The sequence below is a fragment of the Panthera leo genome, chromosome B1 (genome assembly GCF_018350215.1).
Source record: "Panthera leo isolate Ple1 chromosome B1, P.leo_Ple1_pat1.1, whole genome shotgun sequence".
Classification (NCBI taxonomy): Eukaryota; Metazoa; Chordata; class Mammalia; order Carnivora; family Felidae; genus Panthera; species Panthera leo.
In genome coordinates, this window is record NC_056682.1 from 195,123,147 (window position 1) to 195,267,325 (window position 144,179).

A 144,179-nucleotide genomic window follows, 5' to 3' on the forward strand; every position below is an offset into this window, starting at 1 on the left:
AATGTTTCCTCCAAATGACAACGCCTTTTCAGAGTTACTTATTTTTCCTTCCTTATTTTTTTTTTACTACTTCCTGCTTTATTTTTTCCTACTTTTATACCCCCCCCCCCCCTTTTAGGATCTTATGTTCTATACGGCAATTTACAAATTGCAGTCGATAATAATTTAAGATCTACTACTTTTTCATTTATTGGATCATTCTGAGGATGAAGTTAGATGATGTACATCCAAGTTCCTCATGGTGTCTGGTTCATAACGGGCATTCAAACAAACAGCAACTGGTAAGCTATTTTATTTGCAAAGAAAGAATAAGTGCTAATCCAATGAAGTCGTAATTCATCTTGTATCCCTTACAGCATGTATCAGTCGTGGTTCTCCAGAGAAATGGAACCACTAGTGTGCACGTGTGTGAGTATGCATGTGTCTGTGTTGAGAGAGGGGGAGAGAGAGAGAGAGAGAGAGAGACTGATTTTAAAGAATTGGCTCATGGGACTGTCGGAGGCTGGTAAGTCTAAAATTTGTAGGGTGGGCTGGTAGGCTGGAAACAGGATTTCTATGTTGCCATCTTGAAGCAAAATTTCTTCTGCAGGAAACCTCAGTTTTTGAAAATTAGCCATCACACAGCGTGTAGTATTAATCCACAGCTTTGTGTAAACAGAGCCTACATCACATGTTTTTATTGAATTCAGTTAAACTATTTTTTTTTGGAGAATGTTTCTCATGTATCACACCAAGCTTTAATTTATCCATATTGCATCAGAAAACTTACTCTCTCCCTTTACTCACCTTCCAAAAAAGATATTTGAAAAATATTGGCATCACTAGCTTCACTGTGGAGCTTGCCATGGTGACGGCTTTTCGACAAATTTCAACTGAATATTTGTAGTCTAATGTGTTTACTTGGTATTAACATGAGAAGCTTTAAAATAGGTCCTGACATGGATTTGGTGTTGTACTAAACACTGCATATGTATTTTTAAGAAAAGATTTTACTTTTAAGGTTGGCTCAGTCATTTAAGCATCTGATTCTTGATTTTGGCTCAGGTCATGATCACCTGGCTTGTGAGTTCAAGCCCCACGTCGGGCTCCACAACAACAGTGTGGAATCTGCTTGGGATTCTCTCTCTCTCCCTCTCCCTCTGCCCCTCCCCTGCTCGCGCACACACTCTCTCTCTAAGTAAATAAATAAACTTAAAAAAAAAAAAGATTTTATGTTAAGTAACCTCTATACCCAATCTGGGCTCTAACTCACAATCCCGAGATGAAGAGCCGTGCACTCTACCCCGTGAGCCAGCCAGGCACCACTGTATATATATTATCGATAAGCTTTATAACAACCCTATTGAGTAAGTACTATTACTAGAATATCTATTTTATAGATGAGGAAATGGAAACTCATTGGATTTAAATTACTTGTCCAAGATCATAAACTTAACTGCAAGTGAAAATCTGACCTATTTGAATGTAGGCTATAGCTTATAGGCTACAGCTTTAACCACTAAGTTTGGGCACCTCTTCGTGTTCTTATGATACTAATTTATTTTAGTAATAATACCTAAGGCACTGGAAAAGCTTTAAGTACATTCTGAATCAAAGCATTTGTATATAGTAACTGAACTCTTAATACATGTAGGAGAATTGAGGCCTTTTTCATATGAACCCTTCTACAACAAGGATGTAAGAACTGGAAATCAGTTTCTTAACTACTTCTAAGATTTCTCTCTTGGAACTTTTTGTTTAAAAGTAGGGTTTCTGAAATAATGTTTTAGGCAACATTAATTCTGTATGGTATTATTAAATATTACTTGGAAAAAGGGTTCTTTGGTCAAATAAATTTGGGCAAATCTGGGTTAAAAACGTCCAAAGAGATTGTTTTCTTCAGTATTTCTGAGTGTGGCATGCTGAAAGGGCATGATCACTTTCCAAACGTGGAGTAAGCTATAGCCGGTCGCAAACTTTATCTAAACAGCAATTCATGGGACTAGTGTCCCAAAGAACACACTTCTGGGAAATGCTGTCCCAAGGTTAAGATAACACTTTATAATAGCATCTTTCTTGTTGGAATGATTTAAATCTAAATTTAACAAAGTAGATAAGCTGGAAACCCAGACAGCTAAGGGACACCACCGGTAAAGCAGTTATGTTGTAGAGGAGAGCTGTGTAAAACAAGGTTCCATAAGGGATCAAAGTCAAGGATATTATGCCTCAGAGAACGTTTGTGCCATAACTCTCCATGGAATCTGGAAGTGCAGAGTTTCCTTAAAATCACTGACTTCTCTATGCTCCTTCTGGACGGTCAAGGAAATCCACATTCCCAAAGCTCCCACAATCAAGTTTCAAATAATATTTTGCATTTGTACCATAACTTCTCTTTTTTCAAACCATTTCTACACCTATTACCTTATTTAACCATGTCAGACTCACTGGTAAGTTGTGATAGGTCTGGTTTTCACAGCTGTAGAGGTGATTTGAGAATTCTCCTGCTTTACAAATTTTTGGTTTTGTCTGGAGCTATGCTTTAGGAATCAGTGAAGCACATCCCCAAGCAATGAGGCAGAACTATGGACAGCTGGGAAATTGCAGCTCGCACACCAGCTTGGGATTCTGTTACCAGCAAGGGTTTTTTTTTTTTTTTTTTTCCTTTTCAAACAAAGGCTCTTAGATGATTATGAAACTAACAAGTTTTCTGTATTCATGGAATCTACTCACATCACGGAGTTCTCATCTGCCCACTGTGAGAAGGACTGTAGCTATTTAACGTTTTGTTGTTGTTGATATATTTTTCATGTTTTTTTCTGATTATAACACACAGGCATGCTCACTGTAAAGAATTCATACAGTGCAGAAATGTATAACATGGAAAGTGACAGTTCTTGACGATCTCATTGCTATCAATGGGTATTAATAATACGGTTTTTATTCTTCTAGGTGTAATTTTACTATTTATTTGCTATCAGCTATATACTGTATTATGTTATGTTATATTATAGTATTTTAATTTAAGAAAAACGTACTTACAGAAAATTGCACTGTCTTAAGAATACACCCTAGTGAGTTCTGGGAAAGTGGACACACTCATGTGACCCACGTAAAAAAATAGAACCTTACCAGTCCTCCAAAATCTCCTCTTGTGTCCCGCTCTTGATCACTTCTTCCTCCTCCCCAGAGGTACCCCAGAGGTAACCATTTATTTGACTTTGAATTGAATACCTGAAGTTATATTTTTGAACCCTTTATAAATGGAATCATGGAGAATATGCTCATTTGCGTCTGGCTTCCTTTCATTCCACGTTATATTGATGAAATTGTTTCACACTGTAACATGTAGCAACCCATTCATTGTAACTGCTGCATAATTTCCCGTTGTGTGAATATACCACAATTCGACTGTGGATGGACATTTGCAATGGTTCTAGTTGTGGGTTATCATGAATAATGCTGCTGTGAACATTGTTGTGTATGCGTTTAGGTGCGTTTCGGTCAGATAGACACTAAAAAATGAAATTGTTGGTCTATTGGACATACATTCAGCTTTAGGTGGTGATGCCGTACTTGTTGCCAAAATGGCTTCAGAAAAATATATTTCTACAAACAGCACATGGAAAGTTGAAAGGCTCCACATCTCCACCACTTGGCAAGGCAGTCTTTCTCATTTTAGTCATCCTGGTGTGGGTGTGGTGACGGTTCATTGTGGTTTTCCTTCACATTTACCTGATTACTAATGAAGTTAAGAAACTTTTTTGTTATTGGTAATTTTCTCAAGTGTTAATTCAAGCCTCATGTCCAATTTTCTATCGGGTCATTTGTGTCTTTTTCTTATTGAAATAGGTATACTTTCCAATTCTAGATACAAATCCCTTGTGAGTTACGTGTATTGAAAATACCTTCTTTCACTCTTGGGTTTTCATTTTTAATTTTCTTAAAGATGTGTTTTGATGAGCATAATTTTATTTTTTAATGTTTATTTATTTATCTTGAGAGAGAGAGAGAGAGAGAGAGAGAGAGAGAGAAAGGGAGCGGGGCAGAGAGAAAAGGAGACAGAGGGAGAATCCCAGAATCCCAAGTAGGCTCCACTCTATCAACACAGGCTCTGTCACAGGAACCATGAGATCATGACCTGAACGGAAATCAAGGGCTGGTCGCTTAATGGACTGAGCCACCCAGGTGCCCCTTGATGAGCGCAATTTAAAAATGTTAATGTAACTCATGTAATTACCTTTTCCCTTAAAGATTGGTTTATCTTGTGTCTTTTTTTTTTTTTTAACGTTTATTTTTGAGACAGAGAGAGACAGAGCATGAACAGGGGAGGGGCAGAGAGAGAGGGAGACACAGAATCGGAAGCAGGGTCCAGGCTCTGAGCCATCAGCCCAGAGCCCGACGCGGGGCTCGAACTCACGGACCGCGAGATCGTGACCTGAGCTGAAGTCAGACGCTTAACCGACTGAGCCACCCAGGCGCCCCTCTTGTGTCTTCTTTAAGAAATCTTCACCTAGCCCAAGATCATGAAAATACTTTCCTGTGTAATCTTTTGAAAGCTTTCTTACTTTATTTTCTATTATTTTTTTTAAAGAAAGATCTACATCGAATATGGGGCTTGAACTCATGACCTCGGGATCAAGAGTTGCATGCTCTACTGATTGAGTCTGCCAGGCACCCAGAAAACTTTCTTACTTGGGACAAAATGCCTGGAATTGATTTTTGAATATGGCATAAGGTAGGAGTCAAGATTCATTTTTGTTCTATATGAATATCTAATCGGCCCAGTGTTATTTATTGAAAAGTGTTCTTGTCTCGGTGTTCTGGAATGCCAGAATGATGAATCGAGAAAAAAGGTATTATCTTTTGGAATGGCAATTATTTATTTTGAACATAGTCCGTTTGTCTTTTATCGTCTTCTCTGTATTTTCTATCCCACTGCTTTTGTGTCCTTCAGTCTAGATATTGTTTTTTGACTTCCATGTTACCTCTGTCTTCAACTATGTCTAACCTGCTATTCAACATACTTTTGGGGTTAATTTCACTTATTCTATCTTTTATTGCTACTTTCCATTTGGTCCTTTTTTTAGTTTCCACCTCCCTAACAAAATTCTCAATCTTGTCCTATAAACCCTTACACATATTAGCTACTTAAAGTCCCTGTAGCATAGCTCCATTATCTGGATATCGGTGGCATACTTGTGTAGCTCATAATTTCTTTCGAGTTTTAGTCACAAAGTCTTTCTCCTTATATCCTAAGTGTTTGACAGAGAGTCAGAAATTGATCATGGGAAATTGTAGAGCTACTCTGATATTCCTCCAGAGAGACTATAGCTTTGCTTCTAGTAGTTCACTTAAGGGCACCAGCAACCACCCCCCCCCTCCTGCCCCCGTCATCTGAGTCCAATGAGGGATTGAGATAACACAAAACTTGACTTTAGTTTCTGTGGAGATGATTGTTTTCTGGTTCAACCACCCTCACTTCTAAAATGGAACTTTTCAGTGTCTTAAAAAAGATGGGAGCTGATGTGTGCTTAACTCTCATGTTTGCTCAGACCTCTGTTCCTGGCTCTTGAGAGCACTACTTACCTATCGTTCAACTCAATTCTTTTTTGTTGTTGTTGTTGTTAAAATTTTTTTTTTAATATTTATTTTTTGAGAGAGAGAGAGAGAGAGAGAGAGAGAGAGAGAGAGATTGAGCGGGGGAGGGGCAGAGAGAGGGAGACAGAGTCTGAAGCGGGCTCCATCCAGTCTCTGAACTGTCAGGGAAGAGCCTGACATGGGGCTTGAACTCACAAACCATGAGATCATAACCTGAGCCAAAGTCGGAAGCTTAACCAACTGAGCCACACAGGTGCTCCCTTAAAAACAAACAAACAAACACACAACTTTAATGTTTATTTATTTTAAGGGAGAGGGAGAGAGAGAGCAGGGGAGGCGCAAAGAGGGAGGGAGAGAGAGAGAATTGAAGCAGGCTCCTGTGCTGTCATCTGGAAACCCAACCAGGGGCTCGATCTCATGAGAACCGTGAGATCATGACCTGAACCTAGACCAAGAGTCAGAGGCTTAACTAACTGAACCTCTTAGGTGCCCCTCAAACTCAACTCTTGAATCAGCAGATACCTTCTGGGAAGAGTGGCCCTACAGCTGGCTTCTGCTCTTTGGGCTTCCTTTCTCCATTAGATCTTTGGTAACTCTCTGATAACTTCAAACAGATTAAAATAAATGTTATGGCTAGCTTTTCCAGCTTTCCTCAGTGGGAAGATCGGTCCTAACTGACCTATTGTTGCTGGAAGCTTATATGATCCTAATGGTGCTTTTTGCCACATGGATATATAAAGTTTTAGGTACACAAATTATTGGTATGTAATTTTATGACTTGAATTTTATGCGATGCTTACAGGAACTATTTCCATCCAAAGTTATAAATATTGTCCCATTTCCCCCTAGTTTGTTATGGCTTTATTTAAAGAATATGCTTTAATTTCATGTGGAATTCATTTCGGGGTAATGGATGAGGTAAACATCCAGTTTTGAAAATTAACACCTAGTGGGTAATAACATGTCTTCCCCACTGACTAGAGATGCCACCTTTTCTATTTATTTAATGGCTTTATATATTGCAACCCTTCTGAACTTTTCTGTTGAAGGAATTCATCTATCTAGTCCAGGGTATTTTCCATATAATTTTTAAAACAATTTTTAAGTGTATTTATTATGAGAGAGAGAGAGAGCAGGGGAGAGGCAGAGAGAGAGAATCCCAAGCAGACTCTGCACGGCCAGCGTCGAGCCTGACACAGGGCTCGAACCCACGAATTATGAGATCATGACCTACGCCGAAATCAAGAGTCGGATGCTTAACCGACTGAGCCACCCAGGTGCCCTTTCACATGAGTTTAACTATAGTAGTTTAATAATACTTTAAAAATATCTGGAAGTTCTAATCTCTTTTCAGTATTTAAAAATTAAGCAGATGTCACTTATTATTATTTTTTTTTTTTTTAGATACTGATATAAATTGTGTTCCTGATCTGTTTTTAGTCAGCTTGGGCTACCATAACATAATATTATAGACTGGGTAATGTAAACAACGGAAGTTGTTTTTTTTTTTTTTTCTCTCACTGTTTTAAAGGCCAGAAGTCCCAGGCTTAGCAGGTCAGTTTCTGGTGAGGGATCTCTATCTGACTTGCAGATGGCTGCTGTCTCGTTCATTCCTCATGTGGCTTTTCCTTGGCATGTGCAGATGTAGGGAGGGAGATCTCTCTCTCTCTGTCTCTCTGTCTCTGTCTCTCATTCTCTTTCTCTTCTTATAAGGACACCAGTCCTGGAGCTCCTGGCTGGCTCAGTTGGTGGAGCATGTAACTCTGCATCTTGGGGTTGTGGGTTCATGCCCCACATTGGGTGTAGGGATTACTTCAAAAAATATTAAAAAAAAATAAGGACACCAGTCCTAGGACTCCACACCAATGACCTCATTTAACCTTAATTACCTCCTAGAAGCCCTAATCTCCAAATGCAGTCACCTTGGGAGGTAAGATTTCAATACATGAATTTGGTGGGTGGGTGGGGGTAAGGACACCATTCTTAGGTTGAATACCTAATCCCCACTGTTTCTCTTCTCTCTTATCCATCTTCCCGTCTTGAGATTACCACTAACTAGAATTTTATGTTTACTATTATCTTGTGGGGACAATTTTTATCATGTATATACATATATATGCATATACACTTAGTTTTGAGCTCTTGTTTTAGAGCTTTATAAATATGGTATCATGCTGTATGTAGTCTTTGGGGATTAGCCTTTTTCACTCAATATTATGTTGCTAAGGTTAATCCATACAGCTGTATTTTATTCATTTTACCCTCCTATATAATATTTCCTTATGTGAGTATGTCAAGATTTATTCATATTGCTGTCAAAAGATTTTGGATTATTTCTTTTTTTAATGTTTATTTATTTTGAGAGAGAGAGAGAGAGCGTGCGCATGCACACACACAAATGGGGAAGGGGCAGAGTGAGAGGGAAAGAGAGAATCCCAAGTAGGCTTTGTACCACCAGTGCAGAACCCAACATGAGGCTCAATCTCATGGACCGTGAGATCATGACCTGAGCTGAAAACAAGAGTTGGACGCTTAATTGACTGAGCCATCCAGACGCACTGGATTATTTCTCAAATGAAAATGAGCCTATGAAAATTCTTGCACAATTCTCTTGGTGCATGATGGGATTTTTCAGGATCCACACCTAGGGGTGCAATTGCTAGGTAACAGGGTATACAAATCTTTAATTACGCAACATAATAAATTGTTTTCTAAAGTGGTTTCATATACTCTCTACAAGAAAAGTACAAGTTCCTGTTGATCAATTGTTCACTCTCCTGAACAATTGGTGTTGTGCTGGTTGTAATATCATTGTTAAGCCCCAACCCCACCTTCTCTATGGACTTAGTATGATAAGGGCTAGTACTCTACTCGGCATTGTTCTTTTGCTCATTTTCTTCCTTTCAGTTTCTGCCAATGGCAGGGGTACTAGAGTTTTGAAGGTAGGAGGATACAGAGGAGCTTTTCTTCCCCATTTTTGGCGTATTCCTATCAATGTTCTTCCAACAATGACATTTCACCTCAGCAGCAGCAGCTGGTTATTTCTAGTTTCCCACTTCTTTCCACACTCCTAGAATTAGCCTCATTGTGCTCACATAAAGGCACCAGAGCAGTGGAATGGTTTTTTTCTCCTCTGTGGGGAGTTCTAGCTCTGGAGGGGTCCCCTGTGCAGATCTTCCAATGCATGGCCTGTAGCAGCAAGTGGAACTCTGTCCTCAGAATTCTGACTCAGCTACTTGGGTTCTTTCTGTCCCTGAAGCACAGCAGCAGTGAGCCAATAGTCTGGGTCCCAAAGCCCCAGGCTTCCTTCGAGCTTTAATGTTATGATAACTCCTGACCTCTTCCCTTTATTCTCTGGGTCTTGGGGTAGTAACTGCCTCCAGGAGTGACTAACTTGGTGTTACCGCAGTGTTTCCTTTTTGTTTTTTTTTTTTCAGTCTTTCAACACCATGTAACCAATTCCCTATGTTAAATTCTCTCTGATAACATTACTATGTGGTCTCTCTTTCCTTGACTGATAAAGATTTGTTGGACTTCTTAAGTTTTGCCAATGTACTGGGCATGAAATTGTATCTCATTGAGCTCTCTTTGTGTGTGTGTGTGTGTGTGTGTGTGTGTGTGTGTGTGTCTGCGGTTATATTAAGGAGATTGGACATTTTTGCATAAGTTTATTTTCCATGTTTCATTTTCTGTAAAATAACTTTTTTTTTTAATTTTTTTCAACGTTTTTTATTTATTTTTGGGACAGAGAGAGACAGAGCATGAACGGGGGAGGGGCAGAGAGAGAGGGAGACACAGAATCGGAAACAGGCTCCAGGCTCCGAGCCATCAGCCCAGAGCCTGACGCGGGGCTCGAACTCACGGACCGCGAGATCGTGACCTGGCTGAAGTCGGACGCTTAACCGACTGCGCCACCCAGGCGCCCCTCTGTAAAATAACTTTTTATGAATGTGCTCATTTTTCTACTGAATTTTTTTTCCCTATTGATTAGTAGTTCTTTGTGGATTCTGGATATCAACTGGTTTTAAGTTTTAGGTGTTGGAAATATCTTCTCCCAGTTTGTGACTTCTACTTTCCCTTTCTTTTTCTTTTTTTTTTTTTAATGTTTATTATTTTTAGAGAGAGAGAGAGGGAGAGAGAGAGAGAGAGAAAGAGTGTACAAGAGCATGAGCGGGGGAGGGGCAGAAAGAGAGGGGGGACAAAGGATCCGAAGTGGGTTCTGTGCTGACAGCAGAGACCCCGATGTGGGGCTTGAACTCATGAATCGTGAGATCATGACCTGAGCCAAAGTCAGACGCTCAACTGATTGAACCACCCAGATGCCCTTCTACTTTCTTTATGGTATCTTTTCATTAGTCGTTTTAAAATTTATTGTAATTTTCTTCATGTCATCTTTTATGATGAACTCTTTGCGTCTTGTTCAAGAAACCCTTTTCTATCTCAAGATGAGAAAAGATAGGCACCTCAAATCATTTAAATTTTGATTTTCACATTTAGAATCTTGATTACGTTGGGATTGTGTGTGTGAGAGACAGATGAGATGTAGGATTCCAGTTTCATTTCTTTTTCTGTATGGTTTCTAACTACTACCTACCCTTTTATCTACTACCATACATATTGTGCCATATATCAAAGTGCCATGAATATGGGAGTCTATCTGTGGCTCTCCATTTTTTTTTATAACAGTCAATTTGTGTATCCCTGAAATAATATACTGTATCTTAATTAATATAACTTGATGCAAAGTCTTGACGTCTGTAAAGCAAATTCTTTACTCTTCTTTTCCAGGAATATCTTCCGTGTTCTTGGATCTTTGCCTTCCATATGTATCGTTCCAAATTCCATGAAAAATTGTATTAGTTGCATTTACACTGTAGATCATATGATAGAACCGATGTATTTCCAGTATTATGTTTCTATACATGGACATGAGATATGTCACCATTTATTGTTTATTTACTGTCTTTCAATGTTTCATAATTTTTTTCCCTATACATATTTGAGATACATTCCTAGGTATTGCATGACATAGTTGCAATGGTAAATAGTGTCTTTTGGAAAAATTGTGTTGTCTGGTGATCCTTTCATCTCTTGCCTCTTCCCTTAATTTTCCTCATTGTTCATTCTTTTGGGTGAAGTTTAACATTATCTGCCATTTAAGACAGTCAGGAAGGTTTTGGTTGAAAATGAGCTCAATCTGTTTATTTGTGTGGAACTGGCATGTTTATGATGCTGAATGAAACCCCCGTGCGAAAACTGAAGTTTCAGTGGAGACCACTAGATACGACAGATGAGCCACTCCAAAAGCAAATCAACGCATCTAGATGTTACAAAGGTGTTCTCAAAACCCAGCTCCATGATTATTAAATGCTCCAACCATCTCAAGGCTATAAAACATAGATGGACGATTGGTGTGTGTGTGTGTGTGTGTGTGTGTGTGTGTGTGTGAGCACTTGTGTGCATGTGGGAAAGGAGAGTGCTATTTTGTGGTCTGTGGTTTTCTTTGAGGGAGACATGAAGCGTTATTCATAATATCCCCAAACTTGAAAGAATCTATTTGTCCATCGATGGTGGAGTGGATAACTCAATTGTGGTTCATTCGCACAACGGAATGGTATGCAGCAATGAAAAAGTACGAGCTATTGCCGCACATACCACCGTGGATGACTCTCACAGACTATATTTAGTGAATAGAGCCAGATACCAAAAGAGTGCATACTGTATGGAGTCTATTTACATAAAGTTCAAAACCAGGTAAAATTAATTTATGGTGCTAGAAGTCAAAGTAGCAGAGGAGGTAGGGACGGAGAGACAGCACAAGGGAGCCTGCTGGGATTCTGAATTGTACTGTATCTTGATCTCTGTGGTCGTTACATGTACCTGCAACACACACGTACAGATGTGTATAAGCAAGGGAGAAGAGAATTTCAGGAAGAGAGGCTTGCTTATTATTTATTTATTTATTTATTTATTTATTTATTTATGTCCTCTAGGAATTTAACGGACCGATAAAGCCTATAGATCATTTCTATATTTTTCTTACGTTTTCAGCAGAAATACAGCCACAGCGCCCAAGCGGAAAGCATGGCAATTATTCTGCCTTCCTGAACAATATTTTACCTTTGTTCCCAAATCTATCCTCACTTGGGCTTTAATCCTGAGGCCTGCATCTTCAAAATTATGCAATATTTAAAAAGATGACAGAAAACGAATGGATGGCTCTTGGATTTAAAATGATAGCAGACATGGGGGTTTTGAAATTAGTTTACTTGTTGATTCACGTACCATTTTTTCGTCTTAATTGGTGATAAATAGAATGTTCCTATGTTTTTACTCTTAACTCTATCCATTGAATGTTTTATTACCTATTTTACCTGAAACTAAGATTTTCCTGTTGATGTATGAAATATCTGTGTTCCTCCTTGGATTAGTTTCCTGTGGCCATTGTGACAAATTACCATAAACCCGGTGGCTTAACACAACACTTATTCTCTCATAGCTTTGGAGTCCATAAATGCTAAATCCGCATTCACTAGACTGGCGTCAAAGTGTGGACAGGGCTGCACTCTCTCCAGAGGCTCTACGGGGAGAATTCCTTCCTTGCCCCTGCCAGTTTCTGGCGGTGGCTGGCATTCCTTGGCTTGGGGCTCTATCATCCTAGTTACTGTCTCTGCGGTCACATTGCCTTCTCTTTTTTGTTTGGGTCAAATTTCTTCCTGTCTCTCTTTTATAAGGTATGTATGATTGCAATTAAGACCCAACCCAATAATCCAGGATTATCTCTTCATCTCAAGATGCTTAACTTAATCACTTCTGAAAGATACTTTTTCTGAACAAGGTAATATTTATAGGTTCCAGGGATTGGGACCTGATATCTGTAGGACAGTCACCATTCAGTCTACTATACCTCTCCACCAAGTTGCAGGGACAATGGGAGCAGAGCCCTTGTATATTTTGGGTGCTCTCATTGCTTAAAACAGTGTAATGAGAATGTCTGGCACATAGCAGTCATTCAGTTAATATATGTCAGGTGTAATCATAATGAGTAAATTTGAAGATCTTCTTTTAGAATAGGGGAGATCTGTTTTACTCCAAAAGATAGCCAATACCACTAGTTGGGATTTATAGTGAAGGGCTTCAGTTCATCTCAGAAAGAATATTCTAATAACTAGACCTATCAGTCCACAGTTCTAGTTGCTTCATGAGGGGATAAACTCCTTGTATCTGGGTGTATTCCAACAAGGTTTATCATCCGTTAGGGAGGGATGCTACAGAAGGTATTTTAAAATTAGTTGGGAAGGTGGTAGCAGAGAGCAGTCAGGTTTGTCTTGTGTAAGTACTTTCACTTCTTCATATCTAAAGAACCCTAATCTCCTGAAATTTCTAGAATTCTTCTTTAAGCATTTTGTTAAATTGTTGGTTTTATGACCACCGAAAAAGATTCCCCTAGTTTATGGCCCTGTTGTGGCTGTTTTACGGAGGTGCCACAGAAACATTTTTTTTTCCCCATGGATCAGCTCTATGTCTCTGCAGACTGTTAACACACCATACTGGAAGCTTTCAGTGCTAGCTAGCTTGAAAGAGGAATTTTTTTTTTTCTCTTTAATTTACAAGTATGGCTCCAAGTCTTCAAATCTAATTTTCAACCTGGAATCTTGCCCTTGATGTATAAAATATGGTCACTAAAATAATGCAATTGGCTTGTTTCATGTAGCAACACTGCCCAGGGATGGATCCATATGCAGATAAGTGAGGTCTCTCCATCACGGCAGTTGTCTCGAAAATTGATGATAGGAAAATGCAAAGTTTTCTTCTCAATTTCCTTTCACATGAAGCCACACACGATAATTGGTCTTATGATCTTAACTAAATAGGGTTTTTGGCCAACGTAGTTGTGCCAGTTGGGATGTTTCTATCTGCAAGTAATGGAATTCATTGCCAAAGTGCCCCATGACAAGAAGCTTGGAAGATGGGCTGAAGCAAGTTGAGGCAGTTCCAAACATTATGTCCTCACCCAAATAATAACAGCAAGGGAAAGGAGGGGGAGATGTTTTCCCCCCGCATGTCGTTGTCTTTTTCTACTTCTTCTTCCTCTTCTTCTTCTTCATCAGGGAGGAAAATCTTCTCCAGATGTTTCCCAAAGCATATCCTTTTCTGTCTCATTGGTCAGAACTGGGTCACATAATCATTTCCATTAAGGATGAGTAGAAAAGCAAATTTCTATAACATTAGCTCCCTTCATTGACAAGAAGGGGTTAGATCTGTCCTCATTAGAAACAGATTCCTCAAACTAACATTTACAAATAACTTTGCAAATCCCTTTGAGGTACTTTTTCTGAGTCTCATTAACACACCTCGTAATGTAGGAAGTTGTTGGTGGTGGTTGGGAGTAGGGAAGGTACTGGGAACTACTACTAACTGGGTATCATGGACTAACCGTATCTACAGATGAAGAGACTAGACTCTACATAAGAAACCTGTCTAAGGTCACATGGCGAGGAAGCAATGATGCTCCAATATGGACCATCGCTAATGATGATGATGAAAATGGTAATTACATCAGTTAATATTGAGTGCTTACTAGTATATGCCAGGCATTGCGCTGTTACTTTACATTGATTACTTCACTTAATTTTCAACCTTATGATGGAGGTAGTGCCTCTGTTTTGTAGATAAGGAAACTGTGGTTCAAGGTCACACATTTAGTAAGTGTGGGTCTACGATTAGAACTCCAATGCTCCCCTTAGGGCTGGGCACTTCTTAAAACTGTACTGGTTTCCTATTCTACTTCCTACATTCTTTCCAGGACCACTGCCTCTGAGCTAGGCTTTCTGTCCCTTAAGCTCACTCATCTGTAAAATGAGATAATTCTACCTACTTTATGGGGTTCCCGCGAGGAATCAACCGTGATAATCCCTGTAAAGTAGTTAACAACGAGACAAGCATAGGAATAAGTTGGCATTATTATTGTAGAATTTATCCTACTATCTTGAAATTTTCAGTTATGTCTTTTTACCTACTCTAATGGACTGAGATCATCCAGGACAGCAGTTCTTGTACTTTTGGGACTCAGGGCCTGTCTACACTCTTAACAAATTATTGTAGACCCCAAAGAGCTTTTGTTTATGTAAGTTATAGTTATCATGACTGCTTTGCAATTAATACCAAGAAATGTTTGAAACTTCGTAACAAGCACTTAACTGTCCTTAACTGTCCGAGTAATGATACCATACACATCATGCATCCCCTGGAAAACGTACACTCGTGAGAGAAGGAACGCAGAAAAGGCAAAAAGGTGTTTGTATTGTCATGAAGATAGTTTTGACTTTATTGGGAACCCCCCAAGGGTTTCTCGTACCACACTTTGAGAACTGCTGTTCCAGGGTACTTGCTAGATTAATGAAACATCGGATTCTGTTCGGTCGAGAAAATCCACGGTTTGAGAGATCAGAATAAGCGCTAGAGCTCCGTTAAACGGCAAGCCACTATTGCTGTGCCCCCGAAGGCAGCGCGATCGCGAGCGACGTCCGCGGCGTTCACGCTCCTCTGGGTTCTCCACCCCCGGCGCCCACACCACTTTCAGAGGCTCCGCCCCAGTGCGCTGCCCCTCGCGACCGGCTTCCCGGGCGCCTGGAGACAGGCCCCGCCCCACCGCCTTCCATGGCAACCGTGGCGCGCAGCCCAGGCGTCTACGCGCCCCCCTCCCCCTCGGACTAAACCATTTGCTTCAGGGACCTTCTCAGGAGGTGATGGAAACACGGGAATATAATACGACGTCTGAGAGCTCCTCAGCTTCCACTTTTCTACCTGGTTGGAACCCTATATTTTAGTTTTATGCTTCACAGCTGCCCCTGCGAGAGGAGCGCCCATCTCTCCCTGCTCGGTTCGAATGCCTCCCCCATCCCAGGCCGGCGGATGGGTCGGCTCGCCAGGGAGGCTCGCGGTCGGCGCGGGTTGGCCCAGAGGAGGGGGAGCGCGACCGACGTAGCGCGTGGGGGGGCGGGGCCGCGCTCAGGGGGGAGGGGAGGTAGGCAAGATGGCGCCCGGCGAGTGATTCACCCTAGATACGTCCAGCGGCCGCTGAGACACCGGGGCGGGGGGTCCTGCCCCCACGGTCGCCCTTCCTCCTCTCCCCCACCCCCGGAGACCCCCCGTACCCTTCCTCCCTCTACCTCGGGGTGGGGGTGGGGAGGGCGAGCCTGGTTCCCGGGACACCATGTCGGACTCTGAGGAGGAGAGCCAGGACCGGCAACTGAAAATCGTCGTGCTGGGGGACGGCACCTCCGGGAAGGTCAGTCCTCCAGCGGGCCCGCCGTCCCCGGCCTGCAGGAACCCCGGCGCGGCCCCGGCACCCCCCCCCCCCCCCCCAGCCTTCTCCCCGCCGCTCTGCGTCGCCTCATTACCCCAAGGGCGGCGGCCCACCTGGTCGTGTGGCCTGGGGCCAGACACGAAGTAGGCGCTGGGTGAAGGCTGACGGAGCTGTCCAGCTCCCATTAAATTAAAAAAAAAAAAAAAGAAAAGAAAGAAAGAAAAAAAAAAAAAAAGTCACTCCCCAGCTCTCTCTGCCCGGATCTCGAACTCCTACTTCTTCAAGAGTCGGGCCAGCATCGCCCTCCTGGGAAGCTTTCCAGCTTCTCGCCTCCGACGACTGGCAAGACATCTGCCAGGGCCTCTTACTTGTTCTTCCTTTAGTCCAGGACGCACTTTGCCTCCGCGCCCCCCACCCCCGCCCCCCAGTCTCCGCGCCCCCGGCCGCTTTACGGTTTCGGATACCAGCACTGCGCTGGCGGCTGCCAGGAACTTGGCTCTGGAGTCAGATTCCCTGGGTGCGCCTCGGGGCTCCATCGCTAACTGGTCGGGGCAGCGGAGGGCAAATTCTTAACCTACTTGGGCTTCATCGGTCAGGTGGGTATGGAGAGGGGTCGCTTCAAAGGGTGCAGTGTGCAAATGCACATGAGATGTGAAAACCCACGTAAAGCTTTCAGAACGCGGCGTGCACCCAATAAACGCCGGTTGCTGTTTGATGGCGTCATACCTCGTCGTCGCTGCCGCTCATGCAGCACCTGTCCGCACAAGCATTCATTCAACAAGTACCTGGGCGCTCCTAGTGAGGGCCGGGTGCCGAGGGGGTACGGCCGCTCTCCTGCCAAAGGGGATCCTTGCTTAGGGTCTAGCCTTTGGGGACGGTTGGTTGAGACCGAGTACGCGAGAACATCCGACAGCCAGTCTCCTGGCTTCTTAGGCTGAGCCTTTTAAGTCTGGGTCGTGGAGCTCCGGAAATGGTGTAATAAAATCCTCTCTCGGTGCTTGCTCTTTGGTGAGGGTCCACGGGATCCCGAAGGGTCAGTGACTCTCCCCCAAACAAAGCGAAGAGCTGCTGCCCGCGGTGCCTTCACACCTGTCGCTTCTGTCAAAGGCGCCCACGGTTTCTGGAATCTTGCTGCAGCCTGTCGCCGTTCCTCCCCTCTCCCTGTTCCCAGCCAGAGTCTGTAGAAACGCAGGTGGTCATTGTCCACCAGTGTCCGGCTTCACCGATCCGTGTGACTGGTGTAGCTCGGACCCTGGCTTCTGTGGCGACACCTGCTCGTTACATCTTCCCTGGCAGTCGGCCCTGCAGAGCTGCCCCTGGCTTTGTGGGATTCGAGTTCCCTGGGGCACTTGGGAGAGGTGGCATCCACATGCAAAATGGGGAGCATTGCGTTGATTTCCTTCTGCCTTTCCGGGTGGAGATTTTGTTACTGATTTTTATTGCTGAGGAAAAGCGACCTCGTACCCTCTAATGACCTTTGAAGGTTTTGGGGAAGCAACTTTTTGAATAGTTCGACTGTTTTACATAAATCGGCATTGTTTCTAACACTCTTATTTAATAAAAAAAAAATTAAGTTGTGTATTTGTATGGTTTTATTCAATTTCCTTCTGAATACCTTCTAATCTTTCATCTCCTAAATCTTTTTACAGTCAGCTCATAACTGAATTTATTTCCTGTTTCAAGTTGTAATGACAGTCTATAGCACCAATACACTTGTTTAAAGAGACAAAAATTGCCCTTTATCCTGCATTCTATCATAAGTCTTTAAACTTTTGCTCATTTTTTTTTTTTCCCTCCTAGTATATATCAGTCTTCATACATGTGTGACTCAGTTGAAATTTGTTCATCATGTTGTATCTGGGCTTTTTATTTAGACTGCCATATGTTTTTTTTTTTTTTTTCTTATTGTTAATTTAATGTGAATAATTGCAGTTTTTCATCTCTTTATAAAATTCCGTCTAGTGTAGGACAGGGCATAATTTCTCTCCCTTCCATACTGTTGAATTAGGACTATCATTCTGCTTCAGAGGGTAACAGTGGTAACTCTTTATGGTGTTCCGATTGAGTCTGTCATCTCGACTAATCTATTTGAAAGTTGTAAAGGCATTTTCTGCCAGAGATTCTCAGACACAGACATCAGGATCTGAACGTTTTTTCTGTTGGTATACCAAGCTTTTTTCTCCTCCATACCCCGTCCAGCCCTCAAGTTACTGGCTGCTATCAACATCCCCATTCTGTTTCCTTTACTATCCTTTTATGAATTCGGCCTCTCATTCTTACTTGTATCCTGATTCAACGCCTGACTCTTTTTTCTAGCATGATTTTTTCTTGTTAGTTTTAACTGCTGGCATTTAGATACACATGGACGGAGGCAGTGGAATATTGAGATAATCACTAACAGTTTCTCCAGGAGAAATATAAGCTCCTCCTCCTAATAACATGTGTTTCTATTTCTTTCTGTTTTGATTCATACTTTTGATTTTATTACACATTTCTTAAGATTTTTTTGAGGCAGAATGTTATTTTTTGGTCTCTTTTTTTTGGTATTAGTAAATGTAATATTGGTAAAAATTATAAGCAGAAGTTCACCCCAAAAAAACCAATATAAAGAATCAGATAAAAATGTTTCAGATGTGGTAGATGATTGTTTAAGAATGATATTTATATAATGACTTGTGAGAACTTATTTGAGTATGAAAGAGGCAGAAAGTCCAGATGATTGAGGAAGTGCTTACCACTGATTCAGCCGATTCTCTGTTTGTCCAGAGATGGTATAAGAACACATGTTAATATTCTGTGTTCCCAGTGACCTATGCTTTTGACAGATTGTACTTTATTCCGATAAAAATCCTAGCTTTACGTTTGCCTCAAAAGTGTGAGGGTAGGGCTTTCAGAATCTTGCAGTCCTGTTTCCAAGAAAAGAACCTTCGAATTTTTCTAAATACTCATCAATGTAAAAATACTGAACTTTGAAAACCCTAAATGAATGGGAAAAATTACCTTAAATGGCACGATGCTAATGCTATATGTGCCTTGAATTTCTCTTTGTCTTATAAAAGTATATCAACCATCCCTGTGTTAAACACTTTGAAACATCTGTACTAAATAGTGGTATTTTTCTCTAGAACTATGAGCCTCTTAACAGATTTTGCACTCTAAGTTAAACAAGCTTGGTGGCATAAATAAAGCTAAATGAAAAACAAAAAGCTTTAAAAAGGAATGCTTACCTTTTTCATTCTAATCTCTTAGTTTTTATACTATTGTTCAGGGAAGCCAAATAAATTTTCATTTGGGTGTAGTGAGTTTATTTCTCAGTGCCTGGGAGAACCTCTTTCCTATGGTGCTCAATAAATATTTGACCAAATATCTTAGAAATTTATTACAAGTTCTGAGTGTTTAAATAATAAAAGAATTGGAGTGAGGGTGTGCAAATTGTTATTTGTGTGAAAAATCTGGTTCTTGTGTCAAAAGGAATTTTAGGTCTTTTTGTTTGAAGGAATTGAAATGTGGCCAAGTTTTCTTTTGCATTACTGCACTTATGTCATAATTAATTATACTAAGTTATCTTCGAAATTTTATTTTAGTTTTCGTTATTTTGGGAGTTGACATCTAATTTTAACTTTCAGAGTAAAAAAGGGTAATTTTCACTTAACTTTGGGAGTCTTGCTTAAAGAGCATAAAAGCTTCGTGAAGCTGCCTTTCTCCTTTTTGGTGAAGTGTACAAATAAATAGTGCATTTAATGTTTAAGAAGCCTTTAAGTTATTGAGTTATTTCAGTTGTTACCAGAGTGATGATTCTACTTTGATATGAAATGGTACTCTAGAGTTTTGAGTACAACTTTGAGTTTTTATTTAAAAAAAAAATGTGTATATATATATATATATATATATATATATATATACACACACACACATCTGTTCTGGTTATAATAATCTTGTGACTTTTAATCTTTATGGTTGTTGGATTGAAGATACTTATTTTTGCCTATAATATTAGTCTCAAAAATGCTTTTTAATTTTAAAGATAAATATTATCACAGTCATTCTATAGGATCATTTTCATTTAACATCTTTAATGTAGAGAAAAATTAGACATTTAAAGACACTTTTTTGTGGGGAAAAAAGAAATTATATAAACAGTCTTTCCCCCTTTTTAATTAGTACTGCTTGTTATTGGCTGAGGGCACAAATACTCAGAATATTTAACCTCAGAAATGAAACTTAGAATTCTCTGAAATTTGTATTCAACTGATATCTATAGATCTACATATCTTTAGTCGTGTTGTTTGAGTTTTCTTGTTGATAGATCTCAAATTCTGATTTCCAGCAAGAAGGAGCTTGACTGACTATCTGGGGATTTAAAGAGATCCAACCCATTAGCCTGTTGTCCCCACGGATAGTAGTTGCAAGTGAATTTACCTGGGGGAGTGTTAAGTCCCTCCTCCCCTTGCAACTGATTAGAACTGCTTAAAGTTGCTTGTTGGATTAATGGGAGTGTAAATACTAAGATTACTTAATAAGGTTTAGTAGTGATTTTATGTTTACATTTCTACAACAAAGACATTAATTTTGGTTTTCTATGCATCAATTTTTTAGACCTCCTTAGCTACGTGTTTTGCTCAAGAAACTTTTGGGAAACAGTACAAACAAACTATAGGACTGGATTTCTTTTTGAGAAGGATAACACTGCCAGGTAAGAGACTAAAAAATCTTAACATAGTAAATTGTATATATCTTACAATAAGAGACATAGGGAGACATGCAAAATAAATTTGGGGGTCGCTTCTGTGTGAAAATATATATAATTAGCAAATCTATCTTCAGAGGTTAACTTTCATCAGCATCTACCATGACGACGAATTGTCTATGGGCGTGAGAGAAAAGTTTATATACTCCCCTACTCTCCTGCTATTTTTGACCACTCTACACATTTTTTTGAGGATACATAATAGTTGTTTATAAAATTCTAAAAAGTTAAAAAAATCAAATGCTGTACAATTATAAACAGATATTGTATAAACTAAATGTGAAAAGACTGGAAAGGATTATTTTTTTTAAATATTATTTTGATTAGCCTCTGCTTCAGTTTTTTGTTCGAGAGAAAGTTGGAACAGAAGTATAATGTAGCTATGGAACTTCTGTGCTCTAATATGTGAATGCTGTTTTATGCAAGGCAGCATGAAATTGCTGGCATTTAATAGACCACTAAAATTTAGGGTCCCTAGGCACTCATAAAAATACAGTTTGAGCATTCAAGATGTTTCAGTTCACCATGCAAAGAAACTATTTAGATGCCAGTTGCAGCACATTTTGTGGGAAATACAGGGAAATAATAACAAAAAGAGAGTGGTTTCTGTTTTAAGTTAGTTTCTGAACAATTGGGGCTTTAAAATGCTCTGTCCATTCATTTGTAATGGTTAAATTATATGTTTAAAGTATTTTATTAAAACCAGTTTATCTTGATTGACTTTCTGAACCAGTCCATCCCTCTCCTCTCTGAGGAAACACATTTGAGTAAAAACGGTTGCAAGTATAGCGTCAGATTCATATACTGGAGCATGAGTGATATAGTGGGGCAGGGGTTTAATAAATTCCAATATTATTGAAATATGTTAACCTCTCAAGCATCCCATCTATCAGACATCTCTCTGTGAAAGCTTTAGAGCAGCTAATGAAAACTCTTGGTAATTGAAGGTATTCTGCATATCTCACTGGTAATATGCTCTATTATATTTTGTGACTGAATGCAGCTACCAATGAAGAATGCATTAAAAGATACAGTGTGACAAAAGATTTCCCACTTTCCATTCTAAGTTATTGTTCAGCAAGAGGCTTAATGAGAAACATATGCATATTTTGTTTCAATTGTATTCACTTTTAATCTATTCAAAACTGAAAATCTCATTTTATTATTCTCACTAGTGTGGATAGGTCAACGCTACATTCAGAATTTTTACAGCAGTCACTGGCAGAATACATGCTCAAATCATGTAATATACATGCTGGAAGCTTATTTTTTGCAACAGTGTTTTCAGGGATGCCAATTGTACAGAGAACTTTAATATGTATATAATTATTGACTGTTTTTGATGCTAATCGGCAAAAGCATCAGCTTTCTGTACCATTAATATTAGTTTTTCTGACTTTTTTAGTTCAAAGGCTTAAATAAAGGAATAAGCACCACGCAGATATTAAGATATTTTAAGACTGGTTTTGGACATCTTATATATATATAATATGTATGTGATGATTTCGGATTTGTTGCACAGTGTGACCCATTTTAAAGTTTTGATGACTTTGTAAAAATACTTGGTATTTTTTGAAATCAACATTTATAGTATAATATTTTAGAGTTAGAGAGTACTTCTATTAAAAATGATGTTAGGAAATTGATAGTCCAATGAATGTGTATTTTAATATTCCTGATTAAGTTTTTATTTTGATGGGTAGAGTTCCAGAAAAAAAAAAAATTTTTTTAAGGCAGTTGGTTTTATGCTGCTTAATAGACTCAAAATATGTTAGAAATTTCAGCAGGAAGAATTATTTTAATATAACTTGATTTTATACAATTAATAGTATATTAACAAATGAGATAAGTAAATTACAAGGTTCATAGTATATCCTTTATAACTTCAACCTTAATTTTAACTGTGTCAAATGTAGAATGATTAATATTTGTATCGCTAGCTAAAACATTATAGACAGCATTATTGAATTTATAGAGAGTACTAGGCAAATCTAATGTTTGTTAAGTATTCTGGTAAGTCTTCTGTCCATTCAGATTGTTAGAGGTGTAATACCTCCTGTCCATCTATTGACATTCTCTTCATGCAAGTTTTCAAGGTCATTACTTTGTAAATATTCATCCATTTTAGTATATTTCATGTTCCGGTATGCTGTATAGTCTGGATGCAACCACTGTGCAGATTTTACTGCTTAAAATAGTGTATCTGTTAGTCAGAGATTCTGCTGATAGAGCTTCTTAAGAGCCTTAGTCAAAATACTTTCAGGAAGCTTGTGGGTACAGTCCAGTAAACAGCGTTCTACTGTGAAAAGGATTTCTAAGTCTTTAGTACAAGAAGTGGGCAGACTTGTGTTTTTAGTTCCATCTTGACTATGCAGCACTTTAAGTAAGGTTAACCAAGGCTCCAAGTGTACTTTTACAAGGTCACTGTTGAATCCTCTTGGTGGCTTTGATTCATACCAAAAGCAACTTACCTGTATTTTGTCACCTCATTTATTTTATTTTTTTCCCTGGTTACATGTCGTTTCTTACTGAGGAGCAGGAATTTTGTAGCATTTTACATTCAAGATTAGATTGCTGACAATTTCCTTAATGTTATTAGTTGGAAATTTATGTTAGATGGATTTTTGGTTTTTAAAAATTTTATAGTATTGATTACTTGAATACTCATACATAGGTTATTAGGTATGTCACTTTGAAAATATACTTGGAAGCTTTATATGTTTATGTTTGGGAAAACTGAAATGAGTATTAACTTGAATTTCATCCGTATGTGATTTTGTTTCCCAAATAGAGGACTCTCATTTATTTTTATTTTTATTTGTTAATAAGCCTAAAATTCAAATGTGGAAGTTAAAAATATGTTTCTAGATATATGAAATGAGTAAGAAATTAGTATCATTTGTTGAAGCTATACTGATAGCAAAAGTGTTTTTTTTCCCCCCCAGCTTTGGCTAGCATTGTGGGTTATCAGTAATGCCTAACTATTTTTATTTGTGAGGCACTAGAATATGTATATTAAGGAAATAAGAAATAGTAAAGAAATAAGCCAACAACAACCAACACACTGTATTTGGAAAGGTATGGATTTAAAAAATACCTGCAACACATGAATATAAATCAAAGCTTCTTGGATGGGAGACAATTGAATAAACAATGTAGAGTCTTGAAATGATGTAGTCAGAATTTGGAAACGTGTAATGAAACTCATGTTCCTAAAGTTGTAGTTAAGGTGTTCACAATAACTAATTCAGATAGGATCTCGCTATTAGAATTTAAAGAAAGAAAAGCTTTCTATTTCTTGATATAAAGTTAAGTGATAGGAGTTATTGACCTTGAAGAAAATGGGATTAAATGCCTTTTATTAAGTGTTGCCTAAAATCCTGTAAGAAAGTTAATTTTGTTAAACACTGTTGGTTTGAAGTAAATAAATGACTGTAAGAGTGTGCAAGTAAACTGGATAGAGTACTGCCTGTTTATCTAGGGGCTTCTGAAGCTGTCTGACATAGATCTAGTGACTTCTGGCCCTTTCTCACCTGCTTAATTTGAGACCACATCAGAGGAGAATGAGTTCAGCTTTGAATCTTGAAAAATTTAGATTTTTAAGTAAGTGGGTTTATCCCAGTTATTGGATACAGTCTTAGTTTGTGACATTTTGGTTTTCACATTCATAGAGCTTTAAGAACATTTTTGTCATTACTCTGTGAGCCTTGACGGTGTATGTGGGAATGATGACGAGTGATAAACTCCAGGAGCTCTCATTAATGCCCATGGAAGTTCCCCATGTAAATCCTTTGCCCATTGGCAGATGCAACAGACCCACCTCAAAATAATGGAAAGACTGTATTACAAACCCAACAAAACTTAGAGTCAAGGGTAAAACTTGGCTGGTTAATCCAGTGTTATACTTGCTTTTCAGTGGAATGGTGAAACTGACATTCTCCAAGTTGAGTGTTTTGCATTGGTATAAAAATTCATGTCTTTATAATCTTTTTTATTGTTGCTTTTGAAGCAAGACCATTTTTTGCTGTCTTTAGGTTTTTATTTTGAGTTTTCCTTATTTGCAAATCATTCAGAAAGATACATTTGTAGTATGGGAGTTCATTTTGAAGGTACTAATTGAGACTTTGTCTAACTTTGGAGAAAACTGTATGGTTTTCTTAGGAGAAACAGTTTGAAATGTTAAAAGCATGTTGGACATGGTCTTTAACTTCTGGGGTTCTGCATTGATAAGAGAATAGCTTATCTCATAAATTTTTGGATCAGCTGAATATTTTGCAAAATAGAAAAAAGAAATTTAAAGATTGCTTTTTAGTATTTTAAAATGCTTTCATTATGCTTGTGTGGGGAAGATTTACACCATTTTATGAAGGCTTCGAAGCACATGTAATAGTTTGTTTCACCGGAAATTCTTTGAACAGTTATAAATGTATCATAATATTTAGTGAAATACTGGGTATCTATCCTGTTACGAAGATAGCTATCATATGTGTTTATATTTTATAGGTTAAATTTGAAAACATGTAGTTTTAAAAAAAATGTGTTTACTATTGCATATAATAGGTGACATTCAAATTTTAAAGGTCCATTAATTTGAGTTGAAACTCTGGGTCCATTTTTGTACTCTATTATTAATCTATGAGTATTAGAAGCTATGGAGTTTAGATTACAGCAAAATTCATTATGTGCTATAGGGTAGGTTAGTATATACGGCTCTATTTTTATTTTTTAAGTATATATTTTTTTACCCCACATATAAGTGCTTTATTGTTCTATTCTCTGTTTAAGAAAATTACTGTTTTTTTAAGTTTTAAGAGGTTTATGAATTAAATCTTTCTTTTGTTTTGAAGGTGATTATAAATACGGTTCTATAGAAATGGGGTAAAAGTATAAACCTAAATTCCCCCACTATAATATCTTTTGGCAACGTTATTTCACAGTTCCAAATATCTGACCATAGGAACATGCAGAATAAAAGGCAAAATAGATTCATAGTTTATCATTGTGACTTAGTGTTCTCTGAAACTGTATTCAGTTATTTTGTTACTTATCTTTTCTGCATTCTTATTTTTATATTCAAGGAAACTTGAATGTTACTCTTCAAGTTTGGGATATAGGAGGACAGACAATAGGAGGCAAGATGTTGGATAAATATATCTATGGAGCACAGGTATGACATTCTGTGATTATTCCAGTATTAAAATATCTTCTCCCAGCACATATAGCTGGGTACACGCACGTGCACACACACACGCACACACACACAGACACACTATAACTTGATTTTTATCTGATATGTGGAGAGACTGATTTTATCTTTGTGCTAATCCTTTGGTTTCATCGTCCCCAAATTATGTTTGGAATGATTTGGGTCAGGGAACTGGTGTGACTGTAATACCTTTTGTATGCTTACTTATATTGTTAGGTATTATGTCAGCAGTTAAATAAATGCATGATAAGTGATATATTTATTAGCTGATTTGGTTATAGTGACTGCTTTCAGAATATTCAAACTGAATGAAAAATATAGAAGGGAAAAATTTAATTTCATTTTAAGTTGTAAGGACAAAAAGCATATTTATATATTTTTGTGCTATAAAATGGTTTACTAAATATTTATAATTGTTCAGATTTAATACATATATGAATCTATTATATGAGCAAACTAAGTATGAAAAATTATATATATGAAGCACATACAATATCTTAATATATGATATCTTTTCAGAAGAAAATCTATATAGAAGGAGAAAAATCACTCAAATAATTATATAACACATTTTTTTTGGCAACATGAGCTTATATGGACATAATTTATAAGTTGCTAAATTATTATACAAATAGAAAACATGCATGGTAGTGATATACTTTAAAAAGTTAATTATTGACATGCTATTTAGTTTTGCTTTTTCTTCCACTCTAGTGTGTGTCTTTTACACCATCATGAAGCATTAGAGGGGGTAATAGCCATAACCCTTATTTGGTTCTCTGTTGGAGTTTAATGTTTTAAGTGGGAGGATTTTACCTTGGTTATGTGGAACTATGTTTGTAGGAAGTGACAAAGACAGGAGACAGAGTCAGACTGTTAAGCACTGTTCTGTATGCTGATGCTTGGCATATGCTATTGCCTTAATTTTGGATGGAAAATAGATTCTGAATTATTTTCTAAAATATTCAGAGAAAAGTACATGAAGCTCATCTGGTTCTGAATCATTTGTGAAGGCCCTAGAGTATTGGTTTTTGCACTATTAATATATAGATTTGGATCTTAGAACTATTTTTTCTATGCGTTTTCTTCTGCATTGTTCTTTGTCTCCTGAAACTCTTGTTGCTTATTTAGCATTTTTCACTTGTAACGTATGACTTAATATTTTATGCGTATTCATTTTTCTTTTAAAAGATGAGTCTCAAGATTTTTGTGTCTGGCTTTTTGTTGTTTAATTTTTTCTGTTTTAAACTGATTATATTTAAAGTAGGTATTAAGCTAAAGAAAAATTTCTGGACAGAGATGTGTGGGAAGCCATAGTTGTTATTTTACTCCCCTTTTTGGTAAAATTGGTTTCGAAAATAGTAGTCTCTTTCCTCTTTGTCCATTAAAGTATACCTTCAAGGGTGCATATTGGACTTAAAAAAAATAAATATTAGATGTGTCAAGCTTCTCATAATATTTGACTCTGAATGTCAAATAAAGTAACTTTTTATTATTTAGATTTATCTAGAGAACAGGAAATTTTATGACTCTCAGGGCAAATAATAATATGAAATTCAATTAATGAATTTTTTTTGACTTAAAAATTGAGAGAATATAGTGCTCATGATTTGGATTCTCTTAAATTTACCTTCAGATCATTAAAAATTTATTATTTGATTTATGTAAATTAATTCAGTTTATTAATATAAAATTATATATAAAACTAATGATGTAAAATTGACAGGATATAAAGTTAACCATTTTAAAAGTATGTAATCAGTGGCATTTAGTGCATTCACAATGTTTGTGGCCATTCTTTTAAATCATTTTTTTTTACAGTGCATATTTTATGCTATTATGTAACTGCTTAAAAATCAGATATTATAGGTTAAATTTGTAGAAATTAAAAACATTTCATCTTTTCTGAGAGGACCTGACTTCAGTAGGATGTCTTCATTCTCTTCTTGTACCTCATATCTTGTGAGAAAGAGCTTGTTATATTTATATTCCTTCTTAGAACTTGTCAAATAAGATTTCTGTTTTGAAGGTACATGGGAGGTTTTTTCCTTTGGATGGTACCTTATATTATTTATATTTTACAATTTCTGTGAATGTTATAAGCATATGTCTTGTCTCATTAAACAACAATGTAGTACAGTATTTCTGAGAAGTTCATGAACATTTCCATGAAATTGTGCCAGGAAATGGGGAATTCTGAGGTGATAAAATGAATTATCATAAATTAATGATAACATAGTAAATTTTCCCTGCTTTCCAGAGATTCTAAACTAAATTATGCATAATACATAAACAACATTTACTAGTAGTTTCTTTTGTAAAATATATGTAGATTAAAAAAATTTTTTTAAATGTTTATTTATTTTTGACAGAGAGAAAGAGACAGAGCACGAGTGGGGGAGGGACAGAGAGAGAGGGAGACACAGAATCCGAAGCAGGCCCCAGGCTCTGAGCTGTCAGCACAGAGCCCGACACGGGGTTCGAACTCACAGATCATGACCTGATCGCAAGATCATGACCTGAGCCGAAGTTGGATGCTCAACCGACTGGGCCACCTAGCTGCCCCGATATATGTAAATATTTTATCTAGGCCAGAGAAGCTCAGACTACAATTCACTACCATAAATTGGAGGAATGTTACTTTTTAAAAATATTGCTTTCAGAAGCATTCTAAATAGTATTTTAATATACTCAATCACTTTATATTGTGTAGTCATATAATTATTCTTCAGAGTGGATCTGTACTTTTTCCAGAGTTCTTGTAGATGCTTGTGTTGGTTATGAATACTTTGTATTTTGGTATACATGCTACAGGATAGAAATCTTTCAGAAATGATGTTTTGACTGGCTGTTTTGAGGAAGGACATCAGTTTACTGTGTATTTAGGATTTTCTTTTAGGTTCTCTAACTTCTGTATGGTGTATGGAAAGCCTCATCTTATACATACCTGGGCTATTAAGCTAATGAATCTATTTTTCTTTTTTTTTTTAATTTCTTTTAATGTTTGTTTGTTTATTTATTTATTTATTTATTTAACGTTTATTTATTTGTGAGACAGAGAGAGACAGAGCATGAACAGGGGAGGGGCAGAGAGAGAGGGAGACACAGAATCTGAAATGGGCTCCAGGCTCTGAGCTGTCAGCACAGAGCCCGACACAGGGCTCGAACTCACGGTCCGTGAGATCATGACCTGAGCTGACGTCAGACGCTTAACCGACTGAGCCACCCAGGCGCCCCAATGTTTATTTATTTTTTGAGAGAGAGAGAGAGAGAGAGAGAGAGAGAGACCGAATATGAGCGGGGGAGGGGCAGACAGAGAGGGAGACACCGAATCCGATAAGCTCCAGGCTCTGAGCTGTCAGCACAGAGCTGACTCGGGGCTCGAACTCACTAACCGTGAGACCATGACCTGAGCTGAAGTTGGACGCTCAACCAACTAAGCCGCCCAGGTGCCCCTTGAATCGATTTTTCTGAAAACATTTCTTAACATCAGAAAGAGGTTTACTTGTAGGCTGGGAATGAACTTAGATTCAAATGGAACTGATTATTTCACCCCGTTCACATTTTTCCCCTAGTAGCATTAAACTTCAGCAATCGTCTGTTGAACAGTGTTGGTTGAAACAAAATTGGATTGACACCCAAGAAAGAATTAATGAGGTATTTTGACAAGAACTAGTTCTAAGAATTGAAGTATTTCCCAGTTAAATTCCCAGATTTTAAATTAACTTAAAATTTTCTAGGAGTCTTCAGAAAGATGTTATAGGCTATTTTTCATAGTGGTTACGAGCAAACACACAGTACATAGTGTTTAGTGCCCTGTAACCTGTGGCTAACAGAGGCTAATAACAAACCTCAGAGAAGGACTGGGTGTTTCATTTTTGTAGCTCTTTCCGTCCTGGAATCTAAGTGGTTTGCAAACACTGCCCTACTGAGCATAAACTCAATGAAGTGTAGTCACTTGTAAGGCAGAACATAACTACTATTGTGTGCCAGTGCCCCCCACAGATGAGCTTGCCTGTTAACCAGCTACAAAAGGATTTGGTTGCCTGGATGGCAGCTGGGGAGAGAGCGCATCTCAAAGCTGGACTCTCTGAGACCCTCTGCTGTCTTTTACTATGCATTTTTAGTTGGCTATTTGCCAGCTTAGAACTGATTACACACCTTTCTTGGATTAGTGTTCCTTCTTACACAGCAAAGTATGTGTTGTTAGGACTGTGGTATAATCTGTATGGTCTAATCCATTTCTGCGTATAAAAGGCTGTAGATTATTTGTCATACAAATCAGGGAGAAAAAAATACCTGCTTTGTGGGATTTGGGACCCTTTCAGTTTTGGGAAGGTTAAATGGTGTACGTACTGTGTGGGTTGAATTTTAGAACTAAATCTATGGAGTCACCTACAGGACTTAAATGTTGCCACCAGTGCTTACGTTTCCTTGAAGACTTCACTGTTCCTTGGAGAATGGTTTCTGCCTGGTTAATGACTCGTCGTGTTCATCAGATATGATGATCAGTAGAGAGATGAAAACAGAGTGCTGTGTGAAGAGACTTTATGTAATATTTACCAAAAGTGTTGAGGTTTATGAAGAGAAGGGTGATAGTATCTTCTGGGGAATTTTAGGTGGAAAAAGTGAAGTGAAGGCATAGAAAATATAGGGAATTTTTGTTGAAGAATTTGAAACTATAGAAGAATGTATTAAACTTGAAATCTGATTTCCAAAAGTCCTATCAAAAAGATTTGGGACGAAGAGGAGCAGTTGGAGGGTAAGATGGGAAGAGCAAGCATGGGGCAGTGTGGGGAAAAGATGGAAAAAGATGAATGGTAGATAGGAGGGTGATAAAAGCCCATCAGGGAAAGGAGACGTGATGATGGATTTCGATGGCCACCGGCTTGCCAAGAAAATGACTTCCAGCAGTTCCTGGTAGATTCTTCATGGGTTTCCCCTGTTGCCAAGATGCGTTGCATTTCTGAGGGAGTTACACCTTCTTGTGGCTGAGAGGATTCTGACAGTTTTCTGGAAGCAGTCAGAAGAGGTCTGGATTGATGGATGTGGGGAGATACTTAGGCATTGGGGGTGCTTGTGTTCTAGGCTCCTGAAGAGGTGAGTACTTAGAGGTCTGGCTCTGGGGTAGACTACAAAGGAATTAAACTGGAAATCAGTACTTGAAAGATAGCTGGAAAAACTCAAAATCTATGAAGGTTTAAAAACATGTTTTTCAATAACACAGAAGTCTCCAGAGAAGTTTTAAAATATCTTAAATTAATAAAAATTGTGGGAGATAGCAAAAACAGTGCTTAGAGGAAAATGAATAGCAGTGAGTATATATATTAGAAGAGAAGAATCATCAGTAATCTAAGCTTCTACTTTGAGAAACTGAGAAAGAAAAGCAATTTAAGCTTAATGAAAGCAGAACCAAAAAATAATAAAAACTAGAGGAGAGCTCAGTGAAATTTTAAAAAAAGAAAATAATGGAGAAAATCAATAAAACCAAAAGCTGGGAAACCTCTAGCCAGGTTAACCAAAAAAAAAAAAAAAAAAAAGAGAGAGAGAAAGAGAGAGAGGAAACACAAATTAATGAGGGACCATCGCTACTAATCCCATAGGCATTAAAAGAATAATAAGGGAGTAACATAAATAACCCTATGGCCAAAAATTTGCTCATGTAGATGAAATAGACCAGTCCTTTGAAAGACACAAACTACCAACACTCATACAAGCAGCCTGACTCCCAGGCTTGGTATGATTTCCAGTCTTATAAATTTGTTAATGTATGTTCTGTGGCCCAGAATGTCATCTGACTTGGTGCATATTTCATGTGAATTAATTGTGAGTTAATTGATTTTCTCCTTGCTTAATGTAAAAGTCAATGAAAAAGGGGCATTGAAGTCTCCAACAATGCTAGTGGATCTGCAGATTTACAGTTCTATCAGGTTGCCATTACATATTTTGATAGTCTGTTGTTAGGTGGGTATACATAAAGGGTTGTTATGTCTTCTTGGAGAATTAATTCCTTTATCATTGTGCCAATTTCTGTACCTAATAACTTTCCTTATTCTGAAGTCTGCTTTATCTGAAATGAATACGAGTATGCCAGTTTTGTTTTCATTAGTGTTAGCATGGTATTTCTCTATTCCTTTACTTTTAATTTGTGTCTTTATATGTAAAGAGAATTTCCTGTAGTCATCGTATAGTTGAATCTTGGTTTTTCATCTATTCTGATGATCTGTCCTTTAATTGATATATTTGGATCATTCACATTTAAAGTGATAATTGACGCATTTTGGTTCATTTCTATCATATTTGTTTTTTATTTATGTTTGTCTGTTGTTTCTTTTTCCTTTTCTCTTTCTCTTACTGTTTTATTTGAGCATTTTACCTTCTCTCTTAGCCTATTAGTTATACTTGAACAATTTTTTTTAGCAATTGCTCTAGCATTTCCAGTATACATTTTTAACTAGTTTCAGTCCACCTTCATCTGACGCTGTATTGTTTTGCATGTAGTTCACATACTTCATGAACGCATATTCTCCATTCATCCCTCTTGGCCCTGTGACACTGCTGTCATTCATTTCACTCACCCATATGTTATAATCACTCAATACATTGTTAGTATTGTTACTTTAAACTGTTGTATTTTAGATTAGTTAAAAATAAGAAAATAAATGCTTTTGTTTTATCTTTACTTATTCCTTTTCTGAAATTCTCCTTTTCTTAATGTAGAAATGAGTTTCTGACCCATATCATATCGTTTCTTTCTCCCTCAAGGGCCTCTTTTTTTTTTGTTTAAAAAAAATTTTTTTTTAATGTTTATTTATTTTTGAGAGATAGAGACAGAGCATGAGCAGGGAAGGGGCAGAGAGAGAGGGAGACACAGAATCTGAAGCAGGCTCCAGGCTCCGAGCTGTCAGTACACAGCCCGACGCGGGGCTTGAACTCATGAACCATGAGATCATGACCTGAGCCCAAGTCAGATGCTCAACCGACTGGGCCACCCAGGCACCCCCTCAGGGGCCTTTTTGAACATTTTCTCTGGGGCAGTCTTGTTAGCTCTGACTTCTCTCAGGTTTTGTTTATCTGAGAAAGTCTATTTCTCCCCCACTTATAAAGGATAATTTTACATATAGAATTCTAGATTGGTCTTTTCCTTTCTTTCAACACTTTAAATATTTCACTCCATTCTTTTCTTATATGGTTTCTGATAAGAAATTCACTGTAGTTCTTATACTTGTTCCTCAGTAGATAACATATTCCCTCTCACCACCCCTTCCCTACCCCTAGACTTCTTTCAAGATTTTCTCTTTGTGTTTTGTTTTACACAGTTTGGATGTATGCTGTGCCTACATGTAGATTTTTTGGGTATTTATCCTACTTGGTGTTTTCTGAGATTTCTACATCAACGGTGTGGTGTCTTTAATTGATTTTGGTAATTTCTTGGCCATTATTACTTCAAATATTTCTTAAGCTCTGTTCTCTTTTCTCTTCTAGTGTTCCAGTTATATGTATGATATACAAATCAGAATTGTCACATAGTTTTTTAATGTTCTGTTTTATTCATTCTTTTTTCTCTTTGCATTTCAGTTTTGGAAATTTCTATTAGCTTATCTTCAGGCTCATGGATTCTTTCCTAGGCTGTGTCTAGTCTACTGATGAGACCCATCAGTGGCATTCTTCATTTCTGTTACAGTGTTTTTGATAGCTAGCATTTTCTTTTTGTTATCCTTTAGTGTTTCCATCTCTTTCTGTACCTTATCTACCGGTTCTTGCGTGTTGTCTACCTTTTGTACTAGAACCTTTAAAATATTTATCATAGTTGTTTTAAAGTCATCATCTGATCATTCCAAAATCTGTATCATATTTGAGTCTTACTCATATTCTAAGGCTTACTTTTTCTCTTCAAAGTGCCTTTTAATGTGCCTTCTAATTTTCTGTTGAAGGCTAGATAAGAACTCAGGTAAATAGGCCTTTAGTGTGGAGCTTTATGTTAATTGGCCAGGAGTTGGTCTGCGTTTAATGTTTGCTGAGGCTCTAGGTTCCAGAGACGTCAAATTCCTCTAGTGTCCTTGTTTTTTTTCTCCCTGTCCTTTTAGACATCTCAAAGCACTCTTCCTCAGTTGAAGTTTATGTTTTGCAGCTCTTTCAAATGTAGTATACTACTATTATGCCGGAGCCCAGTTGGTGTCGTGGTGAAGTGTAGGGAGGGGGAGGGAATTCTCTCATTCTGTGCTCTTATGACTAAGTCATAGCCTTATGGTGGGCCTGTGTCCCTGGGCTGTGACCTTCACAGGTATTTATTAGCTCTTCCCACTTAGGTGACACAGGATGGCTAGAAGGAGCTAGAGATGGGAACTTGTCCTACCCCCATGTGCTATAAGACACTCATTAAGCTTTATTCCTGGGCAGTGTGCCTTTTTTATGGCTAATACTCTGGGCATATTTACAGTGGTAATGTCTCCCTCCCCATGTCAGAGCCATGTGGGGATCTTTCTTGATTCTACCGAGAGGATGTGGTAGGGTTTCTGGAGGTAAAATCCATGAAAGTGTGGGGGTACCCCCACAGACTGTGTCGCCTGGTAGTTGTTCATTCTCACAGTGGAACACAGGCAGCCTCCACCAGTTTATCAAAATTACCGTTTAAATGTTCCCACTGTTTCCTGGCTATGGTTCCTTCTGTGCCAGGTTAGCATATTTGGGCTGTGACTCTTTGGATTCACCTGTCTCCCCAGATGTCAGGGTGGCGATTTACCCTGCAAACTCAGCTCTCTGTTTTGTCCAGAAGAGTCATTGATTTTGTTTGTTTAGATTTTTTCTTACTGTAAAGACAGACATGATGACTTCTTGGGTCTTTACGTGTCAGAACTGAAGCTGAAAGTTCTAGAACTTTTTTGTGTTTTGATGTCTTTTTGGTTTTCCCATTTCCCTTTTTGGATTTTGACCACATTGGTATAGGTTAGAACTGATGAAAAATTGCCATATTAGGAGCAAAGATGGAATCATAGTTTTTACATTAAGTGGTATTGAGAATGGGGTATATGATGTTTGGTTTGTGGATAGCTAGATTAATGAAAGGCATTTAACCTTTTGCCTTTCTCATGACTTCTGGAAGATTCATACTTATTGATCTCTGAAAAATACTGACACACACTGGTTTAGCTCTGGAATTGGCCAGCTTTTCCTTAGAGAGCCAGACAGGAAATATTTTAGGTGTCACAGGCCGTACTGGCTCTGTTGCAGCCACTCAACTCTCCAGTGGTAGTACAGAAGCAGCCCTTGATAATACTTAACCAGGTAAGTATGACTATATCTCAATAAAAGCTTATTCACAAATATGGGCTTTGAACTGAGTTTGACTTGGGGACCATAGTTCACTGACTTCTGGTATATAATAGATACCTATTCTAAGCTTAGTGTTTAGTTTTTATTCTAAGCTCTGGTCTAGTACTGATCATTAAGGGTTGTGGCCATGTTTTATTTGCATCATATGCACGTACTGGCCCATGTTGAGATGAAGACTTTCACATACTGATTTAGAAGGGTTCCAAACATCTTAAGGTTTAAGACTCATCGTGGGTCAGCAGCTCAATCTATGAGTTACAAAAACTATCACAGAGTTGCCTTGAAAATGTGATTCTTACTCACTCAGAATAATAAAAATTCCCAGTATTTGTGTAGTATGTTAGTTTTTAAATAAATCTTTTTGTTACTTCCCATAATCGCTTAGACATGGCAGCTATCATCAAGGTAGATTACAGAAGCGTTGCTCAAGATCAGTGGATGGTAGGGCCAGGCCAGGACTGCAGTCCAGCGGCGATCTGACTTTCAGGGCAGAGCTCCTTCAACACAATATGGGATATCATTCGAGTCAACTGAAGGTGGAGTCAGTCGTTTGAAGATTAGCTTCCTTTCTTCCTCTCTTCCTCTCTATACGTGCTGCCAAAATGAGTACTGAAGATTAGTTTTCTTCAGAGGCCAGTTCTGGGGCATTATTCTTAATAAGAAAAGTGGGCTTGTGCTGATTATTTCAAATAATTCTATTGCTGGGCATTATTTCAAAGCATTTAGGAAGACAGAAAGAAGTGTCTAAGCTACCAAAATGAATCAGACAAGTGATTTTGCATGAAAATTATAGAATATTTAAACTGGAAGGGATGTTAGAGACCATTTACTTTCAGTGATCTAATTTTAGAGGCAAACAACCTGAGACCCAGAGGAGCTAAGTGACTTAGGGGCCAGTGTAATTTAATAAAAGAACATGGTCCTAGAAGGTTATAATAGTAGTATGCTATTCTCTGGCTTGAGAAAGGCAGTTGTTAAATTTTCGGGAATTTTTGTGAGCCAGTCGTTAAATACATTCATGGTTAAAAATACATAAACTCATCAATTATATTAAAAACGAAGATATATGCTCAAAATTCATTACTAATCATTTTACCATATATTTTCTTAAGTAGGTTCTTGAAATTATTGATGTCTAATGTACCTGTATGGTTCAGATGCAATATGGCTATGTCCTACCCAGCTTTGTTGAGTGAAGTGACATTGATAGCTTGAAAATGGCCACAGGGGAGTATTTGTACCACAGAAATAGGCAAATGAGACAAATAACACTCTACCCTTCCCGACCCCCACCACGGCGCTAGCCAGTTTATTAATATTTACCAGCATATCACTGGTCGTTACTTTTGTGTTCTATACTTGTCTGTTTATGTGCCTGGCTGCAAGACTGAGTTTCTTGAGGTTTGGAATTTATATCCTTAGGACCCAGCACAATGCTTGGCATATAGTTGGCAGACAAATGCTTATAGAATGCATGAGTAGACTTTATATTCACACAGCCCTTGATTCAGATCTGGCTTCCTCACCTACCCTAGTGGTAGTGGTATGTGACCTAAGTATGGGTGACCTTTGTTATTGTAGCCTCTCCTTATTAGTAAAATGAGAATAAGAGTTAGCAGCATTAGATGATTATTGTAAGGACTAATGAAAAGATCTAAATATATGTCTAGATGGATAGTAGGTACAAAAATGTAGTAAAAGTTTGTGATTATATCCTAAGAAGGAGGAGACGTAAATGCTACTAGGGTCCAGACTTAGACTGTATGCAGAGCTTTGTATTAAGTGTTTGACCACGAACTGGATGAGAATCAAGAATGTGGCACTGTTATTTTTGTGTGTGTACATACTTCTCCTTCCCACACAAAATAATGGGATATATTAAAAGGAATATGATATATAAGAGGCAGGAAGCAATCCCTCTGTTGTATTTGGCTTTGTTCAGGCTCTTATTACAGTATCATGTCCAGTTTTACATTGCTCATTTTAAAGAGGATGTCAAAAAACTGTATGTAGTGTGTCCTGGGAAGAACCCAACAACTATGATTAAAGGGATAGAAAATAGGTCCTTTGAGGCAAGTTTAAGGAATTGAGTTTGTTTATTCTGGAAAGGAGATGGTAAAGGAGTCACTTAACTATCTTCAAGTACATGAAGGGTTATTACAAGGAGGATACCCCAGTGTTGTTCTCCAAATGCACAGAGGACCAAAAGAGGAAATCGACTTACTTCATTTAAAGAAAATTGTGTTAAACACTAAAATTGACTATCAAGGGATGTCATGGAATCTCATTTTTGAAAATATTTAGAAAGAGCAGCAGCAGATGGTTATTTACTGGAAGGTTTACATGTTTGACCTCATGAAAGTAACAGGCAGGATTGTAGACCTTTGCAGCCTTTTCACCCATGATAGGATTTTTTCGTATTTGTGGTAGCTCACCACGTCTATGCCAGGTATCTTACAAAAAGTTCTGTAACTCTTTTGTGACAGGGAATCCTGTTGGTATATGATATTACAAATTATCAAAGCTTTGAGAATTTAGAAGATTGGTATTCTGTGGTGAAGAAAGTGAGCGAGGAGTCAGAGACTCAGCCGCTGGTTGCCTTGGTGGGCAATAAAAGTAAGTCATTAATGCTTCTTTCTGTATCGTTGTTTATCTGCCTATCCTTTAGTCTTTGTTCCTAAACAAATTTTGATGTGTAGAAACATAAAAGATACAGCTTTCCTGGAGTAAGTAAATTGCTTGAAGAGGAAGTTTGCATGGATGTATACGATCTTTTCAGTGACAGTTCTGATGCTTGATCTCACTGCCCTGCTGCTTTGGCCGATTCCCGTTAAGGTAAGTTCTGTTCTGAGAGTGTGTGTTTTGGCTTCCTGTGGTCTAAGGAAGCAGCACGGACTATTAAGAACAGCAACACAGCTGCAGATTTTATGATATTGCACTGCAGCTTCAGCTCTGCCCCAGAGATTTTGAGAGAGAGATTTCATTAAATGATCGCCCGTTGTAGGGAAGAGAGCAGCGTCGGGTGGAGTTTTGGGTGTGTGGTTCCTTGCTCCTGTTTCTCGCAAACTCTCTCGCAAAGTTTCTCTCTAAACTTTGAGATTAGTTCTAAAGTACAGATAATTGCTTGTGTTGTTTTGTCTTTTGAGAAAGAGTGTATTGGGGGAGGAGTCGTGTGTGGTGAAAAGGGTGGATAATTTTTGAGATCTGTCAGCTGGGCTATTGTATACGGCATATAAAATTATAAGGCTGAATTTTGTACAGGACTGTTGGTTCATAGTCCTGCAGTGCAGTTACCTGGAAAAGGAGACCTTAATAAGGGTTTTTAAATATATAAAATATGATAATATGACCTAATCTTCTACAACTATTTGAGGTCACAAAAAGAGAAAATGAATTTAAATTATACCATGGAGGATTTAGGTCAGGAAGAGTTTCCTGACTACAAGCGTTGTTAAACCAATACCCAAGTATACTACCAAGAGAATTATCTTCTCCAAAGGTCTTTAAAAGTATAGTGCATTTTTTTGGTCTGTAATTATTTAGGAAATAGTACTTCCTGAAGGACTAAACCAAGATTTCTTCATTATGTGGTTTTGCACACTTAGATGAACATTTAATAAATCCAAGCCTTACTTTAAAACCATTACAAAACAGGTGTGGATATCATTTCTCTGAAGAGTTAAAAATACACATTTTATAATAGTGTCTAGAAAAATAGTATTACAGATCATGAAATGGATGCCTTGGGTACAGTTTTTTCTTAAGTTTTAGGTGAATTTTACTTTTCTGTTCTGTAAATAATTCTAATTGAGTGAATCTGATGCTTTTCAATTCATTGAAATTCCCCTTTAGAAATCATAAGTTTTGGTGACCTTACCTTCTATTTCTGAGTGCAGCTTTTCATTTTAGGAGACCCATCCTTCCTTCCTTCCTTTCTTTCTTTCTTTCTTTCTTTCTTTCTTTCTTTCTTTCTTTCAACGTTTATTTTTGAGAGAGAGAGAGAGAGACAGACAGAGAGAAACACAGAATCTGAAGCAGGCTCCAGGCTCTGAGCTGTCAGTGCAGGGCTTGATGTGAGGCTCAAACTCATGAATCCTGAGATCATGACCTGAGCTGAAGTCGGACGATTAACCGACTGAGCCACCCAGGTGCCCCTAAAATTGTTTGTGTTTTTATGAAAATATAGTAAACAGAAATTTGGACTGAAGATTGAGGATACTCTTAGGTAAGGATGAATTATAGGTTTATTTTTACTAAAAATTGTGTTTTATTATGTTTAAATATAAAGAGTACCTAGAGTAGGTTAATGAAGTAGCCAGTAGAGGAAGAGATTTGCTTTAATGAAATAGAATTAGTAATGACTAAATTATTTCAGTGTATAATACTTAAAACAAGTTTATTTTTTCCATATTCTGAAAGGCTGTAAGGCACTAGTTAGTGATTTTTTTTGTAGTATAGAAGACTTCAAATGAAGTATTGAGTCATGGTTAAGATCATAGGACTTTGAATTTAGAGACTGCTTTTACAAGGCCAGGTTTTTTCACTTAACAGCAGTGTGACATCAGATAGGTTACTTTATATCTTTATACCTCAGTTTCCTCATCTGCAGGTAAAGATAGTAGTTTCTGTCTGATAAGGTTAAAGATTAAGTGAGATTTACATGGAAAGTGCTTAGCATGAGGTCTGTATACTGTAAATGCTCAGTAACTATTATCATCATTATTATTATTAATCACAATAGCCTTTAAAAAACACTGACTATAGCTTCAATTTGAGTGATCACAAATTACAAATTAGTACAGCTGAAACAGACATCTTACAAAAGTGGCCTGGAGGAAATGGTTCCTAGAGAATTCCTTTGTCACTATCTTATGCCTCATTTATTTCTTAAAAAAAATTTTTTTTTTAAGTTTATGTATTTTAAGAAAGAGAGGCACACGGAGTGGGGGCAGAGAGAGAATCCCCAGCACTCTGCACTGAAAGTGCAGAGCCCGACGTGGAACTTGAACTCACGAACTGTGAGATCATGACCTGAGCCAAAATTAAGAGTCTGATGCGTAACCGATTGAGCCACCCAGGCGCCCCCCCTCCTTTTTTTTTTTTTTTTAGATTGATACTTCTTGTACCATAAGATGGGTAGGGCGATTCAGTTCAGCAGACACTCTTGAGTGCCATTTATGTGTATTCAGTTAGTCATTGTTAATTTGCACAAAGTTTGAGCTAGAGTGCTTTTAAGTAGTGAAAGGGCCTGTTAACCTTACTCTTAGTTTTTTGGGGTTGTTTTTTTTTTTTTCTTTTCTTTTCTTTTTTTTTTTTTTTTTTTTAGCTGACTTCAAGTTTTCTAAAAACTTGACTGCCTTTCTTTTGCTCTGTTTGGTTGTTGGGATTAATAAATACAATTATGTCCAAATCTTCATGGAAGGCCCTACTTTTTCCTAGCAAGGTAAATATAAATTCCTGCTAGGTCTTTTCCAAAATGGGAAAGAGGGTAAGTCATCTGTTTATTCTATGTATTTTACAGAAGTTCTGTTGAACTTTGATCGTGTCTGTAGCCCTATGTGGGGGGAGATGACTGATAGGCACCTGGAAACAATGATGTTACCATCTAAAGGCAATTTCTGCAATTCACAGAGCCATGTTTACCAGGTCTGATACCTGGTTTCCTGGTTTTGAAAGTCTTGGTCTCCCACTTGACCAGAGCCTACACTGCAGAACCTGGGGGTTTTCCATTCATGTCCTCTTTATGGGCTTATTACAGGTGCACCTGGCCATGGCCTAACACCGCACCATCGCCTCTCACACGAATACTGCAGTAGCTTGCTAACTGTCCCTCCTGCTTCTAGCTTTGCTCTCGTACTATCCAGTTCTCTAATGGCAAATCATGGTATGCCTCTTCTAGTGCTTTCTCATCACACCTAAAATGAAACCTAAACTCTTCATCCAGGTTTACCAGACCCTAGGTGATCCGGCTCCTACCTGCCTCTTAGACTTCGTCTGTGTGTTCCCTTGCCCACTCTGTGCTAAGACACACTTGTATTTTTTCCTCTGCTTTAACATTCCAAGTTAATTTGTATCATAGAGTTTCTTCTGCTCGAAGTACTTTTCTCTTCTGCTCTTTACTTGATTGGCTCCATTTTATCATTTGGATCACATCTTAGATGTCATCTCTTCAGAGTTGCTTTTCTTGACCACTCAGTGTAAACGAGCTGTGTAGTCCCTTTGTCTCAGGACATTCTGTTTCACTTCTCTGTGTCACCTCAGTGCCATCTGATGTTTCTTGTTTGTTTCCTGTCTGTCTTTCCCTGCTAAAATCTAAGCTTAATGAAGCATAGGGACCTCATCGCTTAGAATAGTGCCTGAATGAATGAATACTGAATGAATGAATAAAAGCCTTTTCATGAAGCCTCTGTTGGAATTAGAAGTGTTTATGGCCTGGGATGTGTTATTAAGGGAAAATGGTTTTCTTAATGAGGAAAAATACATACGTAGATACAGGGAATCTATTAGATGGCCTTCAGGCCCGGCTGGCCTACTGAATTCCACTTGGGTGAATAATGTCAGAGAGTTTCTTAGGAAATATTCTGAAGTTATATTATGCTGGATTATGTTCAAGATAAAATGTCATAGATTTTATATCATGATTTTAGGTTAAATAAATACAAAAGAATTAAGGATTTTGCTTTTTCCTAAAGTGACCTTTATGTAATGATAGAAAACCTATGCTTTTTACTTTTTATTTATTTTTAATTTTTTTGTTTAATTTCAAAAACCATCTGCATTGAAGTAACAGTTTTCATGTTTCTTTCAGTGTTTCAGGGAAGGTTCACATTGAAATTAAATGAACATTCAGGAATATTCATTTTTTTTGAATTAATTTTAAATTCAATCCATGTTGTTATAAGCACATGGGATTTTAATTTGTCATTTTGTTATTTTCTATCTTTAAGCTGTTATGTTTTCCTACTATCTGATCCATCAGCTAGTTTCTCCCCTGACTAGCTAACATTCTCGGTTGGATAGATTGTAAACAGAAATTAACAGGGGTTGCATAGAAGCTGCCCTCTTCCTGATTTATAGTTTCTTAGTCAGTGGAGGGGTGGTGGTTATCAGTAACTTGTATTGGGGGTAGGAATTATCACGCTCCAAGATAGAGTGGATAGATGAATGATTTCTGCTCTTAAAGATATTAACCAGATCCTTTCCCAAATAAAGACTAATAACTCAGATTTTTAAACAATCTTCATGACAGATGAGGGCATCGAGAAGAGTGCATCAACACTAATTAACAATGTTGAGTGTATATTCTTCTTAACAGTGATTGATTGTTCTTGGAGGACTATCTCTGCCCAGGAAGTGATGTGTTACACTGCGAGGTTCAAAGGTCACATTTTAATGTACTCTGTAGTTGTGTTCCCTGAACTCAATGGAAATGTATTAGTAAAACAAGTACATTTCAGGTTGGAAAATTTAACTGATACCCTCAATAAAATTATGACAATTTTTTTAAAGATTATTTTTAGTGATAGAGGAGTGTGAAGAAATGGTTATGCATCCGGCTTGAAAAGTTTCATGGGGATTTACATGAAAGTGCTTGCCTATACTGTGACTTTTTGAGTCTTCAAAAATCCTTATTTTATCTGGAGAGTAGAAATAGGAAACTGTGAGGTAGGTGACATTTACTCTGATTCCTAAGTTGAAGAGTTCGTATCAACTTCTGTAAAATTTACCATCTACAGTATTATAACAAAGTGAACGAGTGAGTCATTATTATCACTTTGCTTAAGAGAATTTGTAATTTATAAAGCATGAATCAAAACTCTTGAAGATTTGAAAAATTCATTCTGTTTATACATTGTGAATTAAAACATTCCACCTCTTTGCCCATTTGTTTTAATACTTTGGTTCTTTTTTGTTCTGGGAATAGTAATCCCAAAGTATCAGATCCAAGTGTCTTTTTCAGATGGACTTTATATTTTTGTTTCTATTGCTTCTTCTTTTTTTTTTTTCCCCTCTCTTTATATGTAAATTTGTTTAACTGGAGCTATGGTTATTTGCTAGTAGGTGCTGAAAGCATCTGATTCTGATAGTGACAGCATCAGTATTTTGTGTACTGAGAGTGAGCAGGGAAGGGGCAGAGAGAGGGAATCCCTGTGTTGACAGCCCGGCGCCTGACACAGGGCTTGATCTAACAAACTGAGATGATGACCTGAGCCGAAATCAAGAGTTGGATGCTTAACCAACTGAGCCACCCAGGCGCCCCTAATACATGCTCTTAAAACTATTCTTTTACATGATACTTGACACTTCTGCTGAACTTTCAGAACATTTTGATAGTATTTCCAGTTTAATTGGTGGAGTTGTTTCCTCAAATGCATAAGCTTGCATTCAGACTGGTGTTAGGACTGGTAATTATTGGGGAACAGAATGTCAGATGAGTGCTTTTTCATAATACTAATCAAAAATCATTTTCACCTGACAATTGTTGCAGTGATGTTACTATGTCATTTCAGAGTAACTTTTTTTTAGATAGTTTACTTCAAACCATTTGACAGTATTGTAATTTCCTCAGCCTGAGAAGTATTAAGATTTCTATGGTTTTGCTTTGTTTGGGGCAATTATGTAAGCATTGTGTATGTTATAACAATAGGTTTATATGATTTCTGTCCATCTTCTTGTCATGATAGAGTTTATTAAATGCTAAAGAAAGGATCATCCACTTTACTTTTTATTTCTTTTATGATGAATCTCTGATTTTAAAAATTAGAAGAAATTATAAAATATTAAACTTAATTTTAATCTATTAAAAGTTAAAAATATATAGCATTGTAAAATGTATAAATTAAACTTTTATTGGTATAAAAACAGATTTTGTGAAAAGATTTAAAATTTTCATTAATGTAATTTAAGTCCCTTTAGTAATTTAAATTTATTTGCAGTGATTGAGGAACAAATCCAATATAGATTAAAGGAACATTTATAGGGAGGATCAGAAAACTTTAGCTTCTGTGCTAGGGCTGTCATTTTATCTGGTTATGTCACCTTGGGCAGTTTACCTAATCACTTAGGATCATCCTCATGTATAAAATGAAGGATTATACTCGGTAATCATAAGCACCTTCCATTCCTAAAATACAATGACCCAAACATGTCCAGTAATAAGTCTGCTTAATTGAACATATTTACTGCCATATATATTTTTTTATAATTTGTTTAATGTTTATTTATTTTGAGAGAGAGAACACTTACATACAAGCGAGCAGAAGAGAGGCACAGAGACAGAGAGAGAGGGAGAGAGAGAGAATCCCAAGCAGGTCCTCCCACTGTTAGTGCAGAGCCCAATGTGGGGCTTGAACTCATGAACCATGAGATCATGACCTGATCCGAAATCAAGAGTAGGATGCTTAACCGACTGAGCCACCCGGGCATCCCTGCCATATAAATTTTTTTTTTTTAATTTTTTTTTAACGTTTATTTATTTTTGAGACAGAGAGAGACAGAGCATGAACGGGGGAGGGTCAGAGAGAGAGGGAGACACAGAATCTGAAGCAGACTGCAGGCTCTGACCTGTCAGCACAGAGCCCAGTGCGGGGCTCGAACTCACGGACCGCGAGATCATGACCTGAGCTGAAGTTGGACACTTAACCGACTGAGCCACCCAGGTGCCCCCCTGCCATATAATTTTAAGAGAGTTTAATTTTAACTTTATGTGTATTGTAAACACTGTCTTCTTATCTTTGCAGAGATGGTTTCTTAGGTCATTTTATTCACTTGTTAGATTATTAAGAATCTATTTTCTTTATACATGGATAAGTGCCCATACCTAATAATAACAATAATAAATCTAGCTAAGATTTATTGACTTCTTACTACTTGCCAAGCACACCCTGGAACTATGGTCAACTTTGGAGTGTTTTGGGGGCTCTAAAAATAGCATTTCTTCTTAATTTAAAATTGTTCTTGAAGTTAGATTTAATTATTTTTTATATTCTATGACATTTTCTCAAATTTCACATGAATGTGTAGTTTTGCAGTATAAATAGAGCAATTCAGCATGTATTTCCTTTTTTTTTTTTTTTTTTTGCTTTCTTATGTCTTCTTTCATTCATTTCATTTAAAAGTTAGTGATTGAGCCCATACCTGTCTAGGTGTTAGGGATACAGAAATGAAGAGACAAACTTTTTTGCCCTCATCTAGCCTGGTTCCAGTAGAAGAAGGTAGTAAATAAGTAAATCAGAAAATATATAATATGTTAAATGATGGTAAGTTTTGCATAGACAAAGCAGGAAAGGGAGGAAAAAGGAAGACTTGGAAGGGGGTGTTAAGATTTTAAATATGGTAGCAAGGAAAGTTTGAGAAGATGACATTTGAACAAAGAGATAAAGGAAGAGACAGAGAGTGCCATGTAGATATTTGGGTGAAGAGTTTCCACGGCTCCTGGGTGGCTCATTCGGTTGGGTGTCCGACTTTGGCTCAGGTAATGATCTCATGGCTCTTGAGTTCGAGCCCCGCGTCAGGCTGTGTGCTGAAAACTTGGAGCCTGGAGCCTGCTTCAGATTCTGTGCCTCCCTCTTTCTCTGCTCCTCCCCTGCTTACGTTTTCTCTCTCTCTCTCTCTCTCTCTCTCTCTCTCTCAAAAAAAAAAAAAAAAAAAAAGATTTTTCCAAGTAGGAGGAAGAGTAGGAACAGAGCCCTGAGGTAGTATTTTGTTCTTGATTTTGTTTTTTCTCCCTAGGAGCTATAAAGAGGGAGTGTGTGTGTGTGTGTGTGTGTGTGTGTGTGTGTGTGTGTGTGTGTAGGCAGCAATTAGTAGGGAATAGTCAGCGAAAGAATAGTGTAGGACATGAAACTAGATATAAAGAGGGAAGGATCTAGGAAGAAGACAAATCAGGAACAGCTTTGTAGGCCATTGTCAGGGCTTCAACTTTTACTGTGTGTGAGATGGAAACCCACTGAGGGATTTCAGCAGAGTGAAGTGATTTAACTTGAAAGGATCACTGCAGTTCTTGTTTTGAGAATTTACTACAGTGGGTAAGAATGGAAACAAAGTAAACAGGAGACTGGACGTATTTCAGGTGAGAAGTAATGGTGGCATAGACTAGGGTTACAGCAGTGCAAGTGGTGGAGAAAATGAGTTGGTTTCTGGATATATTTTGAAGGGACAGGTGATGGATTTTCTCATAGGTTGGCTGTGGAGTAGAGGAGAGAGGAGGCAAGATAATGCCAAGAGTTTTGGCCTAGGCGTTTGGAATGCTGAAGTTCAGGTTACTGACGTCAGAAATTGAGTGCACGAAGAACGGATTTGGGTGAGGATCTCAAGTTTCCTTTTGGACATGTTAAGTGTGAGGTACTTCTATTAAGCATCTCTGTGGAGCTACTTAATAGGTAGTTGGATATATGAGTCCGGAGTTCAGAGGCAAGAGAAGGTCTAGAGATAAAAGTCTGGGAGTCAACAGCATATTGATGATATTTAAATCCTTGAGACTGGGTGAACTTTACATAGGAGTGAGTATAAAAAGGGAAGAATTACAGAGATTAATCCTTGGGTTACAGCCATGTTTTAAAGCTTGGGGAAATAAAGAGAGATCAGCAAAGGAATTGGCATGTGGCTAGTGGAGATACGAGGAAAGTCTGAGAGTGAAGTTTCCTGGAAGCCACATGTGAAGGTGTTCTAAGAAGGGAGTGATCAACAGGTGAGCTCTAAGAATGGTTATTAGATTAAGCATGCTGAGGGGATTGGTGATCACCTTGGCAAATAGATTCATCGGAGTGGTGGGGGTGAGAGCTGAGTATAGTGAGTTGGGGAGAGAAAGGAAGACAATGAGTTGTAGATGACGAATAGAAGCAACATGTATATGTAATGCCAGTCTACAAGGGAATTGACACATGGGGCAGCAGCTGGAGGGAATGTGGGTCAGAACTCTTTGGTGTTGTTTTTAAAGGATGGGAGAGATTACAGCATGTTTTGTGTTTATGGGAGGAGAGAGACAGACATGGAGGTATGTGTGCAGACACTTGATGATTAAGCACGTCTTACGTCTTCTTTTGTTGTTTTAGCTCTGATTCTATTTTTAGATACAATTTTGAATGAGTCAGCTCCACTCCTTAATCTTCAGTCTATTGCACTGATTCTGATTAGTGAAAAAGTAGAACATGAGGGGTTTGTGAGGACTTTCCCAAATCTTAAACTCATCTTAGAGGGTTGAGAGACACGAACAAATAGAATAGGAGTAGGACAGAATGCTAGGTAGTTTCTTGCTTGATTTTAATAATTATTAGCTATTTCTTGCTTTTTAAACTCTGAGATTTTTCTGAAAAAGTCACCTTTTTTCCGAATACATGTTTCCTCCCCCCACCCCCTTTGCAGTTATCCAGGTGTTCTGTAATTGAAGCTCCATGAAGGCAGAGACTGCTTTGTTCACGGCTGTCTCTCTAGTATCTATCTAGCTTAGTCCCTGAACACCCGAAGCGCTAAGTAGATACTTGTTATGAATGACTTGAAAAGTATTCATTCTCTACTGAATGAATAGTGAAAAACGGAACTATGGACTTTTTGAGATGATAAAGTGAAAATAATACTGTTCTTCCAGCTTTTGTGTAATGCTGAGCCCAGGTTTTTGAATCAGAAGAGGAGTTTAATAATGACAGACTCATTTCATGCTTATGAGTCACTATCACATCAGACCAGGCAAGACACCTGCTACGTTACACATGTAGTTCTTTTGAAAACCAAACTCCTAACTTTAATTAATCTCTTAATTTTCACACAAAATTTTAGTTTAAAAAAGATGAGAAATTGTATTTTCCCTTATAGATATTTACTTTATAGTGCGTTCTGGCACGTTAGTATTGTCCATACAGTGGTTAAGGGCACAGACTTCTAAGTAAGACCACTTAAGTTCAGATATGGGCTCACTTATTAATTGTTGACCATGGTAATATACTCACTTCTTTGTAGCTCGATTTTCTCATCTGTAAAGTGGGAATAATTTACAGGGAGGTTGTTGCAAGACTTATTTATATAAAGCTCCCAGAACCAATGCCTGTATGTAACAGGTGCTTTGTGTTAGTTGTCATTATTGTGTCTCCTACTGTGTCCTCAAATTCTGTCTTCTAATTATGGATAATGGGAGGAAGTATTGCTAGGTATATATAATTTTTTACTTTAAGGATTTAAAAGTCAAGACCATTAAAAATCATGTGAAATGTCTCTGAAATACACAGTGATTAAAATTTCAGTTATTATTAATATTTGGAAGCCAGTCTTCATTTAGCTTATATTTTAGAAATACATTTTTCTGAAAAATTATTTAAACTCAGTGGAGGTGATAGGATTTTGATATCTAATCTTAATGGTGAAAGCTGATGTATAGTTGCCATGAATTTTATCTCAAGTTTATTTTGCTATGTAGACATATGTCTAATAAAAAAAAAGATGCTGCATAAACCATCGTTTGAGTTTCAATGTGCTTCTGTTTTTGGTGGAGGTATAAATGTTATTTCTGGCCGTGTCCTTCATACTTAGCTCTTCTTACAACAAATGGAAAGGCCTTAATTGTACCTAAGGGAATAGTTAATCCACAGTGGACATATGGTGGACAAAAGCCGAGTCTAGTGAATGAAATAAAATTATAAATGGTAAACATGTGAATGCTTGCAAAGTCTGGCAGCCATGAAGGATGGAGTATTGTTTGAGATTAGCAAATTTGTGTGCAGCATAATAATTCTTTTCTTGACATGTTTGGATTGTACAGGTTTATAGAAATTCGATTAAAAGATTCTTATATATAAAGCATATTTGTCTCTTTTATTGTTCATTAAGCTTTGTGATATGACTTTGATGTCAACAATAGAGGCTGATGATCTCACATTTTTGGAAAGTTACTGCTCTTTTGATTGGGGGCAGTTAATTAGCATTAACCCAGAACAGCTCTTGGGCTTTATGGATTTGAGCATTATATGTGGTTGCACTGCTCCAGCAAAAGGTTAAGTATTAATGGAAAACGGTCACAGCCCTTTTACTTAAAGAAAACATGTTACTTGTACGTTTTCTTTTGATTTTACTTTTACAGTTACATTGAATGTCTTCATTCATTTAGCCATCCATAAAGCAAATATTGTTGCACACGCAGTGGATAATAAGTCTTTTTAGGACTACTTGTGTGGTATGTCACAGATCATTAACTGCAAGTAACCACCTGACTTAAGGGAAGCCTGGAAGCATCATTATAGTGAAATAAGCTTTTATTTAGGTATCACTGCAGCACATTGATTTATTGAAATGTCACCAGTTGCTACTGTGAAAATATATTCTCGTTATCATTCAGGGAAGGGTAGAGATTAACTGCTGTAGACTGTAAAAGAGATCTATTGCTGACAATGGAAAAAAATAAAAAATGAAAAAAATGTTATGTGGTCTGTATTTGATCTAATAATTACTTTTAAAGAAGTAATTAGGTAATTAGGCTAAGTTAAGTGATTCTTTAGGATGCTTTCAAGTCTGTGTGTGCTTCTACATATGTTTTGCTTTCTCCCTAATTTGAAATACCTTTAAGTTAAGCAACATAGAAAGGCAGCAGCAAACTTCATTATAACAGTCCATAAAGTAGTAAGTTCTTTCTGTGAGCACATGGCTGCTTTCTAGGCAAATATATCATGGATCCTACTTTCAGGAAATTTCAGGTCTTGTTGTGGAAGTGAGATTAACATAAAAAGTACAAAGGAAAGACAACATATAATTTGGTACTGTCGTATCAGTGGGAGGGAAAAATTGCCACCTAAGGATTAAGAGGAATGTGTAACTCACACTGAGTCTTTGCAAAAGTAGTAGGGTTTGGATATATAAATGGAAGGACTGAAATTCAGGCAAAATGTTAACATTTTAAGATAAAGTGTATTTAGGGAGAATTTGACAGAATCTTGAATCCTTAATTATTTGATTCATTTAATAGAGTCTATGCCAGGTATTTACTATTTTTCAAAGCAGTATAAGCTATGTGTCAATTTGATTTTATTTGGGCTTTATTATTAAAATCATAGTAAAAATTACATTATAGCTTTTGGCATTTTGCTGCCACACACACACACACACACACACAGTGCTTAGGTGGGTAGCTTACTGTTCCTTTTGGACTAATGCTGAGTTGTTTAAATATAGTGATGGTATGGTGTTCCCTTTTATAGAACATTTGTTATGTGCCAGGCATTCATGCGAAGTGATATCCCTTTATGACTGCGGAAGCAATCTCAGAGACGGTAGATTGGTTGTTGTTAGATAGCTAGTAGGAGGTGGAGCTGAGAGTTGAACTCAGCTGTTTGCCTCTTGAAGACCTTCACTCCTTTCCATTTTGTTACAGCTGTTTTGAGCCAATTCAAGGATATCTATCCATATGGGACTTAACGTTGGCTCTTTTGCAATTAAATAAAAAAAACACTAAAGAAACATACGTATACATATACCATAACACAAAAAGCTGGTAGAAAGTTAACTTTTGCTTTAGGGATGTGGAATTTACTATTTCTAAAGCCCTGCTGCACCCAAAATAATTCAGCTTCTTGGGAAGGATGTCCGGAGCCCTTTTACACACTTATATCTCCAAAGAACTCATTTTAGTTTCTTGAAATAGGAGTTCTATTTCTTTATTTTGTTTTTGTTTCCATGCTAAGAAAATCTAAATAACTGAAAAATATTAGAGCCTGGGTTAATTTGGCAGGGTTGCCATAATGAAGTACATCGGACTGGGTGGTTTAAGCAACAGAAATTTACTTCTTCACAGTTCTGGAGACTACAAGTCCAGAATCAAGGTTTCCTTTTGAGACCTGTCTCCTTGGCTTGCAGCTGGCTGGCAGTCATCTCCCTTCGTCTTCACACGTTCTTGCCTCTGTGCACGTCTGTATCTTAGTCTCCTGTGAGGACACCAGTCAGAGTGGATTAGGGTCCATCCGTAGGACCTTGATTTTACCTTCTTACTTTACAGGCTCTATCTCCGAACAGAGTCACATTCTGAGGAACAAGAGAATTAGAACTTGAACATATGAATTCGTGGGGATGGGGGTGACACAGTTAAGCCCCAAACAGAACCATTATGTTTAATATGTTGGAAGTAAATCTCAAAGAATTACAGAAGTTGAAACTAGAAGAATCTAGAACTTTTTTAATTTTGTTATTTTACTTACTAATGAGAAAACCAAAATTAGAGCTCTTTTAGAAACATGAAAATTAGTGGGAATTAAATTTACAAATTACCTTTTAATATTTAGTATATAAAAATGTGGTTTATTGTGGTGATGAATCAGATTATTTAAATAACTTTTTTGTTTGGTACTAGGAGAATCAAATGCACATACTTTGCAAATTAAGGAAGAATACTTCTAAAAGTAAATGGTGCCCTCCCTCTTTTTTTCTGTTCCAGTACTTCTAAAAATATAATGGAAGCCAAAGGAAGGGTGATAGTGAATTGATGTACAGAAATACAGTATTACATATGACTTTTAGAAACATATTTAACATTCAAATGTACTTTTTTTTTTTTTAATGCGTATGTAGGTTTAATTACAGAAGCTTGGTTTTTTACCTCTTTTTGAACTAATGCTTTTCTATGGATTTTTCTCAAATTTAATATGGAACTATAAATTTTAAATAATTTTTGGTAGATGATGAGGTACAAATGAACTATACAAGAAGCTACTGGGTACTTACTAAAAGTAACTGTGTTTTTAAGAAGTACTTCGTATTATAATCTATCAGTTTCTATATGATCAAAGATTCTGATGTTGATCCCTCCTCTCCCCTCTCCTCTCCTCTCTTCCAGTGTAATGTGTAGTGTTGTATAACTGTCAGGGGTACAGTATAGCAGTTCATCCATTAGTGCCCATATATTACTCAGTGCCCATCAGGGTATGTGTACGCTTAATCCCCTTTACCTATTTCACCACCCCCTCCCCCATCTACCTCTCCTCTAGTAACCCTCTGTTTGTTCTCTATAGTGAGGAGTCTATTTTTTTGGCTTGTCTCTTGTTTGTTTGTTTGTTTTGTTTCTTAAGTTCCACATATGAGTAAAATCACGGAATTTTCTTTCTTTGGCTTATTTCATTAAGCCATCTGTATAGATCCACCCATGTTGTTGCAAATGGGAAGGTTTCATTCTTCTTAATGGCTGAATTATTTATATATGTGTGTGTATACACACGCGCGCGCGCACACACACACACACACACACACACACACACCCCACATGTTCTTTATCCATATTCATCTATCAGTGGGCATTTAGACTGCTTCTGTAATTTGGTTATTATAAATAATGCTGCAGTAAGCATAGAGGTACATATATCTGTTCAAATTACTGTTTTTATATTCTTTGGATAAATACCCAGTAGTATGACTATTGGATCATAGGGTAGTTCTATTTTTAATTTTTCAAGGAACCTCCATACTGTCTTTCACAGTGGCTACACCAGTTTGCATTCCCACCAGCAGTGCACAGGGGTTCCTTTTTCTCCACATCCTCACCAACAATTGTTTCCTGTGTTTTATATTTTAGCTATGTGTGATATCTCATGTGGTTTTGATTTGCATTTCCCTGATCACAAGTGATGTTGAGCATCTTTTCATATATCTGTTAGTCATCTGGATATCTTCTTTGGAGGAATGTCTGTTCATGTCCTCTGCGCATTGTTTAATTGGATTATTTGGGTTTTGGCTGTTGAGTTGTAAAAGTTCTTTTTTTTTTTTTTTTTTAAGTTTATTTATTTTGAGAAAGAGACAGTGAGTGGTGGAGGGACAAAGAGGGAGAGAGAATCCCAAGCAGCCTCCCTGCTGCTAGCGTAGAGCCCAATGTAGGGCTCAATCCCATGAACCATAAGATCATGACCTGAGCTGAAATCGAGTCAGATGCTTAAGCAAGTGAGACACCTGGGCACCCTGAGTTGTTTAAGTTCTTTGTATATTTTGAATGCTAATCCTCTATCGGATATGTCATTTGTAAATATCATCTCCCATTCGGTACGTCATCTTTTGGTTTTAGTTAGCTTTTTATTTTGATGTAGTCCCAATAGTTTATTTGCTTTTGTTTCCCTTGCCTCAGGAGACATATCTGCAAAGATGTTATTATGGCCGATGTCAGAGAAATACCTGCCTGTGGTGTCTTCTAGGAATTTTATGGTTTCAGGTCTCACATTTAGGTCCTTAATCCATTTTGAGGGTGTGTGTGTGTGTGTGTGTGTGTGTGTGTGTGTGTGGTGTAAGAAAGTGGTCCAGTTTCATTCTTTTGCACGTAGCTGTCCAGTTTTCCCAACGATATTTGTTGAAGGAACAGTAGTTGTTTTTTCAAGTAAATCATCACAGAAAAAATTTTCTGGTGCAATAAAGGCAGTCATGGCACACTTGATGTAATCAGTTGTGCTCTGTATTACAAATAATTTAGTAATAATGAGGCAGATCTATGTATGTAATATATGATAACTATATAATGTACTATATGTCTATATAAAGTATTACCTTGTATTCTGATTGGCTTTCTAAAGAGAGAGAAATGAGTGGAGATTCAGTAAGTGCTTTGGGAATTGTGCATACATAATTGTGTTTGATGGCATTATTCATCGCATATTGTATTGGAAAAAAATTTGAGGATTAAAAGAGGCTCTGGGAGTCTTGGATGCACGATTTAAAGTTTTGTCGTCCATGTATTAGTTCAGATTGTTAAAATAGGAATCAAAACACCTCTTATCAGTCCAAGAGACCATATAGTATCTTAGGCTTTTATAGTTTTTTTCCCTTTTATTGTTTTAAGATGCTGTAGTTTTAGGATCTTTTTTGTTTGTTTGTTTTGAGATATAATTCATATACCATAAGATTTGCCATTTTAAAGCATATAGTTTTTAGAATATCTACTAGGTTATGCAACCATTGTCACTATTGAATTTCAGAACATTTCTGTTATCCCAAAAAAGAAACTCTTTGCCCATTAGTACTCATTGCCCTTTTCCCTTCTTCCCCCTTCCATTCCTAGCCCCTGGCAAGTACTAATCAACTTTCCATCTCTGTGGGTTTGCTTATTCTGGGTATTTCTTATAAATGAATCATGAAATATGTGGCCTTTGTTTCTGGGTTTTTCACTTAATGATGATGTTTTCATGGTACTCTGTTATAATGGGTATCACTACTTCCTTTCTTTTTATGGTTGAAGAATATTGCTTTATGTGGAGACACTTTACCACATTTTGTGTATTCATTTATCAGGTGATGGACACTGGCTTGTTTCTAAGTTTTGACTATCATAAATAATGCTGTTATGAACATTTGTGCACAAGTTTTTGTGTAGACCTGTTTTTCATTTCTCTTGGGAAGATCCTTAGGAATGGAATTGTTGGGTCATATTTGAGGAAGTGTTTGAGGAATTGCCAAGCTACTTTTTACAGCAGCCGCCCCATTTTACACTTCTACCAGCCATGTATGAGGGCTGCAGTTTCTCTACATCATTACCAGCACTTGTTATTCTCATTTTTTAATAGCCATCCTAGTGTGTTTTCTGAAATATTTCATTGTGGTTTTGATTTGCATTTCCCTAACGATTAATGATGTTAGGTATCTTTCAATGTACTTAATGTCTATTTGCAGATCTTCTTTGGAGAGATACATATTCAGATCATTTGCCCATTTTTTAAATTGGGTTAACTTTAAAAAAATTATTTCTTTAAATTTAAGTGAGTTAACATACAGTGTAGTCTTGGCTTCAGGAATAGAACCCAATGAGTCATCACTTCCATATAACACCAGGTGCTCAACTCAACAAGTGCCCTTCTTAATGCCCATCACCCATTTAGCCCATCCCCCCACCCATATCCCCTTCAGCAACCCCCGGTTTGTTCTCTATATTTAAGAGTCTCTTATGGTTTGCCTCCCTCTCTGTTTTATCTAATTTTTCCTTCCCTTCCCCTATGTTCATCTGTTTTGTTTCTTAAATTCCACATATGGGTGAAACCATATATTTGTTTTTCTCTGACTTATTTCACTTAGCATAATGCACTCTAGTTCCATCCACATTGCTGCATATGGCAAGATTTCATTCTTTTTGATCACCAAGTAGTATTCCATTTATTTATTTATTTAGTTAGTTAGTTATTTAGTTATTTATGTGTTATGTATATATTTATGTATTTACGTATATATATAAATTTGTATGTATATATTTATGTATTTATGTGTGTATATTTATGTGTATGTATATTTATTTGTGTGTATATGTTATATATTATAATTATATATAATATATTCACATACATATATACACATAAATATATATTCACACACATACATACACATATTATAATATATATTCACATACATATATACACATAAATACATAAATATTTACATACACACAAATATTATATTATATCACCTTCTCACCTTCTTTATTCATCAGTCAATGGATGTTTGGGCTCCTTCCATAATTTGGCTATTGTTGGTAGTGCTGCTGTAAACATTGGGGTTGCATGTTCCCCTTCGAATCAGCATTTTTGTATCCTTTGGATAAATACGTAGTAGTGCAGTTGTTGGGCCATAGGGTAGCCCTGGTTTTAATCTTTTGAGGAATCTCCATACTGTTTTCGAGAATGGCTCTACCAGTTTGCATTCCCACCAATAGTGCAAAAGGGTTCCCCTATCTCTGCATTCTCGCCAACATCTGTTGTTTCCTGAATTGTTAATGTTAGCCATTCTGGCAGGTGTGAGGTGGTATCTCATTGTGGTTTTGATTTGTATTTCCCTGATGATGAGTGATGTTGAGCATCTTTTTATGTGTCTGTTAGCCATCTGGATGTCTTCTTTGGAAAAGTGTCTATTCATGCCTTCTGCCTATTTCTTTACTGGGTTGTTTTTTGCGTATTGTGTTTAAGTTCTTTATAGATTTTGGATGCTATCCCTTTATCTGATGTTTCATTTGCAAATATCTTCTCCCATTCCATCCGTTTGCCTTTTAGTTTTGCCGGTTGTTTCCTTTGCTGTGCAGAAGTTTTTTTATCTTGATGGGGTCCTGATAGTTCACTTTTGCTTTTATTTTTCCTTGCCTCTGGGGACATGTCTAGCAAGAAGTTGCTGCGGTTGACTTTTTATTATTGAGTTGTTAGTGTCCTTTATATGATATTATACCCTTATCAGATACATGATTTGTAAATATCTTCTTTGATTCTGCAGATTACCTTTTATTTTCTTGTTAATGCCATTTGATACACAGAAGTTTTAAACTTTGATGAAATCTGTTTTATCTTTCCCCACCCCCCCCCCCCCCCCCTTTGGTTGCTTACACTTTAGGTGTTATCTAAGCAATTGTTGCCCTATCCAGGGTCATGAAGATTTATATCTATGCTTTCTTTTAAGAGTTTTATAGTTTTAACTCTGTAGGTTAGGTGTTTCATCCATTTTGAATAAGTTTTTTTGTATTCTGTGAATAGGAGTCCAGGTCTATTCTTTTTTGCATATGTGTATGTACCAGCATAGTTTGTTGGAAATACTCTTTCCCCATTGAATGGTCTTGGCACTTGTTACGGTCAATTGACTGAAGATGTATGAGTTTATTTCTGGACTCTTATTTATATTTCATTGATCCGTATGTCTGTCCTTGTGCCAGTACCACATTGAATTACTACTGTAGCTTTGTTTGAAATTAGGAAGTGTGATTCCTCCTATTTTTTTTTTTTTTCTTTTTCAAGATTGTTTTGGCTATTCTGAGTTCCTCGCATTTCCATATGAATTTTAGGATTTACTTGTCATTTGCTACAAAGAAGTCAGCTGGAAATTAGGTACATATTGTGTTGAATCTGTAGGTCAGTTTGGGGAGTAATGCCATTTTAACCATAGTAAGTCTTCCAGTCCATGAAATTGGAAGTTTTTTCATTTATTTAGTTTTTCTTTAATTTCTTTTAACAATGTTTTATAGTTTTCAGAGAGTAAAATTTATACTTCTTTTGTTAAATTTATTCCTAAGTATCTTATCCTTTTTAATGCTATCGTACTATTATAAGTAGAAATGTTTTCTTAATTTCATTTTTGGGTTGTTTATTGCCAGTGTATAGAAATGCGATGATTTTTGAATATTATATTCTACAGTCTTGCTGTGCTAGTTTATTATTTCTAATAGTTTTATGTGTGTGTGGATTCTTTAAGATTTTCAACACATAAGATCATGTCATCTCTAAGTGGAGATAGTTTTACTTTTTTTCTTTCCAACGTGGATGCCTTTTAATTCCTTTTCTTGTCTAATTGCCCCAGCTAGAATTTCCATTGAACAGAAATGATGAGAGCAGATATCCCTGTTGTGTTTTTATCGTGAAAGAGTGTTGGATTTTATGAAATGCTTTTTCTGTATCTGTTGAGACAATCGTCTCTTTTTTTTGTTTTGTTTTAGTTTTTGTTTTTCTGTATTCCAGTTTGATTATGAATAGCCTCAATGGACCTGTCTTTAGGTTACTCGTTTTTCCTGCCTGCTGGAATCTGCTATTCTGTTGAATCTGCTATTTTATGACTTCAACTTCTCTAGTGAATTTTTCATTAGTGCTTGTTAATTAACCCCATGATTTTTATCATTTCTGAATCTGTTTCTCTGACTGGCTTTTATCTTAGTATTGCTCAGATTTTCTTGTTTCTTCATATAAATACTTATTGGGCTTGGACAGTTTTGAATGCTGTATTTTATTACCTTCTCTTGTGCTTTGGTAGGCACTTAAATTTTTTGTAGCTTGAGTTTTTAAGCTTTGTTAGAGTCCCTGTACTCTAGGGCTAACTTAGTTCCATTCCTAAGGTGCTACCCTGTTGTGTTCTCTACTTAGTGCCCTGGGTATTCAGTGAGTTCCATCCTCTGTAGTTGGTTGGAAGTTGAATATCTCCTAGATCTAGATCTGTGCTTTCTGGCAATCTTTCTGGTTCTTCTTTGCCCAGCCTTATGGAATTTTGCCCTATACACATGTACCTTAGTCCAGAACAGGCTCAAAGAGACTCTCCTAAAGATTTCTGGACTTTTTCTCCTTGTAGAATTGTCCTTTTCGGTAGTCTGTTGCAGAGTCCCAGGTGCTTCTGCTGATTTGAACTGTGTTCCCAGTTTTCCCTTGGCAGTGAGCTGATGGTGCTTACTTCAGTTCTCCCTTTCCTTTGTATGGTCCAGAAAGTCAAAGTGACTGTAAACTCACTTTATTTGTATCTTATCTCTCAGGGGTCATCTGGCCTGATGTTCAGTGTCTGCTGAATGTATTTTGTACAATTTTCTAGTGGTTTATGGTAGGAGAAAAATCTTGTCCCAAGTATTCTATCGTAACTGGAAGTAGTAGTACTCTAAGAAAGTCATCAAATATTTTATATCTTCAAAACGTTTTGTATTTTCAGATTTGTATATCAAATAAAACATAGATTATACTTACCAGTGTTTTATATTAGGTTTTTTTATGAAGAGAGTTTCAAGATTAAAAATAATTAGAGAAACTCAAAACTAGATCAGTTCAGGGGCACCTGGGTGGCTCAGTTGGTTAAGCATCCAGCTTCAGCTCAGGTCATGATCTCGCGGTTCATGAGTTCGAGCTCTACTTTGGACTCCCTGCTGTCAGCCTGTGAGCACAGAACCCACTTTAGATCCTGTCCCCGTCTCTCTGCCCCTCTTCCACTTGCACTCTCCCCACTTAAAAAAAAAATCAGTTCATTTCAGAATACCAATCTATAGGGAATTTCACTCATTTGGGTCATGAGGCTGAGCCACTTTCTTACACCATACATACCTTGATTTCATGGAAAGTAAAGAGAAAGACAGTGTTGATGATGATTAAAAAAAACACACAAACTGATGTTTTTTTTAAGAAAGTGGCCCTTGAAAATAAAAACCTCTGAAGTACATGTTGTTACCCATAGGGTAAAAATATTCTTGTTAGTGATACTCTTTAGAGTATAGGTTACTAAGACTAATAGTTAAGTACTTTAAAGGTCAGCCAAATATTTTGACTAATACTATTGAATAACATGAGTATCATCTCAGCAGTGCAATATAGTAATATGCTTACTTAGCAAATATCTGTTAAGGGCCTGTTATGCCTAGGAATCATACTAAATACTGGGAATACAAGAAGATTAAGGTGTGGTCCCTATCCTTAAAGACCTGATAGTTTTCAAGATATGGTCATAAAATTACAAGGAAAGTTGGAATCATAAGGTTGGAAGTATGGACAGTCAGGGGAAGGTGGGATATTACATGGAGATCAAGGTAAAGGATCAGTACAATGTGAAGACTATGGAATAAAAAAGGCATAGATGTGGATGACATATCATTTGGGGTTTTATGGCATCATTTATGTTTTTTTCCTCATGGTTCTCATTGTATTGAGGCCTCACTTCAGGTTCTCCTCCTCAGAGAGTCTTCCCCAAGGTTGCTTCTTAAATTGCACAGGATTCCTGGGAGATTAGGTGAGACCAGATGGTGACCTGAGGTGAAGAAGAGGATGAATTCTGCTCTGTCCTCTCTTCCCCATTAAGGCCTTTGCACTGAATCTTTGCGGAGTCTCCCAGGAATTTTTTCAAAAGATGGGAATGTCAAAGAGAGGGGCTCCAGGTTGAAACAGCAATCAGGGCAAATTTGTGTCCTCTTCAATTTGAACATTATCTCAAGTTTAAATCTCTAGAGAAAATAGATTTGATAGTAATATGATAGTCATGAAACTTAAGCCAAAGTTATCAGTGTGACATTTGAAATCAAATCTTGCCTTTAACCTAAGTTTTAATTTCTTCTTTATTAAAAAAAAATATTTTAGTGTTTGCTTATTTTTGTGTGTGAGAGAGACAGAGAGAGAGAGAGAGAGAGAGAGAGACAGAGAGAGAGAGGAGGGAGGGGGAGAGGGAGGAGACACAGAATCTGAAGCAGGCTCCAGGCTCCAAGCTGTCATTACAGACCCGATGCGGGGCTCAAACTCACAAACCATGAGATCATTACCTGAATCAAACTCAGACCCTTAATCGACTGAGTCACTCAGGTGCCCCAAATTCTTTTCTCTTTTATTTATTTCGCTACTGTAATACAAGTAGGTGTTGAGTGGGAATGGAAAGGGAAAGTAGTATCTCAAAGTGAACATTATGTATGTATTGTTTAGAATTAATTCAGCTCCAAAGTATGACTGTTGTACTGTTACGTTTTTCTTGCCACAGAACTTCGTATACATGTGGTAAATGAAAAAATCAAAACCCAGAAAACTTCCAGGATGTATTAAAGCCAGGAACTTTGCTAGAGGTTAGAAATTTCTATTGATTTGGGGCACCTGGAGGGCTCAGTCAGTTAAGTGTCTGACTTTGGCTCAGGTTATGGTTTCACGGTATGTGAGTTTGAGCCCTGCATTGGGCTCTCTACTGTCAGCCTGGAGCCCGCTTTGGATCCTCTGTCCCCCTCTCTCTCTGCCCCTCCCCTGCTCACTTTCTCTTTCTCTCTCTGTCTCTCTCAAAAGTTAATAAACTTAAATAAATCCTTAAGAAAAAGAAGTTTCTATTGATCCTCCTATAATGCCAAATTCAAGATCTTGAAAAAAATATATGTGGATCAAATTTGGCTTTCTCTAAGAATTCCTCCTGCTCAGTTGCCTATGTATACACCCCCTGCAACCTCCACACCAACAGCTTTAATGTAGGATCTTGAGTGCTTTTCATATTGTTTTTAAGTTTATTTATTTTGAGAGAGTGCAGTGGAGGATGGGCAGAGAGAGAGAGAGAGAGAGAGAGAGAGAGAGAGAGAATCTTAAGCAGGCCCCATGCTGTTAGCGCAGAGCCCGACACAACAACTTGATCCCATGACCTGTGAAATCATGACCTGAGCCAAAATCAAAAGTCGGGCACTTAACCAACTGAGCCACCCAGGCGCCCAGTCTTTAGTTTTAGTAATATCCACGGAAGCTTATTTAATTCCGGAATCAGTTGCCTGCTTACTGATACTCTTTTTTTTTTTTTTTTTTTTTTAATATCATTAAGACTGATTTTTTTAGAGCAGTGTAAGTAAGATTCACAGGAAAATTGAAGGGAAGGTACACGGCTAGCTTCTCCCATTTTTCACACTCCAGAGTGGTACATTTGTTACAGTTGATAAATCTACACTGAAACATCATAATCGCTTAAAGTCCGTCATTCCCTCTGTGATTCATTCTTGGTATTATGCCTTCTCTGGGTTTGGAAAAATATGCAGTGACATTTGTCCATCATTATGGTGTTGTACAAAAGCCATATTGGAATCAACAAGTTTAGATTATTCTTCTGAGGAGTTTTAAGAAAGCAGAGAAATAGAAGTAGGGGATGGTGAAGAGTTTTAAAATTATTTTTGCTTTTGTTTTTTCGGATGGGAGAAATACGTTTGTATGCTGATAGAAATGAAGTAATAAGGTGGAACTGATGATGTAGGGGAGCGAGGTTAGAATCGCTGCAGTGATGTCATTAGATGGTTGAAAAGGGGTAGGATTTCGGGGGCAAATGTTTGGCTTGAGGTAGGAGCATGGACCGTTTATCAATTCATAGTAACAGGAGTATAGGCAATTTCTTATACCATGTTTGATGTGTGGAGGGTCTCGGCTGTTTCCAGTTTCTCAGTGAAATAGGAAGCATAGTCTTTGTTGTGGGTTAAACTATTTCCTTCCAAAAAGGTATATTGAAATCCCGACCTCCAGTACCTGTGACTGTGACCTTATGTAGAAATGGGATCTTTGCAGATGTAATCAAGTTAAGGTGAGTCACACTTTGATTAGAGTTAACTTTAAATCCAATGATGTATCCTTTTAAGGAGAGAGAAGTTTGGACAGAGACAGACAAATGAGGAAGAAAGCCATGTGGAGGTGGACTCAGAGTTTGCAGCGATGCAGCCGCAAGCCAGGGAATGCCAAGGTTTGCTGGAAACTTCAAGAAGCTAGGAAGAGGCAAGGCACCGTTGTTCCCTGTAGCCTTCAGAAGGAGCACAGCCCTGCCAGTACTTTGATTTCTGACCTCTAGCTTCCAGAATTGCGAGAGAATGAATTTCTGTTGTGTTAATATAAGCCACCTAGTTTATGATACGCTGTTAATGGCAGCTCCTGGAAACGACCAGCCTTTAACTGATGGGGAGAATGGAAGAAGCCCTGAGGTTTTGGTTTCTTCTGGATGTCTCTTAACTTTTCTTTCTTTGACCTAAGACTTCATATGATGTCAGGCTGCCTTGACATTTTCATTGGCTGGTGGGTAGAATGTTTCTCCCCACTTTTAACGGACAAGGCATCTCTTCAGGATTCTCGGCTTCACACTAGAGTCTTGGTACTAGATTTCTCTCCGTTTGCATCTCCAAGCACGTGAGTTTTCTTGGCAGGTTTTAGAAAAGCTGACTGCAGCACTTAGAAAGGATGGAATCTCCCTTCCCCTCCTGGTGGGCCAATGTAGAATTAGTTTAGAGTCAGTTAAAAGACTGATTTTATTATTTTATTTTTTTAGCATTCTGTTATAAAAATTTTCAAACACAGAGAAGTTGAGAGAAGTTTTCAGTAAACACTTGTATACTTACTGTCTAGAGCAAGGGTTAGTAAAATTAAAAAAAAAAAATTGGGGGGAGAGAGAGAGACAGAATGTGAGTGGGGGAGGGGTAGAGAGAGAGAGACACACAGAATTCAAAGCAGGCTCCAGGCTCTGAGCTGTCAGCACAGAGCCCACATGGGGCTTGAACTCATGAACTGTGAGATCATGACCTGAGCTGAAGTCGGACACTTAACCGCCTGAGCCACCCAGGTGCCCCAAGCTTTTTTTAAAAAAGATCCAGATAGGGGCACCTGGGTGACTCAGTTTGGTTAAGCCTCCGAATTCAGCTCAGGCCATGATCTCAAAGTTTGTGGGTTTGGGCCCTGCATCAGGCTCTATGCTGACAGCTCAGGGTCTGGAACCTGCTTCAGATTCTGTATCTCCCTCTCTCTCTGCCCCTCCCCTGCTTGAGCTCTGTCCCTTTCTCTCTTTCTCAAAAATAAATAAACATTAAAAAATTTAAAAAAAAGGAAAAGATCCGGATAGTAGATATTTTAGCCTTTGCAAGCCATGCAGTGTTTGTTACAAGTGTTCAACTGGCCCATTGTAGGGCAAAACCAGCCACGGATGATATGTAAATGAATGTGTGTGGTTGTGTTCCAATCAAACCTTATAGATGCTGAAATTTGTATTTCATACTTCACATTCATGTCATGAGTTATTCATTTATTTTCAACCTTTAAAAAATGTACAACCATGTTATTAGCTCATGGGCCATAACATAAACAGGTGGCAGACCACATGCGGCCCACCGGCTATAGTTTACTGACCCCTGATGTAGAGTTTATAATGACTGTCTTGCTGTTTTTGCTTTACCACATATCTGTTCATCTGTCCACCCCTCTATCAGTCTAGCAGTTCAGCTACATTTTGATGCATTGCAAAATAAGTTGCAGACAGTGCTCTTTAAACCTAAACATTTCATTGTATATATCATTACTTAGAGTTCCTTTTTTTTTTTTTTTTTCTGGTGGTGAGATTTAATGACAGTGAAATGAAAAAAATTTCAAGTACCATTTGTTGCTTTTGACAGTTCACACACCTGTAAAACCTAAATCCTTATCAAATACAGAATGTTACTATCCCAGACGAGCCCGGTCTTCCTCACTGACCTCCACACCCCGCTGCAGCCATCGTCTCTACCATGATGCAGAAATGAAAGAAGCAGAATTGTAGCAGCAGCCCCCAGAAGGCAAACAGGAAGAGACTGGAGATGAGAAGGACAGGATGCTTGCATGTTTTATTTTTTGCATTGTTCTTCATTTTTTTAATTGACTCTTTCTTGAGAGTCAATAGCTCTGTGGCCTCACATTCATGTTTTTGATTCCTTACGATCTATAGATGCTTGCTTCTTCCTATTTAAATGTGTAGATAGAATTGAATAGTATTAGTAGCTGATCCGGGTTTTTAAATGTATGATGAAAGCCAATTTGGATTTTCTTAGCAGTTGTTATGAATGTGAGGACAGATCTCAGGGCTTGCAGTATATTTCGCCCTGAACATAGTGTATTGGTAGGATGTTGAAAGGTCAGGCTTAATTTAATTTAGATATACAGGCAAGCAATAGCTGAGGCACCCCCCGTCCATTTTGAAGTTGAGGAATTTCTTTGCACCGATTTACCACTGATTTCCCAATCTGTATAGCTGTCTTTCACTCTTTATATCTTTGTAAAATTTGAGGTTATGTGGAGTTGCTGATCTGTTTTCTCTCTCTGGTGGTCACCTTGGCTGACGTGAAAATGTTCTCCCAAATTTCCTTCCGTGTTTTGTTTTGGATAGCACTGGTTACATTTTGCACAGGAAGTGACAGGCATGCTGCATGCTTTTTGTCTCTCGTAGGGTCAGTGCTGAGTACCAGGCACTGTGTCAGCTCTCTGACAGTGTAGTGTCCCTGATTTGTTTGCTCACGTTGTAGTTATAGGATTGCACATGGTTTTCTTTCTTTGTCTCTCTCTTTCTCTCTCTCTTTCTCTCTCTCTCTCTCTTTCTCTTTCTCTCTTTTTCTTTCTCTCTTTCTTTCTCTCTCTCTCTTTCTTTCTCTCTCTCTCTTTCTTTCTTTCTCTCTTTCTCTTTTTTTCTTTTTTTAATGTTTATTCGTTTTTGAGAGAGAGAGATTGAGACAGAGCTCAAGCAGGGGAGGGGTACAGAGAGGGAGGCACAGAGTCCAAAGCAGGCTCCAGGCTCTGAGGTGTCAGCACAGAGCCCATTGTGGGGCTCAAACTCATGAACTGTGATATCATGCCTGAGCGGAAGTCGAACGCCTAACCCGCTGAGCCACCCAGGCGCTCTGGTTCCAGTTTGTTCATGTGTTTATCAGTTCTAGCTCATCCTCACAGGTTCCAATTTGTCTTTGCTCCTCTTCTTATCCAGTTCCCTTGCTGACTGCTGGTCTGGCTGACCTGTAGTGACTTCAGGCTCAAGATTAGATGCAGAGGCAGCATACTGCACCTACTGCTCCAAAAGCTTCTGCACCCAAGTTCTAACTCCTACAACAAATACTTCTTCTTTATCACCAGACCGGTTCTGCCTCTTTGATCCAACCCTGATTGATACACTTTACCCGTTCTAGGATTCATATAGAAACCTTTTATATTAGATCCCGTACTTAGAGAGTTGTTTCTACCAGCTCATTTTATCTTCCAGGAATTTTTTTCTCTTCTACTCTTGGCACCTTTTCCTTATTTTTTAAAAATACTGCTATGTATTCTCATTTTTAATATTTCATCTGGCATATTAATGGTACTTTGAGCCTTAAATAACAGTTTGGATTAAAAAATCCTTATTGTGCTTAAGGGCTGGTTTTAAAAACATTTAACAGGCATATTTTATTTTATTTTTTATTTTATTTATTTAAAAAAATTTTTTTAGTGTTTATTTATGATGGAGAGAGAGAGAGAGCATGAGCAGGGGAGGGGCAGAGAGAGAGGGAGACACAGAACCTGAAGCAGGCTCCAGGCTCCAACCTGTCAGCACAGAGCTCGACGCGGGGTTCGAACTCACGAACTGTGAGATCATGACCTGAGCCAAAGTCAGACACTCAACCAACTGAGCCACCCAGGCGCCCCAACAGGCATATTTTAAAGATAGTTGAAGTCTTTTTTTACCAAAAAGACTCATGTAACAAAAACATTGAGCTGGGGAAGGTACAAAAAACCCAAAGAAGTCCTCACATTTAAAGGGTCTAGAGTGAGACACAAATGTCACTTTAAATCAGCTCTGTGTGGCAGAGGCATAATGAAACATGTTTGACAACTGACATTCAGACATAGCTTTGCATTATGCTATAGCCATATAATGTAATATGATGTGATGATCAGCATAAAGTTTTCTTTTTGGCAACTTTAAAGTTTGAACAGCTTTCAGTGACATGTGATTGATTCTTCATTGGAATTGGCTTGCATATCTTTTTTTTTTAGCATGACTATTTAGTATCAGAGGTTGAATGTTTTGACTTTTGAGGTTGACTTCTTTGTTGGCAATAGAATTGTTTCTGACCACTCAAATTAATTGATGCCACTTTTGCCCCACATGAGATCTTATTGTAATGCTTTATTTTTTTCCAAGACACATTTAAAAGACAATGTAGTAAATAATTATTGAATGAATTGATTCCAAACGGGGAGATCTGAAAATATTATTAAATTTTAATAAAATATATTGTTAAATATTAGTGGAGTAACTTCATAACTTCTTACAGTGCCATTGATGCCAAAGATGCCATTGATATACTTATTTAAAAACTCATTTTTCCGTACATTTATGTCTCATTGAAGTTTTAGCATAGTGGAGTATTTAATATATGTCACTGTGTAATGTATTCTAAGGCATTGTTATAGTGTTATTCTAGAGTTATTCTACAATTACTATGTAACAGATATTTTGTAGAATTTTAAAGTAAAGAATGATCATTCCTGGGTGGCTCAGTTGGTTAAGCGTCTGACTTCAGCTCAGGTCATGATCTCACTGTTCATGAGTTCGAGCCCCGCATCAGGCTCTGTGCTGACAGCTTAGAGCCTGGAACCTGCTTTGGATTCTGTGTCTCCCTCTCTCTCTGTCCTTTCCCCACTCATACTGTCTCTCTCTGCCTCTCAAAAAATGAATAAATGCTAAAAAAAATAAAAATTAAAAAAAATTATCATTACATACTCGATTTAGAAAATGTGGAAAATGCAGAAACCTATGAAGACAAAAAAAATATCACTCATAATTCTACCTAACAGAACCAACCACTTATTAATATGTGCATGTATTCTTTCAATCTCTTTCTGTATATGTATTTTTTCACTGACGGTTTTAAACCTATGTATTTTTCTTGAATGCAGACCTGTTTTTTAAAGCTGTGTTTTGAAGAGCTACCTAAAATTTTTACTGATTGGATGCCTTGTAGGTTACTTATTTTTCTATTTATGATTATTTCTTTGTGATTATTTCTGAATTCAAGAACCATGACTTCTATAATGTTCACTATTATAAGAGAGACAGTGAATCAAGAGTCGAACTTAAATGAATAATAGATCCCAGTAAACTGAGAAAGTGATAAGAGGAATGGAAAGAGGAATGGAAAACTCTTATTAGGTTCTCTCACCTAAAAAGCTTTAATGCTTATTCATTCTAAATTCTCAAGGTGTAATCTTCATTTATTTTTGAAATAGTGAGTATTCTGAAAAAGGGGAATCAGAGTTCAGTAGTTTCCTTTTCATTGCTCTCCCACGATTACAATATTCATTAAGAAATCTCAGAATTTTATCCATAAATATTGATTGCATTACTGATATGTAATTAGCAGGAAGGCTGTCAGCTTTTCTTATTAAAAGTTTTTCTTTTAAAAGAAGTCTGTTTTTTGATAGCCTCAGAATCAGATGATTCATTAACATAAGTAAAGTTACCTATCTAAAGATACACTGTAGTTTTCAGTTGGATTTTCTGTAATCTCTAACTTACAGTATAATTCATATAGGCTGACAGCTTTCTTTTGCCTCTTTTGGGTGTAAACACGTGTGTTTATTGTTTCAGCTTCATTGAACATATTGCACCTATGAGAGATATTTCTGAGATTTATGTTTTTTTTAAGATTAAAAAAAATTTTTTTAAATAATCTCTACACCCAACATGGGGCTCAAATTTACAACCCCAAGATCAAGAGTTGAATGCTCCACTGACTGAACCAGCTAGGCACTCCTCTAGGGTTTAATTTTGAATAAGAAGTACCCTGTGCTGTATTTGTATGTATTTGAATGTCTTTTATTTATTTTTATTATTTTAATTTTTAAAAAATCTCTATTTATTTTTTTTTAGAGAGAGAGAGAGCACAGGGGAGGAACAGAGAGATAGGAAGACACAGAATCCGAAGCAGACTCCAGGCTCTGAGCTGTCAGCACAGAGCCCAATGTGGGGGGCTTGAACCCTTGAACCGTGAGATCATGCATAACCTGAACCTAAGGCAGACACTTAACTGACTGAGCCACCCAGGCACCCCATATTATTTTAATTTTTTTAATGTTTATGTATTTTTGAGAGGGAGAGAGAAAGAGAGTGAGTGGAGGTGGAATAGAGAGAGAGGGAGACACAGAATCCGAAGCAGGCTCCAGGCTCCGAGCTCTCGGAGAGCCTGGAGCCTGATGCAGGGCTCGAACTCACGAACTGTGAGATCATGACCTGAGCCACCCAGGCACCCCTGTTTGAATGTATTTTAATGCTAGGATGTATCATTTAGTTACATACCCCAATAAAAGAAAGACTGATAGTTTTAAGTCAGATAGTCTTAGATTTGAGATTTTGCCTAGGTGGTTTGTATCCTCCTCAGCCAGAAGATTTTCACTGAATCTTCCAATACAAGCATTGACTTCTCAAATATGGGTTTACATTTTTATTAGGAGACACAGATTTTCTACACAAAAATGATAAATTTTTTGAAAATGAATACCTGAATGTAGAGTTTTAAGAATCTTCAGAAGTGTTTATTAAATCTTACCTTAGAATTTTTCTGTAATTTGGGGCTAGCCAAAAAGTACAGAGTGGTCTGTTCAGTCGTAACAAAAAAAAACCCAAAATGGCAGGTGTCTGAAAACAAAAAACAAGTGAGTGCTGTTAAAACTTATCAACTGAATTTGCCCGTTTTAGTTTCAGTTTAAAAACGTATTTTTTTATTTAAAATTGAACACCAAAATGATTGTATAATTTTGTTTCATTTTTTATTCCGTCTTCTTCCTCACCACTGCTACATATAGCCATAGAGTTACACCTTGATCCACCAATATATTGAGACTGGACTGAATTCTTTGTCAGTGGAGATTAGTGTTTTCTAGGTTTGCAGTTAAGCTCCTTGTTTCTTCGGGATCTCTTTTTTTTAAGCATTAAAAATTACTGATCACTATTCTGTATTTAAGAATTTATACGAATTGATTAAATTTTACATTTAATCTTAGGTTTGGGAGTGAAATTTCCCTCTTTCAAAGAAGTTTTCTGTTAGGAATTATCTGTATTCTTGCTTATTGACATTTGGGCTAGCACCACCTTCTGAGAGTTTGTTATAGTTTAATATCAAAGTCAAAGGGACATTTTATAATTAAGAAAATGCTTTCAGCTTTTATGAGAATTAAATTTTTTTTTCTAAAATCAGTTTGGTTAAAACACATGCTGATGACCATTAAAAACAATTGTGTGTTAGAATTTGACTGTTATTATTGTAAGTATTTGCACACATTCAGTTTCTACTTACATTTAAAAGTATCCATTCATTCATGCCTTTGCTGTACCAAGCACAATGGTGGAGGAGCCATATGATAGTGTTGTCCTAGAGTGATGTGCTTGGCACACAGGGGCACTTTACAGCAGAAGTAAATATGTAAACAGAATCTTAAGGGATATGTCTCATCCCTTAAGGAATGTACCGTACAGAGAAGGCCAAGAAAGACCAGTCCAGGACTTTAGAAGCTAGGAAACAGTCTGAAATATAAGGGAAATTTACATTTGTCCCAGCTGGAAGTTAGGGTGTAAGGCAAGGAGAGTTGAGAAACAGAGATAATGTTTTAAGGAGTTTAGATTTTCTCCTGAGAGCTACAGAAGAGTGATTTGACCAGTAGTGTAGAGCAGGGGTCAGCCAACTATGGCCCATATCCTCTTTTTGTATGGCCACTAGCTAAGAATGTTTTTTATATTTTTAAATGGTTGGAAAAACATCAAAAGAATGATATTCTGAAAATTATATGAAAATCGACCATTCATAGTTTTATTGGAAGAGAGCCACACTCATATTTTACTGTGTTTGTGGCTGTTATTTTCACCACAAAGGCAGAGCTGAGTAGTTGCTATGAAGAACGTATGACCCACAAACTCTAATATATTTACTGTCTGACACTGAACAGAGAAAAGTTTGCCAAAACCTTGTCTAAATACATAAATTAAAATATAAAGATATTCAAAATGGATAAAGACACAAGGACCACTTATATGCTATCTATAAGAAACCCACTTCAAATATGAAGATATAGACAGGTTAAAAATAAAAGGAATGAAAAAGATATATTCTGCAAACACTAATCAGAAGAAAGTTGGAGTAGAAAATTAATAACAAGGAATTTAGTTCAGGGATTAAAAAAAGATATTACATAATATTCAGAGGGTTACTTCACAAAAAAGTAATCATAATCCTTAATGTGTATAAACCCACAAACGTAACTTCAAAATACTTAAAGCAAAAACTGATAGTAAAGAAAAATAGGCAAATGAACCATTGCAGCTGAGATTTCTCACTACTGGCAAGACTTCTCACTGCTCTCAATACTGACAGGGCATATACCCCGTTAATCAGTCAGGACATAGCGACATGAACAACATTGACCAGCTGATTGGTGTGATGGACATTTATGGAACATTCCATCTGACAATGGCAGAGTAAATGTTGCTTTCAAGTGCACACGGAACAAGACATTATATTTTGGCCTATAAAAAAGTCTTAAAAATTTAAAAGAATTGAATGTGTTTACTGTCAATAATGGAATGAAACTAGAAATCAGTAACAGATATTTGTAATATCCCCAAATATTTAGAAATTAACTCACTAAGTAACCAATGGGTCAAAGAAGAAGTCAGAAAAAATTAAATATTTTGAATTTAGCAAAAATGAAAATACTGCATATCAAAATTTATGGGATGCAGCAAAGTGTTAGTGTTTAGAGAGAAATTGTTAGCATTGTTAAATGCTTATATTCGAAAAGAAAAAAAAAATTTCAAAAAATCAGTGATCTAAGCTTCCTCCTTAGAAACTAGAAAATGAAGGGCAAATTAAGCCTAAAGCAAGCAGAAGAGAGGGAAAAGTGAAGGCAAAAGTAGAAATCCAAAGCAGCAGAGAAATCTATGAAACCAAAAACTGGTCCTTTGAAATCAGAGCAGTAAAATCGATAAACCTCTAACCAAACTGAGCATGAAAAAAATAAGACACAAATGACAATATCAGAAACAAAAGTGAAGAATTTACTACACATCTTGCAGGTATTATAAGGAGAATAAGAGAATATTAAGAACAATTTTACTTCCATAAATTTGGCTACTTAGATTAAATAAATTCCTATAAAGATACAAACTACCAGAGTTCATTTGAGAAGAAACAGGTAAACTGAATACTGCAGAAATCGAATTCATAGTTTAAAATGTTCTCACAAAGAAAACTACAAGCCCAGATGGTTTTACCTGTGAATTCTACCAACACGTATGGAAGAAATAATACCTGTTGTATATAAAGTCTTCCAGAAAACCAAAGAGGATATGACACTTCCCTATTCACAACAGCAGCATTAATCTGGTACTGAAATCAGGTAAAGACACTATAAGAAAACTACAGACCAATATTCCTCATGAACACAGATGCACACACAAAAAATCTTTAACAAGATACTAACAGTGAATTTAGCAATATACAGAATAAAAAAGATACTACGTCATGTCTAAGTGGGGGTTTATCCTGGAAATTCAAGGCTAATTCAGTATTCAAAATCAATTAATATAATTTGCTCTATTAATAGGCTAAAGGAGTTTAAAGCCGTTTGATGATTTCAGTAGATATCTAAAAAGCATTTGATAAAATTCAACATCCGTTTTAACTCTGAGCAAACTACGAATGAGAAGGAACTTCTTCAACCTGGTAAATGGAACTTATGAAAAACCTGTAGTCAATATCATACTTAGTAGTCACAGGGTGAATACTTTCCTCCTGAGATCAAGTACAAGGCAAGAATGTCTCCTCCCACGACTCTCATATTCAACATCATTCTTAAGGTGTCCTGGCTATTGTAAAACAGTAAGAAAAAGATATAAGATGTACAGGTTAAAAATGAAACAAAATGACCAAATTCTCAGATGTGATTAACTATGTTGAAAATCCCTGTGTTGAGGGTCACTCTGACAGTGTGGAGCCTGCTTGGGATTCTCTCTCCCTCTCTTTCTCTGCCCCTCCCTTGCTTGCTCTTTCTCTTAAAATAAATGTAAATAAACTTAAAAAAAAAAAAAAAAGAAAGAAAATCCCTGTGTTGAGAACAGTGTATAAGCATAAAGAAGACCCAAATAAGAAAAATACTGTATTCAAGGATACAAAGGCTCAGTATTATAAAATTGTCAGTTCTTCTCAAATTGAGTTATTGATCCAGCATCATTTCAGTAAAAGTCAGATGGTATTTGTGTGTGTGGTGTTTAAGTAAGCCAAATCTAAAATGTATGTGGAAGAGTAAAGGACCAAGAATAGTCACTATGCTTCAGAATTAGGTGAGGAACCTTTGCCCTGCCAGTGATCAAGACTTTTTATAAGTAGCTTTTAATAACGACAGTGTGGAGTTCATTCCAGGAAACACAGTAGAGGTACTGGCAACGAAGCTCACGTAAATGGAACTTTGATGTTATTTTGAAAATGGTCTTGGAGACCTTGGAGAAAGAGTAGAGTGTTTAAGTAGTCCTAGGACAGTTGTTTACTTGAAAAAGAAAATGGATCGCTATGTTATTCCCATACACAAAAAACTGTTCACTTGGAATGAAATGTTAATGGCACAACTGTTTATTTATTTATTATTAAATTTTTTTTCTTCTTTTTTTAATATGAAATTTATTGTCAGATTGGTTTCCATGCAACACCCAGTGCTCATCCCAACAGGCGCCCTCCTCAGTGCCCATCACCCACTTTCCCCTCCCTCCCACCCCCATCAACCCTCAGTTTATTCTCAGTTATTAAGAGATTCTCAGTTATTGAGAGTCTCGTACGGTTTGCCTCCTTACCTCTCTAAGTTTTTTTCCCCCCTTTCCCTCCCCCATGGTCTTCTGTTAATGTTTATTCATTTTTGAGAGACAGAGAGAGACAGAGTGCAATGGGGGAGGGGCAGAGAGAGAGGTAGACACAGAATCCGAAGCAGGCTCCAGGCTCTGAGCTGTCAGCACAGAACCTGATGCAGGGCTCGAACCCACGAACTGTGAGATCATGACCTGAGTCGAACCGACTGAGCCACCCAGGTTCCTTGGCACAACTTTTTAGAAGAAAAAAATAAAGGAATTTTTCTCTTACCTTGGTACATAGAAGGGTTTCTTAACCAAGATGCAGTTAAATATTGAATATATCAACCACATAAGATAAACACGTTTGCCTCTCTCAGGTGACACATTAGAGAATTCAAAAGATGAGCCACAAACTGGGAGAAGGTATTTATAATAAAAGTAAATGACAAAAGGTTAGTATACTTTACAAATATATGAGGAAAAGACAACTCACTAGATAAATGGAAATAAAACAGAAATAGGGATTTCACAGAATAAGAAAGACAAATGACCCAAAGAGGTGAAAATAAGTGCAGTCTCATCACTAAGAAGGAAATGCAAAATAGGACCACAGGGAAGAAATAAGATACAGATCAAGAAGCCTCAGAATAACAGCGATGGAGACATAATATGAATCTATAAGAATTCATACTCATTACTGGGTGGATTATAAATTGGTACAATCGCTTTGAAAATGACTTGGCGTTAATCTGTGAAGAACATTCATAGACGATGCTTGGTCTTAGCCAAAAGGCCGAGAAGCAGTGAACATTCGTAGAGTATGATTCAACAGTTTTACTCTGCCGTGTATCTCAGACTGCTTCCCATGTGTGTCAGGTGACGTGTACTGTGAATGATCACAGTGCTTCGTTGTTGGTAATAGCCAACAACTGGGAGAAGCTTGCGTGTCCATCAGCGGGCGGAAAGATCTCTAAGTTGTGTTGTGTCCGTCCAGAGGTGTCCTCTGTGGCGGTGAAAGCAAGTGGACTGTTCGACTTGGGATACCATGCCTGAAACGACGCGGTATGAGAAACAGACCGTCTCGGAACACTACACGTGTGAAGGGCAAGTTGTGCGGGAGTTGAGAACGCAGACTCTGGAGCTGGATTGCCTTGGGGTGGAATTCTGGCTCCCCTCCTCGCTAGATGTGTGTCCTCCCAGAAGTCCTAAACCCTTTCCGTGCCTCACTTGTTTCATCTGTCAACGACGGTAGCTGTGAGGATGAACGGATACGATACAGGAGTAAAGCATGTGGAAAACTGCGCTGCTTTGTGTATGTTAGCTGGTCCGACTGCCCTCTGTTCTTTTACTGTTTCCTTTTTGTTGCTATTTGAAATGATGTTCTTTCATTGCGCCTCTCTCAGTAGATCTAGTCTGTGGTGGGGAATTGGAAAATATAAAGAAGAATTGGATAACCATAGTGTCATTGCCAGTTGAGGCAATTCTCACTGTGGCTTCTGTTCTTTGCAAGATCCCAGGGTATGCTGGTATCTAGGCAAGACAGGTACACTTTTTTTTTTTGTCCCATGCAAGTCTGTGTATGAAAGGCATAAGTGAACTTGGACCTTATTGTGTCTATTATACCTATCTATTACATATATATCATGCAGAATTTTGCACACAAACCTATATAGTTCTGTGCAGGTATGCGATTCCCTAGTGAGAATTCCTGTGGAGAATGTTTAAAACGTGAATTGATTTCCCAGTTCCCTTAGGCTTTTGGCATGTGGGCTAATGCTAATCTTCATGATTTATGCACACATGTTCTAGAAAGCAATAGTAAGTTGTAGACAGCCACAGATGTAGAAAGATTTACTTACTCTGTGGTGCCGTGTTCTCATTTCGACCTATTATTTCATTTTAGCATGAAGTTAGAGGAGAAGTAGTTATCCATTATCTATCGCCAGAAAGAATTTAGGTGATCTAATGAAGCTAAATAAGTTGAGGAAGTAATATGAGTTCTCACATATTCCCTCCTGTCCTGTTGATTCTGGCTGCTGTTGGTGTTGGTCTCGTGACTCTACGGAGTTCATGTTCCTTATCACTTCAGAATTCTTACACGTTGCTTTGTGATACGTATGTGACTACAATACAAATGCAATGCAAAGGGATTAGGCAAATTCTGTAACAATATAGAGAATCTGTGAACATGTTGCAGGATTATTAGAAGCAAAGTAAGTAACAAATGAGGCTCTGGCAGAGTCAGGTGGTAAATAATTGAAGAGAAAATCCACAGGACTCATGGCGCATATAGGAGGTCAAAAGAATAGGCTTTGATAAAGGATTGATCAAGGTCCTTGGGAAAAACTATGAAAACTGTCAGTGTTTTTGCAGCAATGAACCTTCTTTATGATCATATGAAAAAATAGGTTTGAGGAAAAGACTGTCATGATTATCATTTTAATAGGAAGTTTTATATAGTGAGATCTACGTACATAAGAATATGTAAAATCTACGTACAGATGAGAGAAGAGCCATTCCCGGGTTGGGAAACAGAGCATTGTATTGCCAAGCACCCCAGAGGCCCATGAAGTGTCTTTATCAATCCTCTTTCTAGCTCTGGAGGCAACTATTATCCTTCGTCCTAATCTTTTCCTTGCTGTCGTTTGTGGTTTTGTCATCTGATGTTCTTCACCGGCATCACTGTCCTGGGAAGTGTGATGTGCAGGCAGGTCCGCTCCTTGTACTGTCGAACAGATGCCAGCGCTCAGAGGCCCGGCAAGGCTTAGCTTCTGGTGTCTTCAACATTGCGGGACAAACCTTAGCTGCCACTGCAGCCCAGGCCCCGTGACCCCAGACTGGGATGCCCTGGCTCTGCCACTGGCCAGAGCTGACTTAGTCCCCATCCCCAAGGTCTCTGGGACTTGGTGAGACATCATTACCTGATGTCTCCTCTCTGGTGCCCCTAATCCCACAGCCGGGACTGCCGAACCTGACGGAGGGGTGTGGGGCGCCCGTGTGGGGAGCCCGGTGTGACTCAGGCACTGCTTCCCTTCCACCACCCCTCCCCCGTCCCCCCCCTCCCCCCGTAGGTCATACTACTTACTGCCGCCTCTTACTCCAGCCCAGCCTCCCTCTGCTGTGCCAAGGCAGTGGCTTTGGTTATTTAAATAAAAAGGAAGTGGGACTGGAACTCAAAAAAGAAAAAAGAAAGGCCAACACGCAAGTGGACGCATGCAGCTCAAACTCAGTCCTTCGAGGGTCCACTGCGTATTATTTTAGACACAGTTGATCCTTTTATTTCTTTTAAGAGCTTAAAAATGTTTTTGTCTTTATTCAACACCAACTTTGTCAGTGGCTCTTGTGTTCTGTGCTTTCCTGTGCTCATCTGCTTTTGTTTTTAGCTGCACGTAACAAAAGAACCAAATTAGCAGGTCTTAAGTAATGAGTTTGCCATCTCAGTGTATTTGATTTCATGAAATCCGAATTTCTGTGTTTCTAAAGCATCATGAAACAATTGAAAGGAAAATCCTAACCTGAGGGGAATGTTTGGAACAAATTTGGCAAATGTCCTTATCAAAGAAAGTGCTTATACACATTGATAAGGTTAAACACTTAAAACACAGTAGACAATGGAAAAGAAAGGAAGAGACATTTGATAAATAAATACAAAAACTAGTATATACACACACACATACATATATATATATATATATATATATATATATATATATGTACACCCATATAAAACATCTAGTGTACAGGAAAAATGGTAAACTGCGTTGAGGTCTTTAAATTTCTACTAGAAACTAAAGTAGTTTCTTTGATGACACCTTTTTTCTTTATCTGTGGAACACAGTGATTTCCAGGCAGTTATGTTTTTTTAAGAAGGTTGGTTTAAGAATCTACAAAGTCAAGTTCTGGTAATTTTTTATTTTGTGGCATTAGCAATTCTTCTAATACAGTATGATTTACTGTGTCATCAGAGAAAGACAGCATTAGAGAGTGTACATGGCAGGGTAAAATTAAACACATGCTCACAATCAAATTAATGTATTTCATCTGTCTTCAACTAATAACAATCTGTCATGTTATCTATCTGAGTAGGGGCATAAACAGTTTATTTTGTGTTTGGAGTAACTTCCTGGAGGTAGTTAATGTGACAAGTAGTTTGTTTGAATTGAGTATAACCAGATCAACACTCTAGATGTTTCCTTGATACCCTAAAAATTACTGTGAAAATCTGTACAAGTGCTGTGTTTCTATTTTGCTTTTACTTCTTTAAGTTAGACAGCAACATATTTTACAGTCATTTCATGGAGAATATTCTGTTTCTGCCATCATATATGAACTGAGGGGCAAAACCAGTTTATCCTTTTAATGCTTTCTTTCCACTGATAGGGAATAGACATTAATATTTAGCATATATATAGACAATAATAATTAGCATCGTAGAGCGCTTTCCCTTTTTGTAAAAACCTGTAGTAATACATTCGGGCTTGGATGAAAAAGTCATATTCATTATAGAATCTGTTTTTATATCATGTTGAAAAATGAATATTAGGAAAATAGGAATATTGTAAAGTTTCAGACCAAAATAAAAAAAATACTATTATGTTTTTTAGATTTTAAAAATCTTAAAATTTTTCATCACTTAGTCTCTTATCAGTAGCTCTGATTATTATACATTTGATATGTTTTTTTTAATATACCTAGTTTTTAAGCTATTTATTACATTTGGTACTATAACTTTGAAGACTGCTCTGTTCATTATATCAGTAATCCTATTGGTAGATGTAGTGGAGGTCCTGAATAAGGATGCCTGAATGCCAGTAAACAAATAGGACTTACAAAGAGAAGTTCTCACATACTTGACTAATTAATATTAGTGTGTGTGTTTTAGAAGTCAAAATATATACACATTTTAAGCACATGTAAATCAAATTTAGTACATTATTAAAGGTATTTTACTTGTCATATTTGGGCTAATCATGATGGATCATTTTTAAACATTATGTAATTTCACAATTTGTACAGCTGCAAGTACTTTGCAAAAGACTTTATATAATCAAGTGCTAAGGCAAAGAGTATCTTAGTTTATAATGTTGATGGGCTCAATTTTATGATTTACTGTTAGTAATGAATACTTTTAAAGTACTAATAAGTAGTAACCAGGTATTTAATAGTTTACTTTTTTATAATGATGAGAATTTAAAGTTTGTATATCTATATTCTTTTAACTAAATCTCTGTTAGGTTGATGTTAGATAAAATAAGGAAACATCATCCCCAAGGCTGATGTTCATTCTTCTTTGCAAGACATTGAATGGCTTGGTTCTAATTCTGGTGCTACTGACAACTAGCATTGGGTCTGTGGTTAAGTCACCGTGAGCCTTGGTTCTTTTATGTGTGAGTTAGATGAGTGCTTTACCTATTTGCCAGGAGTGTTACCAGGTCCGAGTGTTTTGCAGATTTTGAAACGGAGTTTAGATTGTTTCTGGAGTCTCGTAGAATGTTTTCTCTCTGTTTTTGCCCTCCCATCCTTTCTCCTCATCTTTTCTATCCAAGTAATTTTTTCAAAACACAAGATCACATCGTGCCATGGGCTATGACCCTGCAAGGGCTTCATGTTGCTGAATTTGGCTCCTATCTTCCTGTTACACATGCCACATGTCCCCACTCTTGATCATTATGTTTCTTGGTTTTCCTCAGTTGTACACATTTTCCTCTGTTTGGTTTTGTCCTAGTTCCAGTGACTGCAACATTTCTCTCCTCCAGCCTCCTCTTAGCCTGATTGGCTTGTTCTCATCCTTTATGTCTCAGATGAAAGAGGTCTCCTATAGCCATCGTATGAAACTGTCATCATTACTCTCTTGGCTCCTGTCACTCCCCATCTGCTCCTCCTCCCCCAGTGAGTCATCTGTAGGTTGATTAATGTAGGATTGTTACAACTTTGGGGAGGAAGAATCATCAGCTGCACATGTGTAACACTTGCCACCTTCTATTTTGAAAGTTACAGATAATGGTAACTATTACCATATACAAGCTGGCTAAACGGAAAAAAAATGCCATATTCATCAAATCTGTAGGAGTGCACCCTTTTTTTATCATTTGTAATTTTCTTTTGAATGGTCTCTGAATTTGGAAGCAAGGAGTTGTCACTGTATAGTGAATGGAAGTGCTTTGAACCCAACAGGGGAAAGATGAGGGTTTGCTAATATATGTCACCCAGAGGGATTTCCTTTTTGTGCCTATAGTTTTGCTCAGGTGGACTGGAATACATAAGGTAAGATGGGTGAAAATGTGGCTGTGTAGGTGGAACCTTTATGTGTATGAACTCCTTAGCACCCCATACAGGACCCTCATGCCCCAGCCCTGCTGATTTCACCAGTTCTTGGAAGCCAGGTTCTTCCAGATGCTCATGCACATTTTTTTTTTTTTTTTTTTTTGGCTGATGTTGTTAAGGAATGTTCATCCTCTCTATCCCCAAGGTTGTGTGATTGTTTTTTCCCCTCATCGTTTAGGAGGCAACTGAAGCATCATCTTCTCTGTGACATCTTTCCTAGCCCTCTGAGCAATTCTAGAAATTTCATTTCTCTTTTCTCTTGCTGTACCTTGTCTTATACAGACCACTATTGTTCTCTTGGTCTCAGAATTCCATTGTATAATATCTGTCTACATGTGTTTCTCTTAGCCTTCCTAGCAGTTATAGCACTTACAAGGTGCTCAGTAAATAATTCACGAATAAATGAATGGATAGACAGACCATAATACACTAATACTTACTGAGTATGTGCCAGTCACATAGTATGCGCCTTACCATGTACCAATCAGTGCTGCATGTGCTTTATACGTATTTCCTTATTTTATCTATCACAGTAACACTATGAGGTAGGTATTGTTATTGCCTCCTCTTATAGGTGAGAAAACTGAGATAAAGGGATTGATTTGTTCAAAATTCCACAAGTGGTAATAGAATAGGAAATCAAACCTAGGCAGTCTGGCTTTGGAGACTGCATTCTTTACTTACCATGTCTTACTTCTTGAGGTAAATCAGTGAATTTTTGAAGAACCACAGTTTTTTTTTTTCTCCCCTATATTTGCCTTAGTGCAAACAATTGAGAATTTCAGAAAAGTTATTTCTTGTATGAGAGTAGTTCTTATATGTAATATATCACTCCAGATCAATAAAATAGTAACAAAGATCATCTACTGGTGTATGAATAATTTTTTGTAATAACTCTTTATGATGATATTTGATGTGATGTGACTTATTAGAATAATTGTTTATTAAACATCATTTACTTCTTGTTACTCATAAAATCGGTCTCTGTATTCTAATATACAGGGCACTTTATCCTGAAAGTTACCCAAGTGGATAAATTTTGAACCATCACATCAACTTATGGAGTTAGTATTCCATTGGAATTAGGGCCAAATGAAGGATGAAGTGACAACTTTAGATTCAAGATTGGGTCTTGAGTTGTTAGCTCAGTTAACTAATGATTCAGGACCCAATACCTAAAGACCCATTATCTACCTTATCAGTAAGGACTGGAGGTGGGATAGGTGACCTTGTTCATATGCCTCTTTTCAGACCATTCTCCTTTGTCTTCCCTAAAACCCTTAGATTTGAATATCAAGCCATGTGATTATACCTCTTGCTACTTGTATTTGTTGGCCTTATCAGCCAACCCCTGCCTGAATCATTCCTTGGATTTCTCAGAGAAATTTCACCTGGGTTACAGTCACACCATTGCTGTCACTGTCACCATTCTTGGTAGTTTCAGTATCCATATGGACTGTCCTTGGTCTCTCATGTTCCATGAATCCTTTACCTCCGGTCATCTTGCCCCCGATCGACACCAACAGAGTTATTCTGAAGACCTAGTCATTAACAGTTTCTGAGCTTTTCCCATAGTATTGATACTAATTTCATATATCCCAATCTGTCTATTATCTCCTGTCTTTCCAACTCAGCTTCTTTAGTAACTCAACTCCAGTAAGTTTTAGACCCACACAAAACCTTAACATCAGTTACCAATTACATCTTAACAGTTTTCAATTTCCTGAACCTTTCTTTACCCAACTTGGATTTCACGCTTCATCAAAATAATCACTTCCTTACGTTTACTGTCCTCAATTTACCTGGCCTTCTTTGCAGTAATTGTACGTGGTACAGTTTCTCTGCTTAATTAGTAAGTAATTTCTCTGCTTGAATGCACCCCCACCTATGTAGCTGAATGTGGCTGGAACAAGACCTGTAATATACTGTGTCTCATCTTAAATCCAGGTTACTATCTGCAAGTGATTTCTCAGAATCTCTCACATCCCACATCAAATCCATTAGTATTTTGTATTTACTTTTTATTCCAAAAATATATTGAGAATCTGCCCTACTTTTTATCATCTCTACTGCTACCAACTAGAGTATTGTCCAAACTACCATCTTCTCTTTCATATATATATATATATATATATATATATATATATATATATATATATATATATATTTTTTTTTTTTTTTTTTTTTTTTTTTTTTTTTTTTTTGGACAAGATTAGAGGGAATTTTATTGCCTTACATAACTGAAAAACCCAATAACTATGCTGTGTTCAGGTGTGGTGTGATCCAGGGACTTAAAAAATACGTACAATCTCTGCAACCCAGTCTCTCTTGGCTCTGTTTTCTTTCCTGATGGTTTTGTTTGTTTGTTTGTTTGTTTGCTTGTTTTCTTAGATTTTTACAGTAGCTTCCTCAATGGCTTCTCTGCTTTACATGTGACTCTGTAGTTTATTCTCTGCAGAGCAGCCCATATTAACCTTATAAAATGTGACCTGCACACCCTTTGTGATCTGGTTCCTAGCTTTTTAAACCTCATTCCCTACTGTTTCCCTTTCTTGTTAACTCATTTCAGCCACTCTGGCCTCCTGGCTTTTCTTTTACTGCTATGCATAATCTTCATTTAATGCCGTTGTCCTTACAGTTTCTTCTGCTTGGAAGGCTTTTCCCAGATTTCCTTGCCCCTTAGTCTTCTGAAGGTCTTTGGCTTACCTGTTTAAAATAGTACTTCCCCTCCTGTGCCCTTTATTTTTCTCCATAAGATCTATTAGCAGTTGCCATACTATGTTATTTTATTTGTCAGTCTCTTGCCTTTACTAAAATGTAAGCTCCTTGGGTCCCCAGCACCCAGGACAGTGCCTGGCCATAATAGGCACTCCTATATAACCAAATGAATGAATGATCAATAAAGTGGCTGTCCTTAGAAATTGTTAAGCCCAGGGGAGCCTGGGTGGCTCATTTGGTTGAGCATCCAACTTTGGCTCAGGTCCTGATCTCACGGTTTGTGGGTTCAAGCCCTGTGTTGGGCTCTGTGCTCACAGCTTGGAGTCTGGAGCCTGCTTTGGATTCTGTGTCTCCCCCTCTCTCTGCCCCTCCCCTGCTCACACTCTGTCTCTCTCTCCTTTAAAAGTAAACATTTAAAAAATTAAAAAAAAAAAAAAAAGGATTGTTAAGCCCATGTTTAAGCAGAGTTGTAGTGTGGTTGAGGTGAAAGGAATTGCACGTATGTATGATGTTAATGCCTTTGTCCTTCAGTTGCTTAGATATTGGAAGGATATACGCCAGAATGTTTGGGAAATGAGTATGTATTACTGTTATTAGGAAATTTTTATTCCATTTTCAAAAATAAAATATGAGAACTGGAAAGATGATGTAGCTCACTGAAGGACATAAAAGAAATTAAACGGTAGCAGTGAGAGTATTATTGCATGTATGATAGATGACTACTGGATAATAATCTTAAGGATGCTCTTAAAAGTGAAGAAAGGAAAGATTTTAGCATTGTCTCACCATAACTTTATCTTCAGGGTGTACATGTCTGGGTTATTTAGAATTAAGTATTCCAGTAACTGTGTCCTCTTCAGGGTTGCCCACTAAATTCTAACAGAACAGAGGAAAACTTTGTGGTGAAGTTCTGTGAGGGCCTTTTCTTGATCTGCTGTCTCCTTTGTCAGACTCTCAGTTATTTAAAATAACGTTTCTGATGGTCTTTTATGTTCTAAAAGTAGGGTGGTGGCTTTTTTAGGACCTGGATTGTATATTTTTCTTTTTGTCTTTTCTTTCTTTTTTATTTTTAATGTTTATTTTTGAGAGAGAGAGAGAGAGACAGAGTGTGAGTGGGGAAGGGGCAGACAGAGAGGGAGACACGAATCCGAAGCAGGCTCCAGGCTCTGAGCTGTCAGCACAGAGCCCGATGTGGGACTCGAACTTGTGAGCCGTGAGATCATGATCTGAGCCGAAGTTAGACAGTTAACTGACTAAGTCACCCAGGCGCCCCATGGGTTATATGTTTTTTATCTTTGGGTTCTCACTGCCTCCCACAGTGCTTGGTGTATAATAGGTACTCAATAAATGTTTGCTGGATAAATATTGCTGCTGTTTTCAGTTGACCAGTGATAGTACTAGTTTCTCATGGTTGTCTTCATTAGGAAAAAAACTCGTACTTGGGTGGTTAATTCCCCAATGCTATAGATAAATGTAAGTGGTAGTTAGGGAGTTGGGGGGCAGGTGGTAGGGAGGAAGAAAGAGAAAGAAAAAACAGAATACTGATAAACTATTCCGTTTGAAAAGACAAATGCACACACACATTAAGTGACAAACTTCATGTTTGTTTCTTTTTAATTGGACAGTGATTTCATTGGGTAATTTTCTTAGTGACATGATTTGTTCTTACTCATGTTGCATTAGGAAAGCATTTTAGCCTCAATATTATGATAAACTAGATGTATAAATGTCAGTGCTAATAGCTCAGTATTTTAGTCTTCTACAAATTGATGCCTGTGGTATCTGGACATTTTTTGGCTTGTTCTTGTAAATAAGGTCTCGGTAATGTTTAAGGAACAGCACTTGTGGCCAGAAAGGAAAAAAGCTCCACATTATCCAAGCTAAGCAGTGTAAATGGGACTCAGAAATCCCCCACTAGATCAGGAATCTCCTAGAGAAAGATCTGTTGAGCCTACAAACTAAAGACCTTCGATATAATATTAAATAAAGCCTTTTATGTAGTATGAGAGCATTTTTTAGTTGATAATCAATTGCCACTATTATGTAGGCTTAGTAGATTTGCAAATTTACAAGTTTTTACAAGTCAGTTGGGTCCCTTCCTCAGGAAATCAGTTTAAGTTTTTTTTTCCTATATTGACTCAAAGAGCCTAGTTGTCCTTAAATCCTGTGAATATATTTGCCTTATAATTTGACGGCATTGAGTCAACACCCTTATAGGGTCTGTAGTGTTGTAAAAGGAGAAACTGTTCAATAAAGGATCACATTTGAAAAAATAGACTGTGCTGGATAAAGCCAGTATTGGCTTTGGTACCGTGCTTTGCTTTAAAGTACCTACAACTTTCAAGGAAATAGTCGTTTGCCCATTACTTTCAAAATGTACACTTTAGATTTGGAAAGCAACTGAGCTGTATCTTTGTGAAATCAAACTGTGGCTATAAATAAAGTAAACATGCAACAAAATATTGTTATCTTTTGGCATAAAATTAATTTTGTATTTGTGTTAACATTAAAGTTTCTAGGGATTATAGAACTATTGTAATTATTAAGGTAATTAAGTTGTTTCAAACTAAATATGCTTGGGGAAGTGCATCTTGCTTTCAATTACAGTGACCTTTGAACAACATGGGGGTTAGGTGTGCCCATCCCTCGTATAGTCGAAAATCTATGTATAACTTTTGGCTTCCCCAAAACATAACCACTAACAGCCTGCTATTGACTGGAAGGCTTACTGATAACATAAACTGTCAATGAACACATTTTTTATTCGCTATATGTATTATATATTCTTTCAGTAAAGTAAGGTAGAGAAAAGAATGCTATCAAGCAAGTCATAAGGAAGAGAAAATACATTTAGAGTACTATACAGTAGAAGTCCACGTGTAAGTTCAAACCCATGATGTTCAACAGTCCACTGTAATCATTGTGTTTAAACATGTGATGCCAAGATGAGATCTTTTTTGTGTCTCATCAGTGTGCCTGAGGCTGTAGATAATAGGAATGAGTACTTTCCGTTTTTTGAGCACTTTTCATGTGCTGGTCATTGTGCAATGTTCATGGAGTCATTCTCAAATAACTATATGAGGGAGGTCTATTTGTTATTCTCTGCTTTTAGATTTATAGACTCAAGCATAAAGAGGTTAAAGAAATTGCTCAAGGTTACACAGATAGTGTCTAAGCTGGGATATAATATTGGAAAGTAAGTCACACTTAAACTTGTTAACAATGTATTGATTGACTCTGATACTGAGTTTTGTTCTGTTTGTTTTTGTTCACTTTTCTAGTTGATTTGGAGCATATGCGAACAGTAAAACCTGATAAACATTTACGGTTTTGCCAGGAAAATGGTTTTAGTAGCCACTTTGTCTCAGCAAAGACAGGAGACTCTGTAAGTAAAATAATGAATACTGCATATTATAAGTGATCTTTTGTTTATTAATAATATTCATAGGAAGTATACTTCCCAGACATAACTTTTGGAACAAATTGATTCCTGTTGAAGATATAAAATAGATATAATGTTTAATTGGTCTGTATTACATTTGCAATTCATTTAACGTAATTTTATGGATATTTTAGGGAATTTAAAAATATGAGAGTTAAAAAGAACATAAGAAAAGAAAAAGAACGTATAAATCATACATTATCTCAGCATCCAGAGGTGACCGCTCACAACCTCATATGATTCCTTATAGTTTTCTTTTTCTGATGCGCACAAATACTCAACATCACTGCTGTTGCTGCTAGCGAATTGAACTCACTGAATGCTTGCTTCGTGACTGCACTGTGGTTCTCTCATTCTCTCGCTATCTCTGTGCTAAGGATGAGTCCTGGAGAGATGATGTAATGGGGTCCAGGGTGCACAGCTAATGAGTGGTGGGGATAGGATTTGTAAACCCAAGCGGTGACACTCCAGCGTTTTGAACTGCACTAAACGTTTATTTAAAAAATTAAGATCATAATGTAGAAATAATTTTGCGTTTTACTTTTATTTAAAAATGTATATGCAGAAAGTTTTGCCATGTCACTTAATATTACTAAATAGATTTAATAATCCATACTACCACCAACATTTGTATGAGTGCCATACCATGGCACTATTTTTTAACATCCAGGATTTATGTATTTACTTTTAAATCTTTGTCAATTTGGTAGGCAAAAAAAAAAAAAAAAAAAAGTATTTTCCTATTTTAATTTCTTTGATCAAGGTTAAACTTTTAAAGATTTCATTATCTATTTATTTTCTGATTATTATAGGAACCCTTTTCCCCAAGATAATGCAAACATCAGCACATACCCACACATGCCACTTAAAAACATACAAAAATCAGTACTCCTTGGTAAGTCTATCCATGGGCTGGGCTTCTACTCTCATTTATCTTCCTTGGAGTCTTTTGTCATTTTGGAATTATTTTAACTTCCAGTATTTTAGTTTGTGTTTAACCACTCAGTATTTTTTGTGTACTTATGTTGAGCCACCACTAAAAATCCTCATTATTTTCTTTTTAAATGCAACTTTGAAGTCGTTTGTTCTTATGGAATCACTTTGACACTTGTAGTCCTCTCCATCTAGAGGTTATTCCCCTCGTCGCTTGAGGAGTTGCACTCCTAATTTACTGTACTTTTCTCTAATACTACCTTGGTCATAATCCTCGGTGGTTCCATGTTCTTTGTCCTCCACACTCCACCTCAGCCACTGGCTCCCGTGCTCTGTCATTACAAATCACTGCAGCTCTTTTGTCATCTCTGTCTCAGTGTCAGACGTCCTAATCACTGACCACCCTCCCATCTTTCCAGCTCATACCCCTGACTGCCCTAATCCAGTCAATCTGCAGTCCAGGCAGGACCTATAGACCCTGATCTGAACATATTTTTAATGTTCCTCACCTCCTGTCATGTTCTCATTTTCCTCTTTTCCTAACTTAAATCTCAGGTGCAATCAAAATTATGGCCATGCATATGCCCTTAATTCCATTTCCCCACTTTGAGAGTATCAGACTCACTTGGCTAAGTCTTCACTCTGGTTTACAGCAAGCCCCCACTGTTTTGTGGCCGTACCCAAGTATTTGAACAGAGGCATGCTGGCTGTTTCACTCAAAATTCATACTCATCAACCTGAGGTAGGCCCTTAATGCTGCCCAGTAATTATGCCACGTGTCCCTAGACCATGTCTCTGCTGCTCACCTAGGATGAGCTGTTGACTGTTTTTATCACTTCTCTTCTCTCCTCAGATCTTCAGCATTTCCTCGTCCATTCTCTCTGCTGATGGCCTTTTTTCCTAGTTTATAAGGAGTTTGAAGCCAACAGAAGACAGCTGCATACTCTTGCCACATTTACCCCTACTTGCCATGTTTGCTGCCTCTGTTCCCATATTTCCTGTCTTCTCTACGATTACTGTGGGAGACCTTCTGTGCTCCCAGGCTCAGTGTGTGTTAGTCCCATTTCTCCTTGCCTAGTGAAGAACATTGCTCAGCAGTTCTCTCTTCTTCCTACATCATTGCTTGTTTTCTGTCTACTGGATTATTCTATCTGCATATCAAATATTATGACTTCTCTTATCTTAAAGACAAGGAACTGTGGAGCCCACATCCTTCTTGAGCTCTAGCTTTCTTTCTTTCCCCTGGTTTCACTGGGATGTTTTGAAAGAGTAGCTCCCAGTTCTCTCTTTGCAGTTTTTCTTGAACAGTTGCGGTTGGACTTTTGCCCCCAGTATTTGATGCACACTACTGTTATTAAAGTCACCAGTGACCTCCTTTTTGCTTAATGCGGTGGTCAGTTCTTAGTCCTCATCTTACTGGACTCAGTTGTGGCATGTAAAATAGCTGATCACTCTCTCTTCTTTGAAATACTTTCCTCATTACCTTCCAGGATACTGCCCCTCCTGGTTCTCCTCTTCCCTTGCTAGCTACTCTCTTTCATTGCATTTTGCTGATTCCTTTTTCTCTCCAACTTCTGAATAATTGGAGTGCCCTAGGGCTCAGTCCTTAGGTATCTTTTTCTAAACTTACTCCCTTGGTCATCTCATTTAGGCTCAGGGCTTTGACCAGACCTCTTCCCTAAACTCAAGACTCATATATCCAATTGTCTGCTCAGCACCTCCACTTAGATGTCTAATAAGCAGCCCTAACTTAATTCAGGTTCAGAACTGGACTCTTGATAGTCCCTCCTAAAATCCCTCATTGTCTTCCCCAGTTCAATAAACGGCAGATCTTCTACTCTTGCTAAGGCCGAGAAAATTTTAGAATCAGTCTCAACTCCTGTCTTTCTTTTACATCCCACACCCCACATCTGTCTATTGCCAAGTCCTGTTGGCTCTACTTTCGTGATATGTGCAGGATTTGGTGACTATTTTTTACCCTCTCCTTGCTGCCACTTCGTTTTAAGCTGCCATCATCTCTTACATCAGTGTCCTTGCTGGCTTCTCTTTTTGTACCCTTGATCTTCTACTGTGAGAATACTCAATACAACCATCAGATTGACCGCATTAAAATAGAAGTCACATCAGGCCATCTTCCTATGGCTTCCATTTAACTCAGAGTAAAAGCCAAAGTCCTCCATAGCCTGCCAGATCTTGTGATTTGTATTGCCTTCATCTCTTTGCTCATTTTCTTCCACAAACCCTCTCTTTGTCTCCATTCCAACACACCAGCTTCCTTGTTTTCCTTGACTGTTGACCATCAGACTGTAATGTATAATGCTGTTTAGGATGTAAACAACATATGCCTGTTGGGTATATGTATATCTTTTTTTTTTTTATTAGAAATCAAAATTAAATTTGTTGCAATAAGTATTCAGTAAACAATCATGAGATAAGTAGGAGTAAGAATATAAGACACTTATGAAGCAAGACAAGTTATACATCATAGTCAGTGTGCGATTGGAGCCCTAGGAATCATAGTGGGCCCATTATAAACCACATATGTATGAAAGGCTATTTATAGAAAAGTATTGTTGATTTCTATTTAGTGATAACAGTTTATTGTTCTTTTACTCTGCACTGATAAAATACAGTAGACATTACTAAGTTGTTTTGCTCAAGATATATGGAGGATTTATTGAAATCCATGAGAGCCACAAAGATTATTAAAGGGTTGGAAAGTAAGACCTTTTGAGATAGGCTAAACCCAGACCAAAAATGGATACAGAATTGGCAGTGAAAAACCTGGGTACTGAAGTATAGGCTAATTTATTTTCTAAAATTTTTTTTTTAACGTTTATTTATTTTTGAGACAGAGAGAGACAGAGCATGAACGGGGGAGGGTCAGAGAGAGAGGAAGACACAGAATCTGAAACAGGCTCCAGGCTCTGAGCCATCAGCCCAGAGCCCGACGCGGGGCTTGAACTCACGAACCGCGAGATCATGACCTGAGCTGAAGTCGGACGCTTAACTGACTGAGCCACCCAGGCGCCCCTTTATGTTTAGATCAATTTAGTGAATTGTATGATTTTCAAATTATGATTCAATATTTAAAAAAATTATTACTCTTAAAATGTTAGTGTATTTGACAAAGCTATTTTTGGAATAACCTGGTACATCATATTTTTGCAATTCTTGCTGTTTATCATTTTTTAGAAAATTCAATTTATTTGAAGGAACTTAAGCATGCCTGTTTTAAATCATTTAAACCTATTTTTGTTATGTAGGTCTTCCTGTGTTTTCAGAAAGTTGCTGCTGAAATCCTTGGAATCAAGTTAAACAAAGCAGAAATAGAACAGTCACAGGTGATTATATTTGAACTTTATATTTTTAAAAAACAATTTATTTCCTAAAAGGCATTAATTTTCATCACTGACTCCCTTCACATTTATGCATTCTATGTACATATCTCTAACAGCCTTAGGAATAAATTGTGTGTGTGAATCAGTGTTTATTGTGGAAGGTGGAAGATGTGAATAATTTTGCCAAATTATGATGCCCTTCAAACTCCATTTTGTCCTAAAGTTGAGATTAATATAATACAAATTTCATCAGTGATTAAATAATGGGTTAGGATGTTGATCATATTGTTTTATACTTCCTTAAGTTCTTCCAGGATTACTGTACTATAATATTTTTTGTATTTCATATAAAATGGCAGAGATTTATCAAAGTTCAGTCTCAGCATTTACTCCATGTTTGCTTTGGTAAAACATTATGTTTTCTCTATGTCTCTGTTCTCCGTTCTTCTCTAAAACATCCCCCCCCGTAATGATATTAATTCTTGATGTTATTTTATCATTAATTTAATACACAGTTTAATGATGGTATTAATTATTGAGAATTTCTGAATTCTTTCACTATTTCTAGAAATTCTTAGACTAAGAAACAAATGTGAATACCAACAATCAAGCATTTAAAATACCACCATAATATTATGCAATTCACATGTTTGATAGAATGAAAAATCAGAGAAAGAGCCTATCGTATAATGTTAAGCTTTTGGTTTGCTGAGAAGGCAACAAATAAATTACCTTTTTCCTCAATCCCCTCCGCTCTGTCCCCACCCCATACAGCTAAAAGGGTATAATTGTCCTTTTCCCTTTTTATATTTTTCTTTAATTCTTTCAGTGTTCTGTTTCTTATTTTTATGGTCACTCTGTGTGCGTGCGTGCGTGTGTGCGTGTGTGTGTGTGTGTGTTTTAAAACAGAGCAAATATCAATTGAAAATTGTCACGCTGATGTGGCTGTTTCTGGGATTTGATTATAATATTGAAACTGTGGAAATCTTTTATTTCTTAGCTTTCAAGACTTATTATGGTAAGGTACAGTGTTAAGATATTTTATGCCATGTAAATTGCTCTCAGACATATAAAAATAGCTACAGTTGACTCTTGAACAACACGGGAGCTAGGGGCACTGACATCACCCTCCGTAGAGTTGAAAATCCATGTGTAACTTTTGGTGTTCCCAAAACTTAACTACTAATAGCCTAGTGTTGATTGGAAGCCTTACTGATAGCATAACCAGTTGATTTTCGTATGTTATATGTATTATATACTGTATTCTTCGATAAAGTAAGCTAGAGAAAAGAAAATGTTTTTTAAGAAAATCATAAGAGGAAATACATTTATATTACTGTATTTATATAAAAAAAATCCAGTATAAGTGGACTGGTGCATTTCAAACCCAAGGTCAACTGTGCTTGGCTTTGGCCCAGGAGGATGGCTACAAGGAAGAGCAATGACCATGACTTGCTTGATTGAACGGAACTTGGCAGACTCCAGAGCTCGAATGATTTCTTCTCCTTTTTAGCTCCTTTTTTTTGTTCCATTTTTTAAGTTTATTTATTTATTTTGAGAGAGAGCGCACACAAGCGAACACGTGCGCATACATGCACAAGTGGGGGAGGGGCAGAGAGGGAGGGAGAGAGAGAATCCCAAACAGGTTCTGCCCTGTCAGCGAGGAGCCTGATGTAGGGCTTGATCTCACGAACCATAAGATCGTAACCTGAGCCGAGATCAAGAGTCAGATGCTTTACTGACTGAGCCACCCAGGTGCCCCTAGCTTCTCTTTCTAAATGATGTTTGTCTCTGGTTAATTAGAGAGTTCATGAGTGATTGTCATATTGATCATATAGATGTGGTATAGTGGTGGGTCTAAAGAAGATTTAAAGGAATTTAGTTTCTGCCTTAAGTGAAGAAAATTATGATCATGTACTAGGCATTGTGTTACCTCATTCAACCATCTTCTTAACTCTGTGGGGCAGGCAGTATTTCATCATTTTATGGGCAGGGTATGGAAACTGTTAAGATTGAGTAACTTGATTTCACTGACCTATGATTAGGCAGTGGTGGAGGCAGGATTTGAACTCAGGGTCATTTGAGAATGACACTGCTCTATTGGAAGATTTGCTGGGCAGGTTGAAGTAGGAGGAAGAAAATGACGGAAAGAGAAGCTCGTATGGACAAGCTGAAAAGCTTAAGTTATATTTTAGAAGCAGAAGGGCAGTTTGGTTAAAATAAATGACCATTGCATTGTAGAGTGAAAGGGATTTGAAAAACGATTATGGAGATTTATGAATGCCAAGTGGATACATTTTATGTAACATGTAGATAGTAGGAAATCATTTTTTAAAGCTGGGAAATAAAATGAAAGCAGTTTTTAGGTAGGAGTAATCGAATGGCTGTGTGCACACACGTGTGTGTGAGTGTGCGTGTGTGTGAGAGTGTGTGTGGTTGGTAGGGAAAGAGATTGAAGCAAGGAGACTATACTGCCTTCATGTGATAAGGACTGGACTCAGAGAGGAAGGGAAATAATGGATGTAAGAGAGCAGAATCAACAGGGCTTGTGGATCGACTGGATGAAAGAGACAAGTCCAAGATTACTTTGCAATTTCCCTCCTAAGGGGATGGACAAAGGAGAGCCCTGGTGACTGGTGGGCCCTCCCTAGAGTGGAAGGTGTGCTGATACATCGCAGGCAGCCACTCCGGGAGAAAGTTCTCTGTACTGCCTCATCTTCACAACAGTGGTCAGTTTCAAGAAAAACTCCAGAGAGATGGACTAACTTGGGATACTTTTGAAGGCAAAGTTTTAGGGAGGCTTTAAGGTTCTTAGCTCCCTCTCAGTCACCAGAGCCAGATAGCTACTATTTTGACGTTAGAGATGGATTTAACATCTAGGCATATTTAAAAAAAAAAAAAAATTAATGTTTATTTATTTTTGAGAGAGAGAGAGAGAGAGAGAGCGAGAGAGCCCACCCAAGTTGGGGAGGGGCAGAGAGAGAGGGAGACACAAAATCCGAAGCAGGCTCCAGGCTCCGAGCTGCCAGCACAGAGCCCGACGTGGGGCTCAAACCCATGAACCGTGAGATCATGACCTGATCTGAAGTTGGATGCTTAACTGACTGAGCCACCCAGGCACCCCCTTTTTAAAAAAAAAAAATTATTGTTTATTTTTGAGAGAGACAGAGCACAAGTGGAGGAGGGGCGGAGACAGAGGGGGACACAGAATCTGAAGCAATCTAGGCATATTTTAACTGCGGAGGTATCCAGATGTGTAAATTACATGGCTCTCTATACTTCCTGTACACCTTGTAAACCTTGTTTGTTTAGTGCACCCTGTCATCTTGTTTATTATGTGATGACATTTATTCAATCTTCAGTTTGTTGGTGGCGTTTACTTTGAATTCATTTCTTTGAGAAGGAATTCAAGTTACTAGAGCCCTCCTTTGTTGTGTTTGTCAGAATCCTTTGTGTAGGGAAGCCTCATTTTTCTTTCCTGACTCTGACGAATTTGGTGCCTTTGCCATTTAAATTACTGATTGCACAATGAATGTTTCTCAGTGGAAACATTTTTGAAAGTTTATTTTTTAAAAAGAGATTTCTAAGAACCTTACTTGCAAGCCAGCCAGCTGTGGTGAGCCCAGAGTTCTTTCTTTTTTTTTTTTAATTGAAATTTATTTGGTATATAACATTGGATAAACTTAAGGTGTATGACACATTAACTTGATACATTTACATATTGTAATATGGTTGCAGTTGTAGTGATAATTAGCACCTCTGTCACATTACATCATTATCCTTTCTTTTTAGTAGTTGGAATGATTAAGTTCTAGTGTCTTAACAAGTCTCATGATTATAATACAATACTGTTGTCTATCCTCAAGGTACTGTGCATTTCATCTCTAGAGTCTATTTACTACTCGTTGAAAGTTTGTACCCTTAAACGGCATCTCTTTGGTCCTCCCCATCTCCTATCCCCTGGCAACTGCCATTTTATTCTCTGTTTTCACACGTTTGACTTTTTAAAATTTCACACATAAGTGATACCACACAGTGCTCGTCTGGCTGACATCTCTCATTTAGCCTAATGGGCTCAAAAGGATATCCATGTTGTTGCAAATGACAGAATGTCTTCCTTTTTCGTGGCTTAATACCACTCCATTATATATATTTTCACTACATTTTTTTTTATCCATTCATCTATTGATGGACACTTGGGTTGTTTGAGTATCTTGGGCTATTGTAAATAATGTTGCAATGAACATGGGGATGCATATACCTTTTCAAATTAGTGTTTTTCTTTGGCTAAATACCCCAAAGTGGGATTACTAACTCATATATATGGTGGTTCTGTTTTTTTAATTTTGGGGGGGAGCCACCATACTGTCTTTCATAGTGGCTGTACCAATGTACGTTCCCACCAATAGTGCAGAAGGGTTCCTATTTCTCCACATCCTCACCAACATTTATTTCTTTCTTCTTGATGATGGCCATTCTAACTGGTGAGTGAGAGAGAGAGAGAGAGAGAGAGAGAGAGAGAGAGAGAGAGAGGTGGGGCATGGAGGCAAGGCAGGGTGGGAGAGCCCACGCACACTTGTTTTCTGTGTTTTTTATGCCATTTGAAGGATACCTGGGGGAATTTAGTATAACATTTGATAGTGTTTTGTATTATTTTATGGAGAAGGAGCTGGATGGTAGACTCACCAGACACATGGGAATTGATACTTTAGTAATTGAGTTTGTGACATAGGTATTTATAATCGGATTAGAGTCTTAGTTCCATTCAGTGATTATGTAAAGAGATTCTGCTATTTTAGTTCTAACCTGCATTGTTCCTCTCAGGAAGTTCTAGAAAACAAGTTACCAGCACGTTTTGCAAGCTTTGCAAGGAAGGGAAAGGGAAAAAGGGAGGAAAGAAAGGGCACACAGTTCATTAATACAGCAGACACTGTTTGATGGCCTCCTTCATGCCAGGGACCACAGCAGCGTCTGGGGATACAGAGAGAAATGCACTAAAGTCCTTGTCCTCAAGGAGCTCCCAGAATAAGCGGGGACAGACAGCTATTTAGACACTTAATGTGCACTCTGGATGCCTTTTCCACAATCCCTGATTTAAGCAATAGCTGCATTTGTATCCTTTATCTGTTCTCCGCCCTGCCCCACCCCTCCCCTCAACTCTTCTCCTGTAACATCCTATAAAAGTTAGGACTAGTTGTTAACAGATGTCCTCATTTCCCATGTTGCTTAAGTTTTTGGTTTGTTTGTTTACAAAGTAGTCAGACCTTTAGGGGAAAGAACGAGTGTCCAATTGCTGTTCTCTAAAACGTACAGCATTTAGCTTTTCAGTAATCCATCAGATCATCTAAGAAGAAAATACATCGTCCTGTGTCTTCCTTCTTTCAGTCTGAATTGCAAGGAGGCCTTGCCATATATACTTGGTGTTAAGAGTTCTTAATACATTTTTAAGCCTTGACATTTTTCACTTGCCAGTTAATAAACTGTTGTATTTCTGTTTGGTTCGAACTTGGTAAGGATTAGTTTCTTTAAAACAAAAATTTCTCTCATGTCTGAGATACTAAACTTGCTAACAATATATGTATTCCTTATGTCCCCTCTGAGTATTTTCATACTATATATGAACTTACCTAGTATAGGACCTGGTATGTAGTAGGCATGCTCAAGACTTAACTAAAGTCAGCACATAACTGTACGACTCAAGCACTGTTTGACCCCTGGTCCTAGGGTCCCTCTCTTCAGCTGTATCTGAAAACTGATCTTCCTTAAGGAGCCATGAGGAACATAGATTCTTCTTAACCTACATGTTAATCTTTATAAATTTTTTCAACCTGTTCACAAAAACTGCCCTGGGATTCTTTTCTTATCCTGAACATCCTTGTCTTCCTTGTGAAACGTATTTACTCACTTTGTACATACTACTCTAATTCTCGGATACTGAACATTGCTTCATGGATCTCCATATCATATCCCATGTTTTTCGTTCTCTCCTCGCCTTTTATTTATTTATTTATTTTTTTAAATGTTTATTTATTTTTGAGACAGAGAGAGACAGAGCATGAACAGGGGAGGGTCAGAGAGAGAGGGAGACACAGAATCCGAAACAGGCTCCAGGCTTTAAGCTGTCAGCACAGAGCCCGACGCGGGGCTCGAACTCACGGACCGCGAGATCGTGACCTGAGCCGAAGTCAGTCGCTTAACTGACTGAGCCACCCAGGCGCCCCATCTCCTCGCCTTTTAAAGTTACTTTCTCGTATGGTGTCCAGATCTAAAGGTGGGACTTTAGAGACCATGTATATAAACCTTGTGTTTTATAGACCAGGAGGTTGTGAGCACCAAAGCGGTAAAGTAACTGTCACCCAAAGTAATGAAAGCTACTGGCAGCATCTGATGGCACATTGTATGGAAGAAAAAGAAAAGTAGTTTCCTTTAAATTCCTACGGTGTGCAAAGTACTGTGCTTCAAAAAAAAATGCAATATCCATGCTTTAAATGGTAATTTACAATTTTGTTCCACTTTGAGTGTTTATCCATCATGATATTCTTTAATATTTTACGTACCTGTGTTCCATGCTAGACTCTTAGGCATCTCAAAACCAGAGATTATATATTATTTATCTGAATGTCTTCGATATCTAGAATAGTGATTGGCTTTGAATGAGTGATAGTGACAGGTGTTTTAGCCTTCAGGGTATGTTTACTCTACATCCTGAACATGACAGACCATGAGTTTTACAATAGTAAATGTGTTGCTGCCGTCTGGATTAAGACACAATTACAGAATTGGCCAAATTTATCTTTAGTGTCTTCCCACGAGTCTATCCACTCCTTACACCGTATGGCCCCAGCTCCTGGGTTGCTTTCTTGCTTGCCCTCTACATAGCTACAAGTTCGTTTCCAGTATCCACTCATAAATACCCTTCGACAAATAAGGGTTAAGCTGGTGCTCTTTCCCCTTAGGGCCACTTCTTTATTTTGACTCCATTGATTCATAGCAGAGAATAATAGCAGAGTGTGCTTTGTGGCTCCACAAGTAGAAGTTGGTGTTTTGTAGGTCACATTTTCTCTAAAAACATCACTGAGTGGCTTGTAAACAAGCTGCCTACTATGAAATCACCTACCATGAAGTTTACTGCATGGAAGTTATGTTTTTCTCCTCATAGAAAGCAAAGTTTTGAATCTGCAGAGCCTTGGTCTAACTTCCAGTTCAGAAACTTCGTATAAAGCTTTATGTCGGACAGCCAATGCCTCCGAGAAAGATATTGCCTTGTTAGTTCTCCGTTAATTTGATGAAAATTAATGGTGAAAATCCAAATCATTTATGTTAGTCAATACTTCAACCAAAATGTTTTGACCACAGGTCAGTAACCTGGTTGTGTTTATAGGATAGGGTTTAAACAACATTGCGGAGGATTAATGAGTTGCTTACTGATTATGAAAATCCCTTTTCTTTATTGTAACCCATAGTTTGGCCTGAAACGGTTAGGTTTGAGGAGGTCAGATAATGGTGTTCAACGTTAATACCTCATGTGGCAGTTGGTAATGCTTCTGTTGATAGCATCAGGCCAAATGCCTAGTAAATCATGAGTCTTGTCCAGAAGTTAATGCTGCTTGCTAGAGAACTGGAGCGGAGCCCATCCAAGGCTAATGTACCAGAGCACCCTCTTGGTTTACTTTCAGTTGTTTGTCCACAGTCTCTATAAGTGTCGTCACAAACAGCTGCCCAGATTAACATGCTTTTCAATATGTGTTAATAGATCCTATTATGAAGAGACTTCTTCTGAAATCAGGTATTTGAAATCGTAAAACAAGAGAGGGTAATTTCAAGTCTACCACACTTGAGGGCATGTTTATCATACCTGCTTGTGATACGTTCTCTTCTCATCTTCAGGGTCATAGCGATCCAAACCGAGCAAACTAGTTGTGCTTTTTCACTTAACCAAACACTTAGATATTTGAAACAACAGCTCTTGGGCTTAAATATTGTATGTCAGGAGTTTTGTTTTTAAATGATAGAAAAGTATGCTTTGTGCTTGTTTACTTCTATATGGAATTTGGAAGCGTGAAGGTAAGGGTTGTGTGGGATGAGGGAATGAGCATCAAAATTAAATCTTTGACAAGGAATAGACATTATTAAATGTAAAGATCGTGACACATGGCTTCCTCGGATTTATGCATCCTCTCCCCACCTTCAGAGAAAATTAATTACTCCTTCCCCTGTGTTCCCACAGCGTAGTATAAGTCCACTAGTAGAGCATGTCTTGTATGACAATTAGCTGTGTACGTGTTTCTCTGCCCATTAAGTCCAGAGCTCCTTGTGAACAGAGCCTGTGAACTCCCCCGCGCATTCCCAGTACAGGATGACTGGCACAAAGAGGGGTCTTCGGTAATGTCGAAGGAGATGGAATTAAGTACTTTCACTGCGCTTAAGCATAGAAAAGCCCTCTAATTCCTTGCTGTCCTCTGAAATTCTGGGCACTACGTATATTATGTGTAACTGTGACACCAAAAATGGAACTCACAGCTCGTCTGGGAGGGTCAGTAGCCATGTCTATTTCAATAACTAAATAGAGTTGCAAAGAATTACGTTTCCTGGGTCTTTGTTCATTTTCTTTCCTTTTATATGCATATATTCTGCTGTTTCTTTTGTGACGTGTTGAAAGTTATGTGTGTATTTCTTTTTCTCCTTTGATGCCCCCTTCTATTACCATCATTGAACATACTTTCCATTTTTTTCTTTCTTTCTTTCTTTTTGTTTTTCTTTCTTCCTCATCTTGTTTGTATCGTACGGAATTGGCAGCATATTGTCAGGGCAGAAATAGTGAAGTACCCGGAAGAAGATAATCAACGTACCAACTCTGCTCAGAGTAGAATCTGTTCAGTACAGTAGTGCAGGTATTAATGGGTAAATGATTGCAATTTGGGGGAGGAGGGCGGGAGAACTAGCGGTTGCTATCTTGTTCTTTATTCTGAAGTTCAAATGATTATTGTACATTATTGGGAATTAATATTGTGTGAGTCCTGTTTTAGAACTTTGGAAAATTGATTCTTTGCCAGGACACCGACAAATTAAACAAGGAATTGGAACAAATTAAAATAACATTTCGGTTACTTTCAAACATATTTGTCTTTATAGTTGTGTTTATTGCATGTGCAGTGAAGTGGAGAATTGAGACAGTTATTTCATTATTCACTCCTTCCCATTTTTCCTGAAGTAACGTGGTAATCAAAAGAGTATTTTTAAAATTTGCCTTGAATTACCTTTCTTTGTCTGCTCGTGTGTGCAGACTTAGTAATAGAGTTGAGAACAGTAAAGGAGCTGTTTTAATTTAAATTATTACTTAGGGCATAATTGCTAAATTCATCATTGAAGATATTCCTTGAAGTGTGGGTTAGAGGGATGGAAAGAAGAGTTAAAAGTGTCTTTTGGTTTAAATTATTTTAAAAACACGAATCTGAGGTAATCTTCTAAATTTTTCTTTCTGTATTTTGTTAGAAACATTATTCATAGCCCAATAGTGAGCTCTTTGGAAGTAAGTTAGGGATTTGGGAGGAAAGTTTTAAAAATTGGGCTGCTCAAAACATTTCTCCTTTATATGTGACTCCTATTTAACATTTACACATTTTCTTACTAACAAATTGCTGCAAACATTCTAAAAAAGTTACGGCTGGAAATAATGTCTATTTAAATATTAATAAATAATGACATTTTTACTTCGAAATTATGAGGTCTTACCTATGAATTAAAATATGCTGAATGATTAATTTTAATTCTTTTGCCTTAAATTATAAGGCATGTTGATTTGTCAATTTTTTATTAGACTTTTGGTGACCTCAAGTTAGCATCATGAAACCAGGGAAGACTCGGCAAGGGAATTAATATTCCATCCTTAAAAAACAAAAAACAAAAAACAAAAACCCACATCCCTCTCTCCCCACCGTCTGAGCTCTACATGAGTTTGTTCTCTGATTGATTCTTTTAATATCCGCTCCGGCTTCATTTATGATGTCTGTCATCAGGAGTTCACCAAAGTTCAGAAAATAAAAATATACTTTAAGGAGCTCTTTCTAAATGTTCTGATGTCCTGATAATGACTCTGTTTTCTTTTATGACAGAGAGTGGTGAAGGCAGATATTGTAAACTACAACCAGGAGCCCATGTCAAGAACTGTTAACCCTCCTAGGAGCTCTATGTGTGCAGTTCAGTGAGCACAGCTTGCTTTTGTCCCCGTAGTCCTGGCTGCCCCTCGCCTCTGTGTGGGCCCGGCGCCTCTGGAAGCTTGTGTTCTCCGTGGCCATCTCTGTTGTTCAGTTAACGCTTTCCTCTCAGCTCCCTCAGTCGGCCGCAGGCCGCTCCCTGGCCCGGACGGAATTCCACTTCTGGACGGCACACTTGGAATCCGAAATGGCCCTTCTCTGGACTTAGACGGCTTCACTGGAAAAGAATAATGTTGGTCCTCTTTACGTTCTCCCTTCTCTCTCACCTGATGTAAACTTTTTTAGACAAATCTCAAAACTCCACGAGTCTTGGTCAGCAGCCAGGATTTGGCCACGGCACGGTTTCATTCTCTTCTCTGAACTCCTACCTGGCAAAGTACGCGTCAGAGTGCAAACATTTAAACAAGTAACGTATTTTATCTACAGATACTTCAGAAGGCATTCTTTTGCTATCTCTTGTGAGTGAAAATATCTAAAGTTGTATCCACCTGAAAATGCTTGAAATAAAGCTCTAATAGATCTATTTTTTTCATTTTTTAAAAAAAGGCCTAAATGGTTTCTATAGTAGCTATAGCTCACAGAGTAGTGAGTATTCAATATTGTATTTTTATTACTGTATCATGCTCATGGTATATTGTGTACTACTCAGGTTAGATGGCTTTGTGAATTTGGAGAACTGTCCAGCTGGTGCTGCACGCGGACGTGGTCCGGCGACCGTGCAAGAGCCCTCCCAGGACGCGTCACGACTGCTGTTGGATCATTGTGGGTCGGACTGTCCCTGATGTTCAGACGTTCTTCTGCAAATAAACTCATTCCAGTTACTTTTCGTGGGGGTGTTTTTCCTTCTGCCGTTTGCCTTGTAGTGACAGTAAACAGTGTGTTCGGGTACTGGATGAGCGATCACGTCGCGTTTCCTAAGCGTTCGGTCACTTCGAATTATTAGGTTGTTCCGTTGGATGGATTCGGGTCCAGACCCTGCAGCCTGGCAACGTCAGGGGCTCCACCCTCCACCCGTCTGCCTTTCCTCCTGCCGCCGGCCTGTGCCCTGCCCGCCTGCGCACAGGCCAAGCGCGGGCTCGCCCCTGTGTGCTTCTGGAGGCCCTGCCCTCCTGTCTTGAGGTCCAGGTCCCTCTGCCTGGCCTCCCTCCCGCTCCAGATGTCTGCCTCCTGCCAGCCGGCCTCAGGCACTGTGAGGGCCTGGCTCTGTTTCTCTCAGGCCCGGCTGTGTGGTGTTTTTCGTACTGAGGCACGGTGTCTGGCGTAGTGCTTGCTTCGTATTCGCCACACGGAGACAGGCACGGATGCCGCCCCGCCACGAAGCTGGCCCTCGTCTGCACGGCCCACATTCCGCATGAGCGCCTCTTGGATGGCCGTTCCCCCTTCCCACCTTGAATCATGGTCACTTGCGTCCTTGTGTTTTATTGCTTACGAAGCCATGAGCCTGTGGAAGGACAGTCCAGGTCTGTCCCGGGAGTGTCTAGCGGGGGTGGGGGGGTGCCTCTCTCGGGGGAGACTTACTGCCACAAGTACGCGCAGAAGTCTTGGACACCTAGTTTTACAGCTGTAAGGGATTTTTAGAAAACTTGTTCTTTCGTATCCTGTGTGGTTGAGGAAACTGAAGTTTGGAGAGAAGAAGGAGCTTTCCCAGAGGTCATGGGATCAAAGCTAGACCCGATAGGAAACCTGTCTCGAGGCCAGGGTGACCCTTTCTCAAGAGTGATTTGAAGTTGAAGAAATTTAAAAAAATCGTGACTTCTGTAGTCCTCAGGCAACAAGTCCGCTTTCTCAACGGTGGTTTCTTTGTTTTTTATTTTCTAGCAATTAAGCAGCCTTTTCAGCCTTGCAAGGCAATAAGCCCTTCAAGGTATTTCATTTTATCCTTCCCTTCAGCCTCTCCTACCATGCTGGCCAGGCTTCGACGGAGACTGTATTCTCCCTATGTTCCTCAGGAGAATAGAAGTTTGAATAAAAGAGAGCTCAACTCTCAAGGATCTTACAATCTAATAGGAGAAATGTTTGTTGTTGCTGCTGTTGTAAAAGCTGTGATTAAATCTACTATTAAACTAAACTTGCCCAAGACGGTACGTTCAGCAGGAGATGAAGCCATGCTCCTGCGGTCATTTCGTGTTGTTTTTACGTCCGTGTGAAAACTGGAAGATTTTTCACAGTTTTTTTTTTTTTTTTTTCCCCTAATCCAATTACTGCAGCACTAAAAGGTATGACTTGAAAAATATATATGATTGTACAAGCTCAGTGCTGCACGCATTCTAGCAAAGGCAGAGAGAAGTTACGAAAGGTCTGTGATCACACCAAAGCACTTTAGTTGTATGTTTATAAAGTTAGAGCACCGAAGGGGACTGAGCTGGAGCAGGAGGGAGAATGGTCTTTGTAGGGTTCGCTTTGTCCTGGACATTTTCAGGCACTTGTCACATGAGCTATTTTTTTTTTTTTTAATTTTTTTCTCACATCAGTCTGCAACATGAGTATCATTGCCCTCATTTTACACACGAGGACCCCAAAGCTGAGAGGGAGTGGTTATAACCGATTCCCTCCTTGAGTACATGGTAAAGCCAGGATCCGCACAAACCATTTCTGAGACAGGATGGACAAGGCTGGGTATTGATTTTGGCTGCCTTCCATTTGTGCAGATCACAAAGCTGACCTCCTTGTGGGGAGTTGACCCGGCCTGAGTGTCTCGAGAAGTAGTGATGTCCACCACTGGTCCCTCCACCTTTGCACACCGACCACCTAGACCACTAGTGTCGTCCAAAGAGGCTGGTGGCGGTTAAGTTTGCCCTCTATCCCTGACTTGAGGACAGAAAGTGTGCCCCCCACCCCCACCCTGCGCCTTTGGTCCCATCGGTTTTGTCTTCCCCAGCTAAGCTTGACCCATCATTGAGAGCCTTTTGGCCCAAGGAGAGCAGGCACAGCGAGCATGCAGTGTAACATATGGCCAAAGCAGATTTCTGAATTCCATATTACAATTTTCCCCATACCTCGGGTTTTATTTTTGAAAGAAAAAAGTAGGATTCGTGCTTATTTTACTTTGACTGTTACCTCTCCTGTCTACAGTTTTTAATTTAAAAAATTACAAGTCTTTCCGTCTAGTTTTAGGCACTTCGTCTCCTGAAGACACATGCTATAAAGTTTCAAACGCATTGTGGTCACTTCTGTTGCTTATTGAACTTTCAAAAAACACAAAAGTTTTCAGCCAGAACTGGTCATTGGATGCTGCCTTTCAAGTGCACCCTCTATTATGTGTGGCAAACCGCTCTGGAGTGGTTTTTGGAGTGGCCCAAAGAACTCCTGCGACTGCTTTATTATTCCAGGAGGAGGTAAGCCAGGGCCCTTTAAAGTCGATCGCTGAAACAATGTGATGGAGCATAATAATTTGTGTGTCAAATTTAAAACTAGAGAAGTTTTCTGGCCATCGCCCAGGCTAGTGATTGCTGTAATGTTGGCCATCCTGGAAGACCGTTGCAAGACTCAAAGGCCGCGGAAACGCAGACCTACCGAGCATTGTGGTAGACATCTGTTCACTGCCTCCCCAGCAGCCATGCCACCACACCTCCCACAGTATTCCCTGGTTGCCTGGTGGAGCCCTCCTCCATTTCCAGTCACTCAAAGCCCTAGGAGTGGATCCTCACTGGCTCGAACCCATTAGGATATTAATTTTTCCTGGCCTCGGGGATTGGCTCAGATATGAGTGGATAACTCCATGAAAGTTAATGAAACTGGAGGGGACATTTGCTGAGGTTTCGGAAAGAGAAAAGAGAAGAAAAAAGTTTCCATCCCCTGAGGTTTCCAGATGACTCTTTGCCCACTGGACTTGAATGAGCAAGGCTATGGCCCCGAGCAGCCATGGCAGCTGTCTTGAGAACACAGAGCCGGGGGCTGCCCAGGTACGGAGCTAATGTCAAGGGAGCAGAGGTGACGAGCGGGAGGGTCCCAGTCCCTGAAGCGGAGCCCCGGATCCAGCCATGCCACAGATTGTTTTAACAGCGTGACTCAGTTTCCTTTCTCATTTCAGCTACTGTTGATTTATTCTTTTCTTAATTCTTACATAAGCAACTGTTAGGTACCGGGGCCTTTGCTTGGAACCAAAGACAGGGGTGAACATGATCTGTGTTTTGTCCTCAAGACCTTAGTCCAGGCACATGTACGACTCTTCAAAGTGTAATGACCCTGTTGAATGCCTCAGTGAAGCCAATATAGGAAGATGTGGCTTAGCAGTGTGTGTGGCAAAATAAGGATTTCAGATAACAGGAATCAGAGTCAACGGTGGGAAATAATCACCTTCAAAAGCTAATGTTACCTTAGGCTACATTAATGCCAAGAGAGTTTGTTCTCAAGGTGGTTTGTGCATACAGATCATCCAGAGGATCTTGATCCAGGAGACCCCAGGTGGGGTGGTTCAAGGTTCTGCATTTCAACAAGCTCCTAAATGGTACTTCATGCTTCAGGCTTTTGGATTACACTTCGCACTGTAAGGAATTAGACCATGCCTGCAGCATTTTCCCCCTTCCCAGTACCCCTCTTTAAGAGGATGACAGGGCATGTTCTGATAATGGTGAGGGGATCCGGTGTCCTAGGAAACAGTTGAAGGAAGACAGTATGCTTAATATGGAAAAGGGAAGGCCTCAGAGAGACTCTGATCATACTCTCTAAGTAGGTGAAACACTGTAGTTTAGAAAAAGATGAATCTTCTACTGTAGAACCTATAGGACCTCAGAAGTAGGATGGGTAGGCAGAAGCTATAGAAAGATTTCAGTCCAGGTCAAGAAAGAACCTTGCAAACAGCTGCTTCCCAAAGAAGACATTGCTCTGTGGAGTGTGCCACATTGCAGGGCTGCAAATTCGTGGGCCATTAGGGACTAGGTAGGTAAATGAATGAATAAAGAATGATTAAGAATGTATGACAGTAGGGAGTGGGTATTAAGCTGGGGTGCTCTGTCTAAAGCCATTCCAATCCCAATTTTTAAGTTCTATCTGCCCAATAAAACCTAGGTATAGACAGGGCCACTTCTAACCCATCATAGAATTGTTGGGCCAATTGGACAAACAAAATGTTCCTTTCTCAAGTCACTTTGCTTCTGTCCTAAAGAAAGTTGCCACACTATTTTGTTAGAACAAGGCATTTTACTGTGCTGGAAAATGGGTGATAAATCTACTATACTTGTGATCTGAATGGCAGCCTATGGGTGTGGTGCATTCAGTCCTTTGGTGGCCGGATTGCCACCCTTGTGACTGTAAACCTTAGTGTCTGGATGTAAAACTGATGGAATTAGGAGGGAGAATTATTTGTCAAACTTCTACTTAGCAAAACCCTGGTGTTCATACTGGGCCCTAGGGACATGCGCTGCCCAGGGATGCGTTCTGTGCCCTCAGGTTACCAGGGCGTCATGGCATCCTGGGTGTCAGGAGAGAAGCCGTGCTGATAAACAGTGTGAGGGGCGCTGAGGGTAAGTAAATTCTGTCTGGACGGCGTGGGCGTGAGGGAGCGGTCAGGACAGATCTGATAGGGGAGGTGAGGCTTGGACTGACAGCCTGGCCTGGGGCACCCTCCCTCCCAACACCATCAGCCCGGGGAAGTGAACCTTTCTGTAGAGTGGGGCCTTTGGGCCGAGCTCAGAACCGCATACATTCCATTCTGTCTGGTCCTTCATCGCATCAGTTTTCCACCCCAGAGAGCTGGAACCGAGAGGAAAGGCAGACTATTTGTTTTAAAGTGCTGTTTCCAAGTTGTGCTGAATGCTCCTGGGCCTCCCACACTGTAGATTGAAGTGAGGCTCAGGGCTGGAGGTTGGGCTGGAGGGGCAGACATCACCGGTACTGTGCACAGGCCAGCTCAGTGAGCCACCGTCACTTAATCCTGGTGACCTGGCCGCCTCAGTCCTTAACTAACCTGAATCCACAGGCGGCGCGTGGCTAGGACTCCTAGCTACCGTATCTCATCCCCTGATGCCCGGATTGCTCCAACGGCCTGCTTCCTGCAGAGACCTCCACAATGTGCTGCACACAGCTGTGAGAATGAACTTGACCCATGGGTCTCAATTAAGTTACTCTTGTTCCAAACTCCTCAGTGGCTCCCCATGGCCTCTTCCATGAGAGGACAGTGACCTCCTCAGCCTGACATTCAGAACCTCTGACTGCCTCCCCATGCTTGCTTCTGTGACATCCGTTCGTCTTCAACTCTGGTGACTGCTTCATTCTAGCAAGTGGTCCCCCTCCTCTGGGTCTCCACTGGGATCTTCTCAGTGGAAAGAGAGACCCTGAAGAGGCAAGTTAGAAAACCCGCGGCTTCTGCTGGCTCAACAACCAATGGGCTGTGTGATGAGTGGCACCACTTGACGTCTCCAGGCCCAGTTTCCTGGGACCCATTTGTGAAGCACGGTGCTGTTTGCTCTTTGTCGTCACCATGGCGCATTATGGATGCAGAGCAGGTATACTGAGCTCTTTGTAGACATCTTCTCAGTGCCCTGTGTGGTAACCAGCCTTTCAGATGGCCCCATGACCATCGCCTCCTGGTATTCACATCCTGTGTTCTCCCCTCCTGTGCCGAATCGGGGCTAACCCATGTGACCCGCAGAATACTGCAGACGTGATGGGAGTTCAAGAGGCAGTACAGCCTCCACCGTGGTCCCTCGAGTTGTTCCTTCTGAGGGAAGACAGACACCATGCCACGAGGACGCTCAAGCAGCAGTGTGGGGAAGGCCACTGTGAGAAGACCTCCCACCCGCAGTTAACCGCCCCTTGCCAGCTTGGGAGTGAATCCTCTGGCTTTTCATTTGGCTGCAGCCTCACCAGAGACCCTGTGCTAGAAGCACCCAGCTGAGGTGTCTCCAAAGTCCACAGAAACTAGGAGAGATAATAAGTCATTAATGTTGTTTTAGGCCACTAACTCTTGGGACAATTTGCTTCACAGTGCTGGGTGACCAATACTGTGGGTATTTGTATTCTCTCTGACAGATGGAGAAACTAAGGCTTAGGGCAGTTTAATAACTTGTTGGAGGAGGTTGTACAGTTGGGGAATGATGGAACAGGGATCCAAACACAGGTCTGCTGGGCTCAGAAGCCTGACTTTTTTCTTTTTTAATTAATTTATTCTTTCCACCTAATGTGGGCCTCGAACACACAACCCCAAGATCAAGAGTCACGTGCTCCTCCAGCTGAGCCAGCCAGATACCCCAGAAGCCTGACTTCTTAGGTATTGTGTGATACTCCTTACTTATTAGCATCCCTGTGGCTGATTCACAGTACGTGCTTATTAAGCAATTTCAAATGAATGAACAAACTTCTTTCATGACTGAACATTTAAGTGGATTGCGTGTATAGATATATTAAAAATAATGAATATTTGCAATCTCCATTAAGTCAGGTTGGAGTTTCTTACTGCCTAAGACTAAGTTTAGTCTCCAAATGAAAAGACCTCTGTCATTTTTCTGATTATATAGATATTCTAAAATACTCATGCACTGTTGGTGGGAATGTAAATGGATGCAGCCACTGTGGAAAATAGTATGGAGGTTCCTCAAAAAATTAAAAATAGAACAAGAATGTAATCCAATAATTCCACTTCTGGGTATTTTTCTGAAGAAAACAAAAACACTAATTTGAAAAGGTATATGTGACCCTATGTTCACTGCATCATAATTTACAACACCCAAGATCTGGAAACCAGCCAATGTCCAGTCGATGGATGAATGGATAAAAATGTGTTATGTATATATGTACATGCAGTGGAACATTAGCTGTAAAAAAGGATGAGGTCTTGTCATTTGTGACAGACCTACGGGGTCCTATGCTAAATGAAATAAGTCAGAGAAAGACAAATACCATATGATTTCACTTTTGTGTGGGATCTAAAAAAAACAAGTGAACAAAACAAAATAGAAACGGACTCTTAGGTGCAGAGAATAAGCTAGTGGTCGCCAGAGGGGAAGGGGGTGACAGGATGGGATAAATAGGTGAAGGGGATTGGTAGGTACAGACTTGCAGTTATAAAATAAATAAGTCGTGGGGATGGAACGTACAGCATAGGAAATACAGTCAATAGTGTAATAATTTTGTATGGTGACCGATGGTAACTAGACCTGTCATGGTGATCATTTCATTGTGTATAAAAATATGGAATTGCTATCTCGTACACCTGAAACTACTATAATATTGTATACCAATGGTAATTTTTAAAAAGTATGAATAACTTTCCTATTTCTCAGCAATAAGCATTAGATGACTTTTCAAATCAGTGGGGAAAGGGTGTATCACTCAACAAGTAATATTAGGAAAACTAGCCAGCAGTAAGGAGTAAGTATAAACCTGGATCCCTGCCTCACAGCACAAGTCCACTCATATAAGGTAGAATTTTAAGAATTATTTTAACATACTGTAAAATGCTTAATACAGAGGAAAATAAAGAGGTTACAATCATCCCTGCCCTGCTCATTATCGTTGACATTTTGATGAAAAGCCGATTCTAGATCTCTCTGTGCATCAGTCCACAAGTCCAGAGGCTATACTAATAATGAGCTGCATTACATTAAATAACTCGCTTTGCGATGTATGTTTTTCGCTAAGTGCTATCATAGGTAAACATCCATAACATAAACACACATCATTTTTAATGGCTTCCTGGTCTTTGAGTGGATAATCCAATAACTTATGTAATCATTCCTCTATCTATGGACATTTGTTGTTTTCCCAAGTTCTCACTGTTACTGGAAACTATGCTTTGTTGAGCATCCTATGTATAACTTTCTGTATTTGCCTTTATGTTATTATCCACGGACTAGATTTCCAGAAGTAGGAGTCTGGCTCAAAGGGTATTTTGAAAACAATTTTATATTCTCATAAATTTTGCCAAACCGCGTTTCGGAAATATTGTACCACTTTTTCTGCTAATGCCAGGTGACACTGTCCACTTCCCCATGACCTTGGCAACATCAGAGTACGATGAGTTCCTCGTGTAAATGTAGCAGGTTCACTGACCTGCCTAGTGCCCTCCACAGCACGGGTGTGGACGGACTTTCATCAACAACCGTGAGCAAAGGCAGATATGGTCTGTGTGCGACAGCGAGGACTCACGTCTACAGGAATGCTTCCCTGCTGCCTCTATTTCGGTCCTAAGTGTTTTAGTATGTCAGATTGTTCCTTGTATACCCAGTAAATATCCTTAGAAAGCTTTCATTCTGAATCGTTTATCCTAACTCGAGTTGTATAAAATCACGGCACGCAAGTGGCTTTATTAAAACAAAAATAGCCAGCCTTCCGTAGAAGGAGCCTTTGTTTCCTTGTTTCTCTCTGCCTTCCTCTGAAGTCTTAGTCCTCCCTGGCCGCAACCCCTGCCATCTGGCAGAACTTACTAAGCCCTCGAGCCCCTGTCTTGTACATGGAAGGGAATCCTGCAGCTTTTCATGGGACCGCGGCCCCAGCAGAGACCCCGGGCCCAAGCGCCCGGCCAGCTCTGAGCAAAGTAGGAGCACCGAGCCGTCCCACGGCCAAGTCTCTCCTGTTCACTCCTCTTCCGACCTTGAGCTCTCCTTGTCTGAGCCACTCGCCAGCTGTGTGACCTTGGGCAAATTCCTCCACCCCTGTCAGGCTCCATTTTCTTCATCCACAGCGAGTTTGGTACATGCCGTCCGTGGTTCCCAAACCTGGCTGATTGTCAGAATTACCTGAGCGGCTTCACAAAATACCAATTCTGGGGCTCGACCTCAGCTGCAGGGCCCTGGATTCTGTTTGGAAATCATCAGACAGGGGCGCCTGGGTGGCAGAGTCGGCTGAGTATCTGACTTCGGCTCAGGTACTGGTCTCATGGTTCGTGGGTTCGAGCCCTGCGTCGGGCTCTGTGCTGACAGCTTGGAGCCTGGAGCCTGCTTTGGATTCTGTGTTCCCTCTCTGCCCCTCCCCCACTAATTCTCTCTCTCTCTCTCTCTCTCAAAAATAAATATTAAAAAAAAAAAAAAAAAGGAAAGCACTGGACAAACTCATCTCTCAGTGTATCTACTGCTCCCTTATGTGACCCAGAACATACTGCCAGTTTTGAAGCCTCAATCTGCAAATCTGTAAAATGGAATGATAATCATGGTGACTGTCCTAGGAGCTTCTTCGGGCTGACGTGAGACCCTAATCATGGGAGGCAGGACTTCAAAAACTTACAACAATTCCAAACAAGCATGTGAACTGTTGGTCTTTTCTGTGTGCTTTTCTTGTGCAACTTGGGAGTCCAGTTTTGGCTCACCAATCCTGTGAGGGCCCCCCTTGTTACGGATAGGCAATCTGCTGAGGCCCCTCTTTGGCTTCTCCCACCAGCAGATTAGATTCCCTTGAAATCTCCTCATTTGTTTCTAATTTGGGGATGGGGGGCGGGGGGTGTGGATTGTCTCCTCCTGGCTTCCCAAAGACTCTTGGCTGTTGAACCAGCTTAACCATTTCCTCTCACCGCACCCCACCCCCTGCTCTGTCGCTTGTTCTTATCCTCTGACACTTTCTCAGATTTGTCTTCCAAATTGGCAGGTGGCCCGCTAACGGATTGGCTAGCTGCCCTGTGTTTGGGTCAGGGTGGAGGAAGATGCCATCGAAGCTGAGTGAACCAAGATGTGCACCCCATCCCACACCTCCTTCCCCAACCGAGAACCGGGGGGACCTAGCCTGGCTCATCTTTGGAGGCTCACTCCCGAAGACAGTGGAAGATGAGGGAAGGTAGAGGGAAGACATCAGAGGTTTACTGAGTAGCTGCTCTGCACCAGGTACCGCGCTCGGCACTTTGTACGTATATTTCGTAACAGGCGGCCTTTCTATCGCATCTGCTTTGCCAGGCAGTATTACATAGGCCACCTGGTTTAATCCTCGTCCCAGGCCCGCAGTGGCAGTTGTGACTGTCATCTTACCAGAAAGCAGAGACTCAATGGAGCGATGGGTCCTTGTCCAATATCACGCTGTCAGTAAGAGGCAGGACCAGGATTTGAGCCCGCCTCTTAGTGACTCCAGTCTGTCCCGCCCAACGGCAATGGAGTTCATTCACGCTCCACATTTAGCCTTTCCATTTCCAGGGACATGCTTGAACCTGGAATGGGGTTTCTCTTAAGTTTTTGGAGCCAAAATTATTTTAATTTTATGGCTAGGAAAAATGTAAACTTACATTTTCAGCAGACCAGAGATGATAAAGTATGCATTTGTCAAATAAAATTCTTTGCTGTGATAAAGTAAATCATTCCTTGGCCTTGTAAAAAATGAGGCCTCACTTGAACTGTTTTCACTTCAGCCTTTGCTAATATTTCTGTTATCTCCATTAGGGATTACAATGATGAATGCCTTTTATTCGCGTCGTTAAGCACTTCAGCGAATGTGTGAACACACAGGGCATCATAAGTCATAGGGAAATGAAACAACATGGTCTCCTGGAAAGAAGGAAAGTCTCGAGAGTCTGACAGATCGGGGCGGGCATTCTGCCCCCTGCCACTCTCTAGCTATGCAAACTTGGTCAAATTCCTCAGCTTCTCTGGGTCTCAGTTGCCTAATGTGTAACACATAGATAATACTTATCTCACTGGGTAATTTTAAGGATGGAATGAAATGACATACTTCAGGCACTTCGCACAGTTTCTGGCATGAAGTAAGTGCATAATAAATGTCAGGGTTATTATTGGAACAGCTCTCAAGGTAACTAGTTATTTAATGACACGCCCCGGGGCTCACGTTAGTTATTAGTCTTTTGGGCAACAAGACTGGGTCTCACTAGGCTTACTGTCTGGGGGGGCCCAGCTGCTGATGTCCTTCTGCGCCTGTTAGAAATGGCTCAGGCAGTAGGCAGGGGAAGCTCATTAGTGGGTATGTCTGTGGAGATCTTTTTGGCTGCAAGTAATGGAACGTTTAACTTCAAGTGTCTTAGACAATTAAGAATATTAATCGCCTCTTACCACACGTATTCTCAGGGTAAGCTGATTCCAGGATTGTTGAACAAAGCTGCTCAAAGATGCCACCAAGTTCCCAGATGCTTTCCTTCTTGTCTTTGCCATTCTTAGCCTGTTGGTGGTTAGGCTGGCTACCTCATGGTCCCAAAATGGCTGCAACAACTCCAGGCTTTTATGTCTTTATACTGCAAAACCCAGGGGTCAGAAAGAGGAAAGGGGATCCATCTTGTTTTCATGTCTCCTTTAAAGAAAGATGAAAAATTTCCCCAAAGCCCCACCTCCCAGAAGACTTCTCATTGGCCAGGATTTTATCAAATGCTCATCCCAGACCAGTGGTAGGGGGAATGGTTAGGGCCGGTGACTCTCAATTCTGGCAGAGAGTGAATTGGGAAGTCTTTAAAATACGTTCAGGTGTCTAGGTTATGCCCTTAGAGATTGATTTAATTGGGCTTTGCTCGTGTCCTTTTGTACACTCAGGTGAGCGTGTGTGTGTGTGTGTGTGTGTGTGTGTGTGGCACACGCATTCCAAAATGAACATCTAGGGTTAGGAATCATTGGTGTAACTCTACCAAGTTTTAGCTCCTGGTATGGGGGGTGCCTTTTTGGAAAGGGAAGTATGGCTATCTGAGTAGACATCCAAAAGAATCTGCCAACATAAGTACAGTTCCAGGGAGCTAGGAAAGCTCTGGAAAGAGGGACTGGCATAGGAGCTGAGAGCCCCTCCCACCTGAGACACGCACGGGGCCCTCGGCAGGGGTAGGTGGTGGAAGGTTTTCGATGGCCGTGTAGAAAGAGCAAAATGTCGATCCTGGGTGGATTCTAAGCTGTACCAGAGCCTGAAGAGTCCATGCTTCATGGCTTAATGGAAGCTCTGGGCATGGCCAGCCTCCCCTGTGTCAACCCGGCAGCCTCTTTATCTGCCCACCATCCAAGAAAAAGAGTCAAGTGTAAAGTAACAGTTCATGCAAGTGCACCATCAGGTCACTGAACCAACGTGTTATAATTGGTTAAAAACAGCAAGCTCCCTTCCCCGTTTATAAACATCTCCTCGATCAGCTCTTTGTAGCATATACAACCAAGGAAAACGAATGTCCCTGTGCCCATTGCCCTGGAATCACTGTCCCCTGTGCTTGTCCAGATGACCCTCCGATTCTGCTCAGTCCAGCACCCGCCCGACACTGCGCACACGGACTCACCTGAGCAGAGTTCTGTGCTGCTTCTGGGCTGAGGGCCAGGCATTTCCCAGGAGGGACAAGTTGGGTCCTCCAGCTTTAAACGGCTTCGAAAATGGGGAAAAGGCAACTCCGGGAGACGGCGCATAGGGGAGTGATCATGGACTGAGAAGTCAGGCAACCCTGGGCTCAGATTCTGGTTCTCAAGTTCAATGTGGTGTGACTTTGGCAAGTTAATGAGTCACGTTGTAAATGTGTTGAATTTCTGAAGCTTTAACTCCACGCAGTCAGTAAAATGGCATGAAAAGAAGAGAACTACTCTCAATAGGGTGGGCGATGGTGGGTGATTTTGCCCGCCGGTCCCTTCAGGGAGCACGTACCCTGGAGCGAGAGGTGGGAGGTATGGATCTGTGCTGAGTCACTTTTGTTCTGGGGGTCTCCTGCTTCGAGAATCTTGTTGTGTTGGGTGCGATTCAGGTACTTAGGGCAGTCATATTTGACCACAGACCTTTTTTGCTTTGCTTACTAACTTCAGAATCCAATCCAAGCCCTGTGCAAGAAGAGATTTCCCCATGGTGGTGGCACTGCTTCGGCCCTATTAGGTCACTCTCCCTTCCAAAGTGGGAGTCTCCTGGAGAGAGGAATCTGTTTCCTCGCCAGCGTTTTGTTTCCCTTGCTGCTCTTCTCTTCCAGAGCCTAGTACAGAGCCCTACACTTAATAAATACTAAAATGAACACTTGGTGCCTGTCTGTTCCCAGCTCATCCTTAAACAACAGCAGAAGGCATTTAATTGTGACTCACCCTCTCTAGCCAAGCTGGTCAGCTCAGGGTGAGTTCTTGATCCAAACAGATCAGTGAGTTCCTTTTCCAGGATTACTGAATTGAGGAAAGGAACAGTGCCTTAGAAATGCAAGATGGAGACAGAGTTTTTGATGGCATTCAGACCCCTAGTTCCAATGCATCCTGGAGCCCAAAGACGTGTCTGGTCTTGAGCGAGAGCCAGAAACATTCTTATAAGAAACTCACATGCTGGGGTGCCTGTATTGGCTCAGTCAGTTAAGCATCCGACTCCTGATTTCGGCTCAGGTCGTGATCTCACAGTTTGTGAGTTTGAGCCCCACATATCGGGCTCTTTGCTGACAGCGTGGAGCCTGCTTGGGATTCTTTCTCTCTCTCTCTCTCTCTCTCTCTCTCTCTCCCTCTCCCTCTCCCTCTCCCTCTCCCTCTCCCTCTCCCTCTCCCTCTCCCTCCCTCCCTGCCCCTCCCCTGCTTGAGCTCTCTCTCTCTCTTTCTCAAATAAATAAACATTAAAAAAAATATAAGAAGCTCACATGCTTACCTAAGCTAGTTCAAGGCATGTACTTTTGGCCAAAGTAATCGTAAGCCACACAGTAATTTAGGTAGAAAATAATCCAAGGTCACTTGGGTTGAAGGTGCAGAGATTCTGTCACATTGGCAGACATTCTCACTGGCAAGCCCCTGCCTTAGGAATGAATGCTGCTGAGCAAATTGTGACATGAGTATATACTCTATAGATGATAGTCTATTGGGTCAGTCAGTTTGGATGCACTGGTTATGTGTCCTCAGATGTAACTGAGGAGTCAGATGAACTGTAGAGACTGTCGGCTTTGCTTTTCTCCTAATGACTCTTGCTTCAGGCAACTGCAATTTGGGCAAATGGCTCAGCTTCGGGGCTTTGGTTCTGCCCAACCTAGGGCATCCCGTTCCCATTCTGTTGCTTTTGGTAAAACCATAACAAACTATTTCAGCAGGCAACGTGAGCCTGAGATTTGGAAGACCTCAATTCTAGTTTGCTCTGTGATTACGAACAATTTGCTTCATCTGTCTGGGCTCCCACTGAGTGCTTTGTAAAATGAGAATATTAGATCGGGAAGGAAACATAGGCTTGTCTTGCCACCTTCCTCCACACTACTAAGCAGCTAAGTCCACTTCTGTCTTCCCACCCAAGTTACCATGCAATGTTCCGTGTGCAAACTCAGGAGTATTAGAAATATACCTTTATTTTTCTATTACAATGAACTTAACTTTGTTTTTTTTAATGTGTATTTTTGAGAAAGAACATGAGTGGGGGAGGGACAGAGAAAGAGGGGGAGACACAGAATCCGAAGCGGGCTCCAGGCTCTGAGCTGTCAGCACAGAGCCTGATGTGGGGCTCAAACTCACCAGCCGTGAGATCATGACTGAGCCAAAGTCAGGTGCTTAACTGACTGAGTCACCCAGGCGCCCCAACAAATTAAACTTTTGTCTCAAGCTCCTTTTACACTTGAGTCGTGTGTCCCGTCTTTCCCCAGGGTCACGGACAAGTTCTGGAACCTTTTGAAAGAGACTGATCGATTTGGTCTCTAACTACATCTATCCTCACCAGCATCCATAGAGACGTCCCCCATTATCCCGTCTCGTCCTCAGTCACTGGTAGTTAAGTAACATGCTCAAAGTCTCAGATGGTTTGTAAATGACCACATGGAATGGCAAGCCCCAGACTGTGAAATTCTAGGTCAGTAAAATGTAAATATAGACATTTAGATACAGATACTGTCATATATAGATATAATAAGTATACACACATATGTGATGCTTTTAACAATTCTCCAAAGTCACTGAGGTAGGTTTCATTACCCCCATTTTACAGATGTAGAGACTGAAGGTCCGTTTTTGTAAGTAGCTTGTCCTAGTAAGAAGAGGGCACGGAGATTCTAACCCAGTTCTGTCTCACTCCGGTACCTGGGTTCTCCCCATAAGGTGCCTGTCTCAATTACGTTTGCAGAATTAGGTGAGACCTTTGGCAAAGTATCCAATGGAACACAGGCTGACTTTAGGGATGGCTGGCACATCTGTCCCATGGTGAGGACAGAAGCTTTCTTGTGGTCTGGATGCAGTTCTTTGGACACAGCAACGAAAAGCCTGTGTTCATGGCAGGGGCGGTCTTTGGATTCTCCAGAGGAAGGGCAGTGAAGGAAAAGGTGAGAACTAAATTATGAGGCAGATGTGATGGTCCCATCAGGTGTAACTTGAAGAATGGGAGAAAGATTTCTAGCAGAGGTCAGAGGTATCTGGAGCTCTGATTCTTGGATACATTTATGTAGAAGGATGAGAATTATCGCCTATGGAAAAACTTACCTGTTGTAAGTCCTATTGTATTATTAAAAATTTTTTCAGAATACATTCAATGAACTTGTAGAAAATCAAAGACACGGTACTAAGAGGCACCCACAAAACCTCCATACCTTAACATGATCACGGTTGATGTTAATAACTTAGACATATTTCTGAAGTTTCTTATAAAAATAATTGTGACTCTTGAATTAGGAATTGTTCATCTTTTTTGTTCAGCATCGTTTTATAACTCCTTTTTAAATATGGCCACATCATTTCATGACTATATGTGAGCATAAGATATTTTGTTTTATTTTATGTAGATATAATTATATAGCCCTTTCCCCCTTTTTGGACATGGAGGGATTCCCCAACTTTTAAGCTCTGGCAAATGGAGCAGTTTCTGTCCTCTGCTCTTGCAAAGGAATCTCTATGCCTCGCCTTACCTTCTCACAGTCTCAGATGAAGCCACAGCACCTCTTCTGTCCACTTGGGTTGCCAGTCTCCTGCCTGGGCACCTTCTATGGCATCTTAGAGGGTGGATGACCCCATCTCTCTCCCATCTTTTTTTTTTTTTTTTCTAATGTTTATTTATTTTTGAGCATGAGCGGGGCAGGGGCAGAAAGAGAGGGAGACACAGAATTAGAAGCAGGCTCCAGGCTCTGAGCTGTCAGCACAGAGCCTGGTGCAGGGCTCGAACCCAGGAGCAGCAGGATCATGACCTGAGCTGAAGTCAGACTCTTAACCGACTGAGACACCCAGGAGCCTCTCCCATATTTTCAACCCATTAACACTTCCAACCATGTGTAAGTTGTTTTTTTTTTTCCTAAAATATCCCCCCTTGACCTTGAGTCTGCCGATTATCCCACCTATTATCTCTCTCCTCACCCAAGAATACCCAGGGTATTCTGACTTCTGTCTCCTCCATTCCACTGGAATTGTTCTTGCAGAGGCCCCTGGATGGTCCCTATGGACTTTTCTCTGGGTGTATCTTTAGGACCCTGCTTCTCCACCTGATTTCCTTGGCTTCCATGATGTCCCTGTCTTAGTCCCCCTCCAAGTTCTCTGTGCCTTGGTCTCCATCCCCTTGTACTGGTATGTCTCATCCATTCCTGCATGTTGGTGCTCCCAAGGATCTCATTCTTGGCTCTCTTATCTTCTCACTTTAGAGACCCTCTCTGCCATTTCATTCATTCTCAGCTTTAATCACTTTCAGTAGTTGCTAACCTCTCCCCACCAAACCTCCGTTACTATCTTGAACCATTCTCCTAAGCCTTATTCAGGCTTCTATCCTTCCAATTTACAAACACTTGTCAAAATCTTCACATGTGCTAGGATTTGCTCTAGGTTGGATTAAAAAATGAATAAAGCGTGGTCTCCAAAACTCATATGTCCATTGGTTACTGGATGTTTCCACTTGGATGATACACACATTCTACAACTCTTCTCTTCTCCAGATCCGCTCCCATGCCTGTGCTTAGTTACTGGTATCACACCCAGCTAGGTGCCCAAGCAAACTCAGGGCTTATCCTAGACTCAATCTCTATATCCTGTGACTCTGTCAATGAATGTTTCTGAATCTATATGCTGCCCTTTTCACCTCTCACTACAGCCCCATCCTTGGCCCTCATCTCCTACCTATTCTTTTGCAGTTACCTTTTAATGGACTTGGGGGCCTTCAGGATGGTTTCTGATAACAAATATCCCTTGTTGCTACATCATCCCTTGGTTGAAACTTCTGGTGGCTTCCCATTCCGTATGGAGTACACTTCAAGTGCTTTCCTGGAATATCCTTGTTCCCTACTCTATTGGGCATATCTAAGGGCATCCTGGTCCTTACCCCTTTAGCTATTTTTAATGCCACTCTGCATGTTACACTCTATGCTTTATAACACTAAACTGCTTGTAGTTTAACCATCTTAATTCCTTAGTAGAGGCATTACTCTCTTTACCTGTAGTCCTTACATTCCTGTTTCGTTTCTCCAGCTCCATTTTTTCCTTAAATCTAACCTCAGTCTTTGTCATCTCAGAAAGCCTTGCCTGGCCTCCTCCTCCGCATCGCATAGGCTTGGTCACCCCAGGTTCTGTGCAATCCTAGCAGCCTGTGCATGTCTTCTTCACTATATACATCACACTGTTTATCTGTTCACATGCCTATCTTCCTTAGGAATTCAAACAAATGTTGAACAAATTAATTAAATATCCCATGTATGTACCTAGAAATTCTGTGTTAGTTGCCGATCACTCTAGTTCAGAATAATTTGTGCAGCTTCCCATCATAAAACCAAGGGAGAAATGTATCCTCAGGATTCTCCAAGGTCCCCAGTTGGGCCAAGAACTGGGATTTCACCTTTGACCTCCTGACTTGCCATTTTAGGCACTGACTTTTTGACCACAGCAAAGCTCCCAGAATTTCAAGGCACTGGGCAAACTCTCTGCCCCACAGATTAATTTTAGAGTCATTGAAATTCTGCCAGCTCTGGGGGCAATGATTGGGAGCCAGGCTGACAACCAGCAATGGAGGAAATTGCTCTGTGTCTATTTCAAGATGAGAGAGTTGTAACCACGGTCTCTCCCCCAGTGATGCTGTTCGAAAAAACATAAATTTAATACTTTCATGAAACTCAATCTCCTAACCATAAGAGTTTCAGGGCTCTCTTTGATGTTCAGGAAAAGTAGCTTAGTGCCAATGTCTCTTGCACATATGGTGTGAAAGCCGCCTCGCACATGAGCTCAGCATCTTGGGTCCCTAACTATTTGGAAGGAGTAGTTAATATCTGTTTCAATAACTCACCAAGTATTTATTCAGTGCGTGCTATGTTAAAAACATATTGTGTTGCTGGAGAATGAGTATAGATTTCTGGGTCAGATGAAAGGGCGTTCACATCCTATCTTGGCCCCTAACTGGCTGGACATCATTGGCAAACCCTGCTTCCCACTGAGCTTTGGTTTTCTCATGTGTGTGAAATAGGTTTAGAATATTTACCTTTCAGGGATCTAGGAAGGATTATGTGAGGTAGAGTAAAAAAGAATCTTCCTAGCACAGTGTCTGGTACCTAAATGGTCATTTGAGAGAGAGGCCAGGAGAACCCAGTTTCCTACAAGTGTAATTCGAGTTGACAACTTGAGGTCCTTATTACAAGTAGCATGAAAAACCATTAGGGATGCATCCATTAGAAATGTGTTTGGCTGTGGAATGCAAAACCAGTGGCGAGCCAGTAAATGATTAACAAGTGACACTCTGGGGAAAATTAAATGTTGATTTGTAGTTTTTGCTCATTTCTATGGTGGAAATACTCCCACCATGGCTGATTTCAAGCTCCCATTATGATGTCAACCAATGTGGAGTTGAGAAGATATGTAGTACCTGGTAGAGTGTGTACTATCACGTATAGTATGGTGTCGGGAGATACGTGCCATCCCCACACTCAGATACAATACATGTCCATAGCCTCATGAGCGTAGATAATAGCAAAATTTGTAAAATATTTGGGAATTGATGAGTTTTCAGTATTTACTGCCGTTAACCAATGTATTTGAGTGTAAGATTATATAACTTAATTTTTTATGAGATTCTTTATTTTTAATGTTTATTTTTGAAAGAGAGAGAGAGAGAGAGAGCAAGTGGGAGAGAGGCGGAGAGAGGGAGACTCAGAATCTGAAGCAGGCTCCAGGCTCTGAACTGTCAGCACAGAGGCCAATGCAGGGCTCAAACCCATGAACCAGGAGATCATGACCTGAGCCGAAGTCGGACGCTTAACCGACTGAGTCACCCAGGAGCCCCTATAACTTAATTTTTAATAATGTTCAAGTTTAACTGGCTCACTAAGTTTCTGAAAATTTAACGATTCTCTCTCAGGATCTGGTTCAGTCAGTTCCAGCACACTGCTGCCCAAAGTCCTACTCTAGTGCCTTACACACTCACATTTTATTTGTGTTGTGATGATAAGTTCAGGGATGGGCAGCTCAGGGCTGGTGGCTTGGTGAGGTCATCAGGGACCCAGACACTTTCTGCTCCACCATCCTGAGAATGGGTCCTTCATCCTCATGGGTATTGCTGCAAGATTGCAAGATGGCTGCCATCCCTTCAGACTCCGCACCCACATCCTATGCAGCAAGAAAGGGGAAGGAGAAAAAGGGTGACGTGTTTATTTGGGAAGAGACTCAGTATACTTTCCAATTGCTGCTGTAACAAATTACATGTTTAACAAAAAAACAACAGTGGCTAAAATCAGCACAAATTTATTACCTTGTACTTCTGGAGGTCAGAAGTCCTTAATGATTCTCACTGGGCTAAGGTTGAGGGGTCGGTAGGGCTGTGTTCTTCTGTGGAGGCTCTAGGCAGTCACTGAATTTCTTGGTTTATGGTCTCATTCTGTCCTCAAAGCCAGGAATAGCCAGTTGGGTCTTTCTCTCCTCATATCACTTGGACTCTGCTCTTGTCACATCTCTTTCTCTGATTTCCCTGCTCCCCCCTTGTTCATTTATGAGGCCCTTGTGGTGACATTTGACCTACCTGGCTAATCCAGAATAAGCTCCCCATCTCAAGATCCCTACCTTAATCCTATATGCAAAGTCCCTTTTGCCAGAGAAGGTAACATTCACATGTTCCAATGATTAGGACATGAGCAACTTTGGGGGCCATTATTCTGCCTACCACAGACACCTTCCAAAGGGGCTATTTCCTACCTCCCACTGCCCAGATATGAACTGTCACAAGGCCATCCTGAGTACAAGACAGGCTGGAAGATCAAGTTTTAGCTTTTAGAACAATATAGAAAGCTTGAATAAGGAGGCAGCAGTTGGAAATGACAATTGTGTCCACCAACCAACAATGTCTGCCATATTGGGAAACAGAAATTAATAGCCAAGCAGGTCTGTCCAGAAGTATGCTACTTGACTCAATGTAATTATTATTATTTTTTAAATAGGCTGCTATCCTAAATTAGTAATTGGTGGGTTTGCTATATGAAAGGTCATTGTTTGAGCATACTTCCTTGCTTGCCTGTCCTTTTCTCTTCTTCTCTTCCTCTGTGGGTTTATCTCAGGTTTCTAGCCTATCTCCTGGCATGTAGTAGACAAAGGAGATGAGTTTCCAGGCTCACTTTCTTGTCTTACCCAGGGTGGGTGAGAGGTTGACCACTATTCTCTTCAAATCAAGGCAGAGGGGATAGGGATGTAGCATAATCCAGTTGCTCTCACCGATCCATCGTCAATCTTGTTGGACAATTTGTCCCACGTGGCTCTTCCATCCATTTTTCAATTGCTTAGACCCTGTAATGGGAGGAGTCACGGGCAAGGAGTTAGGTAGTCAGATATGTTGACATGGAGACTAGAGTTGCCTACAGGGAGGAAGGACTTCCTGGTGCAAGAGGACACAATGGCTCCTCACTGGCTTCACCACAGTACCTGACGAGAAGCAGGTCATAGAAAAGTTTGTAACTGGGAGACCCGTTCCTCCCCAAGTTGGCCACTGCAAAGAGGATAGAACCCAAGAGCAAATAGTCTTGTGGTGTCACTCAGGTAAACCTCCAATAGGCAAGCAGGGGAAGTTGGAACAAGACCGTGTCACTCAGGGTCCCATTTATAAGGTAAGAAATGGCAGGACTTCACTACCCTCAAAAGCTTTGTTGCACTTAGAAACTTCTAGGCTTTTTCATTTTGACAGAGATAGCTAATGTGACAGTGCATCTCTGAGGTGAAGCTGCAGCAGCTATGTTTTTTAGAGTTTAAGCATTTTCGTTCTCCTTCCACAGTCCTGATTATGTCTACTTTGCTAACTTGCGTATGTATATGTGCTTCACCAATCTTTTGGGCGCACAGGTGAAGTAAAAATAAATGTGAAAACGAACAAGAGATTGGGCAAGCAAGAGGCAAGCTAGGAAATCGGCTCTGGGCGTCCGAGGGAAGCCAGGACGGTCAGAGGGCCGGGGGACTGAGAAGCCACAGGAAGCAGGGGGCGATTTGGATAAACACTTGATGTCTCTATATGGTGCTGAGGTCGGAGGAGGCCCGGAAGGAATTTCAGGGAAGAGATATTATAGACTGAGAACTTCCCTTTTGAGCCTCTCTAAACAAGGGCTTCATATGCATATGGAGTGGTGTGGTTTTTCTCGCTGCTGCTTCTCCTTTCTGTAAACCGCATGTGCTGCATAAATGAAGCCTGGAGTCGTCCAGATGCCGTTGAGCCGGCTGAGAAGCTGCCCGAGGACACCCGGGAGCCCTTGGAATAGGCTCCATGCCTCTCTTTGTCCCTTCCCGTGCTCTGCCTCATGGTAGTAGCCTGGATTGTACAGGATCTTGTGAATCCACTTACTCCTGTCTGCCCGCGGGAGCCTTTGGAGGTAAACTTGATTCACCCAGGTGATTCAAGGCATGTTTTGTGACAGGGCATCTATGTTCACACATGGTGTGGGGCCAGCACAAACCAAAGGCTCTCCACCTCGACACACGATCATTGTTCAGACACGCATGGGAAGCACACGTTCTTTAAAAAAAAAAAATGTGGTTAAGTATATATAACATAACACTTGCCATTTTAAATAACCTTTTAAAGTTGATTTATTTTGAGAGAGACAGAGAGCGTGCATGAGCGAGGGAGAGGGGCAGAGGGAGAGACAGAGAGCATCGCGAGCAGACGCCGTGCCCAGCGCAGAGCCCAGCGTGGGGCATGACCCGTCGCATGACCATCATGACCTGAGCCGAAACAAAGAGTCAGGCGCTTCACGGACTGAGCCACCCAGGTGCTCCCCCCCCCCCCCCCCCGCATTTTAATCATTTTTAAGGGCACGGTTCAGTGGCATTAAGTACATTCACGTCGTTGTTCAACCATCGATACTGTCAGTCTCCTGAACTTCTCCAGTTTTCCAAAGGGAAACTCTGTTCCCATTAAACAGGGTTCTTCCTGTCCCTTCTTCCTCGCCTCTGGCGACCACCATTCTGTACCATCCCACTGTCTGTTGCAATGAACGTGACTACTCTTGGCACATCATGTCAGTGGAATCGTGCAGTATCTGTCCTTTTGCACCTATATTCTTTCAATTTGGGTGATGTCTTCAGGGCTCATCCATGTTATAGTACGTGCCAGAGTATGTGTACTATGTGTCCACGCAATTGTATGTATATATCCTATTTTGTTTATCCATTCATCTCTTGCCAAGTGCGTCTCATTCCGGTTTTGATGTCTGTTTCCCTAAAGATGAGTCACTTGGGGTATCTTTTCATGCACTTCTTGCCCATTTGCAGATCTTTGGAGAAATGTCAACGAAGGTCTTTTGCCTCTTTTTATTTTTTTTAACCGAGTTGTTTATTTTTTGTTGTCAAGTTGCATACGGTATGGAATACTTGCATAACAGATCAGGGAACAGTGATAAGTGTCACGTTCAGAGTCCTCACTCGCCAGTAAATGGGCCTGCCCCCCCTTCCCTCATTTTAGGTCAAGGTTTTAAAGTTTCATTTACAACCGTTTGTGTCTGGAATATTCCAGTCTCCTGTTGTCACCTTGGCAATCACTGGGCATTTCAGCGAGAAGATATCCATGCAAATGGCATAGCATTGTTTTAGAACTAAGGAATCCAGAGAGAGGAGAGTTGGAAATCTGGCAGCTGGTCTATTGACTCTATAATGTCGACTTGGGCAGAGGGCCTGAAATGGTAGAACCCAACCCAAGTTTTCCATGTTCTAATTATCTTTTGACCACTGTTGGGCAAAGCTCCATTTGGCTTACCTTACTGGCACTTCTGCTGCCCATGCTGTCTTGAGGGAAAATAGGGTGGCTCTCTGAAGAAAACGCCATGGAATGTTAAAAAAAACAAAGCAAGTCGGCCTTACGGCCAGGGGTGGGGGGATGTGAGAGTGGAGTGAGAAGGAACTCCAGCCTCTGAGTACCCCTCCAAGTCTTCAGAGAAGCCCAAGAAGTGACTACATCTTCAGTCCTCCAGGAACTTGCCCTGTCAGCGTTGTGTGGCTTCAGTTTTATTCCTCTGCCACTCTTGATTTCTGGAGCCATCCATCTTCTGGGCATTGCTCGTCGGCGCTGGCCCCAGGGCTGCTGATACCTACTAGTACCTGCTCAAGGCTGCTGGAACTGGCCTCAAACACACCACGTCCACTTGGTGCTCTTGGCATCAATGTTCGCAGGTACCCTGCCCTGAAGCTGTCCCATTCTTCTCAGATTTGCTTTTCTATGGCAACCCCCTTACTGCAAATCCAGCCCGAGCCCTGTGTACAGGACCTTCTGGCTCTCTGTCTACCTGACAACAGGAGCTCTACCCAGACCCACCCCACAGATGCAGACAAGTTGCTCTCTCACCACACTTGTGTCCAGGAGCTCACTCTCTTGAGGGCAAGCTTTGCTCTTCCAGGACAGTCTTATCTCTCTTCCTTATTAAAATATACCCCGTTGGGACCCCACTATGCCTCCATCATTGCCAGCTGTGAATAAACCTCAGGGTGGGCACAGATGAGGCTCCGACTAGGATCCCAGTGTATTATTCTTCTTAATTAATTAATTAATTAATTAATTCAAGTTCAAGTTAGTTAACATACAGTGTAGTCTTGGTTTCGGGAGTAGAACCCAATGGTTCTACTTGCATGTAACACCCAGTGCTCATCTCAACATGTCCATCACGTATGTAGCACATCCCCCTACCCACCGCCCCTCCAGCAACCCTTAGTTTGTTCTCTGTATTGTATTGAAGAGTCTCTTATGGTTTGCCTCCCTCTCTGTTTTTATCGTATTTTATCTTTCCTTCTTTTCTCCTGTGTTCATCTGTTTTGTTTCTTAAATTCCACATATGAGTGAAATCATATGGTATTTGTCTTTCTCTGACTGACTTATTTCACTTAGCAGAATATACTCTAGTTCCATCTATGCTGTTGTAGATGGCAAGATTTCATTCTTTTTGATCACTGGGTAATATTCCATTATACACACACACACACACACACACACACACACACACACACACACCAATCTTCTCAATCTTCTTTATCATTCATCAGTCGATGGGCATTTGGGCTCTTTCCATAATTTGGCTATTGTTGATAGTGCTGCTATCAACATTGGGGTGCATGTGCCTCTTTGAATCAGCATTTTTATATCCTTTGGATAAATACCTAGTAGCACAATTTCTGGGTCATAAGGTAGTTCTATTTTTAATTTTCTGAGGAACCTCCATACTGTTTTCCAGAGTGGCTGTTTTCTGGTATATTCTTTTGAGGAGAAAGACACTATATTTCAGCTACAGTTATTCATTCACTCGTTTTCCCTGGAGATGATTCTAACAAAAACGTACTTCCATGTTTCAAGTTGCAAGGTCTAAATTTTATTCCTTCACTGAGAATACTTGGGCATTGTATCTTAAAATGTTTTGCTCTGTTCTTAAGTATATACACACACACACACACACACACACACCCCTACTAACATATTCATTTCTGAATCCTCCTGGGGAGATTGAGGAACCTAGAGAATTTAATTGAGTTTAGAGTCTTCCTGGAATAACTAAAAGAACAGCCATTAAAGGTTAATGGGATGCATTTATTATTCTGCTAGGCTCTTCTGTATACTCTTTCAATAAACAACCCCAGTGGAGAAGAACCCAGAGCTAGGCTGTATAACATTGGGACTCACGGACGGGGAAGGCAAAGTGCTGTGCTCATTGAAGAAATATTTCCTTTTTTTCACATGGCTTTAAATGGCATTATAATCAAAGATGGAAGAAGCACTTGTGGTTAATTTAACAGATCCGTTAGTGAAAGGACCTTTGGACACACGTCCAAACTTTTCATTATATAAATAGGGAAACCGCTCAAATGGGGAAAATAACTTGCTTGAACTCAAATCCTTAGAGCCAAGTGTCACTTGTCCATCATCTGTGGCCAAATAAGCCTATGCGGGTAGTTCTGAATCATAGTTATTATCCTCAAACTGTTTGTAAATGGTTGTTACTGACTAGTAATGACTCGTGGTATTTACCTTTCCAGGGTCTAACATTTTAACATGTCACAGAAACTTGATTCCTAGGAAGAAGGTTTTGATGGTAAAATCAGCTCTATTCTAAGACCATCTAGAAAACGGGCTGGGCAGGGCTCTTTACCTAGGGTCTTTGGAAGGACTTCCAAATTTGGAAGGACTTCCAAATTCCACTGATATTATATGAATTATTTTACGCACGGGTAGGTTTGTGTGTTTTCTTTAGGGAGAGGATCTGTTTATCCTGGACTCTCTTGGTTGTATAAGACAGAAACCTTGAGCATAAAGGTAATTTATTGGCTTATTTTTCATGGGCTTATACCCAGGGCACTAATAGCTTCCAGAATGGCTGAATATGGTTATTCTGTTTCTCTTTTCCACCTCTCAACTAAACTCGCCTGTCACTTCATTTCTGATTTGATGTTCTCTCTCCTTGGTGGACAAAAAAAAGCCATCAACAACTCCACACTCACCCCTCCCAGCTTAGTACTTCCGGATGGTAAGAGAGTGACTGTTAGTCCCCAGCATGGGTCACATAGACCAGCCTTCACCATCCCTGGGGCTAGGGCCTTGAGCTCCTCTGGCTGATCACCCTGGGGTTGCACACACTGATATTGACAGTCTTACTTCTAGAGCCATATGTGGGGAGAGGTCCACACAGAGGGCAGAAGGAGGGGGCCGGTAGTACACATGGAGCATAGGCTGCCATTCGCCAGATTTTCAAAGGGTCTGTGATCGAAAAGTTGAAAAACTGTAGGCATTTCTAAGAGCAAAGGCCATATTATGGACCTCCTCCTGAACACTCTCCTGGTCTAACTTAAGGAGATAGGATGTTTTATTTTTATCCAGGAACACATGTTTTGCTTCATCCACACAGGTGTGCTTTGAGTTCTCACGCTGCGATGTAAATGTGTTTGCGATTTCAGTTTCTTATTCGGAGACATTTTGTGTCTGGCTTGGCTTCCTCTGTGCAGTCTACAGGTAGGGTCCCTGCCAATTTACATGGAATAAGTAAAACAGTTCTGCTCTCTGTAAGATGTAATTTGCACACCTTGTGATTTTGTCACAGCCTGACCGCCTGTGACTGTCATCCCTGGAGGAGCTACACAGTTCTCGTCCATCAGGACCCAGGAGCATCCTAATCCCCGGAGATCTCACTGCGCAACCTTGCTTCCCTCAGCCTCGGGGCCTGGGAGCCCACCCAGCTAAGTGCTGTACCGCGGGCTCAAAACCTTTACAGAATCCCATGAACGTTCAACTTGTTTGGTCTTCCTTTCTTGGGGGAATTAAAAGAAGTAATATTTGGGGCCGTTCTAAAGAGGGGAGTCATCCTCCCCTGGATTGATAGAGAACACCTACCCAGGAGAATGGAAATTAGACAAAGTGTGGTGCTGATGAGGAACAGAGGGAATGAGCTTTCATTAGGTGTACATTAGAGAATTTGTGTTAGTGTTCCCCTGAGGCTCTTTCTGATGGCCTATCAGGGTGTATTGAGGGGCTATTATACTCCAGGGCTTTCCATGTGGGAAGTCAAGTGGGACGGGGGTGGGGGTGCCGGAGGTGCAAGGAGTCGGGGACAGGAGGGGTCCTGCTCAGCTCTATTGTCTCAGGGGCCATCCTGCTGGATCAATAACCCTCCGCCGACTACGTCCCAAGGGAGCTAAGTTCTGCCACAGGGAGTATTCTCCCAGAATTCTACCTGCTACCTTCCCTCAGGTCACCTGTGAGGCTCCAGAGACCTAGGAAATAAAGCTCTAGTACTATGCTAGAGATGTTCACCTGAGCCTATCCGCATGCTTGCCAGGGCTGAGATGCTGGGGTAGGGATATTACACGAGTCACATTTGTCAGTTGAAGAGCACGGTGAGTTGACTGTGCAGAAGAGTGTCTTGTCAATGTGAGCGCCACCATCTCCCACCTGGGGTGAAGATTTCATGCTCCTCCCTAAATCACAGGGCCTGGAGCCTGGGAATGACCCTTCCCAGAATTCCTTGCAGCAAGCCTCCAGCTCGGATTTCATTATCGACAATGGGCCCCAAGGGGTGACTTACAAGGGGGAACAGAGGCCAAATCAGTATCATTGCTTCTCTGGCAGCAGTGAGGGGTGGGTTTGGGCAAGTGGGGGGCTTTGTGGTGGCTTCCAGGTGTTATCCTGGAGTTAACCCTTTGCTGCCTGTGGTTTTCATCAGTGGTCATTCTTTGACTCCTTCAACTTTGGCTCCTTTCGAAGTTAGTAGTGAAGCAGGGGGCTGGTGGAAGCCGTCCCTGGCTCTCTCTTCTTCAGGTCTCCCTGTGGTTTCGTTAGAACCGATTTCCCTTTCTGTGTGAACTACCTGCAGTGTATTTTTCTGGCTGTTCCGTGACTGCTATTGAAAAGCGTTTGTATATGCAAAGATGTCTGTGCGTGAGAGGGAGTGTGAAAATTCAGAGTTTTTGAAAAGCCCAAAGCCCGAAGTGGGCTTGGGAAGAATACCACGTGCTGTAAGCGTTACCTCAATAAAGCGGTTATTTGGGGACCGAGTCTGATGGAATTTCTGGGCAGTGGCTGTTTGATTTAAGAGAGGATATTTAGTATTGTAACATACTATTATCTTCAGAATGCTAAGAAACCAAAACAAAACAATCCAAGATATTATTTTGTTAATGTGAATTCCTTGAAGTGGAGCTCAATGAAATCTTGGTTGGTGGCGGTACTTGGAAGACAGGAGTGATTCTTAAGGATTCGAAGGAGAGAGGCCTGAGCCCCCCAGAGGGAGGAGCTTCAGGTTCTCCACGGGGCTTGGGCTGCTCCCTCACCTTTGTGGGTCTATGCTCAAATGTTATCTTGTCAGTGAAGTTCTCTATGGGTGAACGCCGTTTCAAACCACCTTCACCTCCACCCTTCTGAGCCTTGCCTTTTCCCCATTTCTGCTTCCTTGCTCCCTTTTTCATCATGGTGCAAGGTGTCTGACAGACTGTGTCTTACCTGGTTTGCTCTTACAGTGCAGAACCGGCTTGGGATTCTCTCTCTCCACTGACTCCCATAAAGGCAGACAGGTTTGTCCGTGGTGTTCACGGCTCTACCCTCAGTGCCCGAACTCTCCTTGGCACCTACTTGACACTCAAGAGGTAGTTGTTGAACAAGTGAGTCTCATTACCCACACATGTAACCACAGGTAATACTTTCTTTTCTTCTTCTTACATGTATATTTAATATAGCTCTATACGGGATCTTAGATTCTTGTTTATTTTTTTTAAATTTTAGTCTTTTCCGCTTAGCCTGAAGGAGTGCATCTCAATGGAAAATAAAATGAAGATGCACACGTTTTTCTCCAGGATTTGAGGTGTGGAGGGCGGGGTGGGTAAAGCCTGGTATGTAGCACTTGGCTAGTCTACTGGCTCTGCCTCCTGCTGGGGGCTCTTGCTGGTGTCTGAAGGGAGGAAAGTGCCACAATGAAAACAACAGTCTTCACCGCACATCACTGAAATATCTGAAAATGTCACTGAAAGAGACAAAGCCAAGAGGTTGGCAGATTTTCCCCAGACTTCCCCGGGCTGGGGAGGGGGCAGCACAGTGGTCTCCCGCTTCTGGGGCAGTAAGTGGCCCAGAGATGTCACCCAACCAGGCCCGGCAGGAGAGGACGAAATGGCAGGTTCTGTCCCTCAGCCGAGAGGGCCTTGTTTCCGGCCAACAGTGTGTGTGTCCTCGGGCACAGGGGAGACACCGGGTGGGGACTTTTTGAATGGATTGGGAAGAAGTAGGAGGCAGGGGCTCCCGGAGAGCCTGACAATACTGTTTTTACACTCGGATTGCAGACTGTGTTTTACTCTCAGGCTGCAACAGCCTCAGAAGCCACGGATTATACCTCTGCTTCTCCAGCTCCCTGGTTGCAGAGACCATGACAGGGACCCCTTCTGTTCTTTCTTGTCCCTTTTCCTCTGTGCTGAGACGACAACTTCAGTACAAATATAGTGCGGCTGTCATGCCTGCTGGGAACAGGCACGTATCACGTTAATTAAGTTGTTTTTTCAGACTTAGCCTTTGTCAAGTGGTATTGGGTGGCTCTGATTTAGTGGTAAATACAAATAATACTCAGAAGTCTTACATCTTGGGGCGCCTGGGTGGCTCAGTCGGTTAAGCATCCGACTTTGGCTCAGGTCATGATCTCACGGTCCATGAGTTCGAGCCCTGCGTCGGGTTCTGTGCTGACAGCTCAGAGCCTGGAGCCCGTTTCAGATTCTGTGTATCCCTCTCTCTCTGCCCCTCCCCTGTTCATGCTCTCTCTCTGTCTCAAAAATAAATAAACGTTAAAAAAAATTTAAAAAAAAAGAAGTCTTAAATCTTATGAAAATACTTGTTGATGAGACAGTGATCTAGAACACCATCATCTAAGAGAACTTTCTGTGCTGTCCACTGTGGTGGTCATGAGCACACGGAGTGAGGCTGGTGTGACTGAAGAACCGAACTTCTAAATTTCTTAAATTCTTATCAGTTTGAGGGACGCCTGGGTGGCTCAGTCGGTTGAACATCCAACTCTCAGATCATGATCTCATGCTTGATGAGTTCGAGTCCTGCATCTGGCTCTGCGCTGGCAGCCTGGAGCCGGCTTGGGATTCTCTCTCTCCCTCTCTCTCTCTCTCTCTCTGCCCCTCCCCTGCTCCTGCTGGCTCTGTCTCTCTCAAAATAAAGAAATTAATTTTAAAAAGTTTCTTTTCATTAAAAAATTAAAAAAAAAAATTCTTGGGGCACCTGAGTGGCTCAGTCAGTTAAGTGTCTGACTTCGGCTCGGGTCATGATCTCGCAGTTCATGAGTTTGAGCCCCATGTCGGGCTCTGTGCTGACGGCTCGGAGCCTGGGGCCTGCTTCCGATTCTATGTCTCCCTCTCTCTCTGCCCCAACCCTGCTCATGCTCTGTCTCTCTCTGTCGCAAAAATAAATAAAAACGTTAAAAAAAAATCTTAGTAGTCTTGTCGTGATGAGCACCAGGTGACACAGGGAAGTGTTGAAACATTGTATTGTATACCTGAAACTAATATTAGACTGTATGTTAACTAGTTGGAATTTAAATAAAAAGTTAACAGAAAATTTGATAGCCACATATGATCGATCTAGAATATACTTATATGCTTTTAAAAAGACTATCATGAAAATCAAAACACAAAATTTAAATGAAAATTTAATCCTCAGAGAACAGTAGTCTCAATGACATGTACATTCAGCCTTTCTGTAGTTTTGCTTTCATTTTGCTTTTTATGTGATGATTTTGATGACTAACCCTTGATATTTAGGAAGGGATCCCAGGGAAGGATTGACTTCTTACATCCTCTGTCAGTAAGAGATTGATCCTCTGGGCATGCTGAACCAGACTAAGGGCCAGACCCGGGTCCAGATGCATTCTCAAAGGATGTGGCCACTGAGGGCCACCAACTGGCTGGCCATCTTTTGATGTCACCTCTTCCACCTAGAACCTTCTTTCCAAAGGTCAGTGGTACTCACTGTAACTAAGAAGACAGGCACAACCTATTGAATGGTCATTTTAGGCCAGACACCATGGTAGATATTTCTGTAGGTATCATTGCATTTTATTCAACTTTGCATGAGCAATATTTTCATCCTTGTTTTATATATGAGTAAACTGAGCCACTCTCTTCTGGTCACATAGCTAGAATGGGACACTTGGCCTTGAGCTTAGGACTCTGTTTCCCAAAAGACAGTGCTCTTCCTCTGTGCCACCCTGTCACCATAGCCAGGCTCAAAGCAGCCTGAGGTAAGGCAGGAAATGTAACTTGACCCACATGCACTCAAATGAAAGGGATCTTCCTAAGCAGCAAGACATGAACTTGGGTGATTCTTGAAAAGCTTATATCCCTTGGGCTTCTGGCTTCCACTTTACAGAGCATATGTTTAAAATGAAATCCCCTTCCACGTCTTCTTGTTAAGCACTCTGATTGTCTATGCGAGATGCTTGTTTCTGTTGGGGTCTTGTCTGCAAAGGAAGACTTTGTTCACAAAGATTCTCAGGACTGGGGACCCACAGAGTCACATTCTAGATAATCTAAGTGAGCAGAAGCTGGTTCCCTCCACGCACAGGTTACAGCCCATCTCTGGCTTCACTCAACTGTAGAAACACCAGAGCAACGATAGTGCCTTTCGCAGCTGTCCAGTCAGAGACACAGGCCAGATCTTCAGTTTGACTGAAGATTAGAGAACAAAGCAATTGCTATTTCCCAGGAATCCTGGCCCCAGGAATTGTGGGTGGTGGTTGGCAATAACAGACGATGCTGTAGACAAGAGGCATTCCCAGAGCATCACACACGATGTCTTTGCTTTGAAGACAAGATCAAGTTACGTTGGTCTTCATTCTGGGACAATCCCCCCTTTGACACTCGATGTGTGATCATGCTTTTCTTTTCTTTTTTCCTTTTTTTTTTTTTTGTAAAGACCTGATGAGAGTTTATTATAATTCAGTTGGTAAGCAAATTCAATTATTTAGCGACACACATTTTAATAATTACAGTGTTGAGTGATGACATTATACCAGGACATATTCAAACTTGAGGAATTTCGTATAATGCTTGGAACACATATAGCATCTACCCCCATAATAAAACTTCAGGTTTATCATTATTTGTCTGACAGTTCTTCTGGTGTAACTCAATGTACTGAATAAACTAGATTAATTAGTCTGATTAATTAGGAAGCTCCTCTGTGCTTCCTCTGAACAGATTGTGGGTGGTGCCCTTGGAAGAGCTTCCAACTCCGAGTTTACACAACAGCCAGTTGGGGTCCGAGAGGAGTTTTATTTGCTAAGGAGCCCTTTGTAGCTGGGTGGGATGTGGTAGCATTTTGGAGGTGGGCAGACCTTGTGTCCATCCTGTCTGTCCCTGCTTAGCCATGTGACTCTGGGAAAGTCATTTCTGAAAGGACTTCAGGTAGCTACTTCTGGTGTCACCCACATCTGAATTTGGGCTCATGGACCAGTCTGCTGGTAGGCTGTAAGTCCACGAGAGATGCCTCACCTCCAGGCTAAAGCATTTAACCACCAGCATGAGACCATCCTGCACTCATTTCTACAGCTGTGCCCACTCTGGAAGCACCCTGTGAGATGCACCATCCAGATAGCTGGGCAGGATGAATGTCTGAGCCACCACAGGAGGCCATCCCTTCTGGTCATCTGAATCCACAGAGGACTTTATGGGAGGAAGAAAAGCTAATGAGATGTGAGGGTGTTTCCTACCAAAGCATGATCTTAGCCATTTCAACAAATACATCTTTTTCTTTTCTGTCCTGAAAACACTGAGAAAGGGCCAGGAGTTGTGTTCTAGATCATGCTGCACTGGTGCTGAACCTTGGATGAACATGGTTTCCTTCTGCCTCAGCATCGCTTTGCAAGTAGTGGGTGCTTTTGTGTGGAGAGGCTATTTTGATGATGAAATTAGATAAGGAAGAAAATACGATAGAGATTCTCTACCTGGTGGGCCCAATAGCCCAGTGCCACATGGAAGGAACAGCCACATCCTGGGGCAGGCCACTTTCGTTGGAAAAAATAATTCAGACAAAACTTTGGAAACCACTGTTACACTATTTCAAATCTGTATGCACCTCAGGGCCTTTGCATAGTGTTCTCTCTGCCTGCTTTGCTCCTACCAGGTATTTTAATACCTCGCTCTGTCAGCACTTTCAGGTCTTTGCTAGCTTTCTTGATGAAGCCTATCCTGAGTGCCTCATTTAAATCACAGTGACTGCTGCTTACCACCATGGCCATTCAAATTGTTCCTTACTGTGCCCTGTTTTTTTTTCACAGCACATATCACTTTCTGAGATCATATTATTTACTTATTTTCTAATATTATGTAATTTATTTACTGTCTGACTCCTCCATTAGGACACAAGGTTCATGATGGATTATTTTGTTCATATATATGTTCCTAGCACCTAGAATGACATCTGGCATATAGTAGGTGTTCAACAGATATTCTGGGAAGGAAGGAAGGAAGGAAAAAAGGAAGGAGGAAGGAAGGACAGAAATAAAGGAGGGAGGAAGGAAGGACAGAAGGAAGGAAGGAAGGACAGGAGGAAGGGAAGAAGGAAGGAGGAAGGAAGGAAGGAAGGACAAAAGGAAGGAAGGAAGGACAGAAGGAAAGGAAGAAGGAAGGAAGGAAAGGATGAAGGAAGGAAAGAAGGAAGGAAGGAAGGAGGAGAGGGAGGGAAGAAGGAAGGAAGGAAGGAAAGGAGGAAGGGAAGAAGGAAGGAAGGAGGGAAGGACAGAAGGAAAGGAGGGAGGAAGGAAGGAAGGAAGGGAAGAGGGAAGGTAGGAAGGAAGGAAAGGAGGAAGGGAGGAAGGAAGGAAGGAAAGGAGGAAGGAAGGGAGCGAGGAAGAGCTCTGTGGGACCAGACACTGGTTTATTAACCACTAGACACTTTGATTTATTAACTGCTATTACCTCCAGGACCCAGAACATTCATGAACAGATTGGCGGGCCAGTGGATAAATCCAGTGGATCTCCAGACTCTTTATGTTGCTAGAACTCCCCCTCATGACCTCTAGGTCTCAGTGACAATTTGGGATGTCCTTGGGCGTCACACCTCATGCCTCCCTAGTGGCAGGATAGACTAAAAGGGTTTCGGTGTGATTTGCGTGTCTAATTTTATTTACTTATTGATTTATTATCAAGGGAGCTTATACTGAAAGGCTGCATAGGTCTGCAAGGGAGCCTGGACCGCAGTGGTACCTCCCTTTCTCCTCCCTTCCCGCCCCCTCCTCTCTCAGTGCCTTGTGCTGAGGACTGCATCCTGAAGGGGTGCAGGCCTCTTTAGGAGCTAATGCCTTTGAAGGCTGAGCAGTGAGACAGGTTGAGTCTTGGGTGTCAAGACCTGTTGCTATTGCCCATTTGAGTGGTCTGAGCCCACGTTGAGAAGCAGTTGGGAGGAGTGGAGAGTGGCAGAGCCAGTCTACCCCCTGACCTCTCCCTGTTCATCTCCCCCCTGATCCTGGGGGCAACTCCCAGCAGAAGCCAGTGTCGGCCAGTGGGTGTCAGGTACATAGTCCTGCAACCGTTTGTCAATTACTGCCGTGGGTGTTGGCCATGGCATTTCCATGTATGTTAGGTGCCAGGAGCAAGGACCCTTTTGGAAAAAGCTTGTTTAAAATCCACGGTCTAATTTGATCATAGCTTTTATGATCCTTAGATTCTTGATATTTATCTTTTTTTTTTTTTAAAGTTTATTTTATTTTTGAGAGAGAGAGAGAGGGACAGAGTGTGAGTGGGAAGGGGCAGAGAAAGAGGGAGACGCAGAATCCGAAGCAGGCTCCAGGCTTTGACCTGTCAGTGCAGAGCCCGATGCAGGGCTAGAACTCATATACTGTGAGATCATGACCTGAGCTGAAGTGGAACTCTTAACTGACTGAGCCACACAGGCTCCCCCACTTAACTACTTTCTTGATCTGTCTAGTATGCTGTAACAGAATACCCTAGACTGGGGGGCTGAAACAACAAACATTTATTTCTCAGAGTTCTGGAGTCTGGGAAGTCCAAGATCAGAGTGCTGGCAGATTCCCTGCCTGGTGAGACCTCTTCCTGCCTAGCAGCTGGCTGTCTTCTCACTGTGTCCTCACAGGGTGGGAGGGGCAGGGAGCTTGCTTAAACCTCTTTATAAAGGCACTAATCCCATTCACGAGGCCTCCACCCTCAAGACTTGATCACCTCCCAAAGACCCCACCTCCTGATGCCATCATCTCGGGGATTAGGATTTTGCCACATGAATATCGGAGGGACACCAACATTCAGTCTGTAGCAACTACCAAGGGATGAGTAAATGAAAGACTTGAATTTCACTTCATTGGCAATCCGGCTTTTACGTGGAAAGTTGTGGCACTGAAGATTATGACCTGAAAAGTGAGCAGGCTTGGACGAGCAGAGATGGGAGGACGAAGGACACTTGAGATAAGCGTTGTCCAGTGAAAACTTCTGCAGTGTTGGAAATGCTCAGTATCTGTGCCATCCAATATGGTAGCAAATAGCCATAGGCATCCATGAAACATTACAACTTCCGATTTCGTTTAGTTTGACTTAACTTGAAGGCTACTAGCCACATGTGACTGGTGTCAGCCATACTGGTCAGTGTAGCCCTGGGGAGCTCCCGCATCAGGGTCACGGTTATGAGCATCACAGGGGATTGTGAAGCCTTCCCTTCTGGGGGAGCGGGGAGGGGTGGACCAAGTGAAGGGGTAGAAGAGGTCCAAGAGAGATGTGAGATGCTTGTCAGGTGATGGATGTCACCAGAGGAACTGAGCTTTGTTGTGAAGGCTTGGAAGACCTGGTCAGAATTCTCAATCTGGGAAATAACTTGACAAGGGGAGAGAAGCAGAGGGGGCAGGATGAGTGGGCACTGGGGAAGCCGGAAGGCCAGATATTAAGCTATTGCAATCAGCATTCCTTATGAGGCATTTTAATACTGTTTTGAGGACGTTTGTACCAGCCAGGGAAAAATAATTAGTAGATAAGTTAATCAGGGTCTTCTTTGTGATGGTTCGGGTCAGGGTAGACTTATTTGCTCAGCTATGATTTTACCCTTTAAATTCTTAGCTCAAACTTTATTTGCGGCAATAACCGGGTTGAGCTGGCTTACATAAAAATGAGTCATGGTAAGAAAGACAGCTAGATGGCTCACGGTGTCCGGGTACCTCTGCAGACTGAAACCGAGAACCGGAAAATGAGCAAGAACGAGGAAGTCCTCGGTCTCTCCTGGTTTCTGCTTCTTCGTGCATCCGTTTTGCTCTTCTCTCTGCAGACTGCTTGCTCCCATGATGGGAAAACACTGCCTTCAGGGGCTTGAGTCTGTATCTCCTCAGCTGCAACCACATCCGAAGGCTCATGGGCTGTCCCGGAATCCTCAGAAACAGGGAGTTTGCTTATTGCCCATTTGTCAAGGGTTGTCCCATGGGTCATAACATCCTGTACAACTTCAGGTTGCACATGCATGAGTCTCAAACAGTTCCTAAAGAACCCCCAATGCAGGTGATTTGGGTCACAAGCTATCAGCTGGATCTCTAGAGGAGGTAGAGGCTGAGGTCAGCCGTGTAGACAGTCAACCGTGTCTATATAATGGAGACTCTGGACACGAAGTCTCAGGTGGCTAACCTGGTTAGCAACACTACATTTGTTTTGTCACAGACTGCTGTTGGGGAAATCGGTGCTGTCCACAGTTCCACTGGGAGAGGACAACAGGAAGCCCTATACATAAAATTTTCCTGGACTCTGTCCTATGGGTCTCTGTCCTTGGATGATTTTAATCTGTATCTTTTCACCGTAAATAAACTATAACCATAAGAAAACAAACAAACAAACAAACAAACAAGGAACCTGGGTCAGGTGCCCACTTTGATTCAAGTGGCCACGGCCAGAAGGGCAAACAATAGCCAAGGGCAGCTGGGAGGGGAGAAAAATTTCCAGAAGCACAAGGTCCCTGCGTCCTGGACAGATACACAAAGGGTGGCCATCACAGTCAACTCTTGCCACCCTCATGTGAAAATATGGGCGGAGTGGGTCCCATTTGAGAAATGCAGAACCGACAGGCATTAATGCCAACAGTCAAACCGTGATTAGAGTTGACAGTCAGAATGTAAACAGAACCCTGACTGGTCAGCTCTGCTGATTTTTCTTTCCCGTTGAGCTCATTAACTTCTCTTGGGCCCACCTTCCCTTAACATGCGCTCCAGACCCAGAAACAGCAATTTCCCTGGGCTAGGATAAAGAGGGCTCCTTCTGTTCTGTAAGGTACAGGGAGAGGTTCAGGGCACTTAATGGCACAGCACGACAAGAATGGAGATGATTGGTTGTCGTTTTATAACAAAACTGAAGAAGGGGTAGTGAATTGCCCACGTTGGTAAGCATACCTTATGTTCTCGACTGCTTTTTAAAAGGTGCCGAAAATTAACAATCTAGTAAGAGTAGTTAATAGAGACAGAATGGTGGGTGTTTTGTGACATTAATCAAAGAATGGCTATAGTGGAGGCCACTCTGGTGTTAATATATACCGTGATTCCCCCGCTCCCCATTTTGGAGAAGAGACAGTCACTCTCCCATTTGGATGATGCCTAAATCCTATAGAATACCAGCTGGCAAAGAAGACAGATCATCTGGCAAGGTGCTACCCTTGCTGCTCATAGAACTAGCTTTTTTTTTTTGGTCAGAGAACATAGATTCTCAGGGTGTGGGCTTTGTAAGCGTGAGGTCAAGATGGGAAGGGTCCGAGAACAAGGAGAGAATGTCGAGGGTAAAGGACCTGCCTTTTTTGCTCTGCCATATCCGCATAAATGTTATCTAGACTTTGCTTTGCCTCAATTGCTTTCACAACCTGTATCTATTGCCCATGTCTTGAACATCCACTATGTGTGAGGCACTGTTCTAAGTAGTTGTGAGGGATCAGTGAGTAAGACAGAAAGACGCCCACCTCCTTTCTGCTTCCGTTCTAGCGTGTTGGCACAGTGGGAGAAGACAGATGATAGGTATAATAAGCAAATTACATAACTGGTCTCAGAAGCTAACAGGCCTGGCCAGTACTTTGATGGGAGACTGCCTGGGAATACCAGGTGCTGTAGGCTTAAAAGAAAAGAAAAGAAAAAAAAAGTAAGTTATGTAGTGTATTAAAGGTGATGCCGTAGAAAAGGAAAAAGGCAGGGCAGGTTCAGAGGCTAGGACTTATTGAGCAAACACTGGAAAGAGTGGAGGGTGAAGCCTGCGCTATTCAGGGAGATGCAACAGCCAGTGCAGGGGCTCTGATGTAGGAGAGTCACTAGACTCTTCCAGCAACATCAAGGAGACCAGGGTAGTTGGAAAGAGGTGAGAGAGGAAGGGGTGAAGATGGTGTCAGGATGGGCAGCACGTGTAGGGGGTCGTGCAGGGATCTGGGGGGCACTGAAAGGTCAGTTTTCATCTAAGTGACATGGAGGGTCACTGAGAACCTGTGAGCGAGAGAGCGGCGGGCTCTGACCGTGTAAGTTTGGGAGGCATATTTTACATGCAGTAAAATGCACACAGCTCTGAAGAGTCTTAAAATTTTTTTAAGTTTATTTATTTTGAGAGAGAGAGAGAGAGAGAGAGTGAGCAAGGGGGAGGGGCAGAGAGAGGTGAGAGAAAGAGAGAATCCCAAGCAAGCTCCGTGCTGAGAGTGAAAAGCCCAATGCAGGGTTCGATCCTACAAACCGTGAGATCATGACCCGAGCTGAAATCGAGAGTCGGACGCTTAACCGCCTTGAGCCACCCAGGTGCCCCTGAAGAGTGTCATTTGATAAGTTTTGGAAAACAATGAAACCATCTCCCAGGTCAAGATTTAGAACATTCTCCTCAGTCTTGAAACTTCTGTCATGACCCTTTCATACTGATTACATTTATTATTTCCTTCTATTTTATTTATTTGGGTCTCATTTTCTCTTTTTTCTACTTTGCGGAGGTGGTGGCTTAGATCAGGGGCCAGCAAACATTTTCTGTAAAGGGCTAGGCAGTAAATGTTTCAGATTTTGGAGGCCATACACTCTTTGTTGCATTTACCCAACCCTGCCCTTGTTGCACAAAGCTGTCATAGGCGGTCTGTAATCTAGCCAAGTGCGGATGTCTTCCAATAAGACCGTTAACAGCAAGAGGCAGCAAACTGGATTTGGCCCCTGGGCCATAGTTTGCCAGCTCCTGGATGTCATGACTGATTTTGGAGCTTCCTTCTTTTTTTTATTTTTGCTATTGTGTTGTTCAATTCTAAGATTTTCATTCCTCTTTCTTTATTTCTTTGCATAGACTCTGTTTTGTTTTTATTTTCATTTGTTTCAAGACCATAATTGCTCACCGAGGCATTTTTTATCATGGCCGCATTAAAATCTTGGGGAGGTTTTTTTGTCTTCTCTTCGTCGTCTTGGTGTGATTGTCTTTTCTTATTCCAGTTGAGACGTTCCTGGTTTTTGGAATAATGAGTGAATTTTTTTTAATCGAAACCCCGACATCATGGGAATTAGGTTATTGCAAACTTGTGTCGGCATTGGCCTCCTCTGACTCTGCTCTGGTGGGAGAGGGTGGCACCGCCCGATGGCTCCTGGGTGGAGGGAGGAGTCTGGGCTCTCTGCTTGACCTCTGCTGATGCCATCCTGGCTGAGAGAGGCGAGGTACTTAAGGTTCGCTGTTCCCCAGCCGCCCCCCACCCCCCGGGCATTGCAGAGAAGTGGCCTGTTACCCTGAGCAGTGGAAGAGATCTGGGTGTTCTTCTGGCAGCCCCCCACCACATGTCCCTTTACCTCCGGGTAGGGGTAGAAATTCAACCTCCTGGAGCCCATTACTGCCTAGCAGAGATGACCGTTCCATTCTCCAGTTTGCCTTCTCTGACACCATCCTGGTGGTGGGGGTGGCTGTTCTGTGACAGACTGATGAAGGTAGGGGTCTTAGCTCCTCCTTGGCCTCTGCTGGCTGTAGTAGGAGTGGGGCTGTGGGCTTTTCTTTTTAGCTGGAGGAGAGCAGTTAGTGTCTGAAAGTTCCCTATCTGGTTAGACTGCACTTTACCTAGTTCTGTGTGTGTGTGTGTGTGTGTGTGTGTGTGTGTGTACATGTGCTTCTTTCTTTCTCTTTCTTTCTTTCTTTCTTTCTTTCTTTTTTTCTCTTTCTTTCTTTTCTTTCTCTTCCTTCCTTCCTTCCTTCCTTCCTTCCTTCCTTCCATCCTTCCTTTCTCTTCCTTCCTTTCTCTCTCTTTCTTTCTTTCTTTCTTTCTTTCTTTCTTTCTTTCTCTTTTCTTTCTCTTTCTTTTCTTTCTCTTCCTTCCTTCCATCCTTCCTCTTTCTTTCTTTCTTTCTTTCTTTCTTTCTTTCTTTCTTTCTTTCTTTCTTCTTTCTCTTGTCTGTGCCTCTTGGGGTTTGGGATTGTTGGCTTCTCTAACCAGTCCAGAATATCCAAGGCAAATAGAAAACCCAGGGACTTCATTGTTGCATTGTTCCTTGGGGCCTGAGCTCTCCCGCCAGTCTGCCTTCTCTCCATCTTCACACGCCTCATCGCCTGCTCAGAGTTGAACTTCAGTCCCCATAACTCACGTACATGCTTCCCATTCAGCCATCTTACCTGGATCTCTTCGGCCCTCACCACTTTCCTGCGCAGTGGTTTTTAATGTGGTTTTTGTGGTTTTTAATGACTCCTAGATCTCTACACTCCATGTCTCTCACCTCCTAGTCATGGCTTAGATTATTTTGTCTGCCTTGGGGGGACTTCCTCACCAGAGAACACCTCATCTTTCAAAATTCTGCTTAGTAGAGCCTTCCATGATGCCCACTATGAAGGAGGAATTTCTGTCTTTGCTCTTCCCTTGCAGTGCTGTGTAAATATCTCCGTTATTGAACCTCAACAGGGAGGACAAGAAAGTCTCCACCGTGTGCTGGGCACTGTGCCAGGGGCCAGGACTCACTGGTGAATACTGCTTGGTCTCCTCTCTCAAAGAGTTTGAACCTGGCCTTCTCACCACGTCGTAACAGAGCTCCTACTTTCCAACCCCGACAGGCTGTCTCCTGCTAGACCCAACGAGGACAAACCTATGTCTTCGACCGCTTCTGTTCTGCAACCATCTAGCATCAGACATGACATGTAACAGGAACTTCAATGCCTGAAAAATCAAGTCATACTAAGAGCAGGACCTTCACTCTTGGGGCTTGTTACCATCAGCAGTGGGGTTGGGATTCCACGGACACCAAGCAAGGGATTCATCACCGGGGATGTGCCAAAATCCCAGCCACAACATTTGTATCCTCAGGAATTAAAAGTAGTTGCTCTATGTTGTGGCATCACACACTGTAGGAACTTATCATAGAGACCAACTAATTAATCCAAGGTTTCCACAAGCAGGCATGTTAGACCGATGGAGTACAAGATGACTTAGGGTATAGATTGATTCATTTTTTAATAGTTTTATATCTTGAAAATATTTTAGAAAAATATGCATAGCGTATGCATGATAGTATTTAACAAGTGAATATGTTTAAAGGCAAACATTAGATAATCATGTGTTAAGTAAGAGAATAGGTAATATGAAGAAATGGTAAAAATCATGAAGGTGGGTACAGGAATGAGAACAGTTTGCTTATTTTACAGATGACTACAGGCAAGGCAAGGAAGAGTTTTGCTCAAGGTCCTACAGCTCGAGAGTGGCTAAGCAGGAATGAAGCCTCTGACCACTTTGGTGTCCAGCTGGAGAAATTTCTAGGTTGCGTTCCTCGCTCCAGGTGGTTGTAGAGAAGGACAGACTGGAGAGTAGGAATTTGGGTGTGGGCACCAGGTGGCCTGTTTGGAGCCATAGAAGAGTGTGGGAAAGGAGGAGGAAACCAAAGGGAACAGAGAGGGCTGGAGTGTGATAATAAGCCCTCAGTTGAGCCTGGGCTGCCGACAGCAGTGGGTGGCCTCGCTCTGGTTCCAGCTTCTCTCTGTGGGGGGCAGGGTGGAAGCTTCACTTCAAGAGAGGCTCCTGCCCTTAGCTGCATATTAATGCCAGTGGACCCTGGTACCAGAAAAGGGCCAAGTAAGGAATTTTTTTTCCATTCATGTCCAGACAGTGTCTCTTTTTTATTTTGTTATACCATGTAGTACTCTTTGGTGCCTTTGGATTGGAGGTATGTTTTCATCCCACTGGGGGAACTTTCTTTGGGGATTGGATTGGAAGGGACAGAAGAAAGGAATCCCGCTATCCTTCCATGTTCTGCTCCCCAGCCTGCCCTGACAAATACTGCAGCAAAGAACAAATTTGACTCTACCAAGAAATTAGTTCTTCAGAGAAATTCGACCTTGTCTGCACAGAGGACTGGGAGCTATCAGTGTGCTGGAGTTGGCTGTCTGTCCTTGGAATGAATGTTGTTTAGGGTTCCTTGATTTCCTTGGAAGGATATCTTCTTGAATGGTTGGATTTTTTATGCCAGGATTCAATGCAGAGAAGACTGCCCCCCAGGCTCCCCCACAGAGCATTAATTTTCCCTCCTTATTCAGCAGAGAGATATATATATATATATATATATATATATATATATATATATACACACACACACGCACGCACGCACGCACGCACACACACGTGTGTGTGTGTGCGTGCGTGCGTGCGTGTGTGTGTGTGTATTCAGCAGATAGATATAGATACAGATATAGATATAGATATAGATATAGATATAGATATAGATATAGATATAGATATATAGGCCCCTACTGTGTGTCAGATGCTGCTTTGGACCCTCGAGACACAGTGGAGGCAAGGCAAGCAAGACCCCCACCCTCTTACATTCTAGTGGGGAGACACCAACACACGTGTAAAGGCAGATTGTGATGAGCACTATGGAGGAGAGACACTGGAGACTGCTAGAGAATGATGGGTGAGGCCTCATTTCAAGGGTTGGGCAGAGCAGCGCCGTAGGAAGAAGTGACAGTACATTGAGACCCGAAGAATCAGGAGGCAGGCACCATGGGAAAAGCTGAGGGAGGAGCCCTGTCCACAGAGTGAGCAAGCACATAGGATTGGGGGGGTGGGTGGACAGAGATTGGTCCCCTTCTGGAAGGCCAGTGTGGCTGAGTGTGGTGGTGCTGAGTGGATGGGAGGAGAAGCCTGAGGAGTGGGCAAGAGCCAAATCATGCTGGTCTCTACAGGTCATGGTGAGGAGTTTGGACTTGCTTGGGAGAGAGTGGGGAGCTCTGAAAAGCTCAGCACCAGTGGCCAGTGTCACGGATGAGGTGGCAGTCAAGGCAGCCCCACCGTGGGCTAACTCAAGCCTGAGCATCAGCTAGATCCACCAGGGAGGATACAGGGATGACTGCCCCACGTGTCATCCTGTCCTCTCTGTCCTGCCGGATTGTGATTAATACGTCCATGTTTTCTAGAGGGACTCTCGAAGTAACAGCCTTGTAGACCTCATGATATACAACAAATATGGGCCAACATATAAAACTTTGTTTGAAATAACTCCAATGAGACATTTTCTTTACAATGCAATATTAGGAATAGGTAATCTACCTTCTGCAGAACAGCATGTGTTTCTTCCTTCTCTCCGACAGAAAGATTTATGGAACTGCCTCTGGTTTCCTTTCCCTT

General features: G+C 40.2%; 1 protein-coding gene across 4 annotated transcripts; it reads left to right on the forward strand.

Annotated features, from left to right (window-relative positions):
- The first annotated feature begins 15,579 nt into the window (after positions 1-15,579).
- On the forward strand, positions 15,580-100,896 carry RAB28 (RAB28, member RAS oncogene family). Of its 4 annotated transcripts, none has more exons than XM_042936878.1 (8): positions 15,582-15,868; positions 20,483-20,579; positions 25,712-25,800; positions 37,659-37,788; positions 85,290-85,393; positions 89,650-89,727; positions 98,512-98,615; positions 99,837-99,923. In XM_042936878.1, exons 1-7 carry the CDS (start codon positions 15,794-15,796, stop codon positions 98,608-98,610), a joined length of 672 nt encoding a protein of 223 aa, XP_042792812.1. In that variant the 5' UTR covers positions 15,582-15,793; the 3' UTR covers positions 98,611-98,615; positions 99,837-99,923. The 4 variants fall into 4 exon arrangements, with proteins under 4 accessions (XP_042792811.1, XP_042792812.1, XP_042792814.1 ...); XM_042936880.1 differs by having other exon boundaries at positions 15,583-15,868; positions 98,521-98,615; XM_042936877.1 differs by lacking the exons at positions 98,512-98,615; positions 99,837-99,923 and adding an exon at positions 100,588-100,896 and having other exon boundaries at positions 15,580-15,868.
- Positions 100,897-144,179: the final 43,283 nt, after the last annotated feature.

Bases quoted from the DNA above. Each gene is read 5' to 3' on its own strand.
- RAB28 (XM_042936877.1), top strand. From the start codon at position 15,794: ATGTCGGACTCTGAGGAGGAGAGCCAGGACCGGCAACTGAAAATCGTC. The intron at 15,869-20,482 runs GTCAGTCCTCCA...TCAATTTTTTAG, and splicing joins GGGACGGCACCTCCGGGAAG to ACCTCCTTAGCTACGTGTTT. The intron at 85,394-89,649 runs GTAAGTAAAATA...TTTGTTATGTAG, and splicing joins CAGCAAAGACAGGAGACTCT to GTCTTCCTGTGTTTTCAGAA.